The sequence below is a fragment of the Sminthopsis crassicaudata genome, chromosome 6 (genome assembly GCF_048593235.1).
Source record: "Sminthopsis crassicaudata isolate SCR6 chromosome 6, ASM4859323v1, whole genome shotgun sequence".
NCBI classification, from domain to species: Eukaryota; Metazoa; Chordata; class Mammalia; order Dasyuromorphia; family Dasyuridae; genus Sminthopsis; species Sminthopsis crassicaudata.
Window position 1 is genome coordinate 244216352 of NC_133622.1, and position 144179 is coordinate 244360530.

A 144179-nucleotide genomic window follows, 5' to 3' on the forward strand; every position below is an offset into this window, starting at 1 on the left:
ATTCTAAGAGATATGCACAAAGATAAAGGACAGGAGTAGAACTCAATATATAAAAAAGTAGGAATACCAATTATGATTTCAAAGTTAAAGTTAAAATATATTTAATCAAAAGTGGAAAATAGTGAAAGTATACTATGTGTCAGCATTGTTATTCAATATTGTTTTAGACCATTTAAAATATCTAGAAGGCATAAAATATTTGAATGTATACTTGTCATAACAGATGCAGGAACCATATGAACGTAAAACACTATAAACAAATAAACTCAGATATAAATACATATTTATGGTTTACAGGTAAGTAAAACCAATGTAATTTTTAAAATGAAAAATTTACCTAACTAATCTATTTATTCAATATTATCACAATTAAATTAGTAGAACATTATTTTATATAGTTGGAAAAAACAGGAGAAAACCTGGAAGGAGACAAAGCTGGATAGCTTTGAATACAATGTGTAGAATTTATTATATAGATGTTCTTGAAATGGGAATGTATTATTTTATATTGAATCATCTCTTACAAACTGCAGTGCATCGGGAAATTTCTTTTGTTTTTTTTTTTCTTCTTATTTTGTATTTGACCCTGGAGGAAAGAATTAGGAGTAATGCATGGAAGATGTTGTGAGGCAAGCTTAAGGTTGATGCTAGATGAAATGCAGAAACCATGATAATGATCCAACAATGCAATGGGCTACTTCAGAGGGAGCAAATTCTTCCTTACAAGAGGTCTACTTGTAAAGATTGGAAGGCCATTTGTCTGGGTTGCTAGAGGATGAGTCACTTCTTAATACTGAATATTATCTCATCTTCCTCAGAGCTTTGATGGGATATACAGAAACCTAGTGCCTATTTTAAGTATTACTTGGAGTAGTGAAAATAATAATAGAGAGATGTAAGTGGGATACCAGGAAGAAAAGGGAAGCTTTTCCAAGAAGAATATTTTTCTTAAAGGATGGGAATAAAGAAAATGAGATGGAAGTGTTAAAAAAGAAAACTGATGAGGGGCATAAAATGAAAACTGGAAAATTTGTATATGAGAGAACATTGCAAGAGAAATGAGAACACCACCTAGAAATAGAAAGATTGGAAGAAAATTGCAATAAGAAGGCAGATAGAATAGACAAAGTGTTTGGGAAGAAATGAATGAAAAATGTAAAATTTTCAGAAACCAAAAGAGAAAACCATTGTAAAATATAGGGGAATTAGAGGAACTATGCTTGAGAGAACTGATAGCAGCAGCATTTCCCTTTTCCATAATGTCCTAGTTTAGAGTGGACTAAATTCCCAACATTTTTTCTTAAGTAGATTCTTTTGTCAATCAATCAACATGTATTAATTAAGTAGCCACTATGTGCTACTTATATGCCAGGCATTATGCTAAACTTGGGGGATACAAAGAATGAAATAATCCCTGTTCTCCATCCTATCAGGGAGAATCTGTGTGCACATGTAAATATATGCAGAATAAAAAGAGTAACCATAAGATTACAAGATAGTTGGGAGAACACTAGCTGCTGGGAAGGGGGGGGCATAGAAAAGGCTCCCTGTTGAAGGTATCTTGAAGAAAGAGAGGTGTTCCATGAGTAAAAGGGGAAGAAAGAATGAATTCCAGGTATGGAGAAGGGGCCAGTACTTTATGGAGACAGGAAATGAGATGATGTCCCTTAGAAGAGAGAGAAAGCCAATTTGGCTAGATCATAGATGTGTAAAAGGGAATAATTTATAAAAAAGGTGGAAAGGTAGGTTGAAATCAGGTTGTGAAGGGCTTTAAAAGCCTAACACAATTTATATTTGAGCCTAGAGTCAACTGGAAGCTACTGGAGTTGATTGAATAGGTAAGTGCCATGGTTACATCTGTGCTAAGGAAAGGCATTTTGCCTCCTGTGTATGGAAAAGTCTGGGATAGAGGGAAACTTGAGGGAGAGAGATCAATTAAAAGGCCATTTCAATAATCTAGGTGAGAGATAACTAGAGTGGTGACTGGATGATTAGAAATTACCATCCTTGTTTTATTTATGAGGAAGCTGTAGTTAGAGAGATGAAGTGACTTATCTCAGTCACACAATTACTAAGTCTTTGAGGTGAGATGTGAATCCTGACCTTCCTGACTCTGAGTCCAATACTATTTACTATTTTTTCCAGTATTTACTTAAAAATGTATAATCAACTAGTGAATAAATGATTTTTACTGACTGGAGGGAACTGCTTTCATAGTCCAGACTTGAAGAGCAGGATTGTAATTTGAAAAGAGCCCAGATTGTACTGGTTTGTGAAGGGACTATATATACTTTTGAGTGATAATCCCTTATTTCTTCTCCCACCCTGAGACACCAGAGTCCAATTGATCCTTAGGAGAGTGAGATTTTCTGTCTGATGTTTGAAGCTGATAGAAAATGTAAAAATGACTCACCTTTAGATGATGAGACATTCACGGCAAGACCCTATCTAGTGATCTAATGTTCTTTCTTTCTGAATACACCAGCACAGAAGTGAAGTCAGTGACAGTGAAGACCACTGAGCAGACCTTAATCCTTAAGCACTGAGTGTAGAAGAATAGATGAACATGACAAAGACTTGTCTGGTTTATTTACTGGGTTCTTAGACCTCTGGGAACAGATCCCTGAAGCTCCTCATGAAAGAATAATGCAGAAATACTTCTATTCCATCCTCATGAGTCATATTCTCCGGTGGGATGGATGTTATTTTCTGCTCTGGTAACTGATTTCTGCTAATAGGAATGGTTTTTTCCTCTGAACTCACTATCTATGCCATTAAACTACTTACTATTGCTATTTTAACACATAGATATCTTCTTAGTAGGTTTATGAGGTCAAAAGGGATAAAGATTTATCCTGTACATTTCCCCAAGAGGATTATGTCATCTTTTCATAGAGTTTTCAGAACACTGGGTTCATAGAAGATCATAGAACTTAGAGATGGAAGAAAACATAGACATTGTCTAATCTAATAATTTCATTTGTATACATGAGGAAATGCAATCCCCTAGACAAATGTTTTCCATGGGAACGCCTAGCTAATAAGTTGCAGATTTGAAATTAAAGCCTGGGTCTTTTAGTCTCTAATCCAATATTAGATCCCCTTATAGAATTTAAGTAATTCAAGAGTAATATTAGGTATCACTAACATTATTTATCACTTTCCCCCAATCAGAAAACTGCCAAGTTAGAATTCATTAGATAGTAAACTCTTTGAGGGCAGAGATTATATTTGTTTCTTTTTGTAAAACTTGTATTTAGCAAAGAGCCTAGGACTTAGTCAGTTGTTAATGAATGTATATTGATTGAAATTCTCAAGAGCAGTGCTTCCTGGACCACCTTGCAGATGAGATTTTCATTTTTAGTTCCAACTAGTGCGCTTTCTCTCTCCTTCTCTCTCTCTCTCTCTCTCTCTCTCTCTCTCTCTCTCTCTCTCTCTCTCTCTCTCTCTCTCTCTCTCTCTCTCTCTCTCTCTCTCTCTCTCTCTCTCTCTCTCTCTCTCTCTCTCTCTCTCTCTCTCTCTCTCTCTCTCTCTCTCTCTCTCTCTCTCTCTCTCTCTCTCTCCTTCTCTCTCTCTCTCTCTCCTCCTCTCTCTCTCTCTCTCTCTCTCTCTCTCTCTCTCTCTCTCTCTCTCTCTCTCTCTCTCTCTCTCTCTCTTTCTCTCTCTCCTTTCAAGTAAATGAAGTAAAATTTCCTTTCTGGGATCTCTGTTCACAGACAGACACAATTCCTTCAAAGATACATCTAAGTGAACCCTAAAATCAAATTTCCTAGCTCTAGTTGGAAAAGTTCTAGGATCATTTATAAAACTAAACCATGACTTGATAGTCTCCAGAAATGTCTTTTAACCTGTCAACCAGAACTTCAAGATCCTACTGTAGGTGGTGTGGAGCCCCCAGTGTTAACCCCTCAAACATACTCTGAGCTTAAGTAATGACATGTCTGCAGACCATGGAAATTTAATTTTTTTTTTTTTTTGGGAAAAGACAATTTTTTTTGTTTAAAAAACAAAAAAATTTTAAAAAAAGATTAGACTTACAAAATTCTCTCAGCTATCTCATCAACACCTAGAAACTTGAAGGAGGCTAACAGTTGAAGCTGAGGGTGAAGTCCAATAGAATTAAGCTTATTGTAGGCAGCAGTTGATTTATGTTTGTCATTGTATTCCCAGAATCCTCTGTACTGTGCATGCTCATGAGTTATGCATACAATAGTTATTTAATACATTCTTATTGATTTCAATGGAATTGAATTAGATTTTTCCTATTATACACTGACTCATCACAGAATTCTCTTCTGTAACAAAGAATTTCAATGTTCATGAAGGAGGAAATGAGATACTTGTGGACGCTGAAAAGATGAAGAATATGAGCATCTCTTTGTGTAATGGCTGTGGTGTGGAGAAAGTTGGTTTTGAGAACTGGATTGACTGAAAAGTTAGATTTTTTTAGATAGAATCTAGAAGTAATACTCTAGGATAAGGGCAGGGGATGGGGAGGAAAGAGACTTTAATGAGCCTGACACTGAACACATTACACAATGAAGGAACATGCTTTGGATTACAGTGTCAGAAATAAAGATCAACAGGAGCTAATATGGGTAACAAATTGGACCTCAAAGATACAGTTGCTTAATAAAGTGATAGAGGTGGAGTTTATAAGTGGTAGTAGGGGGTAGGTAGAATTCTGATTCCCTCACAGTGATCAGTGAACTGGGAAGATGAAAAAAAGTGTAGTCAGTACTATGAAGGATGATAGGGAATGAGAAGCTGTGTCTAAGTAAAGGACAGATGATGAAAGGGGTGAGAAACAAATAATACAGAAGAAAGTTGGTAATTATGGAACAGTTACACCAGAGTGAATAGTGGAAGGGAAACACAGATCTGTAGTTGAGTGAGATGTTGAGCGGTAGTGTTATTTTGACTGAAGTGAACACAAGTGAAAGAATGATGAGTTGAGGAAAGGGAACAGAGTTTGTACACCAGTAGCCAAGGGCGCAACTTTACCAAGATGAGACAGTCTTAGAAGTTTGGGGTATGCTGACTATTGAGAAATGAGTGTAGGCAGAACATTAGCAATTGGAAGGAGATCCACTGAGGAAATTAGACAGTTTAAAGTCCTCCCTTGAGGTTCAACACCTTGTAGGGTGGAGATGAATCCCTGAGATGCAAGAAGGCATCTTACAAGGGCAAGAGCAAGAAGAGACCAGTTAGGAGGAAGATGTGTCTTGCTTATATTAGAGATCTTGTCACCGATGGGTTTCTCTGGCACTGGAGATGACCTAGGGCAAGGCCAGACTGAAGCATAGGAGGTAGGATGTGGTAGAAATGGTGCTGGGCTAGGAGGGTCAGACTAGAAACTTCAGGAGTGAGGGAAGCAGGAACTGGGTTTCCAGACCAGAGGTGGATCTAAAGGAAAGTGTTCAACTGAACTAGATTTTCTATGTTCTAGAATCTGGATTCTGAGTATCTTATATATTGTTTGGTGATTCCTATATCTGGAAGAGTCTGAACCTGTGGTTATGTGATTTATAGCTTTATATTACTTATCCTTTTTTTTTTACTTTATATGTTAATAATTTCATAATCTTTTAATAAGACATATACAAATGAGAATACATTATTTGTATTATTTCTGTGGGAGAGAGATTCTATTATGTCAAAGTGTTGTGATTTGTACTAATTCAAATGCTCCACATTCAATACAGAAAAGATGAGGGTTTGCTGGAGGGAGGGACTGAGAACTGATTTAATTTAATAGTCCTTATGTCCTAGATGGAGGTAGAGCTGGGGTACAGATCCTTAATCTTTCAAAAACTATAGAAAGCTTAACATCTCTCCTACCTTTCCATGCAATAGAATGGATAACCGTAACTGTCAGAATGAACACAGGAATAGCCAGTTCTGTTATCTGCCTTTTAAAAACATCATATTAGTGGCTAGCACCATCTGGTGCTAATGTGGTTAAATTGCACCACCCCCCATAACTACAAAAAATGAGCCACTGAGCTGAAACTGTTTTCTTCTCAAGATTGGTTTGAAGAGCCTTAATTGTCTCGGTGAGGACAGAATGGTTGGAAGGAAAGAGATAGAATTCAGGATTTTCAGGAATAGCACAAAATGGGCTACTCTGGCTGGATAATCCTGGAAAGAGAAGGAGCTTAAAAATGTTCCCCCCAATTTCCTCAGAATAAGTAAATACTCATATTTAGATAGAAAACTATCTCAGAATGTCAGAGCTGGAGGAGTTCATCTGTGCCAGAATCCTTTCCACGTCCCTGATAAGAGATATGAGAGATTGTTAGAAGTTAGAGAGTTGCTAGAAGAACTCCAGTGAAGGAGGATCCTAAAAGAGTCAGTTGGACTTTTGAGTAGCTCTTATTACTGGGAAGTTGCTTTCAATCATGTTTAATCCAAAGATTCCATGGGTATAGTATTAAACTTGAGTTTTTCATTTATAGCTTTTGACACACAATCATTCTAGAATTTTTAGAAGTAACTACATAGCTACATTTAAAAGTCATATGAGAATTGCTTTTATACACTGGCTGCTTTTATATACTTTAATTTTATTCATAAGACTAGTGTATTTGGAATTGAGAAATACTAAAACAATTTTTGAAATTTGTCATCTTTAATTCCAACTTTTGCTTTAATATAGTTGCTTTATTTCTCTAGCGTTTGAAACAGGAATATCTGAATTCAAATCTAGCTTGGATACTTTCAAGTTGTGCAACCTGGGCAACTCACTTAACTTTTGCTTGTTTTAATTTCCACAAGGATAAAATGGGGATAATAATACCAAGATCATTATTGGGGATTACATGAGACAATATCTATGAAGTATTTAGCATAGTGCATGACACATGTGAGGTATTTAATAAATGCTTATTGCTTTCCTTCCATCCCATTTGTCAAATAGGGATAATGGCTTTCCTACATACTCCAGGTAGAGGTTTGGTTGATAATATAGCATAGAAACTGAGGCACAGAGAGGAGAAACTTAGTTTTCCCAATCAGATATTTACTAAGTGGCAAAGCCATCATAAAATCAAGTATTTTGACTTCAAATCCATTGCTTTATTGTTTCAACCACTTCCCTTGATAAGTGTGGAAACTGAAATTTAAGGCTAAGTGTATAGTTATTATATGCCTGTGGCTTCCCTTGTCCCCAGTGTCAAGATCTGTAAACTTGATTTCTTCTTTTTAAAAAGATACTTTATTTCTTCCCAATTACATTAAAACAATGTTTTAGCAGTTTGAAACATTTTCAAGTACCAGAAACATTTTCAAGTACCAGATTTCGTCTCCCCATCCTTCCTGGTCTTTTCCACTTCCTAAGAAAATTGGATATAATTATGTACACTTACAATTATGTAAAACATTTCTGTTGTAGTCATTATGTACAAGAAGATTCAAATTCTTGTTTAATTTGAATTAAACAATTTAATTTAAAAATTTAATCAAAATTTTATTTGATTTTTAAAATTATTTTTTATTTTTAAATTTGATTTTTATTTATTAAAATTCAATCAAATTTAAAAAAATGAAAGAAAGAAAATGAAAATAGTATTCTTCAGTCTTTGTTGAAATGATATAAGTTTTTTTTCTGGAGATAGCGTGTTTCCTCATAAATTCTTTGGTATTTTCTTGCATTGCCGAGAATAGCTAAATTATTCATAGTTCTTTATCAAACAATATTGCTATTACTGGGTACAATGATATATCTTTGTTCACTTCTCTTTGCATATAAGTCTTTCCAGGATTTTCTGAAATCATCTTGCTTGGTCATTTCTTATAGTACAATATTCCATGACAATCATACACTGCAACTTGTTTAGCTCTTCTCCAATTGTTAGACACCCCTTACATTTTCAATTCTTTGCCACAACAAAAAAGAGTTGCTACAAATATTTTTGAACATATAAGTCCTTTTCCTTTTCCTTATTTTTTATATCTTTGGGATATATATCTAGCAATGTTTTTTTCGAATCAAAGGGTATGCATGGTGTTATAGCCTTTTGGGCAGACTTCCAGATTGCTCTCTAAAATAGCTGGATCAATTCACAACTCCACCAACATTGCATTGGTATACCAGTTTTCCTGTATCCCCTCCAATATGCATCATTTTCCTTTTTTGGTCATATCCAATAGAGGTGAGGTGGTATTTCAGAATTGTTTTAATGTGCATTTCTTTAGTCAGTTGTGATTTAAAAGCATTTTTCATATGATTATACAAATTTTTTCCATCTGAAAACTGCTGTTCCAATCTTGTGACTTAAAGTTAAAAAACCTTTTCTTAAGGAGATCCTGTGAGGCAGGTTGTACATAAGTTCCTATACCCTTTTAATATTGGAGGAAACTGTGATATAAAATTTAAGTGAGCTATCTGATATTCTGAATATAATAAATGATAAAGAAAGAACTATAATTCAGGTCTTAGATAGAACATTAGATTCTCAGTCAGGAAGACTTAGATTTGAATCCTGCCTGTGACATTTATTAACTCTAGGACTGGGAAAATTACTTAGCTTCTCTAATCTTCAGTTTTTCTCATTTATAAAATGAAGGGATGAAACATCATGATTTTATTAACACCCTCCAATTCTGATCTTATCATCCTCTGACTAAATTGGGTGCTCTTTCTACTAATTCATTCTTTCTTCCCAAGAAAGCATTCTGAATTAAATATATAAATGAAAAAAAAAAGACTTCTTTTAAAGGAAAGCCTTAAAGTTGGTTTCTTCAGGGCCCAATGTTGATCTTACCTCTAAATAAATAAAGAATCATAACCTGAACTGAGGGATTCTAGTTTATCAGTATCTATACACTTCTTTCCAGACAGAAGACAAATGATGACTTTTGATGAAATTATTTCTAAGGCCTTAGAAAACAATTTTACTGGAAATCTGCAAGGATGGATTTCAAATAAAAAGAATTATAATGCACAAAAAGAAGCACATTGATACAGTAGATTATTAACTCTAGAATTAGTGTTGAGGCATTATTTTAAAATTGTTTGGAAGAGAATTTGGGTGACCTTAGGCCTTTAATCCACCACCTTGGCTCTATCCCCAACAATGCAAAGAGCATTGAATGCAGTGTCAGAAGATTTGGGTTAAAATATGGATTCTGCTACATAGTATTGGTTTGACCTTGGATAAAAACAAAACAAAACAAAACTAGCCTCTTTGTGGCTCAGCTTCTTCATCTATAAAATAAAGGAGCTGCCTTAGGTGACCTCTAATATTGATCGTGCCAGTTCTGTGATTATGGTACATTAGAATAATATGGAACATTAGAAAGAATGGTAGACTTGAAATGGAAAGAAATAGTTTTGAATACCAGTACTGTCGCTTAGTACTTGTGTGAGCATAGACAAGTGACTTTACATTTCTGATCTTCAGTTTCCACAACTTCTAATGTAGAGGGCCAGTATTGAATAAGTCCATGAATAGCAAAAGTCTGGTCCAATATTACTTGAGATCTTTCTTTTAGGGTGAGTGATTCAGTCTATTGACTCACGATCTCCCTAACAATGAATTATAAAGACATAGTTCATAAATTTAGGATAATCTTGATGGAGAATGCAAGTGATAGAACAAGGTATATTAACTATACTATTTACCTCTTAACATTAAATTAAAGACTTATTTGAGGTAAACATATTCGTGTGATAATTTCTGCTATTTACTACTCTGTTTTGACAAGTTCTTTTGTATTGATAAATGTCACAATTATTTATAGTTGCATTGGTATTAATGAGAATCACAACTATGCTATTTATAATTCTGTGTTGATAATACCTTGGTATTGATAGTTAAAGTGGATACTGAAGTGCCAAAATATGGTTTGTGCATTAACTTTGGAAAATATATGATGTGCCCTGAAGGTAGCTAGTAATAATATAACACTAGCCAAAAAGGTCTATAAACCCTAGATTAATAAATGGAGATTGTAAAGCATATCTTCTGCTGGCCTGGGATATTCATTCACTCTAAATATTCACTGGAGCTGGACTCCAACACTTTTAAGATGAAGGACTTACACTTAGTGGCCTCTATGGTTCCTCCAAGTTTTAAACATGATTTTTCAATTCAGTGCTTTTGAAACTATTAGTAGAGCAATAAGTCCGATTCTGGACTCTTTCTCCAAATATGGTACATCTACAAAGTCTAGATAGGTTAAATAAGTTGGGAACAAGAGGAAATGAAATGGAGTATGAGAAAATTGGCTGGATATGAAGAATGGCACTTTGCCAATATACATTTTTAAATATGCTATTAGAGAAGGATGGTCTGTAGAATTGCCTTCTAAGCTCTTCATGCCTTCAGTGAGCACTTACTGAGATAGAATGTTTTAATGGAAAAAAAAACCTGAATGATTGTAGGCAAAGTATTCTAAGCCGGTTTTCTTGTCTATGAAATAGAGGTAACATGTTTCTTTCAGGGGAGATGTGTCTTAGCCTCCATGTTCAGGTGCCATTCATCTAGGGTGTGCTGTCCTGACAGTTGGTACATTCACTTCTGCAACCTTCTATGTAATAGAGCATTGAAAACTTTCTCTTTCACAGGATGCTTGGAGCACCTCACAGTAGTAGCAGCAGGAATATGCTGCCACCAGTTCCCCTGGGCCTCATGATTTCCCAAGATATAGATTCTTCCCATTGTGGAGAGAGGGGGAAATAATGAATTCCTTGATGAGTTGTGCCTTGAATCTGAGTTTCTCCTACATATTGGGAATGTCATATTTTTTTTCTGGGATTTAGTAACAAAGCTCTGGGCTTCAAGCCATTACCAAGGCCATTAAAATACCCATTTGGTCTACACAACTAGACAGGTTGTCAATGCCACTCTGACTTTTACTTGGACCATGGAGATCTCTTTGATTCAGAGAAGAAAAAGTCAATCCAATACTGAATAATTCAGCCAAAGTTATTGGTGAACTGAAACGTCAGCAGAAATAATATATATCGAAAATTATAGTCAGTTCTGGCCAAATCAGCAGGTAAACTTGTGGGAAACCTCTTCAGAATCTGGATTTCAGTAATTAAATGGAAAAGGGAGAGTGAATAATTACATCTCTTGTGACCTCTAATTCTCCATGGCATTGATCTCCTTGAACCATCTTATTATTGAGAAGATCTGAGAAAATATATGTGGTGTCTTACAAAGGGAGCCTTCCATTTTACAGAAGCTTGAGAAAAGGCTATTTCCCAACACAGGTACTTTATATATTTCATTGATTCCAGAACATTCATAAAATATGGGGGGAGGTCAATAACTGAGGAGACTTTGTATCTTTTATAGACATTATTTATGGGTAATGTGAACAGGAGGACACACTTGTAAACATGTGTCTGATTATTAGAGTGCAAGTTCATTTTGAGTAGAGACTATTTCCCTAGTATCTAGCTCAGTGTCTGGCATATAAAAGGCACTCAATAAATACTAATTGCTTGATTGATCATATGTAGCTAGAATATCTGCAATAGGAAGTAGCAATAGATTTCTAAGGAAATATTTTAAATATTCTAGTACAACATAGGTTTATAATTTCATTAATCTGGGTTATACCCCATAGATAAAATTCACACTTGCTTTCCACCATTACAGATAATTTTGGGGTTGAAATGGGCCTCAAATGTCATCTTATCCAATTCTTATCTAAATAGGCTTCTCCTTTTACATGGTCTTCCATCATTTGAGTTAGAGACAACCAGTGATAAGACTCTCAGTATTTCTCAAGATAGTGCAAGAGGATCATCATTTTTGGCACCTTTTTCTTAAAAGAAATTGAAATCTGGGGCAGCTAGGTGGTACAGTGGATAGAGCACCATCCCTGAATTCAGGAGGACCTGAGTTCAAATCTGGTCTCGGACACTTAATACTTCCTGGCTGTGCGACCCTGGGCAAGTCATTTAACCCCAATTGACTTAGCAAAAAAAAATCTTACTCTCTTTTATTTCTTTGCGTTGCTCTTAGAATTGTCTTCTCAAAGAAAATAGATCTACTTTCTATCCAAATTCATGTTCCTTTCGACCATACTATCAAACAAATGACCAACTCTTTTAACATTCTCCGTATTTTGCTTTTCAATTCCTTTTTGAACTTGAATATCTCTCTTTGGACACAGTTTTTTGGTCTATCTTAGCTCTTTAGATTTTTGAGAACTAAATATAAACTGTTTGGTGGCTAAAGCAGGAGACCTGCAATCAGGGAGATCAGAGTTCAAACCCAGAATCAGACAAGAACTATTTTACCGGACAGTCACTTACTTTTTGCCTCAGAATACTCATCTATAAAATGAAGACAACAAAGCACTTATCTTTTAGGGTTGTTGAGAGAATCAAGTGAGATAATTGTAAATTACTCAGTACAGTGTCTGGCACATAATAAGTATGCCAAATATGTTAGATATTATTATTATTATTAGTAGTAGTAGTACAATCTCATCTTCTGATTTGGGCTTGCTCATTTCCTGATTAAGAACCCTTCTCTTTTACTCTTACCCATAATTACTTTTGCTTTCCACACCTAATGTCAAAGTTTTGGCTAATCAGAGATACTCATCCATCTTGCTTGGATAAGATGAGATAATTACTTTTCCTTAAACTGCCCTGTAAGACTTCACTGAGTTTCCTTCAGAGTGTGATAGATTGTCATGGTATGCCAGATCCGGGGATTTTAATACCATTTTTCTCCCTCTAAGGCAATAAGTGGAGTAAATGGCTGAGCAGAATCACAGCACTGTGACAGAGTTCATTCTCATTGGCTTCTCTGATCGTCCGAACCTGGGAGTTCTTCTCTTCCTGGTGTTCCTCAGTTTTTTTAATTTAATTTTATTTTATAATTATAACATTTTTTGACAGTACATATGCATGGGTAATTTTTTACAACATTATCCCTTGCACTTACTTCTATTCAGATTTTTTCCCTTCCTCCCCCAACCCCCTCCCCCAGATGGCAAGCAGTCTTATATATGTTAAATATATTACAGTATAATTTAGATACAATATATGTGTGTAGAACCGAATTTTTTGTTGCACAGGAAGAATTGGATTCAGAAGGTAAAAATAACAGTTTACACTCATTTCCCAGTGTTCCTTTTCTGGATGTAGCTGGTTCTGTCCATCATTAATCAATTGGAATTGGATTAGTTCTTCTCTATGTTGAAGAAATCCACTTCCATCAGCATACATCCTCGTACAGTATCATTGTTGAAGTGTATAATGATCTTCTGGTTCTGCTCGTTTCACTCAGCATCAGTTGATGTAAGTCTCTCCAAGCCTCTCTGTATTTCTCCTGTTGGTCATTTCTTACAGAACAATGATATTCCATAACATTCATATACCATAGTTTACCCAACCATTCTCCAATTGATGGACATCCATTCATCTTCCAGCTTCTAGCCACTATGAAAAGGGCTGCCACAAACATTTTGGCACATACAGGTCCCTTTCCCTTCTTTAGTATTTCCTTGGGATATAGGCCCAGTAGTAGTATGGCTGGGTCAAAGGGTATGCACATTTTGATAACTTTTTGGGCATAATTCCAGATTGCTCTCCAGAATGGCTGGATTCTTTCACAACTCCACCAACAATGCATCAGTGTGGGAGCAGGTTTCTTGAGGAGCTTCTGGAGGCAGCCTTAGTTTCAGTTCAGTTTAATAATCCCAAATGCAGCCAGAAGTTAAAAGACCAGATCCTTTATTGTGTCCTTCAAAGTGCTGAACCTTTTCTGGGCCTGATTAGCTTTAATAGAGGCCTATCTCTCTCCTTGGTTCCAAGAGCTCCCTCCAAATCTCTCCAGCCAGCTTCAGCCTCTCGTCTTCCCAATGTCTCCAGCTAGCACAAAGTTGGATGAATCTTGACTCTGAATCTCCCGAAGTCCTCCTTGACTCTGAGAGCTTCCTGCTTATATGCTGCCCACTGAGTACACACCAATTATTTCATCACTAGGAAACCATTATTTGTTGTAGGATTAAATCAATGCTAAATTAGATTTAACCATTGTCTCCTCAATTCCACTCAGTACCTTGTTTCAAGTTCTGGCCCATAATATCTCCTTGTAGGATCAAATCAATCATACTGAATCACGATAAATTAGATAATTATTCTCTATCCATTCCAGTGACTTAGCACCTTGTAAGAATCCTAACCATACAGCAAGTATCTGAGACCAGATTTGAACTCTCATCTGCTTGATTCCAGACTCAACACTTTATTCACTTCACCACTTACCAGCTATCTCTGTGATTAGTGATTCTACTCTGACTCCTGGGATTGAATAGAATAAATACCCCTGTACCATTTCTAGTAATATTATTCTGGATCATCTGGCAGAATATTTTGCCATTTGGAAACGCCAACTTTCCTTTGCCGGGTTGTGAGGATCAAATGAGGTCATATTTGTAAAGTACCTAGTACAGTGACTGGGACTTAGTTGGTGCTTCATAAATATATATTCTCTTCTCTTCCCTGCTCTAGAAATTTCAGGGTGAATAGGGAAGGAGATAACTCTTTCCTCTTTGGCAGCAAGAAATGACTGGCATAGAATTCCAGTTTGTCGGAATCAGGAAAGTCTCTGACTTCAAAGAGCATGTATTCTGGGGAAAGAAACAATGCAAATAAAAGAACAAAGTATTGTGAAGGCAGCTTTTGTCAGGGACAATACAAGCAGTATGACTGGTCTCATTGATTGTCTTTTTTTTAGTAACTGTGGAAATTTATTGATTTATTTACTGTTCCTGAATAAAAGATGGAGATGATTGGGTGGGAATAAGGTTAATGCTTTTTTTATGTGGGGAATCCATTAACTTAATCCAGATTAAGATTCTGGAGTAAATAGTTGTTTGGGATATAAAACAGGCTGTCCTGGGCCAGATTAGTTGATTTTGTGTTCACGCATTATTCATGATGGTTAGCCTCTACTCTGGGTAGAGTTCAAAGCTGACTGGGGGATCGGTGGAGAAGAATGAATTTGTTTCTGGAAGTACTATTAGAATCTATCTAGAATGGATGAAAAATAAAACAGACTCTTACTTTCAATAGTCTTTAAATGAAATTTAGCATTTCCTTTACTTATGAATGTAGGAAACAAATAATCCTCGAAGGGGTCCAAAGGTAGTTCCCAACATCTCAAAAGGCCAATGGCACCAAAAATAAATAAATAAATAAATGAATAAAATAAAAAAATTAAGAACCCCTGGTCTAGATGTTGTTGTTGCAAGTGGAGAAACAACAAGATTCTTAGTAATGGAGAGTTATACAGAATATAAAACACAATCTGGCACAGGTTGGATACAATAGGTTGAATAGGGTATTGTATGGGAAAAACAGTCAAGTTACTGGTCATAAACAAGTAGGAGATTATAGACATCAGAGAAGCAAAAGTGAGGAGAGAGAATGAGCAGAAAAGATGAAAAAGAAAAAGGCCAGTTGAAGTGACACATGGAACATGAATCTCTGCCTCTCCTCCACCATCTTGGCTCTGCCCCCAACAATGTAAAGTGTGTTGAGTTTAGTGACAGAAGACTTGGATTCAGATCTGGGCTTTATACTTACTATCTATTTGACTTGGATAAATAATTTAATCTTTCTGAGGCTATTTCCTCATATATAAAATAAGAGTTTGCTTTAGATGATCTTTAATGATCAATCCTGCCATCTCTTAATCTATAATTGATAGACATTGTGGTATATTAGAAAGAATAGGGACTTGGAGTTGGAAAACATAGTTTTGAATCTCATTTCTGACCCTTACCATTTGTGTGAGCATAGACAAATAATCTTAGCTCTCTGCTTATCCATTTGTTCAACTTTTATGATGAGGGGATTAGGTCCAGTGACTTTTAGGGTTCCTTTCAGTTTTAAATTTATGATTCTCCAATTCAGCACTTCTCAGACCATTACTAGAGCAAAAATCCAATTTGGCTCTTGACCTGAAGATGTTAAATTTGGAAAGCCTGTATAGATTAAGTAAGTTTGGGACAAGAGAAAATGAATTACAACATGAGAGAATTGGCTGGAAATGAAAAATGGTACCTTGTTAACATGGGCTTTTAAATATGCTACTAGGGAAAGATGGTTGTAGGATTGACTTCTGGAGTCTTTATACCTTCAGCCAGCATTTGCTGTTTTTAGAATAGTGAATATTGTAAGAAAATTATTCTGAGCTTGTTTTCTTATCTGTGAAAAGGGAGCTGATACATTTCTTGCAGAAGAGATATGCAGGAGATATGTGGCTTAGCTTTCCTGCTTAGGTGCCATTCAATCCGGACTTGCAGTCCTGATTGTGCTGATGCAATTAGTGATGCAATCTCTTATCTAGTAGGGCATTAAAAGCTGGGAAGCTCTTTTAGGGGTTTCAGAGTATCTCACAGTACTAATAGCAGGAATATGCTGCCAGCAGCTCCCATGGGCCTCATGATTTCCCAAGATGTAGATTTCTTCCTCTGTTGTGGAAAGGAGGAGATAATGAATTCCTTCATGAATTGTGCCTTAAATGTGAAGTCCTGCTGCCTTTCTCCTTAGGATCTGGAGTCTGTCTGTCATATTTCTCTGGGATTTACTAACAAAATTTTGTGCTTCAAATTGCTTCCAACAGTTAGCATGAAAAATATTTAAAAGATCCATTTGGTCTATACAGCAAGACAAGCTGTCGCCATTGTGATTTTTACCTGGACCATGGTGGGTTTCATGTATACACACACTTATTTGATTCAGAGAGGAAAACATCAATCCAATTAATTATTCAACTGACCAATCCAGTCAAAATTGTTGAGTCACCCCACTTAAACATCAGCTGAAATCATATCAGCCTGTAAACTTATGGAAACCTCTTCAGAATCTGGATTTCAGTCATTAAATGGAAAAAGAAGAAGGGATAATTACATCTCTTGTGACTTTTAATTCTCCATGGCATTGATCTCCTTGAACCATTGTGTTATTGAGAAGATCTGAGAAAATATATGTGGTGTCCTATAAAGGGTGCCTTCCATTTTACAGGAGCTTGAAAAAAAGGCTGTTTCCAAACACAGGTATTTTATATTCTTCCTTGATTCCAGAGGGCTCAGAAAATATGGGGGAGAGTCAATAACTGAGGAGGCTTTGTATTTTTTATAGACATTATTTAAGGATAATGTGAACATGAGGGCACATTTGCAAACATGTGTCTGATCATTAGAATGCAAGTTCATTGTGAATAGAAACTGTTTCCCCAGCATCTAGCACAGTGTCTGGCATATATTAGGCATTTAATAAATACTAATTGCTTAATTAATCACATGTAGTTAGAGTTTATACAATAAGAAGTAGCAACATATTTCTAAGGAAATTATTTTAAATATAAGATATTTTTTATGACTTATTATGACTGAAGAAACTCCTCATCTATTGGCTGGCCTTCTGATGATGAATCTCTCTCTACTTGTTTAGGTTGGTCCTTAGAAAACAGTCTATTGCCAGGCTACAATGTAAACTTCTGATTGCTTGGTAGAATGTATTAAGAACCTATACTTTCCCAAAAAACACAATTGCCACCATGCCATGGCAAGTGATTAGAATATTTCAAAAATATTAATAAATTTCCCACAGTTAACTGACTTTCCTGTTACTACAATAATTTAAAAATTATTTTCCAATTTTTTTACCTTAATTAAACCAGTCAGTACTTAATTAGAAGTGGAGAAGGGAAGGCTAATGTTATCATTGAGCCCAATTTGCTGAGAGGTAAATTGAAACTAAATTTAATGCTTTGCCTAAGTTCACATCAAATCAGAGAAGGGAGGAATACTACTTGTTGATTTGGGTTGTGGATGTTACATCATAGAATGCATTGTAGACAGTGATGAGGACTGGAACAAAGCAGTAGATTTGGAGTTGGAGGGGATAAAATAGAGTTTGGAACTGTCCCACAGAATGCATGAACATCTGCCCAATGATTTGAAGAAATAACTCAGTTTAGTGTGTGTGTATGTGTGTGTATGTGTGTGTGTGTGTGTGTTTGATCAAGGATGGTCAATGATAACAAAAATTAGTTATTCCTCATTGTTGCTGGAAAGTTGGGAAAATTACAATGCTTGTCATGGAGGTCATTTTAATTAACTTCAAGGCAGGAAGTGTAGAGAAAGAAGAATGCCATTCAAATGGGAGAAGAATCAGATAAAAGGGGAAGACTTTGAAGGTAGAACAAAGTGCTACATTCAACAGTAAGTTAGTTAATAAATATTTATTGAGTACCTACCATGTGCCAGGAGCTGGCTAAGAGGTGGAGAAAACAAAGAAAGGGAAAAAAATCATTGTTCTAAAGGGGCTCACCTCCTAAATAAGCAGCTAGAATAATGAAGTAAATTAGTCTTCCATTGGATGTCTGTCAAACTAGGAAGTCCTCAGTATCTGTCTCCTTTTAGAATCATGCAGAACTTCCGGAGTTAGAATGGATCTCAAATGTAATCTGATTCAATGCTTATTTCAATGCTTATCTAAACAGGGATATCCTCTTAGCTAGTCTTTTACCATTTAATTTAGAGAAAACTAGTAATGGGGCATTCACTATTTCTCAAGGCAGCTCAGGAGCATCATAATTTTTGAAACCTTTTTCTTAAAAGGAATTGAAATCTTACTCTCTTTCATTTCTATACATTGCTCTAAGACTTGTCTTCTAGAGGAAAATGGATGCCCCCTCTCTGCAAATTCATGTTCCTTTCTACCACACTATCAAACAGGGATCAACTATTTTAATATGGTGCATATTTTGCCTCATAATTCCTTTCTGATTTTTCAACCTGAATGCTCCACTACCGGAACCACATTTCCTGACTTAGTCCCTCAGATTTTTGAGCACTAAATGTAAACTGTATTGGTAGAGTAGTTAGAAGAGCAGGTCTGTCCTCAGGAAGATCTGAGTTCAAATCCAGCTTCTTACTCTAGCTGACCCTGGGGAAGCCATTTAATTTCTGGTTGCTTAAGAATCCTCATTTGTAAGCTGAGGTTAATAATAGCACCTATCTTTTAGAGTTGGTGAGAGGATCAAATGAGATAATTATAAGTACTTAGCATAGTGCCTGGTACAAAATAAGTGTGCTATAAATATTAATTGTAATCATAGATACTTGTTGACCATACTTAGGGTGAGAGGAAATAATTACCCTTTCCTTAAAGTGCTCCTTAAGTCCTCACTGAGTTTCCTTCAGAGTGTGATTGATTGTCATGGTATGCCAGATCTGGGGATTTTAATGCCATTTTTCTCCTTCACAGGCAAAAAGTGGAGCAAATGGCTGAGCAGAATCACAGCACTGTGACAGAGTTCATTCTCATTGGCTTCTCTGATCGTCCGAACCTGGGAGTTCTTCTCTTCCTGGTGTTCCTCAGTTTCTATCTCATCACCGTCCTGGGCAATATGGGCATGGTCCTGCTGATTTACTTGGATAACCATCTCCATGTACTTCTTCTTGAGTCACCTCTCTCTCTTGGATGCCTGCTACTCTTCCGTCATTATTCCTCAGATATTGATCACTCTGGTTACTGGCAGGACGAGTGTCTCCTATAACTCTTGTGCTACTCAGTTCTTCTTTTTCACAGTCTGTGCTGGAACTGAATGTTTTCTGCTTTCAGTGATGGCCTATGACCGTTACGTTGCCATTAGGAATCCTCTCCTGTACACAACAGCCATGACACTAGGAACCCGTTGGGGATTGGTGGCCGGGGCTTATGCTGGTGGCGTATCAGGAGCCATCCTTCGCACAGCTTGCACATTCACACTTTCCTTCTGTGGGCCTAACAAGATCAACTTCTTCTTCTGTGATCTGCCACCTCTGCTGCAGCTTTCATGCAGTGATACCACTACCAGCCAAATTCTGATTCTCTTCTTTGGCAACTTTGTGATCTTGGCCAATGCCCTCATGATTTTGGTATCCTATTTGTTCATCATCAGGGCCATTCTACATATAAAGTCAGTCGGAGGTAAAGTCAAGACCTTTTCCACCTGTGCCTCCCACATCACAGCTGTGATTCTCTTCTTTGGGACCCTTACATTCATGTATATGCGTAGCAACTCAAATAAATCACTTGAAGAGGACAAGGTGGTGTCTGTCTTCTATACTGTGGTCATCCCCATGCTGAACCCTTTCATCTACAGCCTGAGGAATAAGGAGGTGAAAGCTGCCTTCAGAAAAGTCATGAATAGAACCCAGATCTTTTAGTAGATATAGTTCTGGGTGAGTCATTATTTATCTTAATGATATTCTCTTCCAAATAATAATTGTTATTCTTATTAAGTTATTTCAGTTGTGTCCAACTCTCTGTGAACCCATTTGGGGTTCTCTTGGCAAAAATCTCCCTCTCATTTTACAGATAAAGAAACAGAGACAAATAGAGATAAATGACTTCCCCAGGGTCACACAGCTAATAAGAATCTAAGGCTGGATTTGAAGTCAGTTTCTCCTGACTCCAAAGTTAGCATTCTATCACTGTGCTATTCATCTCTCCAGAATTAATAATAGCTGACATCTATGAAAAAATTTTTAACTGATGCTCTATTAAGATCCAGTAGGAATCAAAGGACCAAGAATTGGAAGAGATCTTAGAGATCTTCTCATCTAGTTCCATTTGCATATGTAATACAAGTTCTCAAACCTCAACAAGGTTATAGTTAATACAGCTAAACATGGTGTAGTAATCTAAAAGATTACTGAACCAGGAGGCAGAAGACTTAGTCATGGCACTAAGTGATTGTGTGACTTGTAGAATGTCAGTGTTTCTCTCTTAGTCTCAGTTCCTGTTTCCTGAAAGTTGAAAGTTGCATATGGGGATCTTTCCAGTTGTCTGATTCTAAATATCTAAATAACTATATTGCAAGAAGTGCAAAATTCACCAGGCAAGAGTGTATCTCCACTTCCAAACCTTGCCAATATTTATATTAGAGATATTTAATATTTGAATGACTTACTAATTGTACCTTGTGAACCTTAAATTCTATAAATATGTTATAGTGGCAAAATAGTGACAAATCCCACCATTATTATCTTCAGATCATCCTTCCAAGTTGAGGAGTTTTTTACTCCACTCTGAGAAGCTCTGTAATGGAATGGAAAGATGTTGTTTTAGACACGTTTTCATCTGTAGAACACAACACAAAACACATAGAAAGTGAATCCCTAGGTGGTCAGAGAGTGGGGAGAAGTTTGATCCTAGCCCATAATCAGCTGGCTTACTTATCAGTTATCACTAATTATTCTATTTATGTTGTAAGGATTAAAAATGCTGTCAATACCTTTCAAGTTCAGCACCCTGGACAGAGTCCTAATCACTTTACTCTGATTATCACTGCAGAAAGATGCATTGGATTTGCAATTCAGGGGACTGACTTGAAATCCAGGGTCTGCCATTTATTATACTCAAAATGGACCTTATTGTGAAATGAGGGCCTTGGAAGAGTTGGTCTTTATGTCTAAATGCTGTGATCCCTCTGAAGATTACATCACCTTCTGTATTTGTCTCACTGTTTCTGATGTTTTCTTTTATAAGCATTTCTTTTGTTTTGCCAATACTCTGCTCCTCTATCCCTTCAAGCCTCTGTTACCTTTTTTAGGGCCCTGTGAGTCTCTTTTGGAACATGGCTTTTTTGCAGAGGTATGGAGGAAAAGAGAATTTAAAAGTCTACAGCAGTCCCAGTTTCTGCCTTACTGCTTTCCAGTTTTCCAAACTTTTTTTTCAAGCAAACAATTAATTCATAACTCAAAAACTTAAGTCTTTTAAATTCAAGGTTATTGTGTTTGTTTAATGCTATAAATTACATGTCTACTCTGTTTCATTAATTTATCTTTCTATTTCTTAGTCAGTGCCCGATAACTTTGTGAATTACTGTCTTATAATATGCTTTAAGATATGGATATTCCTTGTAAACCTTGTTCATTATGTCCTTTGATTGTCTAGACTTTTTGTTCTTCCAAATGAAATTTGTTTCTATTTTTTCCAATTCAATTAATTTTTTTTTGGTAATTTAATTGGGATGTTGTTGAATATATAAATTACTTTAGGTAAAACTGTCCTTTTTATTATACTTATCTTGCCAATCCATGAACAATTTCTACTGTACAATTATTTGAATAAAAAAATTAAAAAAATAGTTTCTGGGTTTGTTTTGAGAAATGTATTATCAGGTATTTTATACTGTTTAGGATTATTTTAAAAAGGCTATTTCCTTTTTGCAGAATTCTGTTTATGATGAGTAGGAATGCTGATGATTTATGTGGATTTACTTTATATCTTGCTAAAATATTATTAAATTATTGTTTCAACTAACTTTTTAGTTGAGTCTTTGGAATTTTCCATGTATATCATAATATTGTTTTCAATAAAAGATTATTTTGTTAGCCCATTTTTTATTCTAGGTTTTTCTGTTTCTTTTTCTTTTCTTATTGATATTTTTAGGATTTCCAGTATAATACTGAACAATATTAGTGGCTGTGGCCATTCTCATTTCACAGTTGATTTTACTGGGGAAGCTTCTAGTTTATCCTCATTACAACAATGCTTGCTTATACTTACAGATAAATGCTTTTCATTAGTACTTAATGAAAAAAATCCATTGATGCCAATATTTCCAAATTTTTTAAAAATAGAAATGCTTGTTAAATTTTATCCAAAGCCTCATAATTGCCATTGTATTTAATGTCGTTATTGATTATTTCTGTGATTTGTTCTTTAACCCACCTATTCTTTATAATTATATTGTTTAATCTCCAGTTAATTTTTAATCTTTGTTTCCTTGGTTCTTTATGAAACATTATTTTTATTGCATTGCGATCTGAAAAGGTTATTTTAAATATTTCTGCTTTTAAAACTAAATTTTTCCTGCCCTAATTTATGATGAATTTTTGCAAATGTACCATGACCAATTGAAAGAATGTGTATCACTTTCTATTTCTGTTCAATTTTCTCCAGATATTTATTATACCTAACTTATTTAAAATTGTATTCATATCCTTAACTTCTTTCTTAATTTTTTGTTATCTAGTTCTGAGAGGGGAAGATTAAAGTCCCTTACTATTAGAGGAATATGATTTATCTCCACTTATAATTTATTTTTTTTAAATTCAGGTGGTATGTCATTTGGTATGTATAGATTTGATATTGTTACTATTTCATTGTCTATGGTACCTTTTATTGAAATGTGATTACACTGTTCATTTCTTTTACTTAAATTTATTGTAGCCATAATTATGTCTAAGATAGTAATCACTAATTCTATTTTTTTACATCAGCTGAAACATAAAAAATTCTACTCTGTGTATATCTCTCATTCTTAAATGTGTTTCTTGCAAACAAATACTCTTACATTCTGATTTTTAATCCATTCTGCTATTCATTTCCATCCACATTCAAACTTATAATTATATATATCATATAATATAAAGAAAATTTATCTGCAAATTTCCCTTCATCTTATTTTTATTTACTACTTCCTTCTCAGCATTTTTACTCTATCCCTGTAACCATGTTTTCTCCCCTTATCCCTGTAACCTTGTTTTCTCCTCTTACCTTCTTATTACTTATTTTACTGACCCCTCTAAAAGTCTCTCCCTTATATTCTTCCTTGACCTTTTCATCTTGGTCTATGTATCCTTCTAAAACTCTCTTCTACATCCTGCCCCCAATTTTCTCATCTCTCTAGAAATTCAGAAGATATTTAAGCTTCTTTAGTCAAAGTTGTTGATGAGTTACCCCATTGAGAGATCAGCTGAAATAATATTCATCTAAAACAATAATGAGTTCTGGCCATCTCAGTTTGTAAACTTGTGGGAGACCTCTTCTAATTACATCTTTTATGATTTCTACCTTAACTTCTATGGTACTGATTTCCTTGGATTATTGTGTTATTGAGAAAATCTGAGAAAATATATGTAGGTTTCTTATAAGAAGACTCTTCCACTTGGCAGGAGCTTGAGAAAGAGCTGTTTTAAAAGATAGGTCCTGTAAATACCATAGTGATGTCATAGAGATCATAAAATGGGGAGCCAATAATTGAGGTGACTTTGTGTTTTTATAGACATTATGGATAATATGTACAAGAGGACACAATTGCATTCATATTTCTGATCATTAGAATGCAAATTCTAGGGACTGTTTTCCCAACACCTAGCACAGTGTCTGGCATATAGTAGGCACTTAATAAATACTAGTTGGTAGCTCGAGTTTCTTCAATAAGAAGTAGCAACAGATTTCTGAAAGAAATTATTTGAAATATTCTAGTACAACATAGATTTACAATTTCATATAATCTGGATTATCTTCCATGGACATGAGTCAAACTTGCTCCCCATCATAACAGATGATTTTTGTGGATTATTATGGCTGAAGAAATTTCTCCCCTATAGAGTGGTCTTTTAGTGATGAACCTTTCTACTTGTCTAGGTTGGTCCTTGGGAAACAATCTATTGTAAGGCGGTAAGGCAAACTCCTGACAGCTTGGTAAAATCTACCAGAGCCTGTGTTCTGTAGTAGTGCTATATGTTGTATTACCCATTAAACACTGAACTCTTGATAGTAAAACCCATATTTTATCTTTTTTATATCCTCATTACTTGTTATAGTGTCTAACCTGTAGTAAATACTTAATAAGTACTTGTTGACTAACCAAATGGCAAAGGAGGAGATATTGTGATTGATGTAAGTAAAGGAAAAGAGTATAAATACTAGGACTATAATTTTCCAGCCTTCATTTTCCATGAGGATACTTTCTGGATTAATAGAATGTGAACTGGAAGAAACCTTAGAGATAAATGTATCTAAAACTGTTAGTCAAGGAAAGACACTCAACCAAGGACACTATACTCAAGCTATTCCGGGGCCAAACATGGATAGGGCCTATGGCCTTCATCTCAAACACAGAACTCTAGCCCACAGAATTATTAATTTAGTAATGGGTGGGTATAACAGTGGTGGATTTAGACACAGGAAAAGGTGAGATTCAATTTATTTTAGCACCCAGGGATTTTGTCTTTTGATTAAAAATTACTTGTTCTTTCGATTATGTTATGCTATCACCTTAACTGAAAACTCCCTAAGTGGTGAAGAACTAAGTTTAGTCTTTTTTCCTATGTTTAAAACCATCATTTTTATATTCCTCATTTCTAAGTTAATTGACTTAGGGGTTAGAGTTCTGTGTCTGGGACCCTGGCCATGGGCCCATATATTTTATTCTGCTCCATGGACCAAAGATTATTTCTCTTGCCTCAAATCATGGGGTAGGTCCCAAATGTCACTCCCACTCAGCAACTCAGTTCCAGCAACCTTGTGATCTAAGCAAAGTTTGTTTTCAGGACCTTCCTCCCCCCTGCCTCTCTTTCTCCCTCTTTCTCTGCATCTGTTTCTCTTTATCTCTTTATCTCTCCTCCCCTCTCTCTTTTCTCTTCTCTTTCTCTCTCTATTTCTGCCTCTTTGTCTCTTAATACACACAAACATGTACACACAGAGACATATATGCACACCCAGACACACATAGACACATTTACATGCACACCCACAGACACATATGCAGGCGTACATACAGACACACACACAGGGACACACACACAATCTTTATTCCTTCCCACCATGAGTGCCAAGAACTGCCCATGTAGACCCTTGTTACATTCCTTAATGGTTAAGGTTCTTGATTTGGATTCAGGAAGTCCTTGGTTCCAATCCTACCTCAGAATTTACTTGTTGTAAGATCCTAGGCAAGTCACTCATTCTCTCTCTTTGTTCCTTACTTTTCTTGTCTATAAAATAAAGGTGTTGTTGGATAGGGTTGATGATCTATAAGTTTCCTTGTAGCTAAATCCTTAATCTTATGATTTGGACAGAACTGAGAATTTATTATTATACATTTTCATAACATGCTCACATCACTTTTCTATCCTGTCTTTTTCTCTCAACCATGACCTGCCCCTTTTCTCTTCAGTTTCCTTGGCCAGCAAAACCCTGTGTTTCTCTTCTAATAAAGTCTGCTCTCAGGATAGTATCTGCTGTTTGTCACATCCAGTTGAGGAGCTTGAATCATTAGGATCTGCTTCTCTGGTGGATCTAGTTTTTAAAGTCAGTTCTTTTTCTCTATTATTAGAGAATGGAAAATTTGGATGAAGCTTTAGATCTAAATCTAATTCTGTGTAATTCATGAGCTCAGGATGGAATAAAGGATCAGATGCTGTACCAGTGAGAACAGTCCCCATTGCTCTGGAGGGGTGTAAAGTGTTTCAAAAATTACCTTCCTTTCTCATAATAACAGCCTTTTGAGGTAGCAGATGTGTGATTATCACTATTTTATATGTGATTTTATATGTGAAATATAAGAACATTCAGGAAGGTAAATGACTTTCACACAATGCAATCACACAACTACTCTAAAAGAGCATTCAAAATCTAAATGTGGTTCTGTTCCCTACTCAATTATTCACAGAATATCCAGGGCAGGACGGGCGGTATGTGATATATAGACCAGATTAAAGGGTCTCAGAGTTTTAGATTCTTGCTCTGACTCCACCATTCACTCAGGGTGTGCCCTTAGGTTAGAAAGTCACTTCCTATGTGCCTCAGTTTCTTCATCTGTCAGCTGGAGATAATCTCTGCCCCATCTACCTTTCTCATAAGTTGTTTTTAGAATATAAAGTTCTATGGAACAAAAAAAAAACTTAAATGGAAATATCAAAGGTTATAACATAGAATGGACACTGGTTTGGAGAACTGAAGCTGACTTCTGCCCTTGGTTGAGTGACCCAGGAAAAGTCATCGAATGCCCTTTTAGAGTAGTTGTGTGATGGTATGGTGTGAAAGTCATTGACCTTCCTTAATGTTCTTATATGTCAAATATAAAATAATAATATAAATATGAATAAACAAAAATATAAAATAAATATAATATAAATATAAACTAAAATTGTGAGATAATCATACATGTCTGCTACCTAAAAAGGCTGTTATTATGAGAAAGGAAAGTAGTTTTTGAAACATTTTACACTCCTCCAGAGCAATGGGGACTGTTTTCACTGGTACAGCGTCCGATTCTTTATCCCATCCTGAGCCCATGAATTACACAGTAGAATGAGCACTGGACCGTCAATCTCACTGTGGTTCATTTCTATTAGTTAAGATGATCTCTGGTGCCAGATGATGTGAGACATAGAAATTTGCCCAGGAGTTCTGGAGTAATGGATTGCATATAGTTGTTTTTCATCTTTGTCCAGGGGCCTGTGTGCCCTCTTGGGATCATGAGGATGGCCTCAGGAGAACATTGAGATCAATATTGTCCACATGCTACTCAGCCTAATTTTGGCTTTGCAGATTACAGGTTGTGCTCACACCTTGGAGGCTCTGGGGTTGTGAGGGGGTCTAGGCTGAATCCTTCATAAACATAGATGTAAGAAATGTAAGGGGGGGTCACTTATCTGCCAGTCCCTAGCTCCTTCTCAGGGAAAGGGACTTGGTGCTTCAAAGAGCATCAGCTCAGCCATGATAAAACAGGAGGAGAAGCGATTGAGGACTGTTAGATTGTGAGCAGAGCTAGCACAGGCTTTAATTGAGGAAGCTTTAAAAGGGATAACCCAGAGACTGCATTAACTGAAAGAAACTATTCTAAGGACAGAGCAAAGTGGGCATAGTGTCAGAGTCCTGAGCAGGGCTTATTCCTCAACTTCCAAGAATTAACAATCCCTGCTCTCTGGGACTTTAGAGAAGAGCTGAACACCAGATGCTGGTAGCTCATTCTCTGAGACTGAAGATATATGGAGGAGAAACCCATCACCATGCTGTGTTTGCTGCTCTTTGCCCTGATCCCACGCCCCTCTATGTCCAGTGCTGTCCAATCTCCCTGCCAACTACCTGCCCCTAGTGCCACTGAACAGCTCTCTACTGAGGGGGATGTGCTCATTGGAGCTGTCACCCCCTTACATGCCAAGCTTGTCCGGCAGAAGGTGACCTTTCTCCAGCCTCCAGAGCAGCCACCATGCCAACAGTAAGTATTGGCCTTTATTCCTGGGGATGGATAAAAGGAGAGAGGCAAGCATGCTCTAAGTGATGGGGTGGGGAGCATATCTGGGAAGATTGAGCCATGGTCCTTCCATACCCTTTTTGCCAAGGTTGGTCAGTCTGAATAGGTAGAGCTGGACCCCTTGTAGATCTTTTAAGGTAGTGAGTAGTGGTATAGTTCATTCATTGAGAGAGAGAGAGAGAGAGAGAGAGAGAGAGAGAGAGAGAGAGAGAGAGAGAGAGAGAGAGAGAGAGAAGAGAAGAGAAGAGAAGAGAAGAGAAGAGAAGAGAAGAGAAGAGAAGAGAAGAGAAGAGAAGAGAAGAGAAGAGAAGAGAAGAGAAGAGAAGAGAAGAGAAGAGAAGAGAAGAGAAGAGAGGGAGGGAGGGAGGGAGGGAGGGAGAGAGAGGGAGGGAGGGAGAGAGAAAGAAAGAGAGAGACAGAGAGAGAGAAAGAGAGAGAGACAGAGAGAGAGAAAGAGAGAGAGAGACAGAGAGAGAGAGAAAGAGAAGAGAGAGAGAGAAAGAGAAGAAAGAGAGAGAGACAGAGAGAGAGAAAGAGAAGAGAGAGAAAGAGAGAGACAGAGAGAGAGAAAGAGAGAGAGACAGAGAGAGAGAGAAAGAGAAGAGAGAGAGAGAAAGAGAAGAAAGAGAGAGAGAGAGAAAGAGAAGAGAGAGAAAGAGAGAGACAGAGAGAGAGAAAGAGAGAGAGACAGAGAGAGAGAGAAAGAGAAGAGAGAGAGAGAAAGAGAAGAAAGAGAGAGAGAGAGACAGAGATAGAGAGAGACAGAGAGAGACAGAGAGAGAGAGACAGAGAGAGAGAGAGACAGAGAGAGAGAGAGACAGAGAGAGAGAGAGACAGAGAGACAGAGAGAGAGAAAGAGAAGAGAGAGAAAGAGAGAGACAGAGAGAGAGACAGAGAGACAGAGAGAGAGAAAGAGAAGAGAGAGAAAGAGAGAGACAGAGAGAGAGAGACAGAAAGACAGAAAGAAGAGAGAGAGAAAGAGAAGAAAGAGAGAGAGAGACAGAGAGACAGAGAGATAGAGACGAAGAGAGAGAGAGAGCAGAGAGAGAGAGAGAGAGAGACAGGGAGAGAAGACTGCCCGCAGAGAGAGATGTAGAGAGGAGGAGAGAGAGAGGAGAGAGAGAGAGTGAGAGAGCTGATTGGATGGGATGCTAATAAAATTAGTATAAATGTAATATGTGAACATGGGGTTTAAGAAAGGGAAACTGCCCCTACTCTTTGTTAAAGATTTTCTAATCTGAGGCTGGCACTTAGAATCTCTGGCTCATAGTAACTCAATAAGAGTTAGAGGGACCCCAATGAGCTATCCTATTCTCTGCCCCCCCACATAATCAACACTCCCTTGTACAACACTGTACAAGAATATTCTTTGCTTGACCACTTCCTGTGATGAGGAAATAAACACGTTTACTAGCAGTCAGCTCCATTTTTAGACAGTTCTAGTTATTAGAGACTTCATTATCATGTGTGCTCTAGTCTGCCTCCCTGTAGCTTCTATTCATCAGATGCAGTACTGTTTTTTGGGCCCAAGCAGAAGAGCTCCAAAACCTTTTCTATTTTGTGTCTGTTCACATATCGGAAGACAATTATCTTCTCCCTAGCACCCCCAAACAGAACAAGGCAAACAAACAGCAACCGCCTTCTGGCCCTTCCCCTTGTTTTCTTTTCTCCAAAACAAATTTCCTGGGTTTCCTTAGGTAGTATGTCCTCCTCTTTCTGGACAGACACAATGACCTTCCTGAAGTGGGACATCCAAAATCCTAGAATTCGATTCAAATGAACATTTAAGTCTTTTGGACCTGAAAGGAGGCTGAGTGGATACTGATTTCAACCTCTTCCTAAATGATAATTCCTATAAAAAGCAAGAAAGCTCGATAGTTCAGTGAATAGACTACTGAGCCTCCAGGATAGAAGGCTGAATTCAAATCTGATCTAAGACACAGAGTAGTCATTCAACCTCTTGTTGTCTAATTCACTGGAGAAGGACATGGCAAACCACTTTAGAAGCTTTGCCAGGAAAACCCTATACAAGTCACAGAGTCAGACCTGATGCAGCCCTACCAGGTATCGAACCAGCTTTTTTTTTTTTTTTTTTTTCCTGAGGCTGGGGTTAAGTGACTTGCCCAGGGTCACACAGCTAGGAAGTGTTAAGTAAACTTTGAACTCGGGTCCTCCTGAATTCAAGGCTGGTGCTCTCTCCACTGCGCCACCTAGCTGCCCCTTGTTGAACCAGCTTTTATCAAAATTACTTCAGAGAGAGGAAAACCACTGCTTTCCTAGGCAGGTCTTGTCATTTTCTATTGGGTCTAATTGTTTGGAATTTTAGATTCTTTTCCACTAAGTCTCTATCTGCCTCCCCTCTACATTTTACCTGTGGGCTTCAATGGGGCCAAGACTAGTGCTTCAGGACAGAGCACAAAAGTCTCTTCCTTTTTATTGTTGCAGCCAAACACTTCAGTTTTTCCCCGTTGCTATGTCACATTGTTGGCTCACGTTGGTTTTGGAATCATCATAGACTTCAAAGTCCTTCCCCTTTCCAGATATCGCCTTCATTATTTCCTACAGGTTTTTTAAAACAAAAAAGAATCCTTACCTTTATGTCAGCTGAATTGTATCTTGTTGGATTTGGCCCATTCTTATGATCTGACTGGTTAATAATCCCGTCTCATCATATATTCATCTGTGTATCAGTAGCCAATTTAAGAAGTATTACACTAATATTTCCATTCAAGTAATTTGTCAAGAGATGCAACAACTAAAGTATCTCACATTTAAACCACAAATGCAGTTGACATATCTTGTCTCTTTTGAGTGGGTATCCTTCTTAGGTTAGGAGAGATGAGTGACTTCTTTTGGGCCACATAGTAAATGTGTGAAGTTGGATCTGAACCAAAAGCTTCCTCTCCTGAGCCTCAAATTATATTCACTTAATTTAGAAATCCCCCGGTCCAGATATTATTAACCTGGGGAAAGGGGGAGAGGGAGTTGTCTATGAATTTGCATAGAAAAAAAAATCTCATTTTTAATCTGACTTTTGGTTTCCTCTGTAATCCTATCTATTTGTTTTATACATTTAGAACCATTATTGTGAAAAGGCCTCTGATGATGTTTAATTCTGTCTTTTTTATGATGAGGAAACTGAGACTCAGGGAGAGGGAGGGAATAACCATTGTATCACCAAGACTATGTCCAGCTCATGGGGAAGGAGAGAACTTTCCAAAATTTTATTGTTATCCAAGGCTGTGGCTACTTTGAGTCTGCTGTATTTTGTTTCTTCCTCAAGGTTCAAAGCTAGATTTTTCCTGGATGCTCTGGGCATGCTATTTGCTGTGGAAGAGGCAAATAGAGACCCCAACTTCCTGCCCAATGTGACAGTGGGATTCCAGCTCTATGACTCCTGTGTGTCTGGAACCCGGGCTCTTGGGAGCACTCTTGGTCTCCTGTCTGGACAGCTCCTCCCAACACCCAACTTTGATTGCCACCCCCAGCATCGACTCCTGGGAATCATAGGTGGGATGACGTCCCCGGAGTCGGAGGCCATGGCTGAACTGCTCTCTGTTTACCAAGTCTCTCAAGTGAGTAATATACCTAGAGACATAAGTAGAGAATTCATAGGTAGAAAGTGGTGCTTGCTCTAGTAGTTTCTTCTCTTCTCCAAGACTAAAAGCCCTTCTTTGTTCCTAAAAACCCAGAGTCATTCCTACTCACAGTTTGGTATGATATACTCCATGATATAGTGGATGGATGGTCACATAATGTGACTTGAAGAGTCCCAGGAAAAAACTTTGTGCTGGGTTTTCAATGATTCCTGACATTTTACTATTAGAAATTCATTTATTTTGATTCCAAACTCTTAAAATGAAAATACTCCATAAAAGAATACCTAACAATTTACTAAAAACAATAATTTACTTTTAGATAATACTTTCAGATTTACCAAGTGTTTTCCTTACAAAACTTTTGTGAGCTAAGTAAGGCAAGGGAAATGAATCTCATTTTACGAGTATATAAACAAAAAGCTCAGAATGTTTGTATGACTTGCTCAGTGTCCACAGTGGGTTTTTTTAGACTTCAAGCCACTTGGCTTTCAACTTTATCACTAAGCTGCCATGGGCAAAATAACCATTTAACATCACTCAGCCTCACTTTTACATCTCTAAAATAGGTATAGCAATGGCAAGTATTTCACAGGATTGTTGTGAAGGTAAAATGAGATAACATGAACAGAATGCTTTAAAATCTTAAATCACTATATACAAATTATAGTAGTATTATACATACATATATAAATACACACACACACACACACATATATATATATATATATATATTTTATTTTTTTTTTGCTGAAGCAATTGGGGCTAAGTGACTTGCCCAGGGTCACACAGCTAGGCAGTATTAAGTGTCTGAGGTCAGATTAGAACTCAGGTCCTCCTGACTTCAGGTCTGATGCTTTATCCACTGTGCTATCTAGCTGTCCCAATAGTATATTATATTTATACATAATATATAATATGATAGAAATTTACTATATTTATATTATATTTAATCACATCAATATTTTATTTAATTATTAATATATTTAATATTATATTATATTTCATGTTGTATTTATTAATAATTATATTAATGTCAAATAATATCAATCTATTATATTTATATTATAATTATTAATAATTATATTGATGACAAATAATATCAATATATTATATTTATATTATATTTAACTACATCAATATTTTATTTAATATATTTTATTAAAATATTTAATAATTTAATATTATATTATATTTCATGTTGTATTTATTCATAATTATATTAATGTCAAATAATAGCAATTTATATTATATTTAACTACATCAACATTTTATTTAATATTATATTCTATTAATGCATTTAATAATTTAATATTACATTACATTTAATGTTGTATTTATTAATAATTAAATTATATCATTATAAAATCAAATAAAAAATTTTGAGTTAATTTTAGAGCAGATAGCACATGGGCCTCTTGTTTCCAGGTTCAGTATTTCTTTATACCATATCAGCATTAGGCTTATAAAGCTTCATTAAAGAATAGTGAATTAATTTTGTCCTTGAGAATTTTTGAATCTTTTGCAATGATGCTAGGATGTTGCAGAGGCTGTAATTCCCAGAATGCCCCACAATATAGTGAGTTGGATTGGGAATATGAACTTGGTAGAAGTTGGCTCTGGAGAATAGCTCATGGCAAGGATTTGACAATTAGCTATATACACTCTTAGGGATAAGAGCCAGGAGGAAGCTGAGGGATAGGCCGATCCAACTCCCTTATTTTTCAGAACAGAGAGCTGTTATAATTTCCCAAGGTCACATGGGTAGTAAATAGGAAAATTGAGCTTCAAGTCCATATGCTAGACTCCAAATTCAGGGTTTTCTCACTACTTCACCAAGACCTCTCCATGCTAGGGATATTCAGATGACCTTAGAGTGTCTTCACATACTCAGTGATCTCTAATGACTTCTTATTACTTCTACAATAAAGTTCATGTTCTTTTCTTCTATTTAATTTTTAAATCCTTTTACATCCTGGACCTAAGCCACCTTTAAATCAGTCAATCAAAAGACATTAATAAGCACCAGATATGTTCCAAGAGTTGGAATACAGTACAAAGACTGAAAAAATCTGTATTCTCAGGGGGGATCTCTATATCTATCTCTAAATCTGTATCTATATCTGTATCTGTATCTCTATCTATCTATCTATGAGTATATACATAATAAATACAAAGAGGACAAATGCAAATGAATATAAACTAGTTACATTATATAGAACTGCTAGGCGGTACAGTGGAAAGAGTACTGTGCTTGGAGCCAGAAAGACTCATCTTCCTGAGTTCAAATCCAGACTCAAACAAATGCTTACTGTGTAATTTTGGGCAAATCACTTAACCATTTTTGCCGCAGTCTTCTCATCTGTAAAATGAGATGGAGAAGGAAATGGCAAACTGTAAAGGGCTAGAACTGAGCAATGCACTTGGATAATGAAGACGTTTAGTGATCCTGACTCCAGCTGATTTCTGGGAAGACAGAGTTCCAGCAGCAAACCATTCCACTATCTTTGGGTCATGGAGAGTTGGACATAATTGAGATGATACAACAACAAAATAACATATATAACTACTCTATTTATAGTAGGTGTGTGTGTGTGTGTGTGTGTGTGTGTGTGTGTGTGTGTGTGTGTGTGTGTGTGTGTGTAAGAGAGACTGGGGTTAAGTGACTTGCCCAGGGTCACACAGCTAGAAAGGTGTTAAGTGTCTGAGACCAGATTTGAACTCGGGTCCTCCTGAATTCAAGGCTGGTGCTCTATCCACTGCGCCACCTAGCTGCCCTTTTTCAGTCATAGTTTCTTAAAACTCTTATTTACCCTGTAGGAGATGCTGCATCCAGGAGGGAGCATAGTGAAGTAGACAGAGTTGGGGGGCAGGAAGAATCAGGAAATGGCTCTAAGTTCTATCAGCAGAAAATAGAATTGACAATACCCTTGTGTTTATCCCTAGAACTCAACACAAGGCCTGGAACATATTAGATGCTTAGTAAATGTTTATTGGCTGATTGAGTATAGATTTAAAAGCAAATTCTCCCTGGAAAGTGTAAGCTGAGCCACAGAGAGAAATCTTGTAAAGCTATTGAACCCATGGAAGAACAGTAGGGAATTCCTAATAAGAGGAAGGACACGGGGACCCCACACGCCGGGAGGAACAGATTTTCCTTGGCCACATGTGTTCCTCACTACCATTGTACTCAAGGTGATCACCCTTCCCACTGGTACTGTGTGTATTTGTGAGATTTGTGACCCAGATTTTGTATTAGGAATACTTGGCAGCTACTGTTCTTACCGTGCTTAGTAAAGCTTACCAGCTTGGTAAAGGCCTTGAGCTAATATATAATTAGCTACTGGCTGACTGACTATTGAAGGTGAATTTACTGGCCTGGCCTTGTGAGCTCTAACTTTAGGAAGGCAGACCCATGGGTCTGTGGTCCCAAGTTACAAACTTGAGATCTCAATGATAATTCCAGAGTGGGGGAGAGAGAACATGACAAGGCATTCACAGAAGAGTTGTTTAAATAATAATGCCTTCCATTTTTATTTTTATTTTAGGACTTTTAGGTTTGCAAATTTCTCTTTTCCCAACCTAGTAGTTAGGTGGTACATATATTATTACTATTGCTGCTGCTGCTATTATTACCACTATTATTATTACTAACTTTAGGCACATAGTCCACATTATCTCATTTAAGTCACAATATTTCTATAGGATGGATTCTATTATTATCCTCATTTTAGGAATGGGGAAACTGAGGCTGAGAAAAGGTTAAGTAACTTGCCCATGATCACCCAGCCATGTGATTTTTGACAGGATTTGGGTACTAGCTTTCCTGACTCCAAATTCAGAACTCTATTCTCTCTGCCATCTTGCTCCCTCCAGCTCTAGTTTATGGATGAAACTTTGTGAAGAATGGTGAAAATAGAGCAAGGTTTAAATTTCCAGGCAGCTACTTGGAGGCCTCAGGAAATATGAAGCCATATGCTGTTTTTTTTTTCTGGCCAGGAACATTTGGGCCTTTTTCTTTCCCCAGATAAGTCATGGATCTCAACATCCCCAATTTTCTGACCACCAGCGGTTCCCCTCCTTCCTTCGCACAGTCCCCAGCAGAGTGCACCAACCTCAGGCCTTGGCTAAAATACTTCTCTACTTCAACTGGACCTGGGTGGGCCTGGTGGGCTCAGATAGCGGTGCCTTTGAGTGGCTGGACCAGGAATTCCGGAAGGAGGTTGGAAAGAACGGCGGCTGTGTGAGCTTCTCGAAGAGAATTGATGGCCACATCAATAATGTGGGTGATGTGGCTGATGCCATCTGGAATTCTACTGCCAAGGTAATCATCTGTGACTGCTACCACATCCACTTTGTTCTCCTTGCCAAGGCCCTCCAGGAAAAGAGTATGACCAACAGAATCTGGCTCATGTCCACTTCTTTTTTACTGGATGCCTCAGTGTTGAGCAGAGAAGCCAGAGAGATGCTAAATGGGAGCCTGTCTCTGGGGATACACTCTGGACCAATACCTGGCTTCAAGCACTTCCTGTCCACTCTGCGTCCAGCCATGTACCCAGAAAACCACCTGGTAAAGTTGTTCTGGCAAGAGCTGTTGGGCTGCACCTGGCCTGGGCCAAAGTCCGTTGACAATCAAGCAGGAAGTGTTGTCCAAAATTGCACAGGGCTGGAGCAGCTGACTCAGCTCCATCTATCTGTACTGAATCTGGATGACTTGACCGCTACGTATCAAGCCTACCTGGCAGCCAAAGCCTTCCTGGTGGCCTATCAGAATCTGAGGGCCTGCTCTCCTAGAGAAGGACCATTTACTGGTAGCAATTGCACCAGGACAGAAGATGCCAGACCATGGCAGGTGAGACAGAGACGAGGAATCCATGTCCTACGTCCTGCTCTCTCTAGCATGGGATAAGTACTCATGGTTATTGAATAGGATGAAGGAGACTATGAGTAGGAGGGATAACAAAGGAGGTTAGGAGGGCTAAACATTTCTTGGGTAAATTTGTAAAATAAACGGGTTGGACTAGATGGCCTCTCAGTTTTTAGCTCTATTCCAGGATCTATGATGCTGTGAATGGAGGACCAAGAAGACGTGGGAGAAATTAGGAATAAAAATTCTGGAAAAGAGCCAATAACTGTTGCCATAAAAGGCAAAACTATAATAATCCCACAAATGGGCCTAGAGATACCTTTTCTCCCACATTTAAGTATCTCAACCAATCAGAGAACCAGTCAAGGAAAGGGGACATCTCAAAACATCCCCAAGAGACTTCAGATAGAAAGTTCAGTGATAGTGGTAAGAACAAAGGGATTCTCAGGCAGGCGAGAGACTCAGTCTTCTGGGGTGTTCAGCTTCTTTAATCTTTAGGTAGAACGAGTAATGAGGAAGTACAAGGAAGAATTAATGGGACCACGCTGGAGAAGTCCACTTGTCATGGCCAAAAATATGTGAGAAGGTTTGCTATAAAGGCAGTGCAAGGTTTATTATAAAGGCAGATCCGTGGACCCTTTCTCTGACCTCTTCTTGTCTTCCTACTTGTGTTTTTGTCTCAGTTTTTGCACTATCTAAAGGCTGTCTGCTTCACTACTCGAGCCCAGGAAGAGATCTTCTTTACCCAGGATGGAGAGATCCCAGCGATTTTTGATATAGTGAATATTTACCTTGCTCTTAACCATACTTTGCAGACTGTCAAGGTTGGACACTTAGACTTCAGGGAGCCTCCAGGGCAAGAGCTGGTGATAAATAGCAGTACTATCATTTGGGCTGAGGGTCTTGGAAAGGTGAGAACCAAAATCCATTCTCTTCTGCTGCTCTCCTTCAATAATAATACCAACTAATCAGGGGAAGGAAGGAATTCTGGGACTCAGTCATTACATCCTAGCTCCAACTATGTACCACTGGAATTTCCCCCATTAGTGAGAACTCAGAAAAGTACAAATTTGGGAACTCCTGAAAATGACTTATTTTACAAATGTTGTTAGGTTACCTCTAAACTTTACTCAGTTCTCTCTCTCTTTTTTTTTCTGTCTGTCTTTGAGTAGGTCCCTCTTTCAGTTTGCAGCAAAACATGTCCTTTGGGAACCCGGAAGTCAGCTATTCAGGGGCAACCAAGCTGCTGCTACCAGTGTCTTCACTGCCCCAAAGGAGAAATAGCCTATATTTCAGGTAAGAAAGACTGGAGAATGGTGGGACCATTTAGACTCAAGCAACTAGTGGAGCTAGATTCCGGGTGAGAGCATTATGGAACTAGTTGGTTGGAAGTGAGAAGAGTCAGATGGGAGAAATGGGAAAGAATAATACTAGTAATTTCTGATGGGAAGAAAACAGAAAACATGAAGATATCATTCACAGAATTTCACAGTTGGAAGAACCGTAGTGGATTTCAAGTCTGGTCCCTACTTAAGAATTTTTTTTTTTAAATAACATATCTGAAAAGTCATCATTCAGTCATTTCTTGAAGGATTCCTTCTGGCAAGAGTTAAAAATCTAGTTTAAAATGAGCCAAAGAACTTGGAAGACATGGTTCAAATCCAGGTTTTATTTTGAACTAGCATAATAGAAAGTAGAGACACACGGCTAAAATACAGCATGTTATGATCAGGATCCAAAAAGATTTCAGTAGGTTTGAATGGTAGATTGGAACTGTCAAGTCAAAAAACATTTATGAAGTCCATACTATGTGCCAGGTACTGTTAATAAGGGAAAATGATTTAAAATTTAAAAAGCATTTACTATGTGCTGGGCATTGGGCTAAGTGGGTGCTATTATCCTCCCCATTTTACAGATAAAGAAACTGAGGCAAACAGAGGTTGTGACTTACCCAGGGTCACAATAGATGTCAAATTTGAACTCAAATGCTTGTGACTCCAGCACCAGCTCTCTATAGTAGTCTCAAATACAAAACTTGAGTCTAAAGATCAATTGAACAAATGCAGGATAGGACAGAGAATGTTAGAAGTCAATTCATGTTATATATATATAAAAAAAAGACATAACTTTAGTGTACCACGTGAGCAAAAGGCAGCAAGCATATTAAGTGGAGTCTGTATGTCAGGTATGGTGACCATGAGCACAGTGTCATGGGATAACTAGCAAGCGAATGGGAATTAAGGTTGCTTTTACAGAAGTTTTGATAACACGGGAAGCTGGGGGTAGTTGTGAATCCTTGTGATCCTTGCTGCTAGGGAAGGCGAAGCTAGGGAATTGCTTGAGTTCAGGAGTTCAGAGAGCTGCAAATAGGATCAAGGTGTCCAGATCAACTGATGTCAGCCCCAATATGACAAATCTCTAGAAATGAAGCCCTTCTGGTTACCTAAGGAGAAAAAAACTGGCCCCATTGAGAAAAATGGAGCAGGGTAAAGCTTCTATGCTGATCAGTATTGGATTAGATCAATAAGGTTGTATTTTCAACCTGGACATTGAAGAGATTAAATTAAATTTCCTAAAATATTTAAAATTTCTGGTGAGGGGCAGCAAGGTGGCGCAGTGGATAGAGCACCAGCCCTGAATTCAGGAGGACCTGATACTTAACACTTCCTAGCTGTGTGACCCTGGGCAAGTCACTTAACCCCACTCTCAGAAAAAGAAAAAAAAATTTCTGGTGAACTGGATATAATAAGATTCAACAATATCATATGGCAGTCATCACAATGTGATGAGAATATATACTGCTTTCATATCAATACAGTGACAAGAGGAAAGGAAGATTTACTCGAGGAAGGAAAAGTTCTCCCAGTGTGAAAAATCTCTCTCTTCTTACTTTCTTTGTCTGATTTATCACCCCAAATCTGTTTCAGACAGCGCCAGTTGCTTCAAGTGCCCAGAGGACCAATGGCCAAACAATGAGAAGGATCGGTGCATCCCCAAGATTCTTGACTTTCTCTCCTACACGGAGCCCCTGGGCATGGCTCTAGCCTTCTGTACAGCCTTTCTCTTCCTCCTTTCCCTGACCATCCTCGGCACATTCATACACCATCACCACACTCCCATAGTCAGAGCCAACAACCACAGGCTAAGTTACATCCTTCTCTGTTCCCTGGCGCTCTGCTTCCTCTGCCCATTCATGTTCATTGGCCCCCCAGTCCCCCTGACCTGTGCCCTGCGCCAGGCAGCCTTTGGGATTTTCTTCACAGTCTGTGTGTGTGCCACTCTGGCCAAGACCATCATTGTTGTGTCTGCCTTCAGGGCCACCAGACCAGATGCCAGACTGAAGCGGGCAGGACTCAATCTCCCCAGTGCCATCCTCATTGGCTTCTCCTTGGTCCAAGTGGTTCTGTGTATGTTCTGGGTCATTGGCTGGCCTCCGGTGCCCGTGAACTCGGCAGAAGCAGGACCCACGGTCACCATGCTGTGTGGCTCAGGCTCCTCAGAGTTTTTCTACACCATGCTGGGCTACCTGGGCTTCCTGGCCCTGGTCAGTCTGGTGGTGGCCTTCCTGGCCCGTCGACTGCCCGACACTTTCAACGAAGCCAAGCACATCACCCTCAGCATGTTGGTCTTCTCCTGTGTCTGGATCTCCTTCATCCCAGCCCACCTGAGTGCTCAGGGCAAGGACACTGTGGCTGTGGAGATCTTTGCTATTTTAGCATCCGGGGCAGGCCTGATGGGCTGTCTGTTCTTCCCTAAGTGCTACATCATCCTGCTACGGCCTGAGAAGAACACAAGGGACCAAATGAGGGGCAAGCAGCATTTCAAGAAATGAAAGCCAAACCAGTCCTTCCATTTTCCTCATCATAGATGGGAGGGAAGATTCTCAGCACTTCCTAGCTCTCTCCAAACTATCTTTGTGCCATGAAAGGGCCTGTATCTCATCTTGATACCTGGCTATCATTCATACATGCCATAGGTTTTCTCTCCTAAACTGGAATATTTCCCTTTTACTTTTAAGCCAATCCAAATCTTACCAGTCCTTCGGACCCATTTAAAATATTCCCTTCAATTATGAAGCTTCTGATGACTGTTGTTCAATCATCAATCATTTTTGACTCTATGTGACCTGTGGACATTTGTGCACAGGGTTTTCTTAGCAAAGATACAGTAAAGACTTGTTATTTCATTTTCCAGTGTGTTGTCATTTTCACAGATGAACAACTGAGGCAAATAGAGCTTGTAACTTTTCTAAGGTCATGCAGTTTAGTAAACATCGGAGGCCACATTTGAACTCAGATCTTGACTTCAGTCTCTGCACTGGCTGCAGTCTTCCCTGACCATTTAAATTTCCATTGATGACTTCTATACTTTTTATTAGCATCAAATATGGAGCTTAAACATTCGCAGATAGTTGCATGTGTTCTAGAACTGCCTATTGGACTAGAAGGTGAACTTCGTAAGAGTAAGCACCAAATCTTATTTCTTCTGTATCCATTTCAGTATTTGGTCGAGAATTGAGTATCAGTAAATGTGCAATAGATCCCTGTTTATTGATTATGTTGTACTTGTAACACACTCTTCTCATGTATGTGGACACCAGGAAAACTATTCCAGTTTTAGCTATCTTTTTGGTTTTTACTTGCTCAAAACTATAGATCATGAACCTCCAGGGATGCTTGTACTTTTACTAGTCAACCAGGGAACATATAAATAAAGTTCAACATAAAGGGATTTATTTAGTGAAATGGTATCGTATAGTATAGAGAAGAAGAAATTGAATACTACTCCCTGAACTTGGGGCACATTCACTCTAAATATGCCCACGTGTTTTATGACCCACATTTGAAGGAGTAACTCATGTTCCTGATAATATATTTGTACTGTTCACAGAGGACTTGCTCCTCCCTAGGAATGGTATCTCCATTTTTATTGTATCCATAGCAGTTACAGTTGGATATAATTCTCCTGGTGTTTCTTAGTCTCTTTGTGAGGGACATTCTAGATACTTGTAGCAACAACCCTATGAATAGTGAAGGTGTGCCTAGGTCAGAGGAATAATCATTTTCTCCTTTTGCTTGCTGTTATCCTCTATAATGTTTCATGCTATAACCTGGGCCTCCGTGGATCAATTGTCAAACTAGGATGTACTTTGGAGCTATCTGTCTATGAATGTTTCCTCTCTTTTGTTTTATGAGCTTGCTTTTTTGGACTCCCAGTAAGCTTTGTTTTCCTTATCTGATCTAATTAAATTATTACTATGATTTCCTGCCTTGGGAATGTGCCCTCAATATAGTAATTAAGACTTTGTCTGGGGTAGAAAAGTATGTAGATTTGTGATGATGGCCAGTTCTCACTATGAATCAATCCCTCTCTCTTTAGTCAGTAAAACAAAGACTAGTAATCCCCAGGATCAAGCTGACTGCATCTTTTATCCAAGGGTTCTTACTGAGAGTTTGCTGGGGCAGTCACTGATGGTGGTCACTGATTAAGATGAGTTCCACGTTGCATTGTTTGGAAGTTTTGGACAATGCTGTAGTCACTGACTAGGGATAAAATTGTCTTGTGCAGAGTGATGTCTAGTTTCCCTTTTCATATTTTGCAGGAGGCTTTGGGGAGAACTAAAGTATAGTCTCGTTATTAGATTTTCATTGATTAGATGTATAATTTCATTACACATTTCACTCAGTTCATCATGTAGGTGCTGAAGAAATTAATAGTTAAATAAATATAATATATTTATAATATAATAGATATTACATATCTATTATATTAAATAATTGTAGATGTAATATCAATATAATAGTTAAATAAATAAAATAGTTAAATCAGTTAAAGGATGGTTGTCAGAGAGAAGGTGGAGGAGACGTTTCTTGCCTACATGAGAAAATTCCTCTGACATCTCATTACCCAGTAGTCTGTCTGGTAATGAAGTTCTCTATCCTTAATAAGAATTGTCCTAGAATGCTTGATGTAATTAATTGTTGATTCTTTCCATCTAGGTGCATTTTTCCAGAACTTGTTTTCTGTTTTATATATATATATATACACACACACACACACACATATATACATACATACAATATATATACATACATATGTGCATATATAAATATATATCTATATACGTACACACATATATGTACATACATATGTGCAATACACACATGTATATATACATATATGCACATATACACATATATGTATAAATACATATATGTATATACACACGTGTACATATATACACACACATACATATATACACATGTATATACACACATGCATATATATACACATGTATGTGTGCATATATACATATATGTATAAATATACATTTATATGTATATATATACACACACTATATATATATGGTTTATACCATGTTGAAAGACATGAAAAATATCAGTGGAGAAGTAAAAATCATGCTTACTACAGTGATCAAAGTATTGATGTAAAATGTGAGAGACAATTTGGCAAGATTCAGCTCAGATCCAATGGCAAGAGCACTTTATAGCATAAGGAAAACTGCAAAAATTGTGTTTTTTTTCTCTTCTCTCTTTAACCCTTACTCAGTAGGGAATGTATACATCGTAAAGGCTGATAATTAGTTACCTGTGAATTCACATGGAATAGAAAGTATAGTGGAAGAATAATTAAGGGATACTAATAGCAACTTTTAAGAGATAAAGAAACATTAAAATTCAAAGTGGGGAAGACTGATCATAAAATGTATGATAATAGTCTCAAGGTTTATTGCCCATTTATTTGAAAGGAGAGTTGTCCTTGACTTGTATCAGGGAGCTTTTAGGAGCATGACAAGAGAAGGGCTAGTTGGGACTATGCCGGCATAGAAGATATGAACCATCCTATGTAGCATCTGAAAGGTTGAGTAGGATTCTGAACACATCAGGAATTCACAGCTCCCATGATCAAATTGAATTACATGGGATGTTCTTCCTTTGTTTTTCCTGCAAACCAATTCACTCTAAGAGGTAGTAGAGGAAAGCCAAATAAATGTGAACTCAAATGATAAAAATGGAAATAATGAAACTGTTCTGTTGCCAGGAATAGTAATGTCCATGATCTAAGTGATCAAGAGCATACACAGTTCTCTTAAATAAATGGTGTCCTTAAAAACCTGAGAATATGAGTTACAAGATAAGCCACGGTGTAAATAATTGAGAATTAACTGCATCTGGATGTGGACACAAGCCTCAAGTCATCATGGAACTGAGCCTCCTGACCCTAAGAAAGACTGAACATACAACTACTTATATATAGTAAATGATGATCATCTTGCCTTTGACCTAACCTAGTTTTAAGTAACAAGTCAAAAAGGAACTTGGGTACGTGGGCATGTCATAGGGCTGATCGTGTGGGGTAGCATTCAAGGTAAATTGTATAGAATGTATCTTCTCTCTCAAACTGCCTCATCTTAGACTCAACATTTCCATTCAAGGAAAGAGGGATAAGACCTCACCAAATTGAACTCGCATCCATAAATTCTATGCTCCACATAAAGCAGTATAACTTGCTCACTCCCAGTCAGGATATTTCATTTCTTGCCTCCAAGATTTTTCTTAAGCTGTGCTCTGGGCATGGTACACACTCCTTGGAAGAGCTAGTTTCTTTCTTTCTTTCTTTCTCTTTTTCTGAGGCTGGGGTTAAGTGACTTGCCCAGGGTCACACAGCTGTTAAGTGTCTGAGATCAGATTTGAACTCGGGTCCTCCTGAATTCAAGGCTGGTGCTCTATCCACTGTGCCACCTAGCTGCCCCGCTAGTTTCTTTCTAATCTCAACCCAAGTGCTCCCTCTTTTTAGATGCTTTTTGTGATCTCTCCAGCTTATGATGCACCCCCAACAATTGTATTCATTCTGCATCTTAATAGATACATCTCTGTGCATATTCAATAGAATATCAACTCTTTTAGGGAAGAAATAAATAAATAAATAAAACAATCTCTGTGACTCTAATACCTGAAACATAGTAGTAAGTGCTTAATAATCTTGTTGAATGAATGAAGTAATGAATGAATTTCTACATTGGATATCATGGATAGTACATTGTGTTAGTGTTTATTAAATGCTTTTATATGCATAGTTCATTCATTTCTCCCAACAAATCTATGAGGTAGACAAGGAAGGTATTCCTTTCCCAACATTTCAGATAAAGGAACAGAATCAGAAAGATGAGATGATTTTCCTAAGAGCAATCCGCCAGGACTTCCCCTAGGTCTCCAGATCTAAGTCCAGCTTTTTGCCTTTTGATGGTACAAGGCTTATGGGCAACTATATATTCTTGGTCTTTTTAGCACCATATTGGTAAGACTCCACTTTTCTCATTGGTTAACCACTCACCTCATTGCCGCCAACCTCTGTCTATATGGGCCCTTGTGATTAGAGACCAGAGTTATCCCTCTGGTTTACCATAGTATCCTAGAGAGAGCTTTTCTTGGAGAAGACATTTCTTGTGAGTACTTTTGCCAGGGCCCCTTTCATGTCACTATTCCTTAGGGTGTAAATCACAGGGTTGAGAAGAGGAGTACCTAGTGTATATACCAGTGAAAGCAACTGGTCCTGCTTGGGGGAATAGCTCGAGTTTGGCCGAAGGTACATGAACATGCAGCAACCGTACTGTAAGAGGACCACCATGAGGTGGGAGGAGCAGGTAGAGAAAGCCCGGCGGCGGCCTGATGTAGAATGGATGCCCAATATGGCAATCGTAATGAGGGCATAGGAAATAGCAATGAGGAGAAAGGGGAAGGCGATGGCCAGCGTGCCCGCCACCAGCACCGAGAGCTCAGGGAGGCGGCTGTGGGTGCAGGTCAGTCGCATCACTGGGGGAACATCACAGAAGAAGTGCTCAATGCTTCTGGAACGGCAAAAAGGCAAGCAGAAGATGAAGACCACCAGCTGTAGGGATAGGATAAAACCGATGGCTATGGAGGCCACCACCAGGTTGACACAGAACTTCTGAGTCATGATCAAGGGGTACTGTAGGGGATAGCAGATTGCCACGTAGCGGTCATAGGCCATAACAGCCAATAGGAAGCAGTCAGTGCTACCAAGCCCAATGAAAAATAGCATCTGGGTAGCACAACCCAGAAATGTAATGGCTTTATGCCTCTTCACGGTGTTCACCAGGATGTGGGGAACCACTGTTGCAGTGTACCAGATCTCCACAATAGACAGGCTGCCTAGGAGGTAGTACATTGGTGTGTGGAGACGGGCTTCCATCTGAATGGCAGCCACTATAAGGATATTTCCTGTGAGGATCGTGGTGTAGACTAGACTGATCCCCAAGAAAACCAAGACCTGCAGCTCTGGCTGGGTAGGATAAGCTAGGAATACAAACTCTGTTGATAATGTTTGGTTCACCCAAGTCATTGAGGTGCTGAGGCTCTCTGTATGGCAAGAGATAAAAGGATAGAAGAAAGAATCAATCTATGAATGCATAGGGATGTCTTGCATATCGTCACAGTATGTCTGCTCTAATCAGAGCTTGGGATTGTGTGAGAGAGTATGGAAGAATGGAAAAAATGCTAGATTTGGATGCAAGACTTCCGGCTCAAATCCTGCCTATAAGATGCTGGTTTTATGATCCCAAGCCAATCATCTAGCATCTCTGAGCCTGTTTCTCCATCTGGATAAGTGGGATAATAACACTTTAACTGCCTACATGATAAGATTGTGATAAAAAAATCAAACATTATTTTTTTTTAAACTTTAAAGCATGATATATGATTTAAAATTTTATTTTATATTTCCATTTATTATTTATTTATTTATCATTATTTTATTTATTTATTTTTATTTTATATTATATTTTATTTCATATCATTTATTTATTTTTATTTTATATTATTTTTAACATATATATTTTATATTATTTTTATTTTTTTTTATTATAGAACATTGACAGAACATATGCATGGGTAATTTTTCAACATTATCCCTTACACTCACTTCTGTTCCAATTTTTCCCTTCCCTTCCTCCACCCCCTCCCCTAAATGGTAGGCAGTCTCATACATGCTTAACATGTTAAAGTTATGATATATGATTTTGACTGTGATAGTGATGGGAAATAGGAGAATGAGAGGGTACTTGGTTCAAGAGGGGAAAATCCACTGGATTTAGTGTTAGATGATTGATAGTTCTGTTACTTGTTACTTGTGTTATTTTGGGTGAGTCATTTTTTTTCTCCCTGTGCCAGTTTCCTCCTCTGTAAAATCGTGGTTGGATTAGGCACTCTCTGAGGCAGGGGTCCTTAACCTGATGTCTGAGAACTTTTTAAAAACTGGTAATAGTATTTCAACATACTGTTTTTCCCCCCAATTTAGTGCATTTTAAAACATTTTGAGATTGAATCTATAGGCTTTCCCAGATAATTAAAGGGATACATGAACCCCACAGTTTAACAACTCCTGCATAAGTCTAAGGTCAATTTTGTCTTTAATTCCTCTGATTTTCTGATTCTGCTTTGCCTGACCCAGCCAATAACACTAGTCAATGACACCCTGCAAAGTGATGGATGAAATCTAAAAGGAGAATTAAAGAAGAGAAAAAGAGGTTAGGGAAAATGGGGGTGATAATGGAGGGAGACCTAGAATAATTTTTGCCTTCTCGGATGATGCAGGAGGAAATCTAATTATTCCCCTAGATATGATATAATCACAAGATTTCGGAATTGGGAGACATTGGAGAAAACACATATCCTAACTCTTATATGAGCTGAATCCCTTTCTCACGTCTCCATGACTCTTCTGCACAACTGCATAGCGTGGTCTCCAGTCTGCTCATCCCCATGGTCTCCCTTCTTATCATGTACTCTACCTGGTAAATTTCCTCCAGAATGTGTCATGTCTTGGATATAGAAATGTCAAGGAGGATCCAGTAGTAGGAGGCAGTTCCAAGAGAGTGAAAAGGGCATAGACATAATATGACATGATGACAAATCTAAGGGGATGCTCTAGTAACAGAAAGGTGGGACCCAAGAAGAAAAGGAAGGTCTTTGTTTCCTTACCTGGAGCCTTATCCACACTTAGTCTCCCCAACAGCCTCAATTTAGGAAACTTGTGGGAACTATGAGAAACAGAGAGTGTTTCCTCATGGAATTCCTCATCTCTGTAGAAATAAAAAGCTAGACAAGAAAGAAAGAAGATGGATTTGAGTCCTGGTTCTTTTATCTATTAATTAGGAGACTTGGATATCACTTTTAGGTCTCAGTTTCCCCACCTGAAAAATGAGTACATTTGAGCTCAGAATACTCTGTTAGATATTTAAAAGCAGTGTGAGATGGTTGGAAGCAGCCTTGTGCAGTGCAAAAAGCAACGTTTCTGGAGACAGAGGATGAAAATCCAAATTCTTCCTGACACTTATTACCTGTGTGCTTGAGGGCTAGTCACGTAACCTAGCTGGGTATCAAGGTACAAAACAGGAACTTGGGCTGGATGACCTCTGAGGTTTCTTTTAGCTCCGATATAGGATTGTAGGATCTCTCTAAAATCAGGAAGATCATTAATTTCAGCATGATAATGAAGAACTACTCTTTCAAACGTATAAAGGGAGATTTCTGTATTATAATAGAGCATTTTTATACTCCAATTCATAGGTTCAAAGTGAAACTAGAAAGGACCCTTAAAGATTATTTGATTGAATGTAATTTTGAGGTCTGGCAATTATGGCCCAGAGAAGGGAAGGGAGTTATATTGAGCATCCCTCAGATTGGGGATGGCACAGCTAGAATTTGGACCAAGATCTTTTGGCATTGAATTCAAGGTTCCCTGTATCAGTGATGTCTTTAGTCTAATGAGACTCCATCTGGAGTTTTGTATGTATTCCTGGGCATCACTTTTTAGAGAGGGTATTGACAAATGGGAATGTCTAGAGAAGGTTAACTAGGATGAAAAGAGGATGTGAGATGATACCCTAAGAGGACTTCTTGAAGAAAACAAGATTGTTTATTTTGTAGAAGTCACACTAGCCATTTTCAAACACATTTACAAATGACAGACATTTAGAAGGATTAGCCAGTAGAGTTATCTGGAAAGAGGAGATGCCTTCAGAGGTAATGAATTCCTTCTTGTTGGAGGTTTGCAGACAGAGGTCAGATCATGAATTGCTTCGGACATTGTACAGATAATTATTGATCAGTAAATAGTTCGATTAGGTGGCTTCTATCTCATAAAAGTGGGAGATATTATTATCACAATGATCCTGGGTCTGGAATTGGGCAGGGAGGATACCATTTTAAGTATGGAGAAATTGAAGCAAGGAACTTAGACTATGGTTTAGAACAATAGTCTAAGACATGGAAGGAGTCAAAATTCTGCCTCTCAGCTCATGACTCATTCCTTTTACTGAGCCCTGGAAACTATCAGATACGTGGGTAGTTAAAAATGAGAATTTAGGGAAATGCCAATAAAGATAAAGTACTGGATGAACAGAACAGTTAAGTGATGAGGTTTTATTTTTGATTTTGGTACTAATAAGCTGTGTAATCTTCAGCAATCTAAATACCTTCTGTGTCTCCCTTTGGAAAATGAATCAGGCTAGAATAGATGTTTTGCAATATCTCTTCCAGCTTCCCCAATCTATGGCCATATAGCAACACCTTACCTCAGAAGTGTGTGGATGCTATAGCTTCCAGATCTTCAGTTATAGCTCCATGCTCAGAACCAAGCCATCAGATCAAATATCTGATGGACAATGCTCATATCTTTCTAGGGACAGGTCAAGGAGGAGACATCCATAACCTGGAGAGCCTATTCAATAGGGATAGGCATTTATATAACCTTCTTAAACAAAACCTCAATTCTTCATTCATTAGCACCCAGGCAGAAATAAATGGTAATAGGTCTTAGGGTCCTATCTTCTCAGTCCCATCTCCCAGAGGTGAACAGTACCGCAAAAGTTACTCTCTCCTGAGACTCTGTTGGAGGTAATTAGCCCACAATAGATCTCTCTCTCCACGTGGGATCTCTGTGTCTCTGGAAAATGGAGGGCACATCTCTAGAGAAGCAAAATAAATTATTAAACACGTTCACTGCCACAACATCATGGATTGTGCTCCAAGTTGAAGGTTCAAATACCTTGAGGGGAAATTTTGGAAAGATCTTCAATGGAGGCAGCTTCATCATTCTCTCCTTAGCTCTGCACTTCACAATTATATAACCAACAAAACTAAGAACTAAGAACAAGTAGATTATGTCTTTAAAAATCTGAATATAAAATTCCCAGATTAACAGAACATGACATAATACCCAGTTATGTGTGTTTAAATTGTATTCCCCTACTAGACTGCAGGCTCCAAGAAGGACAAGGGAACGTCTTCCTTAGACTCTCTTCTTTTATCAAGCACCGTGAAATGTCCCTAGCACCTGGGTCATGCAAATTGCCTTGAAGCTTAATTAAACATCAGGGGTACACTTAGTAATATTGAAAGCAGACTGGGGCTTATGATCTTTGCTTTTTATTTCTACTGTCAGGGCAAAAAGGTTCTTATATTCTTATATTATTCTTATATTAATTCTTATTCTTCTATTAATAACTATCCCCAATATGTTAATTTAAGGATTTGCAATTTTTTTTTCAGTGCACTTTTCTAACCTAGTAAGCTTCCTAGAAACTCTGCAGCTGGTGATGAACCTGTGTGGAATTATCTTGGTTGATCTAGGCAGCACACAATTTATCACTATCCTTATATGTGAAACTTTTATAACTTGATAGGTGAGTTTCCATTATGCTGACAAAGCTTTTGAGGACCTAGGATCATGCTCATATAATAAGGAGGTATATCATGTTAAAGATTTTGTTGAGTGCCTAATGGACAATTAAAAATATTTTTAAAAAGTAGAAAAGAAATTAATTAATGGAATACTTGGAGAATAGAGTCTTGGATTTTAGAAAAATGGCATAGAGGAAAGACCATTGGATGTCAAATGAGAAATTTTTGTAGTTAAATCTTGGTTCTGTTACTTATAGGCTGGGTTATTATAAGTGTGTCATTTCACTTCTTGTTTCTGAAAGCAAGCATAAACATTTTTTACTATCTTCCTCCCAAGTATGGGATAGTATCTATTCATTTTAACATTTTTATTTAAAATTTTGAATTCTAAATTCTATCCCTTCCTTTTCTCCCTTCTCCCTAAAATGGCAAGCAATTTGATATAGGTTATGCATATGCAATTATGTAAAACTTTTCAATATTAGTCATTTTGTACAAGAAGATGCAAAAGGGAAAAAAAAGAAAGTGAAAAAAATATGCTTCCATCTGTATCTTTACTTCACTATTATATACCAACAAAATTAATAACCAAGAACAACTACATGAAAACTTATTCAAATCTGAATATAAAATTCTCAGATTATCAGAAAAAAAGAAGTAGAAAATTTTAAAAAACATAATATCAGCTGTCTCATAGCACATAGTTTTGCACTTTTCTTGGGCAAGTAGTGTGCTTTTTCATTAGTTCGTTGGGATTGTCTTGAATCATTGTATGACTGAGAATAGTCAAGTTCTTCATCAAAAATACTTCCCTACATATCAGTTCATATAAGTCTTTCCAGTTATTCTGAAATAGCTCTGCATGTTATTTCTTACAGCACAATATTCCATGATAATCATACCAGAGGTCCACAATTGATGGGCATCCCTTCAATGTTCAATTCTTAGCCATTACAAAAAGAGCTTCTATAAATATTTTTGCACAAGTAGGCCCTTTTTTCTTTTCTTTTTTTTGGGATGTCGTCAGAATATAGATTTAGTCTTTTGGGCGTGGTTCTAAATTGCGCTCCAAAATTCTTGGATCAATTAGTTCACAACTCTACCAACAAAGCTTAAGTGTCCCAGCTTTCCCACATTCCCTCCAATACTCAACATTATAAATTATTAGACAATAGGTGTGATAGGTATGAGGTGGTAGCACAGAGTTGTTTTGATGAATTTGTTAGTAATAGATAGAAATGCCAAAGATTTTTGTGGCTTTATTTTGTATTTGCCCACTATGTTAAAGTTTTTTTAATTGATTTCCTAAGATTCTCTATGGACTCCATATCATCTTCAAAAAAATGATAGTTTCGTTTTCTTGTAGTTTATTCTAATTCTTTTAATTCCTCTTTCTTCTCTTATTAATGTAGCTAACATAATGGACATCCTTGCTTCACCCCTGATTGTATTAGGAAGCTTTCTAGCTTGTCCTCATTATAGATAATGCCCGTTGATAGTTTTAGAAAAACATCATTTTAAGGTAAACTCCATTTATTACCTCTTTTTAATATTTTCTCTCAATCAATTGGATTTCCTTTTTCTCTCTGTTCCTCTATATTGGAGTTATTTCTTTTTCTTTTTTTTTTTTAAAGTAATTCCTTAAGTTTCATTTTTTTGTTCCCCTTTCTATTCCCCCCTAAATTTCTACTTATTTTCATTCCTAAATTTTCTTTCTTTCCTTAATCCCTCTCTCTCTTATTATGAAAGCAAAAAAGTTTAATGCCTATCATGCATATGAAGTCATTCAGAACATATTTCTACATTATCAATGTTCCAGAAAAAGATAAAAATAGCAGTAGAAATAAAGGAAAAATATGCTTCAGTTTGCAATATGAGTCTGTCAGTTCTTTATCTTGTAGGTGGGTAGAATTTTTTATTATGGGTTCTTTGGAGATATGGCAGATTATTGTATTGATCAAAGTTACTCTTTGATAGTTGATTATCTTTTAATGCTTTATTAGTGTGTGTATTATTTTCCTGGTTTTTACATTCTTTTGCATCCATTCATATAACTCTCCCATTTCCTTATCAATTTCTTAGAGCACAATAATATTCCATTATATTCATATTCTTGCCATTCCTCAATGAACATTCCCTCAGTTTTCAATTCTTTACTACCATATAAAGACATGTTATAAATATTTTGGGCATATTGTTTCCTTCCCTTTGATATCTGTGAAGTATAAAGCTAGTAAAGGAAATGTTGAGTCAAAGGGTATCAAATTGTACACAGAGTTATACACAGTACTCATTGTACACAATTTGATGATTGTTTTGAGCATAATTCCAAATGGTTCTCCAGAATGGTTGGACCAGTTCACATTTGTTCCCTTTGCTATTAAAGGATTTCTCACTTATTCTCTTCATTATCCATCTTCTCCTTCTTTCTGCTCCAGATTCTTTTCTGCTTCATGACCCTTATAATTATCTATTCTCTCACTGTTGTTTGTATTCCTCATGTAGGTAACCATTTTGGTCTTTCTCACCTAGACATTTTCTTTCACTGCTTTGTAGAGATCCTTTTTTGGGTTGTGACTCATTCCAAGCAAAATACCAGTCCTATAGTTGACAAAGGGACATTATTGTTCTATTACAGAATGTGCTCCCATATCCAATCTCAGGTTTTACCATGTGCAACTAGCCTGTATGCTTCTCCTGGTTACCCACCTTCACCATGTGCCTTCAGATCTCCTCCTTGGATCCATATCTAATGATTTCCCAAGATGCAGTTGTTCTAAGGATTTCCATTTCTCTTCTTCATGAGAAGGAACAAGTAGTCTTTTGCCCTGATTTCCCCCACACCTTTAATCAACACATGCTTCCCATCTCTCTTTACCAAATTCTTTCCTTAACTAATAGGATCATTTATCAACAGATTTTCTTCCAAACCTTAAAACAAGGCCATTCTTTTTTATCTCTTTTCAGTGTTTACCTTCTCCTCACTCTTTCTCCTGCAGACTCTTTTCTTTCTGAGAGACCACAAAGATCAACTTCTTCTTGTTAACCTTCAATTGGACCTGTGTATAAGGCACACACTATTCTATTTTTCTCTGCTCCTCTCTTTCTTCCAAACACCCTCACATTTTGTAATTTAATTCCTTAAAAGCATTTATATATCTATAAGTAAAGTGTTGTGAATTTCTGTCTATAATACACAAGGCCTGCTTCTTGATTTTCCATCCACCTGACTTCCACCTTCACTTTTTCTTCCATATATATATTCCCTACTAATTTCCTTTATCTCATTTTCTTTTGTTTTTATTCATTCCTCTTACAATTCAATTATGTGAGATCAAGAAACCTTTTTCCATTCTTTTGAATTTGTTTAATTGATTCTTGATGTCTTACAGTCATTGACTTCCACTTGCCCAATTCTAACTTTTAAGGGGTTTTCTTCAATGAGTTTTAGTACTTTCTTTTCCATTTAGACAATTGCACTCTTTAAAGAGTTGTTTTCTTCAGTGAATTTTTTGTGTCTCCTTTTCTATTTGGACAATTCAAATTTCTAAGCAGTTATGTTATTCACAGCTAGATGTCATTTCTCCTATTCATCCAATCAGTGAGGGAAAGGGAGGGGAGAGAGGCAGAAGGATTCACACACACACACACAACACACAAATCGAGAGAGAGCGAGAGAGAGAGAGAGCGAGAGAGAGAGAGAGAGAGAGAGAGAGAGAGAGAGAGAGAGAGAGAGAGAGCGAGAGAGAGAGAGAGAGACTCTCATTTTTTCCAAAAGTAGTTCCATTTTAAGCTTGGTTCAAATTGGAATTATCTTCTAAATATATATTAATATGCTTATTTCATATTTCTTTGGGGATATACTAAAGAAGGAAGCATATAAATTATTATCCCAAATGGATGGGCCAAGAGAATTATGAATTATTGTTGGGATATCTATGCTTCTAAATAGGAAGGCAGAACTCAAGTAGTACATATGAGATAGCTGGTGCTTTCATTCCCTGTGCCATTAGTGAGCTGGCATGGAAAGCTACAAGTGCCACTTGGTGGCTTCTATAGGTATAACACCTTGAGCAGTGGCTGGAAGGGATATCATTTAATGCAGCGCATATGGGATTATCAAGGAAAACAATTATATGTATATATATACATACTATATACATACATGTATGTATATATATATATATGTATATATATATATATATATATATATATATATATATATATATATATACATATATATATATATATCTATATCCCACAGACATGAAGTTAAAAATTTTGTTCAGAGGCTTCATTTACAAAGACAAATGAATTGACTACATCTGAATAGTTAGGCAATTTTTTTCATCTTGCTCTTTATCTTGCTGATAATTGAAATGCCGTTCCCTTGAGACCCTAATTGTCTCTGTTACAAAGCAAAAAAAAAAAGTAGTAGATCTATGGGAGTTAATGTGCATGTTTGAGTGTCAGTATGAGCAGTAAGTTCATAGAATTATCCATATGTATTTCTGGGTCAATTCCGGGGCAATTGCAAGGGGATATTTCTTCTTGTGGGAACCCTATAGAGCTAATGATATATAGGGTATATGAATGTATTTAAATGTGGATCCCTCAGTCAGTGACTGGTGCAAAATCTAGCTTTGTGGGACCCTTGAGAGTTGGGCTCTTACAGATTACAAAGATGAATGAATATAATCAAGATATTTCTGGAGGCAAGCAAGATCTTTCTGTGGAACAATTGAGAGCCCTGGGTTAGAAGCCGTTCTCTGTACTGGCACTGTTATCTAGGTTGTCACATGGTTGAAGTCATGATATTCTGCAAAAGAAGGGAGAACCCAGTGAGAAAGCAATGGATCCAGAAACTAAATGAGACACAACATAAGTGACCATAGCTTACCTTTGTGTATGCTCTATTCTTAAAGACCTATATGCATTTAAATTATTTTACTCTTATTATTTTATTAATAAAAATACATTAAGATGCTTCAATTTCATGATCATGAGTACCTCTTTGACTTGTGTAGATTTCACCTCTTTATAATCTAGTATATATTCTTCAAGAATCATAACTGTTAGGTCAACCTGATCATGAGTCTTTCCTGAGTTAACTAGACAAATCAATTAGTTAAAGAGTATTTATTAAGGATTTGGATTAAGCACCAGAGATCATTGTGGTCCATTGGATGGAATTCCATTCAGACAATCCATTCCGGGCAAGCGGAAGCCAATGACTCTATCCAATCCATTCATTAGACTAATACTTGAAGCCTTTCTACCCTGATAAGACATGCCCAGATTTCTTTGGTTATGGGAACTCATAAAAAAATAACATGATACTGAGTCCAGGGATAGATTTGTCTTTATTTAATAATAATAATTGCTTGTATTGATATGGCATTTTAAGGTTTACAAAGCATTTGACAAATATTATCACATGCTTTCCTTACAAAAGTCCTGGGAGACAGGTGCAATTATTATTCTCACTTATAAGTGAGGAAACTGAGGTTGAGAGCTTGAGTGACTGATCCAGAGTCACACACTATAACAAACTATGATCAAGGTTCATGACAATGGGATCACTATTTTCTAACTCAAATGCTATCTCCAAAATGAAGTAAAAATTCCCACATCTATGTAAAAAATGTCATTTTGCATAGTTAGTCTATCACTTTTCTGTAATCAGTAGATAGATGCTTTATCATTGGTCATTAGGAGGATATTCATAGTATGGGATCCCTGCTTAATAGAGATAGGAAAATCTTTTGAAAGATGGGTTGGGGGGGTCCCTAAACAGAAGAGAGTCTAGCAGACCAATGCTAAAATTTTAGGGAATGCCCTCTACTCTTGACTTTAGTTTTGCTTTTTTTTTTTTTTTTTTTTTTTTTTTTTTGCTGTATTTATGAGTTTGTTAAAGTTGGAAAGTCTTGGTGAGAAACTTCCTTTACTAGGGCAGATCAGCCTCAACTCTCTAGTTCAGGGGTTCTTAAACTATGGCCCGTGGGCCAAATGTGGCCTGCTGAGGATGTTTACACAGCCCACTGGGTTATGGCAAATGGGCTGAGGGGCGGAGACAGAGCGTGAGCTTTTGTTTTTACTATAGTCCAGCGCTCCAACAATCTGAGGGACAATGAACTGGCCCTTCTTTAAAAAGTTTGAGGAACAGTGACCTGGCCCTTATTTAAAAAGTTTGAGGACCACTGTGTCTAGTTTATGATTTTAGAAAGTAGCCTGGGACTCTGGGAAGTAAACTAACTTATCCAGGGCCACACAGTTAGTATATGTCAGAAGCAGGAATTCCCAACTGCAAAGCCAATTCTATCTACTATGGCAAGCAGTAGGCCATTGCTTTATTGCAAATAGAAACTAAACACGTGGGTTGTCCAACCTGCTTATTTTATATTTCCTGGGACTGGTTGGAGGTAGTGACAAAAATAGGAAAATATAAGTAGAGGATAAACTAAGGTAATTATGACTGCAATCAAGCTCTAACATCAACAATAATACTACAATGGTTCTGCCTCCAGAATCCTCCTATGGAGGGATTATTATAACCCCCTCCTCAAGACATAGGTCCAAAGATGACAAGGCCTCTTGAACACATTCTATTTAGGCTCTTCTCAGTGGCATGGGCAGGATTGTTCAGTCATGTCTGACTCTTTGTGACCTTCTTTGAGGTTTTCTTGGCAAAGATCCTGGAGTAGTTGGCCATTTCCATCTCCAACTCATTTTACCGATGAGGAAACTGAGGCAAATAGGAGCAACTTACCCAGGACCACACAACTAAGAAGTATCTGAAGCTAGTTTTGTGCTATCCACTGCACCATTTAGTTGCCCCAAGTAAAGGATAAAAGGTTGAATTTAAAGGACCTGAGTTTAAATTTCAGTTTCCTGTGCAGCTTTTGGCAAGTCAATTAACTTCTACACGTGTCAATTTTCTCAGCTATAAAATAAATGAATTGGCCTAGAAGGCCTTTAAGAGTCTAATTCTAAGCCTATTATCTTAGTTAACTGTAGATCACCTATATTTCTAATGAGGGGGATAAACTCTTTGAAATAGCTTGCACATTTGTCCTTTTCTGGGATAGTTCTATAGTTAACAAGAATGGTGTGTTTAGTATTTCAGAGAAGCAAACAACAAATTTAAGAGACAACATACAAAGTATGTTTTAATTATGCTTTTTTAAAGTTTCACTGTCTTAACAACCATAAGGTTTCCACCTTGCTCCTTCATGGAGTTTCAGAGGTTCCTTTGCGGCTCACAGATTTTTTGAGAGCACCTTTGACATCCTTGTTCCGTAGTGTGTAAATGAGAGGGTTTAGCAAGGGAGTAACAAAAGTATAGACCAAGGCAATCTGTCGATCCTCATCCTCTGAGGTGCTGGACCTGGGGCGTAAATAGACAAGGCTACAGCAGCCATATTGCAGCAGCACCACAGTGAGATGGGAAGAGCAAGTGGAGAAGGCTCGGCGGCGGCCCTCAGCTGAGCGGATACGCAAGATGGTGGTGGTGATGAAGACGTAAGAGATGCAGATGAGCAGGAATGGGACAGTCAGAACAAGGATTCCTACCACATAGAGGACAGCCTGATGAATTTTGGTATCAGCACAGGCCAGGCGTAGGACAGGTGGCACATCACAAAGGAAGTGGTTGATCTCCCGGTGGTGACCACAGAAGGGCAGGGTGAAAATCAGTGCTGTCAGCTGGAGGGAGAGAAAGACAGCCAGACCCAGGGAGCCGACCACCATCTGGGTACAAAGCTTCTGAGTCATGATGAGGCTGTAGTGCAAAGGATGACAAATGGCCACATAGCGATCATACGCCATGACAGCCAATAGAAAACAGTCAGTACTGCCAAGGGTGACAAAAAAGAACATCTGAGCCCCACAGCCAGCCAATGGGATGGGTTTCTGGGCTCCAACGATGTTGGAGAGCATCAATGGTACCACAGTAGTGGTGTAACAGATCTCCAGGAAGGAGAGGTTGGACAGGAAGAAGTACATGGGGGTACGGAGGGAAGTATGGGTGCATACAACCCAGATGATAGCAGTGTTCCCACAGAGTATCATCACATAGAGGAGGAAAAAGAGAAGGAAGAGAAGGGCCTGGATTCGGGGGGAAGTAGTGAACATCCGGAATACAAATTCAGTAGGGCCAGATTGATTGAGAAGGATAAAGTTGGGTAGAACCATCTTACCTGCTAAAGAAAAGTATAAAGGATGAGTTACTGATTTATCTAAATAAAATCAGAATCCAAAATGTCATTTTTATTGTTGCTCAGAATACATCACAATAAAAGTTGATTTACGTGAGGAGTTCTTTCTCTGTCCCTTCGGTAGGATGATAGGAACTGATTCTCCCTTACTACACCTGCCTCTACATCCTGGGGTCATCTCAGGCCATCACTACTTGATGTTCCTATACCTCCTCCTCCTCCCTTTTCTTCCATGAAAGTAGAGTCTCTTTATTCAAAGTGACTTGTTGGTTTGGAGACAAAATCTTATACAAGCATAGATCTCATTTCCAAGTGGCTTTTTTTCTTAGCAAAATTATAAAGCTTAAAAATGTAGACAACTGGGGGCAGCTAGGAGAGAGCACCAGCCTTGAATTCAGGAGGACCCGAGTTCAAATCTGGTCTCAGACACTTAACACTTCCTAGCTGTGTGACCCTGGGCAAGTCACTTAACCTCAGCCTCCAAAAAAAAAATGTAGATAACTAATAAAATCAATAATTAATAATAAAATCAATCTCAAATTATTTTAATAACCAGTCTAGAAATCTGGTTTTCCAGTCCTGTTATATTCAACTATTTGTCTTTTTCTTGATCTCTATAGAAAAGATGCTAATTCAGGATACAATGTAATTAACTTTCCTTCATCCAGAAAGAACAGTCATTAAGACATAAACACATGGAAAAAAATTAAAAGAGCAAAGAAACTGTGGTAAACAGTGATCCAAAGTTGCATGTGGCAATGAAACAGAAAGAGCAGGAACAGAAGGGGGAATTCAGTAGCATTCTGGAGGCTGGCCGAGTTCTTTCACTCCCTGCTGGGTTTATCTTAAGACGATTCCTAGGAAGCTGAAGGAAAAATGGTTGAAGCCAAGTCAGCTTCATGGAAAGTGTGCTTCTTTTCTGATGCTGTTTGTCACTCATTAGTATTTCTCTTTGTCTCCCCCCCCCACTATCTCTGATTCTTTCATGTCTCCCACAGAAATACTTTAAAAATTCATTACAATAGAAAACAAAAATAAAATGTTATACCCCGATTTCAGTCTCATTGATGGTTTCATTATTTCACTCTTTGGAAAAGCTACAACTTTCATTGCAATTGGATTAGCTAATTAATGCCCACATCAAGGCAATCGGTCCACTCTTTGTCTGAATCACTATTATGTTAAGATGAAAGCATACCATTTCAGACTTCAATGTTCAGTTAAAATCATCTTGATGCAATCATTTCATCTCACTGGGTCTTTATCTATATGAGAAAGTGCTTGAATTAGATGCCTTCCCTAATTTGTTCTAGTTCTAACAATCTATGTCGTATTTACTAAAGTTCCTTAAAGCTTGGAGATTCAAAATTCAAAGCTGTAAGTTTATTCCAGATCGGATGTAAATCATTGTTCTACTCTAATATTTTATATAGCAAAGTTCTTGGTTCTGAATACCTCTGTTCAAAGATATATCCTGGTTCTGATGTTCTGTATTTTATGTTCTAAAGTCCTTTCTAATACTGATGATGTATGTTAATTCCCTTGGAAGCATGAGATTATGTTCTAAATCTGAAACTTGAGTTAGGTCCTCTCTGTCAGAGGTTTTACTCCGGCATAGTAGGATTACATGCTTACCACATATAAATATATAATTCTAGATAAATAACTATAATGTAAGCTCCAAACCTGAAAAAAGGGAGGAAAATATGAAAGAGAAAAAAGAAGAGGAGGAAAAAGAGAAGAAAGAGAATTAGGAAGAAAAGACAAGAAGGAGAAGAATAATAAGAAAAAAGGAGGAAGAGGAGGGAATAGAAAGAAAAGGATGGGAAGGAAGAGGAAAAGAAGAGGAGGAGAAGTATGTCAACAATAATGATGATGAAAGTAATTAGTAAGTGGATAATGGCAGGAGAAGATGGAAGACAGGATAAAAAGAAAAAAAAGAACTAAGAGAAGATAGATGAAAAGAACAAAAGAAAGATAGTTATTTCAACTAATATTGATTATATACCAACCTAAGTCACAAACTTTTTTTTAAGTCTCTGAAAGCCATAAATAAATTGAAAATATCATAGAACCTCAGAGTTAGAAGGCCTTTGAAATCATTGAATTTGACCTGTTTATGAATGTTTCCATTCTACAACTTACTTATCAGGTGATTCTTGAACCTTTTGTGAAGGACTCTAACAAGGAATAAACCACTACCTTCAGAGGCTATGTACTCTTTTCTTTAGGATAGCTCTAATAATAAGAAAAGATTTTAAAAAATATTTCCCATGGGATGTGGGAAAACTGGGACACTAATACATTGTTGGAGGAGTTGTGAAAGAATCCAGCCATTCTGGAGAGCAATTTGGAACTATGCCCAAAAAGTTATCAAACTGTGCATACCCTTTGACCCAGCAGCGCTACTACTGGGCTTATATCCTAAAGAAATACTAAAGAGCGGAAAGAGACCTATATGTGCCAAAATGTTTGTGGCAGCTCTTTTTGTTGTAGCTAGAAACTGGAAGATGAATGGATGTCCATCAGTTGGATAATGGTTGGGTAAATTATGGTATATGAAGGTTATGGAATATTATTGCTCTGTAAGAAATGACCAGCAGGAGGAATACAGAGAGGCTTGGAGAGACTTACATCAACTGATGCTGAGTGAAATGAGCAGAACCAGAAGATCACTGTACACTTCAACAACAATTCTGTATGAGGATGTATTCTGATGGAAGTGGAAATCTTCAACATAAAGAAGATCCAACTCACTTCCAGTTGATCAATGATGGACAGAAACAACTACACCCAGAGAAGGAACACTGGGAAGTGAATGTAAATTGTTAGCACTAATATCTGTCTGCCCAGGTTACTTACACCTTCAGAATCTAATACTTAATGTGCAACAAGAAAATGGTATTTACACACATATATTGTATCTGGGTTATATTGTAAAACATGTAAAATGTATGGGATTGCCTGTCATCGGGGGGAGGGAGTGGAGGGAGGGGGGGATAATTTGGAAAAATGAATACAAGGGATAATATTATTAAAAAAATTACTCATGCATATATACTGTGGAAAAAATTCTAAAAAAAAAAAGCTAAAAAAAATATTTCCCATGTTTAGCACAGTGCCTGACACATAATAGATACATGTTTATTGACTATTGGTTAGTCTGTGATATATTTCTTTCTTTCCATGTAGACTCTAAGAATGATGAGCAAAACCAAAACTTGTTAGAAACTTGCCATTTCTCTTTTGAATGAGACCAAACACATTTAAGCAAATTAACCTGATTATCTTGGAATAGGTTTGTAAATCACACCCAGGAGAAACGGAGGCAGTGCTAATATTCCCACAACGCATAAAATCTTTTTTTCATGTATAGGACAAAAAAAATGAAGAAGAAATGACTGAAGGTGCCTGAATATCTGACTTCAAGTATTTTAATTGCTTTCATGTAGGAAAAAAATTAAGCTTATTTAGGTTGGTCCCAGTAAGAAGAACTAGGGATCAGTAGGGGAAAGTACAGAAAAACTTCCTTGAGCATGGCAAAAGGAAAACGTTGCTGATAACTGGAGCCATCCCAGAATGCAATGAGCTGCTTCCAGCTCATTGATCATTTGTCATTTGTCAAGAAACATGATAGAGAATATTCCTATTCCAGTAGGAGCTGGACAAGATGACCCTGAGAGTCTCTTCCAATATGGATATGTTGAGATTCTATCAACTAACAGAATATCTTGATCTCTTAAATAAATCCTAGAACATCCATGCGATCATAGACAGGGGTAGCAAAGTCCTCAGAGATTAATTAATCTTCCCCTAGAAGATGAGGAAACTGAAGCTTTGTAGAGAAAACTGAGGCTCATAAAGATATAATGTTTGAGGTCACATAGCTCCTAAATAACTTAGTCAACATTCAAACCCAGCTCTTCTGCCACTCAGTCTAGTACTTTCTGTACTAGAAGTGCCCTTGCATTCTCCTTAGGTGTGTGATTGGGAAATCAGCATCTCTTATAGAGAATACATGAGAACTGAAAGGACACATATTAGTGTCCCCTAACCAGAGAGAAATTAGGAGACAGTAAGCGAAAAAAGACTTTCTCTAGAAATGTTTCTTGGATAAACTTTAAATTCATATTATCTAACCCTATCTGGACTCTCATGGCAGCAAGCCAAGCCTTTTTTCTGCTTTCTTATCTTGTTTCCCAGAAAAGCATTTCTCAGCATCTTCTCCTCTCCTCCAATCTCACACATTTCCTCTCTTCTCATCGTTGTGGATCTGTATATTGCTTTTTTTTTTTAAATTGAAATTAATCATCCATTGTGAGTTCTCTCTTTTCTCTTTTCATCTTAAAACTTCTTCAAATTCTCTTTATTTTCACCAGAATCTGATAAAGAGGTAACTCATTGTTTTTGACAAGATAAATTCCACCATATATCTTCTTGATCCCAGCTTCTCCTATCTTTCCCAGAAGATTACAACCTCAATAATCTCTTAATGATTTTCAGCTCCTCCTTATCGCTTTGCTCCTTTCCTCTAGTCTTTTAACATATGTAACTCTCCCCTATATTAAAAAAATCATTAGACTTCACCACTCTCTTCAGCAATTGTCCCATTTCTCACCCCACTTCCTCAACTATTCTCCTCCTAGAATAAACTATATACACTCACTATTTCAATTGCTTCTTTTTTTCAATCACTTCTCAATCCTTTGCACTCTGGTTTCCAACCTCATTACTCAGCTGTAACTGCTCTCTACAAAGTTACCAAAAATCTCTTAATTGATAAATCTGGTGGTCTTTTTTTTTTAGTTCACAGCATTCTCCAACTAGCTGCTGAATCTAAACCTTTTGAATACCCTCTTCTCCTTGATACTTGTTTCTCTCTAGGTTTTTTTAAACACCACTCTCTCTTACCTCTTTAATTACTCCTTTTTAATTTCTTTTGCTTATCCATCATCCTGGTCATTCCCCCTACTTGGGAGTGTCACTCAAAGTTCTTTGCCAGGTTCCTTTACTCTTCTCTTTCTGCATGCTCTATTTTTGAATTCATCAACTCATACATTTTTAAATGCTCATTCTATTCTCAGATGCGGATATATAGCTCCAATCTCTTTCTGACTTTAAGTCTTGCATTACCAATTGCCTATTGGGCATTAAAAATGTATGTCAGAAAATGTCAAATTCAATATACTCAAAACAGACTCATCTTTCCCCATAACTCATCCCTCTTCCAAACTTGCTTATATTCATTGAGATTATTTCTGCTTTCCAGATTCATAATCTTAGTGTCATCCTCTATTCCTTACTCTCCTTCTTCATTATCTCCCATATTCAATTACTTGCCAAATCTTGCTATTTCTACTTCCCCAATATCTCTTGCCATTTTTTCCTACTCAGATGGTAATTGCTACAGTTGCCTAAGTATAGTCTTTCATCCCAAATAGCCTAGATTAGTGTATCACTCTCTTGGCTAGTTTTTCTGTCTTCAGTCTTTCTACATTTCAGGCCCTCATCCATGATACTTGAAAGCAATTTTTCTTAAGTACAGATCTAACTGTGTCAGTTCCCTACTATACTAACTCCAGTGGCTTCCAATTGGCTCTAGCATAAAATACATCTTTGTCTTTAGCTTTTAAAGCCTTTCTCAAACTCTGTTAAGTAGCTGTTGTTAAATTTCTGAGGATACTCTCTTTTCCATGAGATGAATATATATATATATATATATATATATATATGTATATATATATATATATACACACACACACATACACACACACACACACACACATATATATATATATATATATATATATATTCATGTGACCTATAGTGACTCTTAAAGAGTTTTAAATCTATCACCACTTTAATTTAACAGATAAGAAAACTGAGAAAGAAAGTGGCACAGTGGATGGAATGTTTGATTTAACAATCAGGAAGACCTGAATTTGATTTTGCCTTAGACTTTTACTAGACTAACTAATCTCTCCAAATCTGTTTCTTCATTTCTTTCTTTTTTTTTTTTCTGAGACTGGGGTTACGTGACTTGCCCAGGGTCACACATGTTTCTTCATTTCTGAAAATAAAGTGCTAGGACTGAATTACATGGCCTCTAAGGGAACTTTCAATTCTAACTGTAGTGGAATGAATTGTTGCCCAAGATCACATGGTAAATTAGCAACAGAATTGCTTTTAAAACTCATATTTCTTTATTCTCATGTCTTTTCTGTACTTCAGTTTATGATATACTTGATGAGATAAGACTGGCACACCTGAGCCACTGAAGTACATTATAGAAGAAGGAGATCTTGAGAACTGGATCCAGTGACAATAAGATGGGGGAGTATGTCCAAGTGGTCTACTTTTTTTCTATCTTTACCATTTTCTTTATTATTGTGAACTTAATAACCATCCATAAAACAAATAATATTTTGTAGAGGGCCAGGAGGTAAAAATCCATTTCAGGTTTTGAATCTTATAATGACTTGGCTCACCAAAACTGCCTTATTGAAATAGCAGAGGCTGCTTGTCAATATAATAAATTAATAATCTAGTGACTGACTGAAGCAAAATGTAAACACTACTCTTTGGATTAAAGGCAAACCTTTGAATTTAGGACGAGAAAAAGAGACCACAATAGACACTAAAGGCATTTGGGAGAAAGATATTTGAGACAATGGTATGTGTATCTGAACTATATGCATCTCTGACTAATTAACCAAGATCTGGGGCTTAATTTAATCATTTACATCTCAGTAGATCTTGTTTGTTAGAGAAAACTGCAGGAACTTCAAAGAGTGTACTTTGTATCAAGTCTATAAGCATTTGAAGTATATATATATATATATATATATATATATATATATATATTTGTCTCTCTGATCAATAAACTTTAAAGAGTCCATAATCACGACTCTCTCTGCCTGGTCCTCCCTCGTAAAAATCCCACCCTTCATTTCACTATAGGAGCAGGACTTCAACAATATATAAAAAAATAAAATTGTGTAAGAAATCTCAGACTTATGTAATGCTCTTCCAGAAACATTTATATGCACACATATATGTATATACACACATATATACAATTTAATGATTTTATAAAGAATTTTTGTGTTCTATTTTGCAGTTCTTTTTAATTTCTTCTCTGAATTTGAAATATTTCCTTGATGGTCTACTGACTGCTGACTCTCCCAACCCCCTCTTCTCCCCACCAAGAGAAATCTCTCCTTCATTAGAAATAGGAATCTAGCCAAAGGAAATGACCATATTATTCATATCTAGAAAAATACATCTACAAATTTGATTGATATCAAAGATTGCTCTTGCCTTTAACCATAGTCCTACATGAGGACCAAATAGATTGGCTGGTTTATACATATTTACGATAATCCCTGAAAAGTCCATGAGAATGAAAAGAATATTGGAGTTGAAACCGAAACTCCTCAGTTGACTGTATTTTCTTGGCCAGCACTTCCTATCACTGGGATTCAGTTTTGTTCTTAAAAGGGGAGGCTTTAGACTGAATTAATTCTAAGGAACTTGCCCTGCTCCAAATCCTGGGATCTCAAGTGATATAAGTAAATAAAAAGGAAGCAGCAAAATTACCTCTTCTTTCCAGCATCTCTGAATCCATCAGTCATCTGAGGGAAGAGCTGATCAGCAGTCTGCTTTTGTCCTGAGATACTCCTGTGCACTTCTACAACAGAGCTCAATTACTTTCTTTCTACCTTCTTATTGATTTAAATGGAGTGAGATTACATGATTTTCAAAGGGTATCATAAACTAGATAAAAGAGACCTAGAAACTAAATCTAGAAAACAGAGACCCCGCCTAATGGATATTCCCCTTTCTTTTACTCTCTTGCTAGATCTGATAGAACTGAAGGTGGGAACAGAGTCTGGTATCCTTCCCTACCTAGGGTCTTAGAGTGGAGATAGCTTTAGTGTATAGTGGTCATATGCATCATGGATACTTTCTAGACTGAGACTCAGGATGCTTCTGCTGAATGAAAAAAGCCAACAAAGGTAATCCCTGTTGACTCCAATCATAGTCTAGTCATGTTTTTCTTTAATGAAATTATTTACGGTTTTCTCTGCGCTCTCTCTCAGAGGAATGGGTCCCTGAAGCAAAGGGTTTGGGGAAAACTTGGTGAATTGAGGACAACTCAGGTAAAGCTAATGGACATTCATATCTCTATAGGCTTGTTCAATGGCCATCCCAATAGGAGCCTGAGCACTAATAGAAGGGAATCTTGCTCTCTCTATCACCTCTTTTTTTTCTCTCCTCAATCGGGACCTTAGTTGACACTAACTGATTTCCCAAGGCCTGTATCCATTTTTTTGATAGATTTTTTTTGACTACAATTTAATATCAATTTATGAAGAGTGTGGCTAAAGAGAGGTATGTTTCAGTTTTGTCAAGTGGAAAAATGTCAAAAAAATCTAATTCATCTAAAATGATTTAAAGTGTTTGCCACGTATAAAGCATTGAACCAGGTCCTGAAGATAGAAGGATAGAATGTAATACAGTGGCTCCCCTCAAGGAGCTTCTACTCTTTTGGAGAGTGGGAGAGGAAGAGATTTGCAAAGAGAAACACAATACTTTGACTGTGGCAAGGGGACTATTAAAAGTACTCCAGAAAAATTTGATGAGGGAAAGATTGCTTCCAGCTCAGAGGATCAGAAAAAGCTCCTCCAAGTAGGTAGCGTCTGATACAGGCCTTGGGAAATCAGTTAGTAATAACAGTAGTTCATTCAAGCACTCTAAGGCTTGTGAATCATTGTAATCTGTTGTCTTTGATCCTATAAACAACTCTGTGAAGTAGACTCTATTATTTCCACTTCAGTGATGAGAAAATTGAGGCACAAAGAGTAACATGACTTGTCAAAAGTTACACAGGAAATATCTGAGACGAAATTTGAACTAAGGTCTTCATGATAACACACATAGCACTCTTACCCACTGGACAACCAAGCTGCTTTCCCTGTTTGATGTGCTTAGTTCCCGGGTACCTAAGCATATTGTAAGATCTGCTCACAATTTTTCAAATGCTGTTCTCTTTATTCTTTGGATATTCTCTGAAGCATTAGTACTTTTTTCTCGTTCTCATCCCTGGCAGCATTTCTCTGGTGGGAAGCTGACTTCCTGAATCTCTTTTGGCTAGTGTTCAGCAGAAGAATAAACTCTTGACATCTCCCTCTTTCTATGCTTCTAAAAAGATTGTTACCCAGAAAATGCTCAGGGAAATCGAACAACTCACATTTTCTGTTAGGATTCTTACAAGGTACTAAGCAGTGGAATTGATAGAGACAATAATTATCTAATTTAGCATGGTTCAATATGATTGATCTGACCCTACATGGAGATGTTATGGGCCAGAACTTGAAACAAGATACTGTGTGGAATTGAGGAGACAATGGTTAAATCCAGTTTAGAATTGATTTAATCCTACAACAAATAATGGTTTCCTAGTGATATAATGATTGCTGTATACTCAGTATAGAGCATATAAGGAGGAGGTCTCAGGGCTAGGAAGGAGAAGCCCATTAGAAGCTTTTCGGAGGCTGAGACAGATTCATTCCATCTCCCACCTTTGTTGTGGCTGGAGGCTGAAGTACAAACCTTTGGATTTGAAGACATTTGGAGGGAGCTAAAGAGAGAAGCTGGCAGAGGCAAAGGACTAGTGGCAGGAGCTCTCAGAAACCAAGGAGAGAGATAGGCCTCTAAAAAAGCTAACCAGGCCCCAGGAAAAGAGACAAGACTTTGAAGGAAACAATAAAGGATTTGGAATTTAACTCCTGGCTGCATTTGGGGTGATTACACTGAACTGAAATGGAGGCTGCTCCCAGAAGCCTCCCAAGAAACCTGCTCTCAGAGAAAATTAGATTTTCGAGAAGAATATTACAGTTTTCTATTTCAGATTCTCTTGGAGCCCACACTAAACGCCCTGTGAATTAAGTTTCGTTCTCTCTAGGGCACTTGTGTCTCATGATCCTTGAATACAGTGAATACATGAAAAAAATGTTATTCACCTCTGAGTGTCTATCTAGGTGAACTATGATTTGGGCAATACTGGAAGTCCAGACAGAGAAAACCAAGCTCTCCATTGGTGGGAGATTAGATGGGTCAAGATTTGCAAGTTTTTCTCTTTTCTCAGATTTTCTTTGACTCATTTGTCTTTCTTCTTTGCTCCGATCAAAACTCATTTGGATCATATATTTCTCTGATAAAGCTCTTGGCTTTCTAGGACAATATACAAAGTTTATTGAAGACATGGACTGTCATTACAAAAATCAATACATTTGTTTTTTATACTATAAGTAAAACCAAATACCATTGATATTGAGCTCTTCCTTGTGATAAAAACAAACAACAACAGCAACAAAAAACCTATCACCCAAACCACTTCACTTGACAACAAAACAATTTTCTATGCTTTGGGGAATACAATTTTTTTTAAATCTTATATGACCAGCAATTAGGTTATCACCTTACAAATAGCAGAATAATAATAAAATGAATGAATAATAATAAATCTTTATTTCTGTTAATCTATGTATTTTGTACTTTTATTTTATATCCATGAGGATAGATCTTGTGTATTCTTTCATTTTTCAAATCTCATTTGGTAGCGAACACCAAGCTCTGTACCTAGTAAGTGTTTACTGTATACTTTTATACTTTAAACGGGCCAGCACAGTGCTTGGACATTCTCAAGTGTCCAATACTTGTTGAATGAGTGAGAAAATGAATGAATGAATGAATGAAGAGCTCTCCAAAGCATCCTTCAACACAATAAGAAAAATCTTTCTCCTTTTCTGTTACCTACTATGGATAACAGTTGACATCAGTCATTCTAAGCTCTCTGAAACGATGCTATATTTCTATATTGACAAATCCTTTTCTTTCCCATTATTTTATGTAATTTGTGCAAGGCCATAAAGGAGGTGGAACAGTTGTTGTTATACACCTTAGAAAAGTGAATTCATTTGTTGACTTGGAAGTGCTGGGATTCCTATCATATGGAATATAGATTGTTGAGAATCAGGCTAACTGGTCACCTAACTATCTCCTTCTGGCCTTAGGCTGTCTCCACTGTTTCTGAGAAGGAAAGAATATCAATCAAGAAATTATTTTTGGAAAATCTGAACATAATGGAAGGCATGTCTGTTTTTCTAGGGCAAACATGTTTACAGTAACACATTAAATGGAAAGAAAACAGCAACAGTGGAGATCTTGGAGTGGCAGGGGAAGAATCAAAGGAATAAAAAGCCTTGATAATGGACACTATTTATCATGCTGCATTCTCATCCTAAACTTTCCTTTATTTCCAAGCACATTTATAGTTCAATAAAGTGTTTGCACATGCACATATACATCTGTTTGTATGTGTACCTGTATTTACATGCATACCTATACATATATATTTATATGTATGTACCTGAGTCATTGTATCCAACCAAATGCACTTATGATAAGGAGGTCTGCTTTGCTACCTGACATGGTCCATTGACAATATGAGTGTTCCTCTAGTTTGTGGTAAAACCTGAAATTCTAGAGAGTAAAGATGGGTGAGACAAAGACTTTTTTCTCTTTGTCTTAACAGAAATTCAGGTGAAGAATTATTCCACCTTTATCCCAGAAGGAGCACCACAAATAATAATTTTACCTTTGCCTCCTGGATTCACTCTTTGTCTACATTTGTGTTTTTTTTTTTTTTTTAATATGATAGGTAAAACCAAATACCACTGATATTGAGCTCTTCCTAGTGATAAAACAAAACAAAACAAAAAAAAACAAAACAAAAAAACTATCACCCAAACCACTTCACTTGACAGCTTTGCTAGAATTCCTATATCAGGAGAACTTTCTGCTTGTTGATGCTTTTTTAAAAACCACAGCAATGATTTTATAAAAAGAGTTTCAACAGCCATACCTTGAAAATCATCAATCGGGGCAGCTAGGTGGCACAGTGGATAGAGCACCAGCCTTGAATTCAGGAGGACCCGAGATCAAATCTGGTCTCAGACACTTAACACTTCCTAGCTGTGTGACCCTGGGTGAGTCACTTAACCCCAGCCTCAAAAAAAAAAAAAAAAAAAAGAAAATCATCAATCAAGAACTGGCAACATACAATCTGATGAGCCAAAAGCCTACTGGAGTTGGGGGAAGGATACAGATAGAAACATTGAGTATTTCATATACTAATTATGGGAAGGCCTTAATATCAAAGTAGCTCCACCAAGCCCTTTATTTATCTTATCAGGTATAACAAATAGAATTGATTTTGTTGTCAGAAATATGGGTTTGAATTTTATCTCTGGAACTTACTTCCTGTGATGTATTTAATGATAATGGGTGTACTTGCCATAGACAAGGGCACTTGTTTAAAACAAACAAACAAATAAATAAAAAAAAAAATAAAAATAAACTGGAAATCTCTTGGCTACACTAAAAATAGAACTTCCACTGACCCCAATTTCATCCCTCCTTTCAGGAATTGTCAGTAAATTCTATCAGAATTTAAATTCCTTGAAGACAGGAACCATTAAAAAATTATCCTTCATGCTTAATATAAAGTCTGTCATAGAGTAAGCATGTAATAAATTTTAAAAGTGGGTTACTATTGAGTAGATCTGGCTATCTATTCCTGCTCACAACTTTTTTCAGAGCATTTTTGACATCTTTGTTCCTAAGGGTATAAATGATGGGATTAAGCAGTGGGGTTACAAAGGTATAGACCAAGGCAAGCATTCGATCCTCTTCTTCTCTGGTGCTTGATGGAGGACGGAAGTAGACCAAACTGCAGCAGCCATATTGTATCAGGACGACTGTAAGATGGGAGGAACAGGTAGAGAAGGCTCGCTGGCGGCCCTCAGCTGAACGAATGTGCAAGATGGTGTTGGTGATGAAGACGTAGGTGATGCAGATGAGCAGGAATGGGGCGGTCAATACAAGGATGCTTACCACATAGACAACAGCCTGGGGAATGTGAGTGTCAGCACAGACCAGCCTTAGAACAGGTGGTACATCACAGAAAAAGTGCTTGATCACCCTGAGGTGCCCACAGAAAGGCAGAGTAAAGACCAGGCATGTGAGTTGCAAGGCAAGGAAAAGAGCCAGCATCAAGGAGCCACCCACCATCTGGATACACAACTTCTGGGTCATGATGAGAGTATAGTGTAAGGGATGGCAGATGGCCACATAGCGGTCATATGCCATCACAGCTAATAGGAAACAGTCAGTCCCACCAAGAGTTACAAAAAAGAACATTTGGATCCCACAGCCAGCCAATGTGATGGGGTTCTGGGATCCAAAGATGTTGGAGAGCATCAATGGTACCAGAGTAGTGGTATAACAGATCTCCAGGAAGGATAGGTTGGAAAGGAAGAAGTACATAGGGGTGTGTAAGGAGCTATGGGTGAACACAGCCCAGATGATGGCAGTGTTCCCACAGAGAATCATCATATAAAGAAGGAGGAAGAAGCAGAAGAGGAGGGCCTGGATCCTGGGGGAAGTAGTGAACACTTGGAACACAAATTCAGTGGGACCAGACTGGTTGATCTGGAGAATGTAGGGAGAAGACATCTTTCACCTGCCAAAGAAAAATAGAAAAATTGGTCTAGTTACTAGATATAGCCAAAAATGAAATCATAACTTTATGAAACCCACAGAGACTTTTAAAGATCACCTTAGGATAATCGTCCCACATTTTTGTGGGTTAGTACTTTTTACCTGTTTGATGAAGTTTTAAACCTCTAAGGTCTCTTGCAGTTTTGATTTTTTTTGTTCAATGCTCTAAAGCCACTTTTAGCTCTGACATTCTGTATTCTGAGTTTTTAAAAATTAGCTTCATCGTGTTGTCCTTGGTTTAAATAATAGATATTCTGCTTCTTTCCCTTTTTCAGAAAGTCATCTCTTATGAAAATAATTTAACAATAATTGTTGTTTTATTGTTCATTCTTTTAGTTATGTCTGCTTCTTTGTGTCCTCATGGACCATAGCTTGCCAGACCCTACTAAGCTCTACTCTTTTCCAAAGTCTTTCCAAGATCATGTTCATTGTTTCCATTACACTAGCCATCCATTTTATCCTTTGCCATTTTTATGGTGTGATCTTTCATATTTAAGATTGCATATTGATTTTGAACTAATCATGGAGTATAGTAGAAGATGTTAGACTAAGTCCAAAATCTCTAGATTGTTTTCCAATTTTTTTATGATATTCTCATGAATAAAGAATTCTTCCCTGTGAAGACTGAATTAGCACCTTGGATACCTTAGAATCAGCTGGAGTCAAGATAAGCAAAGGATCTTGATCTTTTTTTCTTGGTCTTTTGGGGTAGCAGTCAGGGGAATGGACATAGGAATCTCCACACCTTCTTTCTCTCTCTCTTCTCCGCCAAAAAGTGACTCTGGCTTGTCTTACTCCACCCTCTGATCCCTCCCACAATTCTCTGTCTACACCCACCTACATGCCAGCACAGAATAGTTGAGCAGGGCCATTCTCCAAGCACATGTTAATAGAGTATTGTCCAATTGGTAATTAGCCTTTAGTGCTCAGACCTCAGTACATCAACTCAGTTTTAGCCCTTTACACTTCCCTATGTAAATTTTGTTTTAAGTTTATCACATATATTGTTTTACCTCCCTTGGTTTGTATGCCCTATTGATCTTTTCTTTTTTTTTGACCAATACCAAGTAGTTTTGATATTATTACTTTTTAATATGTTCTAAATTCTAAGGTTATTTCTAGACCTGTACATCCCATTTTTTGTGCATCTATTTATTGTACATTTCTATTGATATTTAAGAGAATAACTACTTTTTTTTTTTTTACCTTTTTGATAGTAAAGCTCTAAAATGAGCTACCAACAGAATTGGACCTAGCAGGTACATTAGTGAACCCCATAGTCTAACTCCTTATTTGATAGACAAATTACTTACATTGTTGAGAGGATAAAAAACTAATCTAGTCAAAGAACTGGATTTCAATCCAGATTCTCTGACTTTAAATGCTGAACTCCTTTCACGTCAAGATTTGGAAATGATGAACACTGCTCATGAATATCATAGATACTCATGGAAATGCAATGGTATCAAACTGAAATAGAAATAGGGGCCACTAAATGATACATAAAGATCCCTGTCAACTGCATTTTCACTGAAAAAAACACATGTTAATATTATCTATGTTCTATTGATTTTTTATTTATTTTGTTATATGTTTCCATTACATTTCAATATAGGTAGAGCCACACAGTGGCAATATATTTGACATCTATGTACCACACCCCCATTACAGGCAGGGAAACTGGGGATCATAGAATTTAAATTATTTGTTTGATATCATTTCTGATTTTTTTTAACTATGTCTACTGTTCTTAAAAACAAAAGTATTTGGTGTGGAAGTCCTCTTAAGGATTCTTTTCCTTAAATTTTGCCCCATTCCTTTCTCACAACACCATGCTGTAAGGATAAAACTGTGGAGAAAGTAGACTTAAATCTTAGCTTGTAGAGACTCTCTTCCAGGATTATAACAACAACAGCAGTAGCAGCAGCACAACAACAACAGCAGTAATAAAGATAAAGATACTTTTATGAACTTATCTGACAGTGTGCATGGCTTACCAGTGGTTCTGCAAGTGCCATACCTTTAAAGGCCACAATTATAAGAAAAGGAAGAATGAAGGAAGAGAATAAAGATAAAATATAAGAAAGAAGATTAAGAAAGAAAGCTATTACCTGCTTCCAAAAAATTAAATATCAAAGAAGTATGTATAGAATAATTTTACATATCTTTATACACATGTGTATGCTCATGTGTGTCTAATGATTAGCTATTTCTAGTGTAGGGGAGAGGGGAAAAAAGATGTCACTCAAGTATCATCTTTTGCAGAGAGCTCTTCAGGATCCCACCAAGAGCTAGTATCCTCTCTCCCAAACTAATTTGTGTTTAAATAATTAGAATATGCTTATATTTGAGATCATATCTTTCTAGAAACATATTACACACATTTGTTTATATGCATTTATTTTCCCCTTTAGGATGCAAGCTACTTGAGTGTAGGGATAATTTCATTTTTTTTTTGTTCTTGTATTCTCTGTTCCCAGAATAGTACCTACTATAGTATAAACAGATGGTGCTACTTGTTCATTGTAAAAGTAAAGGGTTGGATCAGACCTCTGATCTCCCTTGAATGCTCTAAATCTAAGATCCTATGATCTTATGGGATCAAATTTCTCCCCCAAACAGTAGACACGGATTGGGTCATGAACCAGGAATTTTACCTTCTACATTTCTATTGATATTTAAGAGAACAACTAATTTTTTTTAACCTTTCTGATAGTGAAGCTCTAAAATGAGCTACCAACAGAATTGGACCTAGCAGGTATATTAGTGAATCCCATAGTCTAACTCCTTATTTGATAGACAAATTACTTACATTGTTGAGAGGACAAAAAACTAATCTAGTCAAAGAACTGGATTTCAATCCAGATTCTCTGACTTTAAATGCTGAACTCCTTTCACTTCAAGATTTGGAAATTTAAAAAATTTTTAAAAAGCAGATTAAAGAGATGTGAGTACCCTGCAGTCCTGCACTGAGGGAAGCAGTGTCATATCATCACATCATCTAGGTCATATTGTTCAGCTCAACCAAGTCAGGTGGACTTTAGTTTTATTTGTTAGGGCCGTGAAATTTGAGACTACAAGGAATCATCTACAGAGGGAGAAGAGAGTTTTTCAGGATTGGGGCATAATATGGCTCCTTCCTCTCAAGTAGCTGATAGATCAAAGTTGGAGCTCAGCCTGGAGCTGTCCGGTCTACCTGAAGAGCTTTCCATTGATAGACCAACAAGTATTGATTGATTGATTGCTATGTGCCTGCTATAGCTATGGTACCATGTGAGATAAAAAGGAAAAACTGATGTCCCAGTATGTCAGAGCTTGGAGGGACTTTAGAGCACAGAATGCTAGAGTTTGGAAGGGACCTGAAATAGGGAATGTTAGAATTAGAAGAATACAATCTCAAAGCAATAAGGGACCTTAGAAATGGGAATTTCAGAGTGAGAAGGAATTTTCGAAAAGAAAATGTCAGATGTGGTAGAGACTTTGAATCTTAGAAGATGGAATGTGTCACGGTTGAAATGTATTTTAGAGATTTCTGAATTTAATATCATCGTTTTACAGGTGAGAAAACCAGAAAGTGTAAATGACATATTCTGGTTGCGAAGTGAATTCCGTAACAGAGATTGACTAGAACCCAGGACACTTTAATCTATTAATCTTTCTTCTCCACTACTCGGTTGGTATAGTCTCTCTTAATAATCAACCAAGAAGCATCATTATATTATTGTTTCTCCCCTATTCTTGAAGAGGATCATGATATCAGAGAAGTGATTCTATGACATGCAAGTGAATTGAACTCACCATAAACCAGACATAGTACTAGATCTTAGAGATGTAAATTTAAAGAATGAAATAAACTTTATTGATAAGGAGCTGATAATCTAATAGAGGAGAGAAAAATAGATATAAAATGTACATAGCACCAATACAAACTGAATTAATATACACCATTATTAACTATAAAGTCATTTGGAAAGGGAGAGCCTGATAATTTCTAACTCTCCCTCATGTTAAAAAAATCCACTCGATTTCACTACTTTCTTCTCTTGCTCAATTATATTCCTAGAATAAACTGTTTGCACTCACTGTTTCAGATGCTTTTTTCTCAATCATTCCTCAATCCTTTGCACTCTGGTTTTCATTTCCAACCTCATTACTCAGCTGAAACTGCTCTCTACAATGTTACCAAAAAATCTCTTAACTGATAAATCTGATTTTCTTTGTTAATTCTCATCATTCTCCAACTAGCTGCTGAATCTAAACCTGTTGAATACCCTCTTCTCCTGGATACTTGTTTCTCTCTAGGTTTTTACACTTGTTCTCTTATCTTTCTAATTACACTTTTTGGGAAATTTTATATCTTTAGAGGCTTATTTGAACAAAATAGAGAAAGAGAAGATTAACGAATTGGGCCTGCAACTTAAAAGGCTAGAAAAAGACCAAATTAAAAACCCCCAACCAAAAATTAAACTTGAAATACAAAAATTAAAAGGAGAAATCAATAATATTGAAAGTAAAAAAAACTATTGAATTAATAAATAAAACCAAGAGTTGGTTTTATGAAAAAGCAATAAAATAAACCTTTGGTAAATCTGATCAGAAAAAAGAAAGAGGAAAATCAAATTGTTAGTCTTACAAATGAAAAGGGGGATCTTTCCACCAATGAAGAGGAAATTAGAGAAATAATAAGGAGTTACTTTGCCCAACTTTATGCCAATAAATTTGATAACTTAAGTGAAATGGATGACTTCCTCCAAAAATATAGGCTTTCTAATTACACCTTTTTAATTGCTTTTGCTTATTCATCATCCTGGTCATGCCCCCTACCTGGAAGTGTCACCCAAAGCTCTTTGCCAGGTTCCTTTACTCTTCTCTTTCTGCATTCTCTCTTTTCTGACTTCATCAACTCATACATTTTTAAATGATCATTCCATGCCTGTGATTCTCAGATATATATATATATATATATCTCCAATCTCTTTTCTGACTTTGAGTCTTGCATTACCAATTGCCTATTGGGCATTAAAAATATATGTCAGAGAATATGTCAAACTCAATGTACTCAAAACAGAATTCTTTATCTTTCTTCATAACTCATCCCCTCTTCCAAACTTGCTTATATTCATTGAAATTCTTTCTGTGTTGAAGATTCATAATGTTAATGTTATCCTCTAGTCCTTACTCTCCCTCTCCCTCATTCCACATATTCAATTATTTACCAAATCTTGCTACTTCTAGCAATATTTCTTGCCTTTTTTCTCCCTACTCACATGGTAGTTGCCTAAGAATAGGCTCTCATCCCACTTAGCCTAGATTAGTACATCACTCTCTTGGCTGGTTTCTCTGTCTTAAGTCTCTCTATGCTTCAGTGCACCATCCATGATTCTTGAAAGCAATTTTTCTTAAGTACAGATCTAATTGGGTCAGTTCCCTACTATAGCAACTCCAGTGGCTTCCAATTGGCTCTAGAATAAAATACATTCTTGTCTTTAGCTTTTAAAGCCCTTCACAAACTCTGTTAATTAGCTATTGAATTTAGCAAATGACACTCCTTCCTACCCCAATTTTGACCACAGTTTCCTTGTCTATCAAATGAGCGTGAATTAGTTGCTGTTTTAGAATTCTCATACAACTCTGTGATTTCATGACCCACAATACAATGCTTCCATTCTGTCTGGTGATCAAAGATCAGTTTTATTCAAGCTATTGCTGCCTGGATTATGTATCATGGCACTAGCCAATGATATCAAGAATTTGAATCACATTGAACTGAAGGAAAGTATTGCAGGGACAAAGCTGTCCTGTATGTAGGCTGCTGCTGCTACTACTACTACTACTACTACTACTACTACTAATACTACTACTACTACTACTACTTCTGCTGCTGCTGCCACTACTACTACTACTATTTCTACTGCTGCTGCTGCCATTACTACTACTACTACTACTACTACTACTTCTGCTGCTGCTGCTACTCCTAGTACTTTTACCATTTTTACTAACAGCATACATGGGTTCAAAACATATTCCAGAACTCTCTACCTGAGTAACCATGAGTAAGATCATTTTTCTAGTTCTTGCGTTCCTCGTGTTACACCAAGGGATTGGATTAGATGATCTTTAAGGTCCTTTCCACTTCTAAGTCTATAGTATTATGAGATCCTGTTCCATCCATGCATTTAGTTATTTAGGTGAAGGATTGTGAAATCTGGTTTAAATAGCTTTCTGAGGATAACCTTTCTTCCATGAATTATAGAGATAAACGTGTCCTGTAGCCTGATCCTGAGGGATCCCACTTCATCATTATAGGGCAGATGCTTGGCTTTTTGTGATTTGAGAAATTGAGATTTCTTGGGCTTGGGGCTCTGAGCTTAGGGTGGATTAACCAAGGAGGGAGAGAGGAGCACTAAGAATTGGCTGATCTACTTGACCACAAGAGTCAGAGGACTTTTCTGGTTCTGTGGTATGAAGCCTGAGTTAACTTAATCATTGAATGAACAAACATCAATTGAACACCTATTATGTGCCCAGCAGTGTATCTAGTGCTTTGGAGGATACAGAGAAATGGGAAAAATGGTTCCTGCTCTTAAGTAACCAGAGGCATTGAATGTCAGAACTGGAAAGGACATTATTAAAAGGACAGTATTAAATCTATCACCCCTTTAATTTTACAGAAGAGAAAAATGAGATAGATGGCACAGTGGATAGAATGTTTCATGTAACAGGAAGACCTGAATTTGAATCTTGCCTTAGACTTTTACTGTTTGTGTGGCTACAGGTAGCCTAACTAATCTCTCCAAGCCTCAGTTTCTTCATTTCTGAAAACAAAGGGATAGGACTGGATTACATGGCTTCTAAGGGAGCATTCAATTATAACTGGAGTGGAATGAATTATTGCCCAATATGATGTGGCAGTTTAGCAGCAGAATTGTCTTTAGAACTCACATGTTTTTATTCTCATGTCTTTTCTCTTCTTCAGTTTATGGTATGCTCGGTGAGATAAGACTGACACACCTGTTATTGAAACCCATTATAGATAGAGATCTTGAGAACTGGATCCGGTGACAATAAGATGGGAAAATATGCCCAATTGATCTATTTTTTTCTATATTTAACATTTTCTTTATTATTGTGAACCTAATAATCATCCATAAAACAAATAATATATCAAAAAGAAAATTGTACAAGAAATCTTGAATTTATGTAACACTTGTTCAGAAACATTTATATGTACACAAATATATACATATACACGCATATATAACAATTTAATAATTTTATAAAAAAATTTTGTGTTCTTTTTTACATTTCTCTTTAATTTCTGCTCTGAATTTGAACTATTTCCTTGATGTTCTTTTTTCTTCATGTTATCTATTGCGCCTATTAATCTACTTACTGATGACTGTCCCCCACCCCTCCAAGAGAAACTTCCTTCCTTCATTACAAATACAGTCTACCCAAAGAAATGAACATATTATTCGTATTGAGGAAACTACATCTATGGATTTGCTTGATATCAAAGATTCTTGTTGCTTCTAATCATAGTCCTGCATGAGGTCCAAATAGGCTGGCTTATAGACATTTCTACACTAACCCCTGAAAAATCTGTTAGGATGAAAAGAATATTAGAGTTGAACTTCAAACCCCTCAGTTGACTATATTTTCTTGACCAGACACATCTTTTCACTGGGATTCAGTTTTCTTCTTTGTAAAAGGAGAGGATTTAGACTGAATTAATTCGAAGGAACTTGCTCTGTGCTAAATCCTGGGATCTCAAGTGATATAAGTAAATAAAAAGGAAGCAGCAACATTACCTCTTCTTTCCAGCATCTCTGAATCCATCAGTCATCTGAGGGAAGAGCTGATCAGCAGTCTGCTTTTGTCCTGAGATACTCCTGTGCCCATCTACAACAGCTTAATTATTTTCTTTCTATCTTCTCATTGATTTAAATGGAGTGAGATTACATGATTTTCAAAGGGTATCATAAACTAGATAAAAGAGATCTAGAAAACAGAGACCCTGCCTAATGGATGTTCCCCTTTCTTTCCTCTCTGGTTAGATCTGATAGAACTGAAGGTGGGAACAGTCTGGTATCTTTCCCTACCTAGGGTCTTAGAGTGGAGATAGCTTTAGTGTATAGTGGTCATATGCACCATGGATACTGAGACTCAGGATGCTTCTGCTGAATGAAAAAAGCCAACAAAGATAATCCCTGTTGACTCCAATCATAGTCTAGTCATGTTTTTCTTTAATCAGGTTATTTACGGACTTCTCTGGGCTCTCTCTCAGAGGAATGGGTCCCTGAAGCAGAGGGGTTTGGGGAAAACTTTGTGAATTGAGGACAACTCAGGAAAGGCTAATGGACATTCATATTTCTATAGGCTTGTTCAGTGGATATCTCAGTTAAAGCCTGGAGACTAGTAGAAGAGAATCTTGGTCTCTTTATTACCTCTTTTTTTTTTTTTCTCCTCTACATCAAGGACCTTAGTTGTCTTCTAGTGAATTTCTCCAGGGGAAAAAAATGGCTAAACTATAATCTCAATTTATGAAGAGTGTGCCTAAAAAGGGAGTTAAGTTTCACTTTTCTCAAGTGGAAAAATTCTAATTCATCCAAAATGATTCAAAGTGTTTGCCACATATAAAGCACTGAAGTAGGTACTGAAGATAGAAGGATAGAATGTAATACAGTAGCTCCCTTCAAGGAGTTCCTACTCTTTTGGAGAGTGGGAGAGGAAGAGATTTGCAAAGAGAAACACAGTACTTTGTCAGCGTCAAGGGGAATATTCAGAGTACTCCAGAAAATTTCCAGGAGAGAAAGATTGCTTCTAGATCAGAGGAGCAGAAAAAATTCCTGCAAATAAGTGGCATCTGATATAGGCCTTAGGAAATCAATAATAAATGTAGTTCACATTTATATAGCTCTCTAAGGTTTGCAAATCATTGTAACTTCTTGTCTTATTTGATACTATCAACAACCCTGTGAAATACATGCTATTATTTCCATTTCAGTGATAAGAAAATTGAGAAACAAAGAATTAAGTGACTTCTCAAGTGTTTCCCAGTTAGGAAATATACTGGATTTGAACTAAGGTTTTCATGATGACATACATAGCATTCTACCCACTGGACAACCAAGCTGCTTTCCCTAGCATGCCTGTTTGATGTGGTTAGTTCCCAGGTGCCTTAGCACATTGGGGTGGACAGAGAAAATTGAGATCTGCTCACAGTTTCCCAAATGCCGTTCTCTTTATTCTTTGGATATTCTCTGAAGCATTAGTACTTTTTTCTTGTTCTCATCCCTGGCAGCATTTCTCAGGTGGGAAGCTGACTTCCTGAATCTCTTTTGGCTGCAGTATCCAACAGAATAAACTTTTGCCATCTCCCTCTCTCTATGCTTCTAGAAGATTGTTATCCAGAAAATGCTCAGAAACATCAGAACAATTCCATTTTGTATTTCAGATTCTCTTGGACCCCACCCTAAACTCTCTGTGAATTAAGGGTTTCATTCTCTCTAGTGATCTTGTGATCCTTGAATACAATGAATACATTTAAAAAAAGTTATTCAGCTCTGAGTGTTTATCTGGGTGAAGTATGATTTAGGGAATACTAGAAGTCCAGTCTGAGAAAACTAAGCTCTCCATTGGTGGGAAATTACATGGGTGGACATTTGCAAGTTTTTCTTCTTTCTCAAATTGTCCTTGACTTGTCTTTGCTCCTATCAAAAATCATCTGTTTCATATATGTCTCTGGTAAAGCTGTTGGATTTCTAGGACAAAGTACAAAGCTTATTGGAGACATAGGTTGTCATTAAAAAATCAAAACTTTTTTTTTATACCTTAGGTAAAACCAAATATCATTGATATTAAGCTCTCCCTTATAATTAAAAAAAAAAAAAAAACTATCATCCAAATCATTTCATTTGACAGCAACACAATTTTCTATGCATCTGGGACTACAATTTTTTTTATCTTATTTGATCATCACTTAACTCATCTCCTCACAAATAGTAGGAAAATCCTGCAGGTAGAACTGAAGTTGGGGGAGGGCTAGAGACAGACACATTTAATACTTCATATGTTGACTATGGAAGGCCTTAATATCAAAGCAATTCCACCAAGCTCTTTATCTTATCAGACATAATAAATAGAGCTGATTTTGCTGTCAGAAAATTGGGTTTGAATTTTGTTTCTGGAATTTACTACATCTGATATAAAGATAATGGTTGTACTTGCCATAGACTAGGATACTTGTTTAAAAAACAAAACAAAACAAAAAATTTAAGTCTTTTGGCTACACTTAAAATATAACTCCAATGACTCTAATTTCTCCTCTCCTTTCATGAATTGTTAGAAAACTCCATTAGAATTTTAATTCTTGTTGGCAGGGATTATTAAAAATTATTCTTCCTAAGCATGTAATAAATGCTTTTTAAATTGATTGATATTGAGTAGATCTGGCTATCTATTCCTGCTCACAACTTTTTTCAGAGCATTTTTGACATCCTTGTTCCTAAGGGTATAAATGATGGGATTAAGCAGTGGGGTTACAAAGGTATAGACCAAGGCAAGCATTCGATCCTCTTCTTCTGTGGTACTTGATGGAGGACGGAAGTAGACTAAACTGCAGCAGCCATATTGTATCAGGACGACTGTAAGATGAGAGGAACAGGTAGAGAAGGCTCGCTGGCGGCCCTCAGCTGAACGAATGTGCAAGATGGTGTTGGTGATGAAGACGTAGGTGATGCAGATGAGCAGGAATGGGATGGTCAGGAGAATGATGCTTACCACATAGACAACAGCCTGGGGAATATGAGTATCAGCACAGGCCAGTCTTAGAACAGGTGGTACATCACAGAAAAAGTGCTTGATCACCCTGAGGTGCCCACAGAAGGGGAGAGTAAAGACCAGAGATGTGAGGTGCAAGGCAAGGAAAAGAGCCAGGATCAAGGAGCCACCCACCATCTGGATACACAACTTCTGGGTCATGATGAGAGTATAGTGTAAGGGATGGCAGATGGCCACATAGCGGTCATATGCCATCACAGCTAATAGGAAACAGTCAGTCCCACCAAGAGTTACAAAAAAGAACATTTGGATCCCACAGCCAGCCAATGTGATGGGGTTCTGGGATCCAAAGATGTTGGAGAGCATCAATGGTACTAGAGTAGTGGTATAACAGATCTCCAGGAAGGATAGGTTGGAAAGGAAGAAGTACATAGGGGTGTGTAGGGAGGTATGGGTGAACACAGCCCAGATGATGGCAGTGTTCCCACAGAGAATCATCATATAAAGAAGGAGGAAGAAGCAGAAGAGGAGGGCCTGGATCCTGGGGGAAGTGCTGAACACTTGGAACACAAATTCAGTGGGGCCAGACTGGTTGATCTGGAGAATGTAGGGAGAAGACATCTTTCACCTGCCAAAGAAAAATAGAAAAATTGGTCCAGTTACTAGATATAGCCAAAAATGAAATCATAGCTTTGTGGAATACACATGGACTTTTTATAGTTCACCTTAGGAAAATCATCCCACATTTCTGTGCACTAGTATTTTTTACCTGTTTGGTTAAGCTTTTAACCTCTAAGGTCTCTTGCAATTTTGATTTTTTGTGTTCAATATTGTAATGTCACTGTTAGCTTTGACATTCTATATTCTAATTTTTTTTTTTAAAAAATAGCTTCATGGTGATGTCCTTGGTTTAAATAATAGATATTCTGCTTCTTTCCCATTTTCATACAAGTCATCTCTTATGACAAATAATTTAATAATAATTGTGGTTGTTTTGTTGTTGTTCATTTGTTTGGTTACATCTGCTTCTGTGTCCTCATGGACCATAGCTTGCCAGACCGTACTAAGCTCTACTCTTTTTCAAAGTCTATCCAAGTTCATGTTCACTGTTTCCATCACACTAACCATCCATTTTATCCTTTGCTATTTTTATGGTGTGATCTTTCATATTTAGATTACATATTGATTTTGAACTAATCATGGAGTATAGTACAAGATGTTAGAATAAGTCCAAAATCTCTATGTTGTTTTCCAGCTTTTTAATGATATTCTAATGAATAAAGAGGTCTTTCCTATGTAATTTTTGTTTTTAGGTTTATCCTTCCTTGGTTTGTATTTCCCACTGAACTTTTATGTTTTTTGGCCTGTGCCAAGTGGTTTTGATATTGTTACTTTTTAATAGGTTCTAAATTCTAGGTCATTTCCAAACCTGCTTATTCTAAGATTTTTTTCACCTTTCCCATTCTTTATGAATCTATTTATTAGACATTTCTATTGATGTTTAAGAGGATAATTACTTTTTTACTTTTCCAATAGCAAAGCTCTAAAATGAGTTACTAACAAAATTGGACCTAGAAGGTACATCAAAGAACCCCTAGCCTAACTCCTTATTTGATAGAAAAGTTAAAGTTAAAGAATTAGTAAATAACAGCCAGGATTTCAATCCTGATACTTTGACTCTAAATGCTGTACTCCTTTCACTTCAAGAGGTGAAGATTATGGTTATCGCTCATGAATATCATAGATACACATGGAAATGCAATGGTGTCAAACTCAAATAGAAATAGGGGCCACTAAATGACACATAAAGATACCTGTTGATTGTAATTTGACTTAGAAATCCACATATTAACATTATCTATTTTCTATTGATTTTTAAAATTTATTTTGTTAAATGTATTCCTTTACATTTTATTCTAGGTAGAGCTACATATAGTGGCAATATATTTCACATCTATATATCACATTCCCATTACAGGCAGGGAAACTGAGGATCATTGAATTTTAATTATATTTGTTTGGTATTCTGAATTCTAAGGTCATTTCTCACTCTTTACTGTTTTCTATTCTTAAAAACAAACAGGTATTTGATGCAGGAGTTCTCTTAAGGATTCTTTTCCCTAAATTTTGCCCTACCCCTTTCTCACAACACCATGTTCTAAAGATAAAACCAGACTTAAATCTTGTAGAGACTTTTCCAGGATTGTAATAACAGCAACAACAGCAGCAATAGCACAACAATAACAATAATAAAGATAGAGATACTATTATGAACTTTTCTGACTGTGTGCATGGTTTACACTCGTTCTGCAAGTACCATAACTTTAAAGGCAACAATTGTAAAAGAAGGAAAAATGAAGAAAGTGAATAAAGATAAAATATGAGAAAGAAGGTTAAGAAAGAAAGCTGTTAAGAGCTTCCAGAAAAATAAATATAAGAGAAGTCTGTACAGAATAATTTTACATATCTGTATACACACACGTGTCTCTGTGCTCATGTGTATCTTATGGTTAGATATTTCTAGAGTAGGGGAGAGGGAAAAATGATGTAGCTCAAGCATCATCTTTTGCAGAGATCTCTTCATGATCCCACCAAGAGCTGGTATCCTCTCGCCCAAACTAATTTGTATTTAAATAATTATAATATATTTATATTTGAGATCATATATTTATAGAAACATATTATGCATATTTATTTGTTTGTTTGTACTTATTTGTTTGCATCCCCTTTTAGGATGCAAGCCACTTCATTATTTGTACTTGTATCTTCTGTTTCCAGAATAATATCTACTGTAGTATAAACAGATGGTGCTATGTGTTTATTGTAAAGCTAATGGGTTGGATTAGACCTCTGATCTCCCTTAAATGTTCTAAATCTAAGATCCTATAATCTCTTGGGATCAAATTTTCCTCCCAAACACAAACAGTAGACTAACTGATTGGGTCATGAACTAGGGACTCTGGATTTAGGATTTCCTAATAGAACCAATTTTTTTTTTTAAACAGATTAAAGAGATATGAGTCATGTCATGCCCGGAGGGAAGCAGTTTCACCATTCCAACCCCTAGTTTGGGTTGTTCAGCTCAACCAAGGCAGCTGGATTTAGTGCTGTTTGCTAGGGTTGCAGAATCTGAGACTACAAGGGATGGTCTATATAGGGGAAAAGAAGTATTCAGGATTGAGTCATAATATGACTCCTTCCTCTCAAGTATCTGATGGATCAAAGTTGGACTTCAGCCTGGAGCTGTCTGGGCTACCTGAAGAATTCTCCATTAATTGAGCCAACAAGTATTTATTGACTGACTGCTATGTGCCCTGCCATAGCTATGGTACTATGTGGAATAAAAAGGAAGAACAGATGTGCCCTAAGAATTGAGAGTTATAGTATGTCAGAAGTTGGAGGGACCTTAGAGCACAGAATGTTAGAGCTGGGAAGGAACCTGGAAAAAGGAATGTTAGAACTGGAAGAATACAATGTCAAAGCAAAGAGGGACCTTAGAAAAGGGAATTCAGAGCAAGAAAGAACTTTAGAAAACAAAATCTCAGATGTGGTTAGAGACCTTTAAACTTAGAACATGGAATGTGTCACAGCTGAAATGTATCTTAGAGATATCATCATTTTACAGGTGGGAAAATTAAAGACCAGAAAGAGGAAATGACATTCTCCAATTGTGAAGTGAATTCCATAGCATCGATTGATTAGAACCCAGGACACCTTAATCCATCAATCTTTCTTCTATATTACTCAGTTGGGTATAATCTCTCTTATTAATCAACCAAAAAGCATTATTATGTTATTTGTCCTTCATTCTTGAAGATGACCATGAGAAATGATTTTATGACATGCAATTGAATTGAACCTCCTAGAAACCAGGCATAGTATTAAATCCGAGAGTTACAATTACAAAGAATGAAATAAACTTTATTGATAAAGAGCTGACCATCTAATAGAGAGAGCAAATACATATAAAGTGTATGCAGCATTAATACAAACTCAATTAATATACATCAATAAATATAAGGTCATTTGGAAAGGGAGAGCCTAATAGTTTGGGGGTGGATAAGGAAAGGCCTTTTGCAGAAGACTGTGCTCCAACTGAGTCATAAAGGAAGAGAAAGGCCCTATGAAGTGGAATTGAGGAGAAAGTTCTTTCCAAGCATGTGAGGTAGCTTACGCAAAGATGCAGAGGTGATAGAAGTGTAAGGGGCAGAGAGAAGACCAGTTTGGCTGGACAAGAATGCAGAAGGAAGAACAATGGATTATACTATACTTTTGGAAACAAGGATAACTTACTTTCAGCCACTGCAGTATTGGGCAATAGAAAAAGCAGATCAGTTGATACTGGATTTAGGTGAGTCAAGAACCAGATCCTGAACTAGTTCTGGATGTCAGCATTTTGTTAATTAAAATGAGGGTTTTGTTTTCAATATCCTTAAAGATAGGTGCCACTTTTATGAGAAGACTGAAATCTCTGACATCCTTCCTTCCCGAAGACCAGGAGGTGGGACCACAGACAAAATGATTCAATTGGATGCCAGACAAACTTAGTCTAGAGAAAAGGATTCTGGATTTGGAGTCAGAATTCTGTTCAATTTTCAACCATCTTGGGCAAGTCATTATGGAATTATGGAACTGCAGGATTGAGGTTTTTTAGTCAAATTCCTCTCATTATAGAAGACCTAAAATGGTTAAGTGATCTAAGATTATAGGACCATTGACCTAGAGGTGGAAGAGACCTAAGAGACCACTTAGTGCAAAAACCTTTATTTTACAAATGAGAAACTGACACTCAGGACAAATGATTTGCTCAGTTACAGAGGTCTTGAGTATGAGAGGAGAGGTTTGAATCAAGTTCCTCTGACCAAGTAGCCCATATTCATTTCTCTATGAATCTCAATTTTCTTCTCTGCAAAATAAATGGGTTGGATGCAAACAATAATTTTCTCTTTTTTCTTTTTTTAATAGTATTTATACAAGCAAAGCTAATTTTCAACATTACCTTTTGCAAAACCTTGTGTTCCAAATTTTTCTCCTTCTCTCTCTTCTTCCTCTCCTAAAGAGCAAACAATCCACAATAGTTTAAACAGTTCAATTTTTCTAAACATTTTCCCATATTCATCATGCTGCACACAAAAAAAATCAGATTGGAAAAAAATATAAGAAAGAAAAGACAAATAAACAAACAAACAATAACAAAAAGGTGAAAGTACCATACTTTGATTTACATTTAGAGACCATGGTTCTTTCTTTGGATGTGGATCACAAGACTATTGGAAATGCTTTTCTCATTTCAACTAGTAGTTTTCAAAGCTCCTTGAAACCATTTTAGGGTTTCTGGAAGGTCAAAAAAAATTTCACAAAAATTCTAAGACATTTTAATTTTTAATATATTAATAACTATAAGATAAACAAAAAAATCTTTAGGGTCTCTGATTTTGCAGAGCATAAGGGGGTTCTGTGAGAAGCACTAGACTAAGTGATGTCTAAGATTCTTCCAATTCTTAATCCCAACATCTTTATTTAGTCAATTAAACAAAAATAAAGGAAAAAAATGATATTCCCTTACCACTATTCAGTGACTCTGACTCCATCAGCCATTTAAGGAAAATCTTTGTTTCATAGGCTGCCTTTGTCTTGAGATGCTCCAGAGACAGTGTTCATGGAACACTTTGTAATTCTCAACTTCTAGTTGAGCTAAATGGAATGAGAACTCATGACATTCAAAGGAGGCAGGGTTTCCTGTAAAGGAGAGACCTTGGCTGCTGCAGGTACTCCCTGCCTCTGCTTTCTGGCTGGATTTCATTCAGTTGCAAATGGAGAGAAATTTCAGTGTCCTTCATAAACTAAGGGCCTTCAAGTACAATTACTTTTTGGGTAATGATCAGCACAGAGTTTTCTTAGTTTGTGGTCCAAATGTATTCCCTGCATCAAGTAACCCAGTTATTTGACACAGTACCTCCATCCATCAACAGGATAGACATTGTCTTCTTGTCCAGGTTATTTTGGGCTCTCTTTGGGTTATTTCTCAGGGGAATGAGTCAGTAAATCACATGCTTTTCCCTAGGGCTGTCTTAAAGTGGGTCTGAGATTTGGGGAAAGCATTCTGAATAGAGGACAACAAAGACAAAGTTAATGGGCAGTCACATCCTCCAGGGTTTTATCTGTGGAGGCCAAAGGTGGTATGTGGGGAATAGGGGGAAACAAGTTTGCATCCCTATCTGCTTTCCATCGGAGGCTTAATCTGTGCATTAATAATTCTCTCCCAGGGGAATGTTAAAGATGCAAATTTATGGAGACTTAAGATTCATGAAAATTTTTAACACTGTGGAAAGAGCTTTGCATATGAGAAGGGAGGGAAAGCAGGAAAGTGGTGGAGAATTAGGAGTCCTGGGTGATGGAATGATTGAGTCCCAAGTTGGTTTTTAGATCTTTTAGCTCATTCATTTTTCAATAAATACTGCCATACATTACATTGATCCTTGTTTTATAACCAAGAAATTCAAATAAACAGAACTCACTTTAAAAAGGATTTCTTTGAATATTTTATGCATCTTTAAAACTGTTATTTTATCCAATAATAGCTCTTAAGAAAATGCTTGTTAATGAGGTGATTTAGGCAATTCTAATAGACTTGTGTTGAAAAGTGCCATTTGCATCCAGGGAGACAACTATGGAAACGAATGTGGATCAAAGCATGGTATTGTGTGGTACGGAAATGGTGAGGGGTCACCATTTAATAAAAAAGCTGGAGAGAGCTCTAGAGAAAAGCAAAGTTTATTGTACATTCTCGAGAAAAGGGTGTCCCACCCTTCAAGCAGACAATGGAAGAGAGGAAGCGCCTCCTGTGGGCAGGACAGCCCCTTTAATCCCTAACGCAAAACACCCCCTCCCACCACTGACCCTCATCCTCATTGGCTGAGAGTCTTACATTCTAAACTCGAGATCTGCGCATGAAATTGAACTTGACCAATAAATACATAGTTGCCCATATTTAGCTGAAATAGGGAGGAGATGATATCATGAGAGGGGAACACAATTATGCCCTTGACTCCATGTTCACAGTCCTTCAGGCCTACTCCAACTCTGAAGTAGATGAAGCCTTACTTGATTTTCACAACTGTCTTGAAAGATCTCACCTCATCTCATTCAAATGGAAAAAAAGTGCTGCTTGAATGAATAAATGATTTATAATTATTTCTATTTTATGTCTCTAAAAATCTCTACATTTAATGAAATCAGAGCACTGGAGCTTCTCTAAACTTCATTTTCTTCTCCAGTCTCAAGTGCACAGAGATTGAAATAGAATGGATTTTAGCTATAATATATTTTCTAGATCTCTTTATGGAGTGTCATGGTTGAACTATTTTTGTTATTACAATTCAACAAATTCTAGTGACTCTCTATGGTATCAAGGATCAAATATGAAATTTTCTGCTGCTACCCTAAACTTTTCATAACTTAACTCATTGTTGCCTTTTCAGTCTTATACTTTACTCTTAAATATTTAATTTTTGATCCAGTGATCTCCATCTTCTGGTTGTTCCACTAACAAGGTGCTTTCCCTCTTGATTCTCTATATATTTCCTGTGGCTGTCCCCAGTGCATGAAATGCTCTCTCTCTCCTTTGTTCCATCTGCTGCCCTCCTTCGCTTCCATTAAATCCCAACTACATTTTCCTTTTGTATTGGAAGCCTTCCACACCTTCACTTAATTAGACTTCTTTTCTTCTGTTATTTCCTAGTTAACCTAAGTAGAGGATTCTGGGAAGTAGAATTGGGAAGCAGGTTGGTAAATTCCAAGCTCTTCAGATTTCCTCTACAAACAGAACAAATTTATGCCTCAGGTTGAACATAGGTGAATGAAAAACAATGAAGATTTGGGGCAGAACACCTGTCCTTCTAGGATAACCTGAGAAACTCTGAAGACCCCAGGCTGGGATTAATCTATGTGAAGTGCAAATACCTCTGGGCTAGCCCTGCAGAAAGAGTAAGTGAGAACCCCTGGGGCTAATAGGATTTGGCTGGAGTCTTAGCTCAAACCACCAGAACTTTCACTTCTGGGACACTAAGAGGAGTCCAGGATCTAAGGGAACCTCTGCTGATTAGGAACCCCAGGCCCAGCAGCGTTGTGATGCTACCCTCGGGGAGAAGGAACCAGCATAGGTAAGTGCAGAAATAGGGGAACAGGGACACTACTGACTGATGGCATTTTCAGCATGGGGGAGCTCTTGGTTTGAAGTTCCAGGTCACAGGGGAGAGCTGAAGTGAAGCCTAGAACACCATCCCTTCACTCCAGGATTTGAAGTGCTTACATTAATAGTTTTTATTGAAAAAAAAAATGAATAAGCAAAGAAGAAAGACCTCAAGGAGAGAAACTTACTAATAGAGACAATCAGGATTCATGATCAGAGAGACATTAAAAAAAAAAAAATAAAAGCTTCTCTTACTCCAAAGAGTAATGTTAAATTGCTCCCTGCCCAGAGAGAATTTTTAGAACTCAAAAAGATTTCAAAAATCAAATGAGAGAGATTAAGGAAAAACTAAAAACAAAAAAACAAGCAAACAAACAAACTAAAACTAAAATTAAAAAACAAAACAAAAATAAAAACAAACAAAAAACCCTACAAGACTTAAACAAAACAAAACAAAATCCAAGAAAAATAAGATTATGAAAAAATGTAACTAAAAACAGAGATTCAGAATCTTAAAAGAACATTCTTTGAAAATTAAAATTGGGGAAACCAGTGAAGTGATAAGAGACCAAGAAACAAAATATAAAGAAAGAAAAAGAAATAGAACAGAATGTGAAACAACTTAAGTAAAATTTGTTTGCATATATTTAGTCCTTGAAGTCAGGGACTATGTTTTGCCTCTTTTTGTTATCTTTAATCCTTAACATAGAGCTTGGCATTCAGTAGGTGCTTAATAAACACAGATTGTTGATTACCTAGATACCTGGCCTCAGAGACAGGAAAGGTGATTTCGGTTTCTACTTTTGAAAGGTTCTGTCTGTGTTATTCTGTGTAAGTCATTTTCCCTCTTGATCTAAGAAAAGTAATCACATGTGAATTCTCATTTCTTTTGGAGAGCACTGCTCATTGATTAACTATCTTGTGAAAAATTTCTCATAATCCCCAGAAAACTTTATTCCTTCTACTCCTCTTTTTGTTCTGTTTCTCTTATTAGAATATAATCTGTAAGGCACTTAAACAGCAAAATGAATATATAACTTTTTTTTTTTTTTTTTTTTTTAAGTGAGGAAGACTTGAATTCAAGTCTGGCTTCAGATATTTATGAACAGTGTGGGCAAGTTAATTTTTATTTGTCTCTGTTAACTCTGTAAAATAGAGATAGTAATAATACCTAGGTCCTAGGGTAGTTGTGAGGATTGAATGAAATAGTATTTGTAAAATGGTTTCCAAATATTAAAGTTAATTATTATTATTTTTTTTTTATTTGAGGAAAGAAACTATATTTGTTTTGTAATTTTATTCCTAGGACTGAGCAAAAGTAAGCCCTGTAAAAAATTTTCAACTATCCATCTATCTACCTATCCATCCACTCAATATTTAACTGTCCCAGGAAAATTTCTAAGGTTGTACATTGTAGATGAAATACTAACTCACCAGCCTTGAGAGGGGGAATTTCCTCAATGGAGAAAACTCAAGAAATTCCAGATTGGGTTAGAAAATCTCTTCCTAGATCTAGAACAGAGTTTAGCACATAGTGATTATCCAATGAATAGTTAATTAATGAATTAATGAGTCAGTCTCCCAATACCTTCTTCAAAGAAGTCTATTGACCTGCCTTCTCTCTGAAACTATTGACCCTACCTAATCTTAATCAATGACATTTTAAAGAAAACAATTTTTTATTTTTGAAGAGTTCTGTCCTTGATCCCATATTTTCATATATTCTTCATATGACACAGTAGAGACATGTGAGAAAAGGACAAGACTTTCTCCCCAGTTTTCAGGTGAGGAAACTGAGATTAAGATGTTCCATAGCACAGTGTGCTATGTTGTACTACAACTGGAACCATACAGAAACCCAAGAGACCCTCTTGGCAACCTCAGACCTGCCTTAATTACTCCAGGGCCAAAGAGTAGGCTACGGAGAACCCTTTTAGACAAGTCCAGGCCAGCTTAGGCACTTCTGAAACTGATTTTGGTTATAATTTACAAAGATCTTTTGAATTTCACAAGTTTATGACTTAATTCATTCTATCTCCAGATTAATATTCACCTAATTTGAAAAAGGAAGAAATTATAAAAATACACCAAGGACTAATGCCACTTGGGTGAAAATATTGTAGCATGCCCCTGTTCCTATCTACCAGGCAGAGAATTATTATCTGCTCAAACTACATATATGCACACTCAATTCTCTTTTTCTTTTCTTCTTTTTTTTGAGGCTGGGGTTAAGTGACTTGCCCAGGGTCACACAGCTAGGAAGTGTTAAGTGTCTGAGACCAGATTTGAACTCGGGTCCTCCTGAATTCAAGGCTGGTGCTCTTCTCAATGAACTCAGCAATCAACTAAATTTTTTCTTCACTATCCACTACATCAAAATTAAAAAAAAACAAACTATTTTATATGTAATTTTTATATGTAAATAAAATATTAAAAAGAAAAGCTCCTATAACATATCATAAAATGGCTATCCATCTGCTTCAAAAGAAAAATAAGATTAGGATCCAAGAGGGTTGGGGGGCATGAAATAAGGGAATTGGCTTCCTATTGAAATAGATCTATTTGCCTAAATTTGGATATAGAACTTTGGATAGAAATGATGGGTTTTTTCTGTTGATGGAAATGAATTAATGATGTGGTGCTTCCAGCAAAACTTAATTGCGTGCCTGCTTAAAGTCCTGACCTTCTAATTATTGTAGAAATACTATTTCCACAAAGGACAGCCAACTGTTTCACTGATATGGTTTCATGATTGTGGGAGTTAATGCCCAAAGAGCTATAAAACTGTGCATATATATCCTTTGATCCAACAGTTCCATTACTGGCTCTATTTCCCAAGGAAATCATAAAGGAGGGAAAAGGACCCACATGTGCAAAAATATTTGTAGCAGCTCTTTGAGTGTTAGCAAGGAATTGGAAAATGAAGAGATGCCCATAAATTGAGGAATGGTTGAATAAGCTGTGGTACATGAAGATAATGGAATATTATTGTTCTATAAAAAATGATGAACTAACTGATTTTAGAAAGGTCTGAAAAGAGTTACATGAATTGATACTAAAAGAAACAAGCAGAACCAGGAATACATTGTACACAATAACAACAATGATCACCTATAAAAGACTTGGTTTTTCTTAGTGGTTCAGTTATCCAAAGTAATCTCAATAAACTTTGGATAGAAAAGGCCATCTTGTATTCAGAGAGAGAGAACTATGGAAACTGAATGTAAATCAACAGGGAGGGAGGGAGGGAAGTTGAAAGGGAGGAAGGAAGGAAGGAAAGGAGGAAGGGAGGAAAGGAGGAAAAGAGGGAGGGAGAGAGGGAAAGAGGGAGAAATTATCTAGAATCACTGATTAGTCAGTTATAAAGCTTTTTCTCTCTTCTGGGATGCTTATAGGAGCATGTGGCATCTGACTTATATACCCCAAGTAGCCATCAAACTATGCCTGAAGTCAAGATTTCTTTAAATCCCAGGATAGGGGGTTGGCAAGGTTAATATGTAGCTTCTGGAATAAAAGATTAGTATCAAGAGTGTATTTATTCTGCATGGCATACTAGATATAATGCTTAACTTGGACCCTGCAATAGATGGCTTTAAATGCTGCTTCTGTCACCAACTGTGTCACCAGGAATAGGTCATTCAATAGCCCTTTGCCTCAAGTTTCTCAGGGTTAAAATAGGAATAACAATACCCATAGTATTTACCTCATATGGTTGTTATTAAGCTTAAATGAAAGAACGCATGAAAAATACTTTGCATGCCTTAGATGACTATGTATGTGTGTATGTAATAGATTTTTGGAGAATTAACCATGTGGCTCTCAAAAAGTAATTTAACCCTTTCTAACCTCAGTTTCTTCATCTTTACATTGGGGATTGGGGGAGAGAGAGAGACAATTGGACTTGATGATTTCTAAGGTACCTTGTAGCTATAACTCTTGATTTTATGAAATGATAACAGTATCTTCTAAAGCTGTTAAATAAAGGTTAGAAATTATTTGTTCTATTCAAGAATGGTGCATTCAAAGGTACTTTCAGTCTGCTTTTCCTAGGTTGGTATAAAACTCTCATTTTGTTTAAAACCCTACAGATACTAATTCCCTGGGCTGCCTAAATCCGATAGAAGAAGTCTAAGCTGGGATGCCTATCTGGCACCAAATAGCCTGCTTCCAAGTCAGAAATAATATTCGGACTCCAAATGGGAGTAAGGCTGTCATATTCATATTAACATAGGGCTTAAAGCTGAAAGGTGGTCTCAGAGATTACTTACTGGAAACCCATCATTTTCATGTGGAGAAACTAGGGTCAAAAAGAGAAAGTAATTTATTAAAGTTCATCCAAGGAGCAAAAAAGAGAGATGAGGTTTGAATTCAGGTCTTAAGCATGCAAAGGCAACTTTTAACATTTTTTTATTATGTAATAACTCTTCTCTAACAGGTATATCTGATTAACAGTGGATATGATATACATATCCTATGACTATATATGTGATAATACTCCTATTAATGTACTATTATAAGATGTATTATAATGCCCTAATTATGACTTTGCTCTTATAAGGGTACTTAGCACAGTGTAAATGTGAATTAAATGTACAGTATAGTCAGACTTTTCATTTTGCATCTATATGTATGTATAGCAAATGGCTACATAATGATCATATGCTATAATAGCCAACAGGGAGCAATCAGTCCTACCAAAGGTGAGAAAAAAACATCTGGGCTCTCTAGCCGGCCAATGAAGTGGGCTTCCGAGCTCCAAAATGTTGGGGAGAAGCAAGGGCACAGTAATAGTGGTATAACAGATTTTTAGGGAAGATTAGTTGGAGAGGAAGAAGTACATAAGTCTAAGAGCCCTTTAAATGGGCGCCACAGTGCATCGGGAGATTGAATGGTCCGGAAGTAATTTCTATGGATATTAGGACTGCCTTGTAGGTGGGATCCTGTCTATTTTGAGATAGCTTCCTAATGGGTGACTCTCTCGCTGATTGGCTGTGTGTGTGACCTCACAGGCCCTATGTAAGCCCACTGCAGGCAGCAGTCGCTCTCTTTAACCTGGCGCTCTTCACCCTGGCTCCCTAGCCTGGGTGGCCAAGCCAAGATGGGTAGACAAAAAAGGTAAGGGTTTTGGTAATAAACACATGGGTCTTCTGACCAGGTGTTCACTCGGGAACCAACAAGTCAGGGCATCAGTCAGGGCATTATGTGAGTAGGTATAATAAAGGCTTTTAAGATTACACGTGGCTGTTCTTGAGTGTGCTACTGGTTATTAAGCTATAGATTCAAGAGATTGTGGCCAGAGACCTTTGAAGGCCTCAGAGGAGGCGAGCTGAGTAGAATTCACACTGCTAAGCACAGTGGTCAAAGGTACTCTGGTGGGTCTAGGACAGACTAGTAATTGTAACTGCCAGGAGAGCACGTTACACATGGGGGTGTGTAGGGAGATGAGGCACACACAATCCCAATAATGATGCCATTACCACAGAGCATCATTATGTAGAGGAGAAGGGAGAAACAGAAAAGGAAAACCTGGATATTGGGGGAAGTGATTAAAACTTGGAACACAAACTTGAAGGGGCCAGACTTGGTAGGATGGAAAGTATTGGAAGAAGATATCTCACTATCTTCATTGAGCTTCTTTGGTCCCTATGAGCAAAGACATATACCATCCAATGGTAAGTGTGCTCAAGGGATGACTGTATTGGGACATAAGGGAGTTGCCTCTCAGTAGGATTTTTCTTGTCTACATTTTTCTAAGTTTCAAAGCAATGAGTCTAGAAGAATTCTTAGGGGATCCACTCAGAAGATCATCTATGAAGAATTGACATTTTCTAGTCTGTTATGTAGAGTGAGACCTCCTCTGTAAAAAAGATTTTTAATCTAGTTTTCAAGATACATCTTTCTATTAGTGGTAAGTGAAACTTACCATTTAGCATGGGGACAATATTATCTTTTACTTTGCGGCGTTATTTTGAGGATCAAATGAGATATATATATATATATATATATAAGGAGGATTCATCACGTGGAGCATATTCAAAATTGCTCTTGGTTCTAGTTGATTACTTGGAACATTTGGGGCCTACTTCTGCTCTTATGGTGGTTACACTCTGACAGAACATGGATTTTTTGTGACAACAAACCTATTAAAGTCTTGTTCCAAAAGGTTCAAAAATGTATTTCTCTTAATAGAATGTTCTTTATCTCTAGGAATCCAGGAACCAGAATTTCTAGTGTCAGCTTAAGTTGGTATCCAGCTCTAATGAAAGATAAACAGAAAGCACTGTGGGTCACTTTAAAGGGTTCTAGTCTACTTATTTAAAAAAGTTTTTATTTGAATACACATTTACCTCTCCTAGGTATAGAATCACAGAACAAAACAGAACAAAAAACACAACAGTGACATGGATCTAAACAATCAATACGCTAGTTGATATGTATTTATTAAGCACTACATGTGAAACTGAAGAAACTAAGGAAGTATGAATTGTGGGAAATGATACACTGGAGTTGTACTTTTTAAGGGCTCTATTTCTTAGCAACCATTGAGACTCTTAGCCTCCACCTTCACAGATTCTCAAAGGCTGCCTTCTTACTCATGGCTTTTTTCAGAGCATTTTTGACATCCTTGTTCCTTAATGTATAAATGACAGGATTGAGGAGGGGAGTGACAAAGGTGTAGACCAAGGCAAGATACCGATCTTCATCTGCAGGAGTGTTTGATGGGGGTCGAAAGTAGACCAAACTGCAGCAGCCATATTGTAGCAGGACCACAGTGAGATGGGAAGAGCAGGTGGAGAAGGCTCGCTGGCGCCCCTCAGCTGAAGGAATATTCAAGATGGCGATGGTAATGAAGACATAGGAAATGCAGATGAGCAGGAAGGGGGTGGTCAGCACAAGGATACTTATCACATAAAGGACAGCCTGTGGCACACGAGTGTCAGCACAAGCTAGCTGCAGGACAGGTGGTATATCACAGAAAAAATGGTTGATCTCCAGGAAGTGTCCACAGAAGGGCAGGGTGAAGACCAATGATGTGAGTGGCAGTGAAAGAAAAAGAGCCAGACCCAGGGGTCCAGCCACCATTTGGGTACACAGCTGTGGGGTCATGATGAGAGTGTATTGTAGGGGATGGCAGATGGCCACATAGCGGTCATATGCCATGACAGCCAATAGGAAACAGTCAGTGCTACCGAGGGTGGCGAAAAAGAACATCTGAGTTGCACAACGAGTCAATGAGATGGGCTTTCTTTCCCCCATGATGTTGGAGAGCATCAGTGGTACCAAAGTAGTGGTATAACAGATCTCCAGGAAGGACAGGCTGGACAGGAAGAAGTACATGGGAGTTTGCAGGGAGATGTTTGTGTACACAGCCCAGATAATGGCAGCATTCCCACAGAGAATCATTACATAGAGAAAAAGGAAGAAGCAGAAGAGGAGAACCTGAATCATGGGGGAAGAGGTGAACACCCTGAATACAAACTCAGTGGGACCAGACTGGTTGAGATGAATAGTGGCAGGAACAGACATGTCACCTATCAAAGAAAAATAGAAAGTCAAGCCAAGTTCCTGAATTTCCTTGATAAAATCAGCAACTCTTAATGCTATTTCTAAAATCTTAGACTGATAGAATCTTGAAGTTTCAATACATTAAGGATCCTTTGGCAGAAGTATCTTTAACTTATTGGTTTTTAATTTCACTATTTCATGGAGTGAGTAAAATTTCATGATCTCTCTGCTGCCATCTTTCTCTATCAGTTTAATAGTGTATATTATTAGTGCAAAACTTTCTATGCTTACTCTCTCGGCCTTACACTTGAAAAGGCAATTTGAGTCTTGGGCAGCCAATTGGCTAGCATCGTAAGGGTAATCCTGAGTGTTGTAATTTTTAACATCATTTCTCATGAACTCCCAACATGAGAAATTTTTCAGTATTACTTATTGATGGTTAATTAATTTGCTTTTTCAGAATTATATGTATTGAGAAGCTTTAGAAAAGATAGAAATTAGAAAAAATGCTTTTCAAACCTTTCTTCCATGTAATGGAGTCTTAGAAGAGCATAACCTCAAACTTAAAGTGCTTGATAGGTAATATACCCTTTGAACCTAGGACCATCCTTCCCTAATGCACTCTTGTTCACACACAGAGAGATATATGCATCACACAAACACAAATATCTACAAGAAAAGCCTCTCCAGAGATAGTCAACTCTAACTTCATTGATGAAGGCAATGAGAAAGTAAATAGAGGCTATAAGGTATAATAGAAGGTACCAAGTGGTACCTTCAGGGCCTAGAAATCCTTTTCTTTACTGGTACTTCTGGTGATGACATAATCAATGGATCTTGAACATGTTCCCTAGCTCAGTTGGGCCAGCATCTTCCAGGGTCAGGTTTATTGGCTGCTGGACCAAAACAGTGCTGGCATTGGCCATAAAAGTCAATTTTTCCTGCTGCCAGATACAGGAGTCTCTGCTACTGTCACCAGTAGCTCAAGACACTTTAGATGGTTCTTTGAACTATTTATTTACTTTTATTACTTTTTTCTTCTGATCTTTTGAATTCCACAAGTTTACCACTTGGTTCATTCTACCTCCAATTTAACATTCACCTTAGATGAGGAAATAAGAAAGCACAGAAAAGGTACCACAATAAGATCATATGAACATTCTAAGAATTATAATATGTAAGAAAAACTCCTATATACAGACTAATGCCATTTGCGGAAGAAAAGACTGAGTTACAAAGACAATTTGTTCCTTTTGTCCTTTGTTCAAGTGCATTTAATGAGGAAATTCTGGTGGCAGGATTTCAATCTAAGCCTCCAAATTATAAGATGAATAATGTAAACCTCTATTCATTGAGCTAGAAGATGAAGACATAGAAAAAGGAGCAAAAGTAGAAGAAGAAGAAAAAAGAATAGGTGGAAAAGGAAGATGGACAAGTGGGGGGAAAGATAGAAGAATAATTGGTAACTATACTCACTGTAGACTCCTCCCAACTGCTTTTCACACTGGAAATTTTGTTCCCAGGAAGTACCTAATATCTTCCCTCCTAAAGTTTCTAGGAATGGCCCTGAATGGTTGAATTCTGATAATTTTGTTCTTGAACTACCATCCGCTAGTTTCCCATTGTTAACCAGTCAATTGAAATTGGTGAGGTTTCACAAAATCGTGAGAAAGAAACAAGAGCAAGCAGAGTAGCTCTAAAATAATATCCACAAGCCAGGGGACATTCTTCCCTTTCATACACACAGTGCTTTTAAGGAGAGTCCAAATTTAATAATAAAAAAAAGTATTTGTAGTAGTTAGTAGTGCCTTTATAAATATTATCTCCCTTTCTGGCCACAAAATCCTAGGTGCTATTCTTATCTCCATTTTACAGATGGAAAAAAGAGGCAGGGAGACATTAACTGACTTGCCTGGATCACACACTCAATAAGCATCTTGGTTTGAATTTGCGGTCAGATCTTCCTGCCTCCAGGTTCAGCACTCCATGCAGTACAACACTTAGGCTTGATACACAGGTAGCCAAGTACACATGGAAAGAACACATGAGACTCTCAGGGAAACCTCAACTCCTGGCACCAGACTCCTTGTGTCCAATGCCAATCTTTCCAATTCTTGAAGACAACTGTTACATTTAACCAAAGTCATATGTTTTTAGCATATGACTAGGAAGCAAAGACTTGAGTCTTGGATCTTTTTCTACTTTTTACCAGTTGTCACATTGGACAGTTCTCAATTGTCTAAATAAAATGAGGGGGTTGGAAAAATTGGTCTCTTTCAGTTTTGGCCCCTTTGATCCTCTGAGGGTAGTTAAGTACCGACTTAGCACTTAGTAAGAACCTAATATCTCATTATCTCATTAGCACTTAGTAAGAACCTAACAGGGTAGAATTTTTTTTTTAACCTAGAAAAGATGGATGATCAGCAACATGTATTTGGAACTAAGTAGATCTCTTTTCAATGATGCAAACTCACCCCTTAGGACACATAGATTTGATTTGGCTATTAATATGGAAGACATTTTCATACTCTTAGTCACCAGTAGATTTTATCAACTACTACTTTCTCTATTCTCCATATCCAATCATTTCCCATCTCTCCTCATTTATTCTTATATAATATCTATTGCATGTACCCACGTTTTTCTTCAGACACTGCTATCACTCTGCATGAATAATGTAAACTTCTACTTCTTGAGCTAGAAGGTGAAGACAGAGAAGAAGGAGCAGAAGTAGAAGGAAAAAAGAATAGATGGAAAAGGAGGATGGAGAAGTGTGGGGAAAAAGGAAGAATAGTTGTTAACTATGCTCACTGTGGCTCTTTCTCCCAACTGTCCATATGCCTGGAAATTGCAACAGCTTTCGAGCTGGTTTCCCTGCCACGAGTCTCTCCATTCCAACCCACCCTCCCCTCGGCTTCCTAAAGCACACTTCCAATCATGTCAACTCTTCCCCCCTGCACTCAGTCTACTCCACTAACTTCCAAAGTCTCCAGAATTCAATATAAAATCTCCTTTTTAAAGTCATTCTTATCTTCATCTCTTCTTACATTTCCAATCTTCTAACCCATTTTACTCTATCACATATTCTGTGGTGCAATCACATTATTCTCCCATTCCTCCCACAAGACACTCTACCTCCCCACTGAGAGCATTTTTGCTAGCTGTACCCCAAACTTGAAATGCTCTCCCCCTCCAAACTTCTGCCTCCTGCCTTCTCTGGATTTCATCCCATTAAATAACACTGAAGAACTTGATAACGAAACTTGGCTTCTACCTCTCACCTCACATGATAAACAATTGGTGTGGAATGAGATATTTCAGGCATATAAAATAAAAGAAAAGGATATTTTGTTTGACTAAACTAAGTTATTTCAGGAAGGGTTCTATTGTGGCAAGATAGGAAATCATTGAGAAATGATAGTGATATGTATAAAAAAGGAATAACCTCAACAAAATTCTTTTGAAAGAAAAGCAGGGTCCCTTAGATGTGGTGCTTGAGATATAAAAGGGAAACTATTTGATTCTATTAGTTATATAGAGAATCAGAGAGAGTCTAAATTTTAAAAAATTACACTCCAAAATACTGTCCTGTTTCTTTGATCCTCAGAAGTCCTGGGTCAAAATCCTAAATCTGTTCCTAACTAGGACAAATTACTGCTTCTTTCTGAGCCCCAATATCTCTTCCTAGGATGAGACATGACAAGATCTGAAGAAAAGATCTAGAAAAAAATTGGACTACTAAAAGCTATGATCAAAGAAAGAACCTTGATATAGTAATACAAAATAATTAAAGAATATTCTCTTGAAGGGATAGAACAACAGGGGAGAGTAGAAATATAAAAAGCCCACCAAATAACCCTTGAAAGAGATCTTGCAGGTAAAACATACAGAACATCATAGGTAAATTTTGAAATTCTCAGATCAAAGAGAAAATTTTACAAGGTCTGATAAAAAAATCAAATATACTGGAGCTATAATTAGACTAACATAAGACCTATATGCAGCTACAATAAAAGACTTCAGGTCCTGGAACACTAGATATTGAACAAGCAAATGAAATAGAGTTGGGGCCAAAAATATTAACTCCAGAAAAATTATGTATAATACTGAAAAATCAAAATGGGCATTTAGCCAATAGATTTTTCAGGATTTTGTTGCAATCAAATCAGTACTCAATAGAAAACTTGACATATAATTGGGCACATTAAAGACTAATTTCAGTGACTCAGTGAAATGTGAAAATGTAAACTATATGAATAAGATTGTCATTGATAATTGGGTAGTCCAAAAGTAAAGACTGGGGTAGAGCTGAATATGATGTGATTCTAAAAAAAACAAAACCATGTAGAAAAACTGTAATTATGCTAAATGCAAGAGCAAAAAAATAGACACAGAGGTATTAAATGAGGGAGGAGGTCTGATAGGTCTGAAATCTTACTGGAATCAGGAATGTGTTAAAGAAAGAAATATATACCTTTTAACACCCTCCCAAAGCTATAAATAAATGAACGAGAGGGAAAAGGATAAAGCAGGGAAGAGAAGGATATGTATTTTATTAGGAGTTGGACAAAGTGTATATCATTAATGGGAAAAGGGTAAAGAGAAAGGGAAAGGGTAAAGATGGTAGCTAAGGGAGGGATCCTTGAGGTGGTGTCAAGGGGAGGTAAAGTAATAATAAGGCATGCTAATTAGTGGAAGTAAAGTAGAAGAATTAGCAGAAATAGGAGACAAGAGATAATGCATATATATGTTTATGTATATGTATATGTGGGCTGATATATATGTATAATTTTGTATGTGCATGTGTATATATGTATGGGTATGTGTATTTGTGTCTACATGAGTGTGTGTCAGCACAAATATATCCATGATAAAATTTAGCCTGCTTGAGGGAAATAGGGAGAATAAAAAAGTAAAAAAAGAATAAAATAAAAAAATGCACAGCAGAGAACACAAGAAACCCTAAAAGTAAGCAAAGGACAGTTCTGAATGCAATATGTTCTTTTATTATATATACTTTCTTGAAATTGACATTTATGTATTTTGAATTCTCTTATATTCTATTGTGTACCTGACAATTGTTTCTTTTTTTCTGTTTTTCTTTTTTCATTTAAGTTTTAAAGGAAAGAGAGAGAGAGAGAGAGAGAGAGAGAGGGAGAGGGAGAGGGAGAGGGAGAGGGAGAGGGAGAGGGAGAGGGAGAGGGGGAGGGGGAGGGAGAGGGAGAGGGGGAGGGGGAGGGAGAGGGAGAGGGGGAGGGGGAGGGAGAGGGAGAGGGGGAGGGGGAGGGAGAAGGAGAGGGGGAGGGGGAGGGAGGGGGAGAGGGGGAGGGGGAGGGAGGGGGAGAGGGAGAAAGGGAGAGAGAGATATCTTAAGGTCTCTTCTAAAATCTTTGGACTTCCTGACCTATATTCCACTGATTTTTTCCTGATGATAAAACAGCAGATTTATCCAAATGCTTGGTGTTTGACATGTAGGAAGAATTTAATGAATATATGTTGAACAGAGTTGGACTAAAGTAAGCTTCTGGGTTACAAAGATTCCCTGAGTCTGCATGTGGTGACTTCAAAAGACTGTGGAGTCTAGGGGATAATTTTCCTTTGTACTTAAAGCTCCTCAATTTTGGACTTATTGAAGATTAGGAAGTCATGCAATTCAATAAACTGATACCCAGAATATGTCCAAAGACTGTGAGGAAGACCCTTTCTACCTTGGACAGCTCTTCTGTGGAGGATTTTGGTAATGTGATCACAAATGGCTCTATTTTCATCAGAACGTGTAGAGGGAAATTCCTCCTCAGTGTGAGGGCAGAGTAAAGCACTCTGTGTTTGCAATCAGAGGATAGGAGTTCAAATAAGAGTTCTGCATGATTTTTCTCATTTGCTAATGAAGGGGCTGGACTAACTGAATTCTTATGTCTCTTAGAGTTCTAAATCTATAATTTTATGATTTTATAAGACAAAAGTTCCTTGAATTATCTTCTGGACAATGTCCTGGGGACTCTGGTTTTAGACCTCTTTAAGAAAAATCAAAATTTTAACCACCTAATGAATTACAAGTGCCCTCAATCCTGTCCAAAGGGAATCAGTTTCCTCATTAGTCAAGTTAGGCTTGACTATTCACCTTGCTAGCTTCTTCCAGACGGCTGGATTAAATGTTTACTGGTGCCTGAGTCTACGTAAAATTGTCACAATTACAATCACAAGAGGATGGAGCTTTTACAGAAGCTCTGTTCCGCCTGAAGAGCTATCCTTTGAGTCCTTAAGAAATGCTCATTGAATGCCTATTACATGCGGTGTAACATGTGTAGTGCTGCATGAGATGCAGAGGAGCAGATGCAGGTCCCTTCTTAAGGACTGTGAGACATATCTTGTGTCAACTGGGAGGGACTCTTAGAGGGTAGTGCTGAAAGGAACATAAAACATAACACATGGAATGCATCAGAGTTGGAGTCAGGCCAATGAGCATTTATTAAGTGCCTACTGTGTACCAAGAATTGCAGTTTTTGAAGAGTAGCTCACACTTCCACATTTTTATAGATGAAAAATGAGGTCCAGGAAAGACAAGTGATATAGCAATTGGGCAGCAAAACTGGGTATAGAACCGAAGGGACTTGAATTACAGTGAAAGGCTCTTTCATTTATACTAGTCACTTCACGGACATATTAGTGATTTTCCTAAACGTGAAGATGCAAGATTAGGAAACAGAAAAGAATTTCAGTGTGGCATAGTGGAAATAGCTGAGCCCCATCTTGGACATGGTATAACTGTGTGACTTCAGGCAATGACTCAATTGTTCTAGACCTCAGTGTTCATTTTTGTAAAATGAAAGAGTGATTACCACTGAGCTTGAAGATATTCCTCACTTCTAAAGTAACAACAAAAACAACTACCATTTGTATAGATTTTAGGTTTGCAAAATGGTTTGCTTATTTAAATGAGCTTGATTAATAGATGACATCTATGAAATCATTACAGAGATTGAGTAGAAGCAGACAGGATAGTTGATGGATCCTTCTAAAAGGATGATACCAGAAAAGCTTAGTCTAGTGGACAGAATCCCAGTTCTGCCACTGGAGGATGTTAGTTTCAAGCCTAACCTTGCTAAGGCAAGTCCCTTATCTATACGTCTCTGATTTCTCATAAAATAAAAGACAGATTAGATCTATGATTTTTTTTATCTGAACTATTTTTTCACATCTCAATAACATTATTTCAATGTAATTGATTTCTGTTGTATTCCTATTGATCTCATTTGGTGAAATTAATGATTTTAAGAAGTCAGAAGTCCATTAGCTTTAGCAGGCTGCCAAAGGGGTCTGTGAACTCCATAGCTACAGAATCTCTAAGGGTACCATCCAGTTTTTTAAAAAATATGATCGTTATCTAGACAACTAAATGAAAATAAAGAAAAAGGTCATATTCCTTACCACTATCCAATGCTTCTGACTCCATGAGCCATCTAGCAAAAGGCTCTGATCCAAAGACTGTCTTGGCCATGCAATGCTTTGACCTCAGTCCTTTCAAAAAATACATTGATATTCTTCAACCTCTTTGTTTTATTTTCAATGGAATGATGACCCATGACTTTCCAAAGCAATAGAATTTACTGGAAAGGAAAGTGCTTCAGTTCTATGCCTTTGCTTTCTGATTTGATTTCATTCAGAAGACAAAGAGAGACTTAGGTTCCCTTCATTACATGGTGACCGAAGAAAGTCAACACTTTTAATGAATGGAAGTGATCACGGATATCATAGAGTCTTCCTAGATGCAGTCTATGCTGTTTCACAACTTAAAAACCCAAATAAGTACAAGTTTTGGTGTGTCCATTCATAGTGTTGCTCTGGCTACTTTGGCAATGTAATTGAGTTTTTTCTTTGAATAATTTCTCATGGGAATGGTTTGCTGAACTACAGGAATTTTCCCCATGGTCCCTCTAAGAGAATCCCAGGCAAGATTAATGGGCACTGATGTGGAAGCACTACTGATATCTAGGGACTAATAGGAGGGAGTCTCATTCTTCTGTCCTCTCCTCCCTTCCATCAGGGGCTTCCCGAGGCCTGTTCCAGTTTATCTTAGTAGTGGGTTATCCCAGCCCTGGAAGAGCCTCGTATAGAGATCAGGAGACTGGGATTACCATCCCAGTTTGGTTACTGAACAAAGTATATAACTCTGGGGTAAGGTACTAAGCAGTGGTTCCCATATATATAGTTCCTCACTTGGCCCTTCTTTTTTTTCAACCAACATTTATTAATCATTTTCATAGGAGAACCTGATACCATAAAGCTCCAATATTGTCTTCAAAGAGTTTCTAGTCTGGCGTCATTCCAGAATAAGTTCATTTCTTTTTTTTTTTTTTTTTTTATTGACAGGGGCTGGTTGACTTTTTCTGAGCTAAAAATTTCAGCTCCCAAGGGATATGGTAAAATATGGGAACATCATATAATTATATTGTTTCTCAATTTGGACATTTGGACAAGATGGTTCTTAAAGTGCCTTCTAGCACCAAATCTTCTGACTCTATGAGGGTGATACAATAGATTTGGAGTCAGAGGACCTAGATGTAGATCCTGCCTACTATTTACTTTTGCACATTGTTTTCTCCATTAGAGTATGATTTACTTAACAGTAGGACTTTTTTTGTTTTTGGCTTTTATTTTTATTTTCAGTGCTTTTCAGTTTCTGAATAATCGCAGGTACTTAATAAATATTAAACAATTTTCTCTTTTCTTGTAGGTGACTTTAGGATGTTCCTTTATTTCTTTTGACCTCAATTTTGTCATGTGAAAATGAGAGATTTGAAGTAGATCATAGGTTTCCCGGTGGCTTTGCCTGCCTTGAGTCTTTCCCCACTTCAATCCATCCTCTATTTAGTCATTAAAACACTCTCCTTAAAGTGGGGTCCTTTTATATTCCTATACAACCCACAGTCAATAACTGCTGTGGCTCTCTATGGTTTCTGGGAGCAAATACAGACTTTTCTACTTGCCACCCAAAACCCTTGATAACAAATCTTTGCTACCTTTTCAGTCTTTTTACACTTTACTCCTCAATATTTAGTCTTTGATCCTGTGATCATGTTCTTCTAATTGTTCCATTAACAAGAAACTCTTCCTTTTGGCTCCATATATTTTCTGTTTCTGCCCTCAGTACCTGCAATTGTCCCTCATCTCCTCTTCTGGGGACCTCCTTAAGCTTTCTTTAAGTCTCAACTGAAATCTCCCCTTTTACTGGAAACCTTCCCTACCCCCAATTAATTCTATTACTTTTCTTTTGTTAATAATTTTTTATTTATATGTAAAACTTGCTTATATGTATTTATTTGTGTTTTTTTTCCCCTTAATAGTCTGTAAGGTCCTTGAAGGTAGAGACTGTGTTTTGTCTCATTTTATAGCTTCACTATTTAGCACATTGCCTAAACATAATAGGTGCTTAATAAATGTTGATGAATTGCTTGGTTGACTAGAGATCTGTTCTCAGTGGCTGGGATATCTGGGTTGAAGTTCTACTTCTACTGTATTCTTTCTTGAGTACCTGGGGAAACATTTCCCCCTTTTTCTCTAGCAAAAGCAATCATGTCAGTATTCTCATTTTTTCTGGAAAGATCATTCTACTCATTGATTGGCATGTAGTTCTACTCAATTATCATTTGAATCCCACTGGGAAAAACTCTCCTTCTTACAGTCCTCTTTATGTCCTGTCTGTCTTATTAGAACTTAATTCGTGAGTCACTTAGGCAGAAAATATGCGAGACAGAGGATTTTCAATACATAATATATAAGGTTCCTTCCAGATTTAATTCATGTTCCTATCATGCTATATTCCCTAAGTAGAGAATTGAAGGATATGCCAGGGAATATAGAGTGCCATTTGAAAATGGGCTAAGTCTTTATGAAAAGTTTGTATTTTTATCCTCATTTGGTCTCACAGATGTAGGGTTGCAAAAAATATGACAATTTGAACTCAATAAATTTGTTAGATGACAAGCATTTATTAAACAAACAAAAAAACTAAGCATATATAAACTGTGGGAAATGATGCATTGGAGCTGTGCTTTTTAAGGGCTCTATTTCTTAGCAATCATGGAGTCTCTTAGCCTCCACCTTCACAGGTTCTCAGAGGCTGCCTTCTTGCTCATGGCTTTTTTCAGAGCATCTTTGACATCCTTGTTTCTTAATGTATAAATGACAGGATTGAGGAGGGGAGTGACAAAGGTATAGACCAAGGCAATATGCCTATCTTCATCTGCAGGAGTGTTTGATGGGGGTCGAAAGTAGACCAAACTGCCACAGCCATATTGTAGCAGGACCACAGTGAGATGGGAAGAGCAGGTGGAGAAGGCTCGCTGGCGCCCCTCAGCTGAAGGAATGTTCAAAATGGCGATGGTAATGAAGACATAGGAAATGCAGATGAGCAGGAAGGGGGTGGTCAGTACAAGGATGCCCATCACATAAAGAACAGCTTGTGGCACACGAGTGTCAGCACAAGCTAGCTGCAGGACAGGTGGTACATCACAGAAGAAATGGTTGATCTCCAAAAAGCGTCAACAGAAGGGCAGGGTGAAGACCAATGATGTGAGTGGCAGTGAAAGAAAAAGAGCCAGACCCAGGCAACCAGCCACCATTTGGGTACACAGCTGTGGGGTCATGATGAGAGTGTATTGTAGGGGATGGCAGATGGCCACATAGCGGTCATATGCCATGACAGCCAATAGGAAACAGTCAGTGCTACCTAGGGTGGCGAAAAAGAACATTTGAGTTGCACAACCACCCAATGGGATGGGTTTCCTTTCCCCCATAATGTTGGAGAGCATCAGTGGTACCAAAGTAGTGGTATAACAGATCTCCAGGAAGGACAGGTTGGACAGGAAGAAGTACATGGGGGTTTGCAGGGAGATGTTTGTGTACACAGCCCAGATAATGGCAGCATTCCCACAGAGAATCATTACATAGAGAAAAAGGAAGAAGCAGAAGAGCAGGACCTGAATCTTGGGGGAAGAAGTGAACACCCTGAATACAAATTCAGTGGGACCAGATTGGTTGAGATGAATAATAGCAGAAGAAGACATGTCACCTATCAAAGAAAAATAGAAAGTCAAACTCCATTACAGCATTTACCTGATAATGCCATTAACACTCAATGTTTTTTTTTTTTTTTTTTTTCCTAGAGTCATAGATAGATGGATAGAATTTTGGACTTTCAGTATTTATTAAAGATCCTTTGACAGAAATTATTTTATGTTTTTGGTCCTCAATTCCATCTGTTCAAGAAGGGTGTAAACTTTTATGACTTCTGTTGTACCACTTTTCTCTTACAGTCTCATAATGTATATTTTCAATGTAAAATTCTCTGTGTTAAGGCTCCCACCATTGTATTTGAAATGGTAAGTTGTCTTGACAAGGCAGTTGATTAGCTTTGTTGGGTTAACAGTGAGTGGTTCTAACTTTTAACAATAAAGATCATGAGCTCTTATCTTGAGGGATCTTCCCAATATTACTTAACTGCTGAATATAATTTGCTTTTAAAGAGGTTATATGCACTGAGATGTTTTAGAAAAGATAGAGATTAGAAGAAAAAAGCCACTTTGGAAACCAAGAAGTACATGCTATCTTTCATATAATGAGGTCTTTGAAGGGCCTAAAGTAGATTTAAAAGTAGTTGTTACAAAACACTCCCCCTTAATCAAGCATTTATCCTTATCCACTCTCATTTGAACATATGGAGATATGTACGAGAAAAATCTCTAGGAATAATTGACTCCAACTTCATCGTCAAAGGGAATAAGGAAATCAAGCAAAGAATGTAATTCATGAGGTGATACTTTCTGGGCTTGGATGTCCTTTTCTTTACTGACATAACCACCAAGCTTACTTCTGAGAGTGACATTGTTTAATGAATTTTACACAAACTCCCTAGATCAGTTGGGTCAGCATTTTGTAGGATGAGATCTATTGGCTGTTGGATCTCTATTATGGTGTAATGTATCAAGTTGGCCAATTACTATGGCTTCCAGCTATAGTAGTCCTTTAGGACACTTGACATGGTTCTTCTGATCCTTTCAATTTCATGAGTTTATCACTGGATTCATCTTATCTCCAAATTAACTGTCACCTAAGATGAGGAAAAAATAAATTATAAAAATGGCACCATGAACTCAAAGACACATGGCAGTTGGGAAAAGATATGGCAGCATGGCCCTATTCCTATACTTGTCACTGAAATACTAAGAGTGAGAGAGAGAGAGAGAGAGAGAGAGAGAGAGAGAGAGAGAGAGAGAGAGACAGAGAGAGACAGAGAGAGAGAGAGAGAGAGAAGACAGAGACAGACAGAGACAGACAGAGACAGACAGAGACAGACAGAGAGACAGAGACAGAGAGACAGAGACAGACAGAGAGACGGAGACAGAGAGAGAGAGAGAGAGAGAGAGAGAGAGGGAGAGAGAGAATAAGGAATTATCTGCTTAAATCATGTATTTGCACACTCTGTTCTCAATGAAAAGATTTATATTACTCAGCAATCAACTAAAAGATTTTTCTTTACTAGCTACTATATCAAATGAGCATAGAGTATTTTTTTCATATTCTGAATTGGGGGGAACTGAAATCTTTTACACATACTTAGATGTATGTTTACTAACCCAATATGATTTACAGTGGCTGAAGGCAGAGAATATTGTGTCTGCTTTAGATAATTCAAGAAAAGCAAATCCACAAATGTTCTAAGGACTGGGCACTTACTGGTCAATACTAATTACATTAGCGCTGATATTCTGTATTCTATGTTCTTAGTTTCCTTCAAAATATGATTTTGGTATAATTTCATTCTTTCAATTACTTTATTGTTATTGTAATATTTCATCTAGAAAATTAAAAAATAACAGTCTCTGGAATAAATTATACATTAGTATTATACAATTACACTTTATTTTTAGATATCTTTAAATGTAAAATAGACATTTATGTCTCTGAGCGAGTTCAGATGTACTAAGAGTAGAGAAAGAAAATTAAAAAACCAAAAATCTCTTGTTACAGTAATACTCTTCAATATGAAACACTAGAGATGAACTATGGAAAATACTGAAATCAATTGTAATGCCATTAAACTATCTGCAAAATTAATGAGATGCATCACTTTTTATCTGGATTGTTTGGATACTTCTATAATTTATGGACTAGGATTCAATTAATTATTCTAAATGCTGCCAAACTTGCCATATCTTGTCATGCAATAACACTGTTTTCTGGCAGAATATGCCAGTGAAGAATTGTCTGGAAACTTCTCTCCCGCCCCCCGCCCCCCTCCCTGGTCAAAGCTGGAAAGATAAAACTTGAGTAAAGCTCCAATGATGGACGTCATGTGTGTTCATTGTTTGAATATCAGTTTCCCTAAATCTGGAAGGGCTCAAAACCAGGTTAGCTAAGGGCATGACACTTGTTAACAATGACAACCCTTAAAAAGAATGTGTCAAATCACAGGAAGGTTGTCATCTGTGATCAACGGATGGGATCCTTTCAGTGAAAAACCCAGCTTTCAAGGAAATTCATCAAAATAACTTCTAGGACTTACAGTCAGGGAATTTTGAGTAAGTCCTTAGCTAAGTTGGACCGCTGTCCTATGGGATGAGGTCTATCGGCTGTTGGATCTATGCAATGCTTGCCTGGGTCAAGCCAATCTATTACTGCTGCTACCATCTACACTAGTCTCTACCACTCTCATCTGTAGATGGCACAAGCTTATCACCTGAGTCATTCTATCTCCAGATTAACATTCACCTAAGATGAGGAAATAAGAAAGCATAGAAAGGCACCATGCCTTTGGTGCCTTAGAAAGATCAGGTGACTATTCTAAGAAGGAAAATGTGTAAAAGAAAAATGCTCATACACAGACTATTGTCATTTGCAGAGGAAGATTGTCAAAGTGTCAAAGATTTTGTTCAAGGTTAGCTCACCAGGAAATTATGATGGCAGGATTTTAGTCTAGTACTTCTGACTGTAAGATGAATATAGTAAAAGTCTCCTCATGCTGCTAAAAAGATGAAGACAGAAGAAGCAGCAGAAGCAAAAGAAGGAAGAAAAGGGAAAGGGCTGTGTGTGTGTGTATGTGTGTGTGTGTGTGTGTGTGTTTGTGAGAGAGAGAGAGAGAGAGAGAGAGAGAGAGAGAGAGAGAGAGAGAGAGAGAGAGAGAGAAATATAGTTATTACTCTACCCCTCTTGGATTCCCTCTGCCAAATGCTCCTCATATTGGAAATTTGGATCCCCAGGGAGTGGCTGAACCCTTGTCTCCTCCAGGGCCTAGGGGTAACCCTGAGGGGTTGGGATTTCCAGTATGCTTGCTCATGAGCCATCATTCCCTAGTTTCTCCATTGTTGACCAGACAGTTGACATTAATTAGATTTCACAAAAGCATGCTAACTGGGAAGGCAGAGCAAGCAGAGTAGTTCTAAAATAATTCTCTCAAACAAAGAGATATTCTTTCCTTGTGTACACACAGAGCCTTTGAGGAGAGTCCAAATGTAACCATAATTATAACAATAATTATATCAATGATAAAACTAATGCTTCTACGTTTGCCAAGGACTTAATAAATATTGTTTTCTTTTGTCCTCACAAAACTCAGGGAGATAGGTGCTATTTTTACCCCCGTTTTAAAGATGAAAAAAAGGCAAGGAGAGATTAAGTGACTTGTTTTGGATGACATGATTAATAAGTATCTCAGTATATTAAGATCTTCCTGCTTCCAATTTCAGTTGTCTATGAAGTATACCAGTTAGGTCTGATACAAGGTAGCCGTGGGAAAGATTTATGAGACTCCCAGAGAAATTTATAATGACAAACGTTCCAGTTCTTAAAAATAGTTGTCTTAGTTCATCAACGGCATGTTTCCAGTATATCATTATGAGTCAAAGGTCTAAATCTCAGACCCTTTAAAATATTAATTTTTTTTTACTTTTTACTGCATCATATTGCACTAATCACTTTTCTTTCCCAGTTCTGTTATCTAAATGAAATGAAGAAGTTGGAATAGATTATATGTATGCTGTTTTTTAGTTTTGACCCTTGGGATCCTGTGACAGTGATACTTTTTTTGAACCCAGAAAAGATGAAAGGACAGAAGTATGTATTTGGAAGCAAGTATCAATGGTGAGACGTCAACCATTAGGACATATAGACCTGACTTGGCTATTACTATGGAGGGCATTATCATTCTAGTCATCCAGGCTTCTGCAGAAGATGATATCAATTATTCATTTTCTCTCACTGTTTATATCCAATTATTTGCCATGTCCCCTCATTTTGACCTTCAGAATTCAAGGTCAAATCTTTGAATTTTTTAAAGCCTTTGTTATCCTGATCCCTTCTTATCTTTCCAGGCTTCATACACATTATATTCTGCCACATATTTTAGGGTTTTCTTTCCTTGCTATTCTTCCCAAATGACACTCCAGTTTCCCACTTGGAACATTTTCTTTGGTTGCCCCTTAAAATTGGAATACTTTCTCTTTCTTCATTTTTATTTCCTGAATTCTCTGGCTTTCATCATTTTAAATAACATTAAAGGACTTGAGAATGAAGCATGATTTTCACTTCTCAAGACACATGGCAAATAATTTGTATGGAAAGAGGTATGTAAGGGCAGCTAAGTGGCCTAGTGGCCTGGGTGGTCTCAGACACTTAACAATTCCTAGCTGTGTGACCCTGGGCAAGTCACTTAACCCCAATTGTCTCAGCAAAAAAAAAAAAAAAAAAAAAAAAAAAAGAAAGAAAGAAAGAAATGAGGCATGTGCTTTCAGACATATAAAATAAATTTATTTTTTACTTGATTAAAATATAATTTAAGGAAATGTTCTATTATGGCAGCTGGGAAGTCATTGAGAAATGATGGTGATGTAAATAAAAAAAGGAAGAATATCAACAAAATTCTTTTGAAAGAAAATCAGGGTCTTTTAGATGTAATGTATGGGACACAAAAAGAAAACTAAAATAGTTCCATTAATTATACTGAGAACCAGTGATTGTTTCAGTTTCTTAAAATTGTATCACAAAGGACTGTTCTGCTCCTCTGATCTATGATCCAGAAATTCTGGGTTAAAATCCCTAATCTGTATACCCAATTAGCTGTTTGACTTTATACAGATTTATTCCCAATTCTGAGCCCTTGTATCTTTGTCTAGAAATGAGGAATATAAGCTCCATGCTTCTTAAAGTCTCTTCTGAAACCCATGGATTCCCTGACCCATATCTCACAGATTTTTCCTGGTGATAAAGCATCATATTTGTCCAAATCTATGGTGCTTTGTCTGTAGGAAGAGCTTGATGGATAGCTTTCAAGTGAACTTCTATAATGGAAGCTTCAGGGTAACACAAATTCCCTGAGTGTTCAAGTGGTGGCTGCAAAAAACTATGGAGACTATGAGATAATTCCCCTCTATAGTTAGAGTTCATTAATTTTGCATTTATTGAAGAGTAGGAACACATGATAGACAATGAAGAGGTAACCAGAAAATGGCCCGAGACAGGCCCTCTCTGCATTGGACAGCTCTTCTATGGAGGACATGTCAGAATATTGTCAAACATGGTACTTGATGAAAAGCCATATCTGGTATTTCATCTGCACATGTAGTGTTCAATTCCTTTCTCAGCATGGTGGCAGAGCAAACCATTCTGGGTTTGGAGTTGGATGGTAGTGTTTTAAATACCACTTCTGAATGAATTATCTCTTTTTTAAGTAAAAAGATTAGACTATTTGACTTCTTAAGTGCTTTAGAATTCTAAACCTATACTTTTATGATTTTATTTATTTATTATATGAATAATATATATATATGTACACATATATGTACATATATATAATTTTTATTTATTTATTTATTTATTTATTTATTTATTCATTCATTTATTTATCTATCTATCTATCTATCTATTTTTTAATTTATTTATTTTGCTGAGGCAAGTAGGATTAAATGACTTGCCCAGGGTCACACAGCTAGGAAGTGTTAAATGTCTGAGCCCAAATTTGAACTCAGGTCCTTCTGACTTCAGGGCTCATGCTTTATGCTCTATGCCATCAAGCTGCCCCACTTTTATGATTTGATAAGAATAAAGATTTTTACATCTTTACATTATCTTCTGGACAATGGGCTGGGGACTTTAGTTTTAGACTTTTCTAAGAAAAATCAAGATTGTAGCAACCTCCTATATCACAAGTGTCCTTGGTCCTGTCCAGAGGGAATCAGCTTGCTCATTCATTAGTAAAGCTAGGCTTGGCTATTCAGTTTGCTTGTTAGCTTCTTCCAGACAGCTGGAATTATCTGAATCTACACAGGATTGTCAGAGATTGGAACTTCTACAGGAGCTGTATATACCACCTGAAAAGCACTAAACCCTTACAAATATTCATCGAATGTCTATTACATGTTCTCCAACATGTTTGGAGCTGCATGGAATAAAGGGCAGGAGAAATTGCAGGTCTTGTTCTAAGGATTTTGAATCATATGACATCTGACCAAAGAAAGAATTCTAGAGTAAAGATTCTTAAATTATGGATTATGGGTCTTGAATCTGAATTTAGGGGTCACAAATTATGATTTATTGTCAGTAAGTGTTTAATTTGAATATCTATCTTTATATATGAATACAGCTGGGGTCACATAAACATTTCTTGTGTGAAAAGGGGTCTTGGGTATAAAAAGCTTAAAAGGATAGTGCTGAAAGAAATATCGAAACATTGAACATGGAGTACATCCAAGCTGAAATGAGATCACAAGCATTTATTAAGTGCCTACTGAGCACCATGAACTAAATTGTGTGAAGCATATACCAAGCATTGATTCCAATTTTCACACTTTATGGTGAAAAATGTGAGCTGTAGAAAGGACAAGTAATATAGTAACTTGGTATAGAACTGAGGGATCGTGAATTCCAGTTGGGTATTCTTTTGTTTACATCAGTCACTTGGCATAAATAGTATTTATTTTCTTATTCAAGGAAAGGGAAAATTTAGAATGCAGAAAAGAGTTTTAATGTGGCATAGTGGAAAGATCTGAGACCCAGTTAGATCAAGTAATACATCTATGACTCAATGGTTCTAGACCATTACAAAAAAAGAACTTACAAAAAGTTTCTCTCTCTCTCTCTCTCTCTCTCTCTCTCTCTCTCTCTCTCTCTCTCTCTCTCTCTCTCTCTCTTTTTTTGTTAAAGTAGAGTGATTATGCAGGTGCTTGAAAATATTCATCATCTCTTACATAACAACAAATAAAACAACTACCATTTGCGTAGCTTTTAGTTTTACAAAATGATTTGCCTTTTTAAATGGGTTTCAGTAATATATGACATCTCTGAAATCCTTTCTGCATAAAGCTCATGTAGAAGTAGACAGGATATTTGATGGCTATTACTAAGATGGTGATGCTAGAAAAGCTCAGTTTGGTGGATAAGATTCCAGATTTGCCATTGGAGGATACTATTTCAACCTTATCTTTTCTCAAAAAGTAACTTCACCTCTATAGATCTCCAATTTCTCCTCATAAAACAAGAGGGTTAGATTAAATCTGTGGTTCTTGATTTCAAGTCTATGAACTTTTTTCACATTTCAGTAACATTATTTCAATATAAGAAGGTTCTTTTGTGTTCTTATTTGTTTTGTTTCATTTAAATATGTGATATTCAAGAGTTAGAAATTCATTAATGTAACCAGTTTTCCAAAGGGGTCCATGATGCTAAAAATTGTTAAGGACTCCATGGCATAAAATCTCTAAGGTTACCATCTAATTATGATCCTTAGCTAGACAACTAAATGAAAATTAAAAAAAAAAAGTCATATTCCTTACCACCATCCAGTGCCTCCGACTCCATGAGTTAGGCTCTGATCCAAAGACTATCTTGGACATATAGTGTTTTGGCTTCAGTCCTCTCAGAAAACACATCAATTGTCTTTGATGTCTTTGCTTTGAATTCATTGGAATGAAGGCCCATGGCTTTCCAAGAGAGCAGAATTTCTGCAGAATACCAAGAGAGGTATTTTCTTGGCTGGCACTTCTATTCTATGCCTCGGCTTTCTGGCTAGATTTCATTCAGTTGAAGATGAGGAAAGACTTAGATAACCCTTTATTACCTTACGACCTACAGAGTTGACACCTTTGGTGCTTGAAAGATAGTCAGTAATATCACAGTCTTCCTTGATATAGTTCCGGGTGCTCTCCACATTAAGTATCCCCAAAAGTACAAGTTCTAATATATCCCTTAATAATGTAGCCCTGGCTACTTTGGCAAGATTATTTAGTGTCTTCTTTACCTACTCTCTCAGGGGAAGGGTTTGCTAAAATATGGGAGTATTCCCAACGGATCTCACTAAGTGAATCACAAGCAAGATTAATGGGCACTCAAACTTTCCTGTTTTTTACATGGAACCAAAAGTGATATCAAGGGACTCATAGAAAGGACTCTCATTCTTCTGTCCTTCCCTCCCTTTCAGCAGGCAATTTCTGAGGCCCTTATCCAGGATATCTTAGTAGTGGGTAGTGGTGAAACATGGGATTATCCCAGCATGGGCAAGAGTCCAGTTTTGGGAGTCAGGAGACTGGGCCTGAACAAAATGTGTAACCCTAGAATGAGATACTAAGCTTTTGTAGTTGGATAGAGATGCCCTCCTTTGTATAGATTCTCACTTGGCTATATTTTTTTCAACCAATATTAGTGTAAATATTTATTAAATGAGAGTTAAATAAAGTAATTCTCAGGTGCTGTCTTCAAGCAGTTTATTGTCTGATGTCATGTCAGATTAAGTATATTTCTTTTTTTGACAAGGGCTGGTTGATTTTTCAATTTTATTTATTTATTTTTTTTCCCTGAGGCTGGGGTTAAGTGACTTGCCCAGGGGCAACACAGCTAGGAAGTGTTAAGTGTCTGAGACCAGATTTGAACTCGGGTCCTCCTGAATTCAAGGCTGGTGCTCTATCCCCTGTGCCTCCTAGCTGCCCCCTGGTTGATTTTTTTGAGTTAAAATTCCAACTCCTAAGAGATGTGATGGGGCCAAAATAAGGGCACATACATAGTCCTACGTCATCACTCAGCTTCTTCATCTATGTAATGGGCATTTGGACAAGATGATTCCTAAAGTGCCTTCTAGCTCTAAATCCTATGATCCTAAGAGAGTGACGGGATGGCACAGTGGGAACAAAAGAAACATTGGAAGTGGAATAAGAGGATATGAGTACAGATCCTGCCTATTTACTTTCTATATGAATCCTACATTCAGCTATTAGATTGATCTTCCTAAAATGGAAGTCTGACCATGTCACATCCATCTGCCATTTAATAAACACCAAACATCTCCCTATTTTCTTAGGATCCAATCTAAAATCCCTTATTTTCATTTTCAAAATCTTTCATAACCTTCCCCTCTCTTTGAATCTTTCCATCTTACACCTTCTTTACACTCTTCCAAACAGTGAAGGAAAAACTCTTAATTACAGTCTTCATTTATACAGTCCAGAGAAATGGTTCTCATTGTTCTCCATACATAATCATCTATCTCCCAGTTTTAATCATTTTCATAGGCTGTCCACCATGCTGGACTGGAATGCTCTCACTCCTCTTCTCTGCCATCTGGGTTCCCTGACTTTTTCTACATCTTAATCATAGTCCCATCTTCTGCAATGAGCCTTTGCCAAGTCTTCTTATTCTTAGTACCTTCCCTCTCACATTAGTCCAGATTGATCCTGAATATTTCTCATTTGTACATAGTTGTTTGCACATTGTCCTTTCCTTTAGATGATGGGTTCCTTGAGAACTCTTTGTATCTTTCTTTTTCTTTGTATTTTTAGTGTTAAGCACATTGTCTGAAACATAATACATATTATGAAATACCACATAATTTGTTAATTTTTCTAGATGACCTTGGATAGATGCCTTAACTTCTCTTGACCCCAATTTACTCATCTATAAAATAAGGGTTTGGAGTAGATAAATGGCTTTCTGGTGGCTCTCCCTGATTTAAATCTCTCCCCATTTCAATTCATCTTTTATCCTGTCATTAAAGTGATCTTCCTAAAGTGTGATCTTATAATATCCCTCCACACTCAATAAAGTCCAATGGCTTCCTATGGCATCAAGATTATATATAAAATTTTCTGTTTGTTATCCAAAGTCCTTCATAACTTAATTCATTGCTACCATTTCAGTCTCTGTATACTCATCAATATTTAATCTTTGATCCAGCGATCCTGGTCTTCTGATTGTCCTTTGTATTTTCTGTGGCTGCCCTTAGTGCATGCAATACTTTACTTTCTTTGCTCTACCCGGTGACTTCCTTAACTTTCTTTAAGTCTCAAGTAAAATCTCTTTTACCGGAAACCTTTCCCATCTCCACTTAATGTTAGTTTTTTCCTTCTGTTAATTGTTTCCAATTTATTCTAGATAAAATTTGTTTGTATATGTTTATTTATCTGAGTTTTTTCTCCCCTATTAATCTATAAGGTCTTTGAAGTCAGAGATTGTATTTTGCCTTTTTTACATCCTTAATAATTGGCACATTGTCTAGAATGTAATATTTGCTTAATAATTGTTTATAGCTGTACATATTTAACCTATATCAGATTACTTGCATCCTGAGAAACAGGGTGGTTAGGGAGGGATGGAGAAAAAGTTAGAATACAAAGTTTTACAAAAATGAGTGTTGACAAGTCTATGTATTTTTGGGAAAAAACTATTGAAAAACAAGAAAAAAAATTTATTGATTAATTGATTAGAGACAACGTCAGAGGCAAGAACAGCTGTGTGCAAGTTCTTTTTCTGAAACACACTGTCTATATTACCCTAGGTAAGTCATTTCCCCTCCTCTACCTTGTGCTAGGGAAAAAATAATCACATCAGTATTTTAATTTCTTCTGGAAAGATCATTGCATGTTAGGTTCTTACTAAGTGCTAATGAGATATTAGGTTCTTACTAAGTCGGTACTTGACAATTCTCTAGTTCCGGCCTTTACTGGGAGTTTTACTTGTGAATTCCTGGGGAAGAGCTTGCATGTTTAGGAGGAGCAAGTTCATTGGTTGCAGTAATTCTTCCCAGAAGCCCTTGCATTATCCCACGCCCATTCTCTGGGAGGATAAAAGAGGGCAGCTCTAGAGGAAAGAGAGAGTCTGGTCTGGACTAGACTTGAGGAGGCTCTCTGGAGGAAGAAGTCTCTCCTCTAGACCAGAGAGCGATCTGCAGTCTCTGGAGACAACAGCACATTACAATTGCGCTCATTGCAATCAATGAGTCATCCTTCCACTCAATTACCATATGACCCCCCTAGGAAAAAAAAAAACACTCCTTCCTCCAGTCCTTTTTATGACTTGACTCTCTTAAAATTTATTTTGTGGGATCAGCACAATGTAAAGTTCACTTGAATTGGAATTGGGAAGATCTGAATTCAAATGTGACCTCAGATACTTATGACTGTGTTACCTGTAAAATAGAGGTAATAATAATAACAATAAGAAAAGTTGTTAGGATTAAATCAGATAGGACTTATAAGGTACTTTCAAAACATTTAAATTCATATTATTATTGTTCATTATTATTATTTTCTTTTATCGAGGGAAGGGACATTTCCTTTGTATTTTTTTCCCCAGGACCTGAGTAAAAGCAAGTACTATATAATTTTTAAATTATCCATCCACTCCTCTATCCATTCTTCCATCTATTCAGCATCTAATTATCCCAGGGAAATTTCTAAGATTGTAAATTTTAGACCAGGTACTAACTCATCTACTTCAGGAGGAGGAATTTCTTTATTAGACATTCATAAATCCGTGAAATCCCAGATTGTGTTAGAAAGTCTCTTACTAGATGTAGAACAGTATTTAGTACAAAGTGATTATTCAATAAATAATTGATGAATGAATTAATAAATCAACCCCTTTCAAAGAGATCTACAAACATGTCTTCTCTCTAAAGTCATTGAATCTGATGAAACCTACTCAGTCATTTTTTTGATAAACTTTGAAATTTTATTTTTGAAGAGTGCTATGATTGATAACACATTTTTCATATTCTTCCTCATAAGACTCAGAAGAGATATGTGAAGAAGAAAGTACAAGGCACTTTATCCCCAATTTTCAGATGAAGAAACTGTGGCTGAGACATTCCATAATATGTTGTGTTCTATGCTGTGCAATACCACCTAAAGGTAATAGATTCAACCACTCAGTCAACTTTGATCCTTTTGGTAACCTCAGATTGACCTAACAGTCCCAAAGCCAAAGAGTGGGCTATAGAATTCCCTTTAGATAAGTCCAGTCTAGTTTAGACCTTCCTTAAACTGTGTTCGGGTATGTTCTCCAAAGAGCAGTAGGCCACAGCTTTGGACAGAAACAGAGCGGTTACAATGGTGATTCTATCCCTAGAGAAGTCACAAAAAAGCTAATCAGTCTTGATAATGAATTATCAGGTATTTTTACATTGGATGAAATACCTGACAAAGGCTGTCCTATGCTAAGACTAAGAACCACAGGACCAGGTCACTCACGTATACTTCCTGGGACTGATCTGCAGAACATGAAAGAAACTGACATCCCCCATCTTCCCATATTCCTCATCTGGGAACTCTAGAAAGCTTGGCATTGGAAAGGGCATGATTATTGCCTTGAGTATTAAAACCAACCCTGAGAGGTCTAGGATTTGAGGAACAACACACAATGATTCTCAAGCTGGGGAAAGAATGATGACTAACATACCCTTTTTGATATTATGCATTTCTCTTTTGACTTTCACCACATCCAGAGAGTCGGTGCTATTATTTTCCCCTCTTAGTTATGGGAAAATTTAGGCCAACAGAGGTTAAAATATTATACATGTAGTGATTGAGGCAGAATTTGAACTCTTGTCTTCTGATTCCAGCCTCAAGTTTTTATCCACTGTGCTTCTTTGGTCCATGGGCATGCCATCCAATGATGGGTGTGTCCTAGGAGTGACCATGATGGAGAGGAGGGAGTTGTCTCTAGTTCAGGGAGAATTGTAGGGTTTTGCTTGGTTATATTTTTTTAAGTTCTTTGGCAATTGCTCTGGAAGGATTCTCAGTGGATCTGCTCAGAATATCATCCATGTAAAGTTGACATTTTGCAGTATGATATGGTGGGTGGAACTTCTTCTATAACAGGGATTCTTAATCTAGATTTCCAAGCACCAATGGAATTAGATATATAAAAATCACTCTTCTCTTTTCTCTTATTGTGAAATGAAATTTAGCATTTAGCTTGGGGATAATACTATTCTTTACTTCACAGGATATTTTGAGCTTTCACATGAAGTAGTGCATTTAATGATGATTCATACCATTATACATACTCAAAATTGCTCTTCCTGATTTTAGTGGATTTCATGGTGTCTTTATAGCCTGCTCCTATCATGCAATCATGAATGATCATGAAGATCATGCAACCATGATCTGAGAGGACTTTGTTCTAACAACTAACCTGCTCTACTCTTATTCCTCCATGTTAAAAACTTGTTTTTCTTTTCAGAATGCTCTCTGTCTTTCCAGGTACTAGAATTTGTGGAGTCAGCTCAAATCCTATTCAACCCTTGAGGTAGACTATGTGAACATTTCCAAATTCCTGTTCTATATATCATGACATACAAAGATCTATAATATATCTCTCCCTTTCCCTTTCCCCCTTCTTTCCTCCTTTTTTTTCTTTTTGTGTCTCTGTCTTTAACTTTCTATCTTCCACTCTGTCTCTGTTTCTCTCTGTATGTATATGTATATGTGTGTATATATATGTATATGCATTATTATGCATATTATTTTGCAAAATAAAGAGCTGGGTCATTTCTGATAATTCTGGGATTTGGAGTCATAGAGCAAGAATTTATTTATTTACTTATTTATTTATTTATTTTTGCTGCTTTCAGGGACGCTAGAACTATCATCGCCTTTGAATCAAGAGTAAGAATAAGAGATGACTCATAATAACAAACGTCCAATCATTCTGTTACTAGGTTATCATCTGGCCAGTAGGGAAGGGACCCCGAAGCTCAGAACTGGTTGATCAGAACTAGAAATAGTGATTTCCAAGAAAGCTTCATAGGATTAGTACCACTACATCAATATAAAGGACTTTTCAAACCTTAAAGAACTATGTGATTATGTAGGAATTATGTAAATATTATTGGAGATTCAATTTTGTAAAATGAAGACAATAATAACACCTCTAGTATTTTACAGATTTGTTATGAGGTTGAAATGTTATAATGCATTAAAATATTTTATAAATACTTTACTATAAAACCCTTTATAAATGTGCTCTTTCATTATTACAATCAGTATTTTTATTCTCTTCATCTTGTATTCAATGAAGTACTCATAGAAATGGTCTTGGGACAAGTTATCATCCCTCTGTCATTTTTTATGATTAATATTTATAGGATAATGTTGAGTAAATGGATAAATGACATTTTATGGGGGGCAGGGTAATTGGCTGAATGTATTTAGAGGTAATCTCATCTTTTGTAGGCTCACTGTCCTGAGGACAGGAAAAATGTTTATTTATTTGATCCTATCCCCACCTGGTTTTGATTTATTCTTCCAGTTCCACATATTTGTATATTTTTCATTCTACATTTTGGGACTTTGTACATTTGGCATGGTGATTAATATGGTTCTGGATTTCAATATCATGAGAATGATAATAATATTTATAATAATAATGGAGCATGACTTTAGATTCATTCTTCCAATCACCCCCAACAGCAGCACCTTGAGTATCTAGAACAAGGTTAGGTCTATCTCTGGGCTCTAGGTATCCCTCTAATAATGCCCTTTTGAGCTCTCATATTAATATTTTTACCACAGTGATAGTTGCAAATGATGAGTGCTCCAGTTCCATGTAACTAGTTATTAGTAAGAATCTCTGCTTCTTCTTAGTGAGGTTAAGATGAGGGAGGGCTCAAGACTTTATTGATTACAATCTGACTTATGCCTAATTCCAATATGATGGACACCAGCGTTTGGCGGTCCCATCTTTTGAGCTTTCAAAGGTTCTAAAACAGGGAAAAATAAAGTCAAAGATGCAAAGAATAGAGGCCTGGATGTATAAGCTTCCTGATTAGTGGAGATGAGGAGGGACATGTTGGACAGGAAGAAGTACATGGGGGTTTGCAAGGAGATGTTTGTGTACACAGCCCAGATAATGGCAGATTCCCACAGAGAATCATTACATAGAGAAATCAATTCAGCATCTTTTTCAAGAAAACTCCAAAAGAGAGTCACAAAATATTGGACCTGAATGAAAAAGCAATGAAACAGCAAAAATATAAAATTAAGGTTTGGAAATTGCTTTATAAAATATGTTATCTCACATGTTCCAAAATGTCAGTATTAGAATTAATAATTAATATCATGATTTTGAAAATAATTATTAGTAATTAATATTATTATTATTTTTTATCAATATTAATATAAACAGCTAGATGGCACAGTAAATAGAGTGCTGGAGTCAGGAAAACTTATCTTCCCACATTCAAATTTGCTCTCAGATTTGTTTTCACTACTTTTGTGAACCTAGGTCTGTCATTTTATCTTGTTTATCTCAGTTTCTTCACCTTTAAAACGAGCTGCAAAAGGAAATAGAAAAACTACTCCAATGTCTTTGTCAAGAAAATCCCAAATGGGGTCATCAAGAGTCAGGCATGATTGTAACAACTGAACAACAACAATAACAATAATATTAATATGGTAAAAATAATGATCATTACTTTGAAATCTAGAATTACAATGGCAGAAAATAAAAATGCTCTGGGAAATAGTAGGATTCTACACAAAAGTAAGACAGTTAAACTCATAGTCTGAAGGATTTCAAGAGACCATAGTCATCACTGATTCCAGCCTCTCTGTTAATAAAAAGTTTAAAATTTTATCCACGCTGCTCTCTTGGGTATTAGAGTCTTAAAAAACCTCCCAATGTTGATAGAAACCTAATTAATCAGTCAGCCAACAATCATGTATTGAGCACCTATTATGAAATTGAAGAAACTAAGAAAGTATGAATTATGGGAAATGATGCATTGGAGCTGTACTTTTTAAAGGCTCTCTTTTTAGCAACCATTGGGTCTCTTAGTCTCTACCTTCACAGGTTCTCAGAGGCTGCCTTTTTGCTCATGGCTTTTTTCAGAACATTTTTGACATCCTTATTCCTTAAGGTATAAATGATAGGATTGAGGAGGGGAGTAACGAAGGTGTAGACTAAGGCAATATGCCTATCTTCATCTGCAGGAGTGCTTGATGGGGGTCGAAAGTAGACCAAACTGCCACAGCCATATTGAAGCAGGACCACAGTGAGATGGGAAGAGCAGGTGGAGAAGGCTCTCTTGCGCCCCTCAGCTGAAGGAATATGCAAGATGGTGATGGCAATGAAGACATAGGAAATGCAGATGAGCAGGAAGGGGATGGTCAACACAAGGATGCTTATCACATAAAGGACAGCCTGTGGCACACGAGTGTCAGCACAAGCTAGCTGCAGGACAGGTGGTATATCACAGAAAAAATGGTTGATCTCCAGGAAGCGTCCACAGAAGGGCAGGGAGAAGACCAATGATGTGAGTGGCAGTGAAAGAAAAAGAGCCAGACTCAGGGGTCCAGCCACTATTTGGGTACAGAGCTGTGGGGTCATGATGAGAGTGTATTGTAAGGGATGGCAGATGGCCACATAGCGGTCATATGCCATGACAGCCAATAGGAAACAGTCAGTGCTGCCAAGGGTGGCGAAAAAGAACATCTGAGTTGCACAACGAGTCAATGAGATGGGCTTTCTTTCCCCCATGATGTTGGAGAGCATCAGTGGTACCAAAGTGGTGGTATAACAGATCTCCAGGAAGGACAGGTTGGACAGGAAGAAGTACATGGGAGTTTGCAGGGAGATGTTTGTGTACACAGCCCAGATAATGGCAGCATTCCCACAGAGAATCATTACATAGAGAAAAAGGAAGAAGCAGAAGAGGAGGACCTGAATCTTGGGGGAAGAAGTGAATACCCTGAATACAAACTCAGTGGGGCCAGACTGGTTGAGATGAATAATAGCAGGAGAAGACATGTCACCTTTCAAAGAAAAACAGAAAATCAAACCCCATTATTGACTTTCCTTGAAAATATCAGCAAGTTTCCATTTTGTTTCTACAATCATAGACTGGTAGAGTTTTGGACTTCCAACATTTATTAAAGATCCTTTGACAGAAATAATTTCACCTCTTTGGTTCTTAATTCATTTGTTCATGGAGGGAATGGCCTCTATTGTGCCATCTTTCTCTTACAGCCTAATAATATATATCATCAGTACAAAAATCTCTATGCTTCCTCTCACAATCCTGAACTTGAAAGGGCAAGTCGAGTGTTGAGAGCCCAATTGATTAGCATTATAGGGGTAATCCTGAGTGGTTGTGACTTTTAACATCATTGCACATAAACTCCATTGCTTAAAAGTTCCCATTCTGATGAGATCTTTTCCATAATTCTTAACCAGTAGAAATTAATTTGTATTTATAGAATTTTTGTACTGAGATGATTTAGAAAAGGTAGAAATTAGAAAAAAGAACCCTTTTGAAATCAAAAGGTACATTGTCCTTTCTGTTTAATGGAGTCCTTGAAGAACATAGCTCAAACTTAAAGTGCTACAAATGAAATATTCCTCTTCAACCCAGAAGATTACCCAACCTCATTTATTTTCTTTTACACAGAGACATACATGCATATGTCTCTGTGTAAAAGAAAATAAATGAGGTTGGTCTTACACAATCATGTGTAAGAAAAGCCTCTATGGGAATTGACTCCCACGTCATTAACAAAGGTACCATCAAATAGACACTATAATTTATCAAGTGGTACCTTCTGGGCCTAAACATCTTTTTCTTTACTGGCATAACCACCAAGAGTAATTCTGTAAGTAATATAATCAATGGACGTTGAGCAAGCTTCTTAGCTCAGTTGGGCCAGCATCTTTTAAGGTGAGATCTACTGACTGTTGGACCAATGCAGTCCTGGCATGGGTCCTTTTAGTCTATTATTGCTGCTGCCAGCTACAGTAGTCTCTGCTGCTATCACTAGTAGCTCATGGTACTGGAGATTTTTTTTTTTGTATTTTTTTGTGTTTTTATATTTACCTGACTTATTCTATCTCCAGATTAACATTCACTTAAGAAAAAGAAATAAGAAAGTATAGAAAATGTACCATATCTATGGTATCACAAAAAAGATCAGTTGAATATTCTAAGGAAGAAAATATATAAAAGGATAATACCTAGAAACTCTCAACTCCTGGACCCCAGAATCCTTGTGTACAATGATGATCCTTCCAGTTCTTAAAGACAGCTGTCACATTTTACCAAAGTCATTTATTACCAGAACATGATTAAGAAGCCAAAGATCTGAGTCTTGAACCTTTTTCTACTTCTTACCAGTTATTTTATATTGGACAAGTCACCTTTCCTTCCCAGTTCTCTCAGTTATCTAAATGAAATTAAGAGGTTGGAATAGATTGCATGCACAGTCCCTTTTAGTTTTGATCCCTGTGATCTTGGAAGAGCATCAATCTCCATAATGAATATTGATTCAAAAATCTTAAATAAAATAAAAGCAATGAGATTACAGAAGAAAGTCATCCCCAGGATGATACACTATAACCAAGGAGGATTTAACCAGGAATGCAGGTATAAATTATTTTTAACCTAAGAAGAATAGATAACCACATGTAGATCTTTACTCAATGGTGAGACCTCATCCTTTAAGACATATAGACCTGACTTGGCTATTATTATGGAGGCCATAGTCATCCCCCCATCATCAAGACTTCCAAAGTAGTTGCTATCAGCTACTCTTCCTCTCCCTCCCCATATCTAATCATTTGCCATGTTTCCTCATTTCTAATTTTATGACAGTTATCACTTTGCCCATTTTCTTCCTCTGACACTTCTACCTCCTTGTATGGGCCTCTATTTCCATATGTCCTGGCTACTACAGTAGGTTGCTAGTTGGTGTTCCTGCTTCAAGTCTAACTTAATTCCATCCCACCCTCCACTCAGCTAACAAAGTGATCATCCTTAAATTCAGTTCCAACCATGTTAGCCCTTCCCTTACCCCCTGCACTCATTGATCTCCAATGGTTTCCAATTATCTTCAGAATTCAACATAAAATCTATTTTTTAAAAAGCCATTGCTTTATTACATCTTATATTTATATACATTATACTGTCCCACATAATATGTGACGCAGTGACATTGTCCTCCTTGCTGTTTCTCCTACAAGATACACCATCTTCCCCCTTAACAGCATTTTTTTTCTGGCTATCCCCCAGACTTGGAATTCTCTCCCTCTTCTCATGGATCATCCTGATTTCTCTGGATTTCATCATCTTGAATAACACTGTAGAACTGAGTATGGAGCTTGGCTCCTCCTAGCACACATGCTAAATAATTCATATGAAAGGAAGTATATATTTTCACACATATAATACATGTATATTTTGGCTTGACTAAGCTAAGTTATTTTGGGAAGAACTCTATTATGGCATGAGGAAAGTCACTGAGAAATGACAGTGATATGTATAAAAAAGGAAGAATATGAACAAAATTTATCTGAAAGACAAGTAGGGTCCCTTAGATGTAGTGCAGGAGATGTGAAAGGGAAACTATTTCGTTCCATTAATTATACAGAAAACTAGTGATAGTCTTAGGTTTTTTTATACTACACTCCAACAGTCTGTCCTCTTTTGATTGAGGTTCTAGGAATCCTAGTTTAAAATCCCTTGTTTTCCTAACTAATTATGTGATTTTGGTCAAATTCTTTTCCTCTCTGAGCCCAAGTATTTCTGTCTAGAAATGAGGGATGTAAGCTTCATTTTCCTTAAGTCTCTTCTGAAACCCTTTAATTCCCTGACTCATATCCCACTGATTCTTCCTGATGAAAAAGCATCAAGTTTGTCCAAATTTATGGTGTCTCGCATGCAGGAAGAGCTTCTGCTGCAATGAACTGCTCTAAAGGAAGCTTCAGGTGAAGTGGATAGAGCACCAGCCCTGAATTCATGAGAACCCCAGTTCAAATTTGATCTCAGACACTTAACACTTCCTAGCTGTGTGACCCTGGTCAAGTCCTTAACCCCAGCCTCAGGAAAAAATAAAATAAATAAAGGATGCTTCAGGTTACAAAAATTCCCCGAGTGTGTAAGTGGTGACTCCAAAGAATTGTGGAGACTATGGGATAATTCCCTTCCATAGTTAGAGCTCATCAATTTTGCACTTAATGAGGGTTAGGAAGACATGTTAGACAATGAAGAAGTAACCAGGAACTGGTCAAAGACCCCAAGGAAGGCCCTTTTTGCATTGGACAGCTCTTCTATGGAGGATTCATGGCAGCATATGGGTACAAGTGGCCCAGGATGAAAAGACATGTCTGTTATTGCATTAGAACACATAGAGGGGAATTGCTTCCTCAGCATGATGACAGACCACAGCACTCTGGTTCTGGAGTCAGAAGAGAAGAGTTCATGTATGATTTTGTATGACTTTTCTCATTTGTAAAGGAAGGTTTTGGACTATTTGACTTCTGAAGTCCTTCAGGGTTCTAAGTCTATACTTTTGTGATTTTATAAGATTAAAGATCCTTGAATTATCTTCTGGACATGGACTGGAGACTCTTGTTTTAGACCTCTCTAAGAAAAATAAAAATTTTAACAACCTAATGAGTTACAAGAACCCTGAGTCCTGTCCTGAAGGTATCAGCTTCCTCATTAGTCAAGTTAGACTTGACTATTCAGTTTGCTAGCTTCTTCCAGACAGCTGGATTAAATGTTTACTGGTGCCCTGAGTCTGTACAGGATTATTAAAAGCTGGAACTTTTCTAGGACCTGTCTGTGGTGACTGAAGAACTGTCCACTAGACCTTTAAGAAATTGTTATCTAATGCTATTACATGCCCTGTAACATGTGTGGTCCTGCATGAGAGGCAGAGAAGGAGCAGATGCAGGTCCCTTCCTAAGGATTGTGTCATATCTCATGTGAGCTGGGAAGGACTCTAGATGATAGTGCTGAAAGGAACATTGGAACATAGAACAGAGAATGCATCAGAACTGGTCATGTCAGCAAACATTTATTGGATGTCTGCTGTGCACCAAGAACTTTATTGTGTAAAGAACAGCTCAGGCATTGAGTCCAACTTCCACATTTTATAGATGAAAAATGTTAGGTTCAGAAAGGACAAGCTAAATAGCAAGTCGGTAGCTGAGCTGGGAATAGAACTGAGGGGTGCTGAATCCCAGTTAAAATGTGTCTCATTTATACCAGTCACTTGGCATAAATAACACTAATTTTTCTATTTGTTGCATTGAAACATGATTTGGAGGAGTTTAGCAGGCTGCCAAGAGAGTCCATGAGACTGAAAATGGTTAAGAACCCCTGGGCTAAAGTATTTTTAACATCTCATCCAGCTTTAGACTCTCTATTTTTATATAAACAAATAAATGAAAATAGAGAAAAGAATTTATTTTTCCTTACCAGTATCCAATGTCTCTGACTCCATAAAGTATTTAGCCAAAAACTCTGATCCAAAAACTATCTTGAACATGCAGTACTTCGGCCTCCTGTCTCTCAGAATATACACCAATTTCCTTTGACTTTTTTGTCTTGAGTTCAATAGAATGAGGGCCCATGGCTTTCCAAGACAGAGGGGTTTTCTGGAAAGGAGAGGCCTTGGCTGGTGCTTCAGTTCTATTCCTCTGTTTCAGCTGAAGGTGAGGAGAGACTTAGGTGCTCTTTATTACCCGAGAACCTTAGAGAGTTGACAACTTTGGAATGAGGAGGCTAGTCAGGGATATCATAGAGTGCTCCCAGATATAGTCTAGGGCGCCCTCCAAATTAAATATGCCAATAAATAAAAGTTCTTGTATGTCAGCTTATAAGATGTCTCTAATTACTTTGGCAACGTTGTTTAGTGTTTCCTTTGAATACTCTTTCAGGGAAATGGTTTGCTAAAATATAGGAGTTTTCTCTATGGATCCCTGTACATGAATCCCAGACAAGATTAATGGGCACTCAGATGATTCTTGGGATGCAGAACCACAACTAATATCTAGGGACCTAGAGGAGGGACTCTCACTCTTCTGTCCTCCTCTCCCTTCCTCAGGGACTTCCTGAGCCCATGTTCCAGAATATCTTAGTAATGGGAAATGGTAGTAGCATGGGTTTTCCCTAGCATTGGCAAGAGGCCAGTACTGGGAATCAGGGGACTGGGCCTAAAGTCCCAGCTTGGCCATTGCACCAACTTTGTCACCTCAGGTTAAATTTCTAAGTTCTTCTGCTTGGATGAAGATGGAAAGGTCTCAGGTACAAACACTCACTTGGCCATATTCTTTTCTACTTATATTTTTAAAACATCATTTATTATTAGAGAGTCAAATAAGTGAAAGTTCAGATACTCTTCTCAGGGTGGTTATAGTCTAATGTCATGCCAGATTAAGCTCATTTCTTCTTTTTTCAAAGGCTGCCCCATTTTTTAGTCAAAAATTCTAACTCCCAAGTGATAATGGTAGGATCAAAGCAGGGAACATCACTGACCTGCTCCTTTCTCAGCCTCTTCATTTGTGAAATGAGACATTTAGACAAAATGAATCCTAATGTGCTTTGTAACTCTAAATCCTATGAGCTTATGAAGGTGACAGGAAGGCACAGTGAGAAAAAAAAAAAAGAAACATTGGATTTAGGTACAAATCATGCTTACTATTTACTTTCTATATCCATCCTCCAATCAGCTTTCAGATTGATCTTCATAAAGTACAGGTTTGACCATGTTACAATCTGCTTCCTTTTAGTAGATGCTAGTAACTCCCTATTATCACTAAGAGCAAATCTAAAATCCTTTTTGATTTTTAAAGTCCCTTATAACCTTATTCTCTTTGCCAACCTTTCCATTAATCTGACATGATCTTCTCTGTTAGGAGGTTGGTAGGATGTTTCATCATCATTCTTCTGGAATTGTGGCTGGTCCATTACATTTACTGGAATTCTTAACCCTTTCAAAGTTGTTTTTCTTTCTATGTTCTTCTAGTTTTGCGCATTTTAATCTAAGTATTTTTATCATTATTTTATCCAAAAAGAAGCAGTCTCAGAAGTAAAATTACTTCCTCAAGGTGGTCTAGTAATTATTAATTATCAAGCTGAGTCCTCTCATAACTCTTTAAAATGGATAATTACATACAAAATTAAAAAAAAAAAAGAAACTAATACACAGGAATTTGATATAGCTGAATGCAAACAAAAGGGCAAACCAAAATTGAATTTCCATAGAAGTGATAAGGAAGCAGGATTTAGATAAATTAAAAAATGAATTGTATCCAATGTATAAAGAAGGCTCTGATTGTTGGGATGCTTTTTGTTACATCAAGCCTATGTCACGCAAGCAAGCAAAACTCATATATTTGATACCTGTTATATGCCAGGTATTTTACTAGATTCTGTTATACACAAAAGATAGAGTGAAACAAGTTCTTTTTTTCAAGAAACTTATTTTATCAAAAGAGATAAGTTGTATATATACAAATATATGCAAAACAATTAGGAGACAGTTTGGGTGGGGCCACAATTATAGATTTACTTATTTTTAATTTCAATTCATTGGTCCAAATTCTGGCCTCTGAGGCTATGCATAGATGTATGAGATCATAGATTTATGACTAGGAGAGGTCTGAGAGGCCACTGAATACATTATTTTCAGATGAGGAAACTGAGATGTTTAGTAATTTCTCTAAAGTCACAGAGAACATCATATGACATCCTCAATTGGATCCATGGCTACCTCAAGGAATTTAGTTATAATAATAATATTAATAACCATAAATTTGCATTTGGGACCAAATTGACACCATTTTTTCAAGGAATAAAAAAGGCTCACAATAGATAAATGTCACCGGATGCTCTGTGTAACCAAAAATCGGTCACTCATATAACTGCCAGGAAGAGTTAAGTGTCTGAATCATGCTGATTTGTTTTTATTACTTAAAACTATTACTAGCACTTATTAAAAATAATGTTCAAGACTAAGTTATTCATGCCAGAAATTTAGAAATATCACCCTTATGCAGTCTGGACTCATTGATTAGTACAAATTACATAAGGAACTGGGAGAAATTGTGTAACGTATCCTTTCAGTTGTACTGCAAAACTTAAGAACCTACTGAACTTAAATACCTGATCAAGTGGCCAGAAATTTGTCATCTTTGATGAACTGTTAGGTAACAAATCCCTATTCTACAAACATAGAACTTCAGCTACTTTTGAGAAATCCACAATTCAGCTGTGTTATATTGGGGATAATTTCTACCAACTCTTGCCTACAGTTTCCTGGATTGTTGCATTCACATTTAGAAGAGGTTTTTTTTTTTTGTTTTTTTTTTTTTGTTTTTTAATATAGTCACCATGCCAAATATTAATGATTTCCGAACTATATTGAATGAAAACTTTACCAGATATGGAGATCTGGTGGATGAAATATGATTCACATGAGTAAACCAATTCATAACATTCCCATAATATTTTCTGCTACTGGAGCTTTCTTGGAGATACTTTCAATGAGCCAAAAAAAGAAATGATTTTATTACAATATATTTTTTACTAGTTACAACCTCTCCCCCTTCCTTTCATTGTATCTCTTTGTGCCACAGTTTAAAAACTACTCAATATATAAGAATAATAGGATACTGACATTCAATCATTGTTTATATCTGAATTTTATTGAAAAATATGAGAATAAGAACAATTGAGTGTATAATTCATGTATATTTTAGCAATTACATGTACCATTAGGTGGGGCAGAGCCAACAGGACAGAGAACAATGAGGGATTTGCCTCTCCAATGATACAATCAGCAAAATGACAAGGTAAAACAATTTTTTTTAAGCACAAGACAGGTTAGAAGGTCAGTCAAGAAAGGTCTGTCATACTAGGGAGAGAATGAAGCTCAGTCCAGAGTAGGCAATTCTCTAGAAAACCAGTAGCTAGCTATAAATCAGAAAATAGGCAGAGGACCTTGGGGACAAAAGAATCAGTAGCAATTACTTCTGGAGTCCTCAGTTCACAGACAGTAAGGGGGTAGACAATTGGTCAGAAAAAGATTATGGAGTGCCTTTGCTGCTAGTGGATGCAGGACTTTGTTGCATTGCCCATATATAGATACAGGATGAAGTTCTGGGATACAGTCAAAGAACAGGGAGGAGCACTAGCACAACTGATGTTGTGATCACAAGAGAGTTGGGACATTGGTCATAGTTGCAAGAAGTGATGAGGTTTAGAATTGGGGTACCTAAATGAAATTAGGTTTATTTGAGGTCTAGTGGCAGGTTTAGGGTACAGGGAGTTAAATAGAGCTCCCCTGCAACCCCTTTGGATTCGACACAAAGATACAGAGTTAAATGAGGTCTAGTAGCAGTGTAAGAGTCCCCTGTAAAAGAATTTACAGATGCGAAAATCTAGATTGATAAAAGAGGTTTATTATGGGGTTTGGAAGTAAAGTCTAGCTAGTAAAGTTGAAGGTAGAGATAAAAGGGTACCAGAAATAGGGGTGGGAAGTGATCCTGGGCATGCCAGGTGCCACGTAAAGTTGCCATGTTTGGAACCTCTGCAAGGAAAGGGCTCCAGTTTGGCTCTTTTATAATGAGAGATTTAGCTAAAGGGGGCTGTGGGTGGAGTCACAGGTTGGCTCCTAGCTGGATTTCAGCCAGGGTTAGAATTTGAATTGAATTCAATGGGTTTCTGGACTGAGACAGATAACAAAGATGAGACTGTTTGTGCTTAGGATGGAGTCCCCTCCCTGAGGCAGAGTCCAAGGGGGTTTTCTCCATTTTATTTTTTTAAATTTTTATTTTTTATTTTTAAAAATTTTATAATTATAATATTTTTTTTGACAGTACATATGCATGGGTAATTTTTTACATAATCCCTTGCACTCCCTTCTGAATTTTCGTCTCCTTCCCTCCACCCCTTCTCCTAGATGGGAGGCATTCCCATAGATGTTAAATATGTTATAATATATCCTAGATACAATATATATGTGCAGAACTGATTTTTTTTTTTTTTTTTGGTTGCACAGGAAGAATTGGATTCAGAAGGTAAAAATAACTTGGAGGGAAAAACACAAATGCAAACAGTTTGCAATGATTTCCCAGTGTTCCTTCTCTGGGTATAGCTGATTCTGTCCATCATTGATCAATTGGATCTGAATTAGATCTTCTCTTTGTTGAAGATATCCGCTTCCATCAGAATACATCCTCATATAGTATTGTTGTTGAAGTGTATAATGATCTCCTAGTTCTGCTCATTTCACTCAGCATCAGTTGATGTAAGTCTCTCCAGGCCTCTCTGTATTCCTCCTGCTGGTCATTTCCTACAGAGCAATAATATTCCTTAACACTCATATACCATAATTTACCCAACCATTCTCCAATTGATGAGCATCCATAAGGAGGTTTTCTCCTTTAAGGATTTTTCAGAGTTTTGGGGTTTCCTCGTCAGGAGGAAAGAGTACTGGGGTTACTCAAGTACCAGAGTACAGGCCCAGAAAGAAGTAAACTCACATCTCTTAGATCATACCACATTGTCAGAACTAAAAGTTCAAAGGCTTTCAGAAATATCATGAAGGTACAATTAGGATCATATAAGATTTAGCAGCTTCTACACTAGAGGATCAAAGCCTGTGGAATATGAAATTTCAGAGGAAAAGGAAGCTAGGATTACAACAAAAAATTACTGAGGAAAAGACCAAAGCTAATTGGAAAATTCAAGAGAAGCATAAGATAAACAGGAAAGGAATGTCATAAGGAATTCGATAAGACTAAACTGTTTACATGGCAAAATACTTGTAATTCCTAAGAACTTTATCATTATTAGGAGAATTAGAAGTATATGTAGTTGGAAGGCATGAATGTGAGTTGAATAAAATGGAATGCTTTGTCAAAAAATAAATGGTAAAGAAGAAGAAAGGGGGAAAGGGAAGAATGGGATAAATAATTTTATGTAAAAAATAGAAGAGGTTTTACAGTGGAGGGAAAGATGAAGGAATTCGGCTAGGAGTGCTTGAACCTTCCTTTCATTGAAATTGGCTGAAAGAGGAAATAATATAAAAACTCAGCTGGGTGTAGAAATCTGTCTTACTCTTCAGGATGTTAGGAAAATAGGAATTAGATACGGGAATTGGGAGGAGCTGATAAAAAGCTGATAAGGAGTTGGTGAATGAAAACTGTAGTTACAAGCAAAATACCTTTAAGGGTGGACTGGGTAAAAGCAGAGAGGATAAATAGGGGAAAATAGGATGGAGATAATACACAGTAACAATCATAACTCTGAAAAACATTTTTTACTGTTTCTTTCATAAAAATCTATTTTCTCAAATACATAGAGAACTGATCTAAATTCATAAGAATGATAATCACTGCTGAATTAATGTGGTCAGAGAATATGAAGTTTTCAGATGAAATAAACAAAGCTACCAATAGTCATGTGAAAAATGTTCTAAATCACTGTTGACTAGAAAAATATAAATGAAAATTCTGAAGTTCTAACAAAAATCTATCAGATTGGTTAAATGACATAAAAGGCAATGACAAATGATGGATGGGTTGTGAGAAAATTGATACTAAGGCACTATTGGTGCAGTTGGGAACTGACAAACATCCTGGAGAGCAATTTTGAACTATGCTCAATTCTGACCCATACTCTTTGACCCAGCAAAACCATTGGTAGATTTATGTTGTAAAAAAGGAAAAATAGTAAAAGGGAAATGATGTATATATATATAAAAGTATTTATGGAAGATCTTTTGGTAATGGCTAAGAACTGGAAATTGAAGGGATGCCTGATAATTGGGGAATGGCTGAGTAAGTAGTGGTATATGATTATGATGGAATACCACTGTGCTGCAAGGAATGATGAACAGCACAATCTCAGAAAAACCTGTAAAGACTTACATCAGCTTATGCAAAGTAAAATGAGCAGAATCAGGAGAATACAATAACAGTAATATTGTATAATGATCAAGCTATTTATAGAAATACAATGATCCAAGACACTAGCAAAGAATGAATGATGAAAAATACTATCCACCTAAAGAGAAAGAACTGGTGGAGTTTCAGTGCAGAGTGAAACAAATTTTTAAAACTTTTTTTTTCTTTTTGTTCTGTATTTTCTTTCATAACTTGAAGGACATGGAAATATGTTTTACATAATTGCACATGTATAACCTCATATGGTTGTTATGAAGCTTAAATGAAAGTATGCATGAAATCATACTGTATATGTCTTGTTACTATACCTATAGAAATATGTGGAAATTTTCTGTGTGACTGAGAAAGTAATTTAACCCTTTCTAACATCATCTGTAAAATGGCCTGGGGGAAGACAGGATTGGATTGATCATCTCTAAGGTCCTTTATAGCTATAAATCTTGATTCTGTGAAATCATAACAGTGTTTTCTCTAACCTGCTAAATAAAGGTCAGATATTATTTAGCCTATTCAAAAATGGTGCCTTCAAAGGCACTTTAGATCTGACATCCCTAAGCTAGTACAAAGTTCCAGCTTTGTCTAATTCAAGGTAAAACCCGATAGATGCTTGTTCTTTGGGCTGCCCAACCCAGTTGGCAGAGATCTAGACTGGGTTGCCTGTGTGGTACCAACTGACCCACTTCCAAAGCATAACTTCTGACTCCAAATGGCAATGAAGCTATAATATTCCTATTTAAATTGGTTTTAGACCTGAAATGGGGCCTCCACAACCACTTATTGCAAATCCATGATTTTATTATATGTGAAGAAACAAGGCTTAAAAAGGAAAAGTCATTTATCTGAGTTCCCCAAAGAATGAAGAAGAGAGATAAAATTGGAACTCTAATTTTGAGAGAACAGAGGCAGCATTTTTCTATTATTCCATGATGCCTCTCTAAAGGTCCTTACAGGGAAGTGGGATATATCTGGTAAATAGTGGATATAACATATATATAATCCTATAATTATATAGATCATAATATATTATACTAATATATTATAATATATTAATATAACATATGACTATAATGTATATTATAATCCTACAACTTTGGCTTTTACATTACAAGCATACTTACCACAGTGTAAATATGAACTCTGTGTATAGTACAGCCAGCCAACCTCATTTTACATCTATATATCTATATCTAATCAACAATTTAAATGGAAAGAAAAATAAAATTCAGACAAATGCTTTCTACTTTTGATGACTAAGCTTGGTCCTATAGAAGAGATGAGAAATAGCTTTTCCTTCCTTGCATTGTAGAGATCCCCACTTCACTGGGAACCAGTTTTAAGTATAGGGCTGCTAGAGTTAAGTAGGACATTAATTATCATACTTTATTATTAATAATAATGTCATAATTGACTTTCTCTACTCAGACACTCTGTAAGAAGAAATGATTATAGTTTCTTTCCCCAGAGAAAAATCTTGAAATGGTAAATATTTATATCTTTTATTAAACCTTGATTTCCAAGATTAAATATAAAATCCTCTGCTTGAGCTTCTAAAGTCCTTCAAATCCAGATTTTTTTTAAGTCTCCCTACACTTTACTCCCTTGCAATGAACTTTGATTCTATGACACTGGCTTCTTTGCTGTTACTCAAGCAAGACATTTCATCTTCTAATCTTCTAACAATGCAGTTTCATTGACTATCTCTCATGCCTGAAATTCATCTTTTGGTTCATCTCTGCCTCCTGGTTTCCATAGTTTCCCTCTCATATAAAATCCCATGTTCTACACAAAGCCTTTCCCAATCTCTCTTAAGGCTAGTGCCTTCCCTCTGTTGATTATTTCTAATTAATTTTTATATGATTGTTTGTACATAAGTTTTGCATGTTGATGCAGCCATTAGACTGTGAGATTTCTCAGAGCATGGATGGTCTCTGAATTTTCTTTGTATCCCTAACACTTAGCATAGAGCCTGAATGTAGTAGAACTTTAATTAATGATTATTGTTGTTGTTATTGTTGTTATTTATTTATTTATTTATTTTTTTACTTCTGTCAGTGGGAATATTAAAGAGAGAGTCGGTTTCAAATTCTACCTTGACCAGTTATTATTTATATGACATTAACAAAGATGTTTAAAGGTAGGACTAAAGTCTTTTTCATTTTAAAGTCTGGGATTTGATTATCCTATGATTCCTGAATGGGCAAGTGCTGGAATGAGGACTATGTAAGGAAGGTGGTTTTTCTGTTAAAATGATCTAGTTCCACATAAAAAAATAGAAAACAAAAAAAAAACCATACAAATAAATTAAACAGCTTGACTTAGATGTCATATTTACTCTCCTCATGGTAGTTTCATGCAAAAATCAAGTATTGAATAATCAAATAGAAGGGACCTACAAATAGAGGAAACTAAGCATTAGACTCATGTTTGAAGAGTTCCAGTGCCTTAATCTTATATCTTCACAGAGTTTCGGAGGTTGCTTTGCGACTCACAGATTTTCTCAGAGCTTCTTTGACATCTTTGTTTCGTAGGGTATAAATGAGGGGATTAAGTAGAGGTATGACAAAGGTATAAACCAAGGCAAACTGCCGATCCTCGTCCTCTGATGTGCTGGACCTGGGACGTAAGTAGACCAGGCTACAGCAGCCATATTGAAGAAGGACTACAGTGAGATGGGAGGAACAGGTGGAGAAGGCCCTCCTGCGCCCCTCTGCTGAGCGGATCCGCAAAATAGTGATAGCAATGAAAAAATAGGAGATGCAGATAAGTAGGAAGGGAATGACTAACACAAAGATACCCACCACATATAGGATAGCCTGGTGTATATGGGTATCCTCACAGGCTAGCCTTAGGACAGGTGGGGCATCACAAAGGAAATGATTGATCTCTAGACGATGCCCACAGAAGGGAACAGAACAGACCAGTGCCGTGAGTGGCAGTGTAAGGCAAATAGCTAGGCCCAAGGAGCCCACCACCATCTGGATACACAGCTGCTGGGTCATGATGAGGGTATAGTGCAGGGGATGGCAAATGGCCACATAACGGTCATATGCTATGACAGCCAGTAGAAAACAATCAGCACCACCGAAGGTGAGGAAAAAGAACATCTGGGCCCCACAGCCAGCCAATGAGATGGGCTTCTGAGTTCCAAAGATGTTGGAGAGCATCAAGGGTACAGTAGTAGAGGTGTAACAGATTTCCAGGGAAGATAAGTTAGACAGGAAGAAGTACATGGGGGTGTGGAGGGAGCTGTAGGCACACACAACCCCAATAATGGCACTATTACCACAGAGGATCATTATGTAGAGAAGAAGAAAGAAACAGAAAAGAAGGACCTGGATCTTGGGGGACGTGGTTAATACTCGGAACACAAATTCAGTGGGGCCAGACTGGTTAAGATGGAGAGTGTTTGGAGAAGACATCACACCTGCCAAAAAGAAATAGAAAAACCTTGTTACTAGATTACCTGAAAAAAGAACAAGCTAGGATTATGAATTTTTAGAGAATTATAACATTTTAAAGGCCTTCTTAGATAAGTCATTGCTTTCTCTGGGTCACAATATTTCCAACTGTAGCAGGATAATAATAACAGCAAAAATAATCACTGGCACTTCTATAAACTTTGTAAACAAACTCCTTGACACAGGTTGTCTCATTTAATTCCTGATTCTGCTGTGAGGTAGTCGCTATTTTTCTTCCCATTTTATAGACGAAACAACAGAGATTGAGGAAAGCTAAGTAACTTGGCCATAGCTGTCTGACAGCTGATAAGTGATGAGGCAGGTGTAGCACTTGATGGACTCAAATTTTCCTTCTAACTCTGCCAACTAGATTCTAAATCGTTTCCTAGCATTGACATTCCATATTATAGAATCCAATTTCCCTTCAAACTCTGACATTATATTGACTCCTAGCTTTCAAATTCCATATTCTATGTACCAAAGTCCTTTTCAGCAGTCTTATTTTATGAGTTTGATTCTATCTGATCCTCTACAAGGAATAGTATAGTAGCATGCTTAGATCACTAGATTTGAAATCAGGGAAGAAGACATGGATTTAGCCTGCCTCATGTGTTTAGGAGATTAACCATTTCATCTTTCTCATCTGTAATTTTAATAAAGATGAATAAATATATGACTTTTTAATTTTTGCAAAGCACTTCTATTGTCTTATTAAAAACTTTTTTTTTTGGAATCCAAGACTTTTTGCATATTTTACTGTCTCTAGTATTCCATCATTCTATTTCCACAATTGGTGAGGTAAGACGACCATTATTAATTTTATTAATTTTTATTTTTAAAAAATTTTATCTATTTTAATTTTTTTCTCCCATGATCAAAAATGCACATTATCTGACTGTGCTATTTTTGTCCCATATGTCTTCTCTGATTCTCAGCTAAATTCCATTAAAAGACATTTCTACTTCTTAAAAGCACCCCATGAGGAGGAGAAGTAGAATTGAGAAGCAGAGTGGAAGGAGGAGAGATGCCACTTGGGGGGAACCAACTCATTTCTCTTGGTCCACAATACTATTCAGGTCTTCACCACTGGTGTCTATTTTATCACTTCATTTTATCTGTAACCTCTTCTAAATAAACCTATCAAAGGTATCAAATGTGCCAAACAGAATGGCCATTGTGAATTCTGCACATGATCAAACCCAACATTTGGTGCCTGAACATCAATCTCAACATTTGGTGTTGAACCCCAAACACATCACTAACTATCTGACTTTAGGTAATTTATATTTCTTCTCTTCAACTCAATTTCCTTGCTTATAAAATGAAGAATATGAAGCAGATGATTCCTAAGACCTTTTCTATATCTTTCTGATTTCATGACCTATATTTATTTTGTTCTTCTTAAAAATCAACAATTAATTTTAAGGGAAAAAAATAACAGAGCCAGGCACATGAGCAGGTTCATGAATACTGTTTTAACTAAACTGAACAGAAGCCTCGGTGTGTCAAAGATGCTCTAGATAATGAGATGAAAATTCTCTAAGATCATATAATTTTTTTTTATTGTTCTGGGATTTTCATAATAGAGAAATCCTTTGGGGCATATTGAGAGGTAATAGATAACCAAGCTGAATGTTGCACTGGGCAGGTTGAATGTTAGAAAGCTTGGAGTTCTCTAGGGTTTAGAGCAGAACAAGAACAAGAATGCTAGAATAGGTGGCAATCTACACCTGTACCAGAGTGGTTCTCCAGTCAAGAGTTCAAAGACCCACTAAATTATCAAAGGGACTTTTCTTCTTTTTTTCTTCTTTTTTAATTAATTTTATAATTATAACATTTTTGACAGTACATATGTATAGGTAATTTTTTACAACATTATCCCTTGTACTCCCTTCTGTTCCAAATTTTTTCCCTCCTTCCCTCCACCCCCTCCCCTAAAAGGCAGGCATTCCCATACATATTAAATATGTTTTAGTATATCCTAGGTACAATACAATATACCATAAGCAAAATATGTGCAAACCAAATTTTGTTGTTGTTGTTGCAAAGGAAGAATTGGATTTGGAAGGTAAAAATAACTTGGGGAGAAAAACAAAAAAAATGCTAACAGTTTACACTCATTTCCCATTGCTCCTTCTCTGGGTGTAGCTGATTCTGTCCATCATTGATCAGTTGGAATTGGATTAGCTCTTCTCTATGTTGAAGATTTCCACTTCCATCAGAATACATCCTCATACAGGATCATTGTTGTTGAAATGTATAATGATCCCCTAGTTCTGCTCATTTCACTTAGCATCAGTTCATGTAAGTCTCTCCATGCCTCTCTGTGTTCATCCTGCTGGTCATTTCTTACAGAACAATAATATTCCATAACATTCATATACCATAATTTACCCAACCATTCTCCAATTGATGGGCATCCATTCAATTTCCAGCTTCTAGCCACTATGAAAAGGGCTGCCACAAACATTTTGGCACATACGAGTCCCTTTCCCTTCTTCAATATCTCTTTAGGATATAAGCCCAGTAGAAATACTGCTGGATCAAAGGGTATGCACAGTTTGATAACTTTTTGGGCATAATTCCAGATTGCTCTCCAGAATGGTTGGATTCTTTTACAATCAAAGGGACTTTTCAATGACCCTGAAATCTGGTTTTAATGAGCACCTTATTTCTGTGAATTATGGAGATGAACATATTCTGTAGGGTACAAATTTTTCATTCAGCCAAGACAAAGGTTGGCTGTTGCCTTTCCCAAGATAGCTAGACTCAAAAATATTAGCTGGGACTGTGGACCCAAGAATTATGGAGATTAATTAGGGATTTTATAGACAGAATTTGGAGATATTTTGCTCTTATTCTGCCTACTATATGAGAAAAGGAATGATTACAGTCAGGTCCCTGGCTTGGTGCTTTCTTAAAGCAGCCTACCTGGACTAAACTAAGAGCTCTTGATCAATTGAACACCTCTCCTTTAATGAATATTCTCTACTTACCCAGAAACTAGGGAATAAAGAGGAATGGAAGATATACATCATGCTTTAAGGAATTGGAGGCAGGAAATGTCAAAGCTAGTTTGAAGCTTGGAGTAGAGAACATGGGCTTTCAGAGCTGGAAGGGATGACGGGAGTGTAGGTTTAGAGCTGAAAGCCAATTTCCCCATCATCTAGTTTACTCCC

The 144179-nt window shown here is 37.0% G+C and overlaps 10 protein-coding genes across 10 annotated transcripts; 2 read left to right on the forward strand and 8 right to left on the reverse strand.

Moving 5' to 3' along the window:
• Nucleotides 1-19271: 19271 nt before the first annotated feature.
• LOC141547543 (olfactory receptor 9I1-like) lies at nt 19272-20199 on the forward strand. Its single transcript, XM_074275932.1, is given in 2 exon segments — nt 19272-19435; nt 19437-20199. Coding segments are annotated over 2 exon segments (927 nt in total).
• A 7560-nt stretch (nt 20200-27759) lies between these two features.
• On the forward strand, nt 27760-40320 carry LOC141547544 (extracellular calcium-sensing receptor-like). The gene is made up of 6 exons (XM_074275933.1): nt 27760-27989; nt 31309-31600; nt 35649-36473; nt 37172-37399; nt 37661-37784; nt 39416-40320. Exons 1-6 carry the CDS (start codon nt 27760-27762, stop codon nt 40318-40320), a joined length of 2604 nt encoding a protein of 867 aa, XP_074132034.1.
• A 4601-nt stretch (nt 40321-44921) lies between these two features.
• On the reverse strand, nt 44922-45872 carry OR10W1 (olfactory receptor family 10 subfamily W member 1). Its single transcript, XM_074275934.1, has one exon. It carries the CDS (start codon nt 45870-45872, stop codon nt 44922-44924), a length of 951 nt encoding a protein of 316 aa, XP_074132035.1.
• An 11570-nt stretch (nt 45873-57442) lies between these two features.
• On the reverse strand, nt 57443-58405 carry LOC141547794 (olfactory receptor 10Q1-like). The gene has a single exon (XM_074276368.1). It carries the CDS (start codon nt 58403-58405, stop codon nt 57443-57445), a length of 963 nt encoding a protein of 320 aa, XP_074132469.1.
• Nucleotides 58406-71061: 12656 nt separating this feature from the next.
• Nucleotides 71062-72009, reverse strand: LOC141547546 (olfactory receptor 10Q1-like). Its single transcript, XM_074275935.1, has one exon. It carries the CDS (start codon nt 72007-72009, stop codon nt 71062-71064), a length of 948 nt encoding a protein of 315 aa, XP_074132036.1.
• Nucleotides 72010-82509: 10500 nt separating this feature from the next.
• LOC141547547 (olfactory receptor 10Q1-like) lies at nt 82510-83457 on the reverse strand. Its single transcript, XM_074275936.1, has one exon. It carries the CDS (start codon nt 83455-83457, stop codon nt 82510-82512), a length of 948 nt encoding a protein of 315 aa, XP_074132037.1.
• Nucleotides 83458-97591: 14134 nt separating this feature from the next.
• On the reverse strand, nt 97592-98554 carry LOC141547849 (olfactory receptor 10Q1-like). The gene has a single exon (XM_074276499.1). The coding sequence runs from the start codon at nt 98552-98554 to the stop codon at nt 97592-97594; it is 963 nt and encodes a 320-aa protein (XP_074132600.1).
• A 10082-nt stretch (nt 98555-108636) lies between these two features.
• LOC141547839 (olfactory receptor 10Q1-like) lies at nt 108637-109599 on the reverse strand. The gene is given in 1 exon segment (XM_074276458.1): nt 108637-109599. A coding segment is annotated over 1 exon segment (963 nt).
• A 16039-nt stretch (nt 109600-125638) lies between these two features.
• Nucleotides 125639-126601, reverse strand: LOC141547771 (olfactory receptor 10Q1-like). The gene has a single exon (XM_074276315.1). It carries the CDS (start codon nt 126599-126601, stop codon nt 125639-125641), a length of 963 nt encoding a protein of 320 aa, XP_074132416.1.
• Nucleotides 126602-139998: 13397 nt separating this feature from the next.
• On the reverse strand, nt 139999-140961 carry LOC141547785 (olfactory receptor 10Q1-like). Its single transcript, XM_074276351.1, has one exon. The coding sequence runs from the start codon at nt 140959-140961 to the stop codon at nt 139999-140001; it is 963 nt and encodes a 320-aa protein (XP_074132452.1).
• Between the last annotated feature and the right edge of the window lie 3218 nt (nt 140962-144179).

What these genes read in the sequence shown, in the direction of transcription:
- LOC141547544 (XM_074275933.1), top strand. Translation starts at nt 27,760, where the DNA reads ATGGAGGAGAAACCCATCACCATGCTGTGTTTGCTGCTCTTTGCCCTG. An exon ending in GAGCAGCCACCATGCCAACA is followed by an intron (nt 27,990 to 31,308) that starts GTAAGTATTGGC and finishes TTCTTCCTCAAG; the next exon opens with GTTCAAAGCTAGATTTTTCC. An exon ending in CTGTTTACCAAGTCTCTCAA is followed by an intron (nt 31,601 to 35,648) that starts GTGAGTAATATA and finishes TTCTTTCCCCAG; the next exon opens with ATAAGTCATGGATCTCAACA.
- OR10W1 (XM_074275934.1), bottom strand. Translation starts at nt 45,872, where the DNA reads ATGACTTGGGTGAACCAAACATTATCAACAGAGTTTGTATTCCTAGCT.
- LOC141547794 (XM_074276368.1), bottom strand. Translation starts at nt 58,405, where the DNA reads ATGGTTCTACCCAACTTTATCCTTCTCAATCAATCTGGCCCTACTGAA.
- LOC141547546 (XM_074275935.1), bottom strand. Translation starts at nt 72,009, where the DNA reads ATGTCTTCTCCCTACATTCTCCAGATCAACCAGTCTGGTCCCACTGAA.
- LOC141547547 (XM_074275936.1), bottom strand. Translation starts at nt 83,457, where the DNA reads ATGTCTTCTCCCTACATTCTCCAGATCAACCAGTCTGGCCCCACTGAA.
- LOC141547849 (XM_074276499.1), bottom strand. Translation starts at nt 98,554, where the DNA reads ATGTCTGTTCCTGCCACTATTCATCTCAACCAGTCTGGTCCCACTGAG.
- LOC141547771 (XM_074276315.1), bottom strand. Translation starts at nt 126,601, where the DNA reads ATGTCTTCTCCTGCTATTATTCATCTCAACCAGTCTGGCCCCACTGAG.
- LOC141547785 (XM_074276351.1), bottom strand. Translation starts at nt 140,961, where the DNA reads ATGTCTTCTCCAAACACTCTCCATCTTAACCAGTCTGGCCCCACTGAA.